Here is a 144,179-nt window from a genome sequence, read left to right as displayed (position 1 = left end):
GTGAGCCGAGCGTGAGCAACAAATCCAGGGAAGGGCGAAGCATGCTGGGAAAGGAATTTCAGCTCCACCAACGTTAAATGTGAGGAGTGCCGGAGGATGCAGCCCGCTTTTAGCACGCACCGAAACTTTATTGTTCAGCTACGAACAAGAGAAATATCCCATAGGCACTACACTGCAAGTCAAGATTCACAGTCTATAATACGGGGTGCCGGTGAACGGCTGTGCAGCGCGTTGTTTCTCAAGGGCGAAAGAGCACTTCCACAGTGTGCCGTTCACTCTCTCTCTTTCTTGCATTCAAGCCAATCGACCGTCACGACAGCTGTGGCAGCAGAAGACGGTGCGCACCGACACGCTGGGATTTTAAGGTGCTTCATCCCTAATAATTATTATTATTATACTTCAGGTTGCACGGCAGCCCGACTGGCTCGCGCAATAAAGAGGGCCGACGCTCACCAACACGGCAGGGGCAGAAGTTGACGTTGGCACCGCCTTTGACTTGCTCGAAGCTGCATCGTTCTCCGGGACCAGCGGCAGGACGGCATTGGCCGGGACTGCCAGCGCCGTCACCATGGAACACCTTGAGGCAGCACCGAGACACGCACTGGTCGTTGTTATGGCAGTTGGCGCCGTCTTGCAGACCCTGCACGCACAGCCGACAGCGACAATGTGATATGACAGAAGATGTCATCTGTTGGAACGGCCGCCTATACTGGGATAAAGTAACAACCCTATTCTAACATTGCTCCTTCCTCGCACTTCATGAGTGATCGAAGTGGCACTCCACCCAAGTACAGAATAAATCTACTGGCCATATGAATCATGACCGCGAAGAAATGAATAAAATTGGTACAAAGTTTTCTCAGTGTTGAGTCCCACGTACAGAATCGGTGTTATATTCCCTTGCATACGTCAGGTGCAACGCTACGGAAGACAGCGAGACTTTCGGCAAAAGAGATGCGTTTGCAGCAACATATTGTTGAATAATTTTACCATCTGTAATGTGATTTTTTTGCGTTTTAGACTGAGTCATAAATTAAGATAATTTCTGTTTCAGAAACAAAACGATGATGTTGCCGGGTCCTGAAACCTCCTGAAGCACTTGCTAGATGAGACAAATACCAAGTCGAATCAACCAAGCACACTGGCACACAATTTGCACGCAGCCAGACAGGAATTCATGTACGATTAAGGTATACGGAAGCTTCTTAGCAATTACATGGTGAATTAGAGCCCCACGAATGATCGTCTCCTCAATGATTATAAGAGTATTAAGAACCAAGAGTTGAACGCAGAGCTTGGAGTTGAAGAAGTCAGGCAAGCCGATCGGCACCCGGTACAGACAAGATCACTAAACGGCCCTAAGCAACCTGGATGACAAATAGCTAGAGCACCTCACTGAGTTCATTGACAAGTCATGGAGAAACGGGAATGTTCCAGCACTGTGGAAGAAGGCCCCCATCATTCTAATTCCCATGTACGGAAAGCCCCCCCCCCCCCCCCCCCAGTCTCGACAATATCGGGTCCATCTCACTCACTTCGTGTGTTGGCAAGGTAGCCGAGCACGCAATCCTGAACACGCTCTCCCGATACTTGGAACGTCTTGGAACGTCTATTACCGCAACATGATAGGCTTCAAAGCTGGGCTTTCTATTCAAGATGATATGAAGCTAATCAAGGATCAGGTTATTGATCGTAACACGAGAGACACGAGAGGCATTCTCGGGCTTGAGTTGGAAAAAGCTTTCAAACACATCCTACACTCCTATGTTTGGGAATGATCTGAGCCTTACTCTGGGCAAGAACTTTTATGACTACATGATATCCTTCTTGACGCGCAGGGAAGCCATCCTCATAGTGGGAGACCTCGTGTCAAACTCGGTTAAGCTCGATTCCCTCTTTAACCTTGCTATGATTATTGTATCTAGAAAACTCTCGGAGGTCAACGGGAGTAATCATATTATATATGCAGCCGACGTCACCATATGGTGCACCGGGGGCAGCGAAGGGTCTTTGGAAGCTGCACTTCAAATTGCTATCGAGGTCACAGAAGACTACCTCAGACTAACTGGGCTCTGATGCTCGCCGTCAAAACTTGAGCAGCTTCTGTACAACCCCAAGTGCAGGGGCCCCAAACCTAACAGTTGGAGGCCTGTAGAAGACATCGACATCACTTTAAGTAGAAGTGAGGGTGGTATCATCCCCAGGGTGTGATACCCTCCGCGTTCTAGGTATGATTATTGAACGAAACGGCTCAAATAACCAGACTGTACTTAAGCTTATCACGAAAACAGACAACGCACTCAGATTGAAAGAAGGGTTGCTAACCAGCAGCAAGAACTATGCGAGGACAACCTCATCAGGTTGGCTTTCGTGATGTGTCACGTCACCTACATCGCGGCAATGCACAACTGGTAGAGGTCGAAGTGGGACAAACTGGACACTGAAGCTTAACCGCACACACACGAGGACACATAAGATAGGGACACAGGGACCAGGGCAGTCCCTATGTCTCCATCTTATGGGTCCTCGTGTGTGTGCGCTTAAGATTCAGTATGCAGCAAAACAAACTAGCCCGTCTTTCCATAAAACTGAAAACGTTGATAAGAAAAGCGGTGAAGAGAGCCCTCGGGCTTCTCATGTACACGAGCTCAGAGAGGCTGCTCCACCTCGGCATGCACAACACGCTAGAAGAGATAGCTGAGCCACAAGAGAGGGCGCAGTTTACCAGACTTTCTAACACTATTGCCGGAAGAAACATCCTGAGAGAGTTTGAAGTTCACCCGACAAAAATTGATACCAGATACTGCAGCATTCCCCGAGAACAGAGAGGGAGAGAGAGAGAGATAGCATTACCATGGAAACAATACCTCGGAATATCCACCCTGAGTATGCAATTTAGGCAGACGACGGGATATGACTTAAGCCTCCTGTACTCTGCTCACCAACATGCCCGGAGTTGCTGTTTCGTTGACGCTGCACGGTACCCAAACAGAAAAGCCTTCGTTTCAGTCACCATTGACCAAGATGGCATTGTTACAAATTCCCAGATGGTCTGGACTACAATGTCCGAGGTTGCCGAAGAGGTCGCAATAGCATTGGCTCTGCTAGACGACGCGAAAACAATAATATAGAGTGACTCGAGATCACCAGTCCGAGCATTCACTAAAGGCCCCATCTCGGAATCAGCCTCGCGAATCCTGCTAAATAAGTACAGCAACACGGTCGTCTGGATCTCCGCTCACATAGGACAGATCAAGGGTGCTCTCTCCAACCTGAACTAGTCGGCCCAGAGTGCTGCGCGAGGAGTCGTCGACCACGTAGCTATGTACTGAACGACGCGGCGATGAAGTTCTGGACAGCAAAGATCCCCCAACGATGTACAATGAACTTACTAAGAAATTTTATTTGAGGAGGCGAAAGTATCCACCACCGCACAGTAAACCGAACATGCCTCAGGCGTTGACGCTCAAACTCTTGCAGGTCGGGGCTTATCCCAGCCCCGTACTCTTGCACGAAATTAATCCAGAGATTCAGACGTCAAACATGCGTGCTTTGCTCAGACTTTACCAGCTTAGATCGCATGCTATTGCGGTGCCCTGCATTACGAGTTGAAGACGTTACATTGTCCAAGTGGGATGCTGTGCTACGCAGTACGGACTCAAGGACGCAGCTATGGGCAGTCCAACGGACCCATGACGTAGCGTAGATGTTATGTAAATCAGTCCCGACGTGGTAGCAGCCCGCTACGTGCTAGTTCACCCCCCGATAGACCTCAATAAATGTTTTCCATACCATATACGGATGTCCAGATGTTCTACATCGCTGAGCATCTCTTTATTTCGTATTGCTACTTGCACGATTACTTCTGGTCGTGCGCAGCTAGAGCCGATTGCGGAGGCCACTTTTGCAACGACAAAATATAAGCGGAAGACGCGAGGGCTCACACAGTTTGTTGACCGAACTTCTCGCATAGCTTCCACAACATTGCTCTTGATGTATGAAACGTAGTGTGGTCAGCGAATCAATGGCGCCAGCTACCGAGCCGTATTATCGCCCATACTTCTGTTTTGTAAGTTTTTTAGAAGTAGTTAACAAAAAAGCAACACAAAAGTTGAAGCGAGCTAGTGAGACATCGACTCGGATGAATATAATTATATTGCGAGAAAACAGTTTCCACATGCCAGCCAAAATGCGTCAGCCACTGCTGCAATACCAATGCACTAAACATGGCATGTTGATTATCTAGCCGCCGCTGCACAAGGCACCAGACATTCAAAGGTGCGCTATAAAGTCAGACAGTAAAAACAAACTACTTTGACTTTTGTTTCACGATAGGGTGCTTCAGAATTTCTCATTGGTCAGAGGGCTGAGTGAAAAGGGTGGCTCATTCAAATTGACATCAACGTTTTTTCACCATGAGTCGATTGCAATTAAGATGATTGAGGGCTTATTAAAAACGCAATAAAATGATAAGTGACAGACGTGAATTTAACGAAACTAAAAAAAAAGAAACGTCGTCAGGTGATAAAACCGTCGCCGTGTCGACATTCAAAACCGTGTTTTGACAAACTCTGTGCCTTCCGATCGCATACATTTTTTTATCACTCGTCCCGCCTTGTGGCCCAGTAAGGGCAGCGTGTACGGTTTCTTGCGATACCACGCTGGAATAGTGAAAACAAAAAGAAAGTGAAAATGACAAGAATCGTTACACAATTCACCAATGGTTGCTTAACCAAAGCCAAATGTGTGTATCGGCACAGCGCAATGTCTCAAGGACCTGACAAATATGTTATCCCCGTGCTGAATGAAAGACGGTGGCACAGTGGTAGATATACGATACGAAATTTCCTGTCCTATCGCATCAGAAAATGGCAGAGTGAAAATCAAATAATACGCAAATTAAGCGGACAGACATTAACTTCAATTCTCAATAAAATAAAAAGTCACAAACATAGTTAAATTATTATGGACGGTGAAGAAGGAGTGTTCATATAAATAAAGCAGGACTACAGCGAGAATCAACAGCTTGCAAGCAGTTTGAAAAAAGTATTTCAGAATGCACATAGTCACCCCAAAGTATTCACAGCGCCAAGAACACAAGCCATTTTGTTCGAGAAACGAGAAAAAAGGAAGGCAGGGAAGTTAACCTGGCGCTAGTATCCGGTATGATACCCTGCACTGGGGTTGCTGAATAGATGGTTGAACGGGAGAGAGAGATAAAAAATAAAGAAGAACAAAAACACAAACACACACGCACATACAAAATCAAGCCAGAGTTGTTCGGGCAGACCAATAGTTTGCAAGAAGCCCAGTATCGCTTGCACGGCCTTCTTCTGTGATGATGAGTCATGACGATGGCGCAGTATACATTCTTCTGACAGTGGCTGGTCACCTAACTTGTTTAATGTATTAGAAAGGTATTGTCTTTCTAGGTTATATTCCGGGCAGTCACACTGGACGTGTCGAATTGTCTTTTGATCTTCGCTGTGTACGCATGCGGCAGTGTCAGCCATCCCTATGCATGGGTACGCACGGGTAAAGGTGACGGCCAGCCATAGTCTGCACAAAACAATAGCGTCACATCGTCGGAGTCTCGTTGGAAGCCGTAAGCTTAACGCAGGATCAAGAGAGCGCAGTCTTTCATGCGTAAAAGAGGCTCATTCCAATGTGACATCGAACATTGCCCAGCAAACATGTGGAGCTTCCTAGCTGCGTCAGTTATAGAGAGAGGTATTGACAGGTCGTGGTCTTCTGTATGAGCTGAACGGGCAGCTTGATAGGCCTGTTCATCACCGATGATTCCACAGTGACTTGACAACCACTGAATTATAATGTGGTGCCCTTTCTCTGTTATGTGGTGTAGCATTTCTGCCGTCTCAAAAACCAGTGGGCCACAGCGTAGACTTGGCGGAAGTGATTGCAGTGCCGCCTTACAGTCGCAGTCGCAGTCACCGTGGCGTGCTTTTGTGGTTCATGAAACGCAGCGAAGTGGGAAGCGCTTCAAGCTCTGCTGCCGTGAATGTGGTCGCATGAGCTGCCCTGAATTCGATGGTTGTAGCATGCGTTGTATTAATGACCGACGCTGTTTAGCTGTATGGCAGCTGTTTGGAGCCGTCAGTGTTACGTGGGTACAGTCTTGGTACTTATCATACAGTAGAAAAACGGCGAGCTGCTTGAAAGCTGGTATCGACAAAATCTTGTTTTTTCTGTATGCCTGCTATTGTCAGGTATGACTGGCTGTTTGGGGCACCATGGAGGAATTGAAGGTCTCGCCGCGGGTGTGAAGCCAGTTGAGAGTCTCCATGTGCAGTTACTGTTCTACAAAAACAAGTATGAGGGCTGTCCACCGATGAGAGGCTAGGTGGTAGCGGCGAGTCCGGGCAACGTGCATTATGCGTGCCTCCGGAGCTTCAATTTGAATATGGGTCTGCACGAGGGGGTCTTTGACGAAGGCTGTTGTCGCCACTGTTGAGGCACCCTGAGGCAGGCCTAGACAGATTCGAACGCTTTGTATTACGTGTCGATTTGTTTTGCTTGCGTTAGATAATTCGGGCAAGCTGCATCATATAAAACCAAGAAACAACACTTTGCACAGTCATAGCATAGCCTTGTGCTGCATTTCCTAAGTCTTTCTAGCGAAAAACTCTAAGAGGTGGCATATGCCCGTCAATCGCGCTTTCAGATACGACACGGGTGGCTCCATGATATGTCTTTGTCAATTATGACACCCAAAAATTTGTGAGAGTGACAGTACGGTACTTTTTGACCATTAATTTACACACTTTAATTCATCGTGGGTTTGCGTGAAAATGCCAGAAGAGCGCACTTTTCGGAGGAAATTTCCAGGCCTCTATTGTGGAGGTATAAAGCAGTTGCAGAGTGGATTAGGCAACAAACGGAAGTTAAGGATATCATAGCTGAAATCAAGAAGAAGAAATGGACATGGGCCGGGCATGTAGCGCGTAGACAGGATAACCGCTGGTCGTTAAGGGTAACTAACTGGATTCCAAGAGAAGGCCAGCGGGTTAGGGGGAGACAGAAGGTTAGGTGGGCAGATGAGATTAAGAAGTTTGCGGGTATAAATTGGCAGCAGCAAACACAGGACCAGGTTAACTAGCGGAACATGGGAGATGCCTTTGTCCTGCAGTGGACGTAGTCAGGCTGATGATGATGATGATGAAAGCAGTTGCAGTAGCAGCTCTCTGGATCCTCGCTCACAACTCCAGGTGAGTTGCCGGAGATGTCCAGATGCAAATGTTATCTGCTATGTTGATATACAAATATTGCTTGGTAGGTGTGTATGGAAAGCGATCAGTGTTAGATTGAACAGCATGGGGCTCAGTACACCACCCTGAGAGACGCCACGACAACTGAAATGTGCAGAAGTGTTCCCGGCCTCCGTACTCACAAAAAGGATCGCATTTGAAGATAGCTGCGTATCCACTTCAGATTACAGCCACCCGCTTCATATTGAAGTAGGTGGCCGTAACACTCGGTCACCCACTTCAATTTCTTCTAGTGCTTCAAGGACAGCTTCATGAGTAACTTTATCATAGGCTTCTTTGACGTCGAGGAACAGAGAGGCGCAAAGACGCTTATGGCCTTTCTCGGGCTAAACGTATGTAATTAGGTCGACGACGCTATCAGTCGATGATCAAACACGTCGAAAGCCAGCCATGGTATTTGGTTGGATCTCATTATACTCCAAGTACCACTCTAGGCGGCGCAGGGTCATTTTTTCTGTCCCTTTACCTACACAACTACACAATGCGATTGGGCGATGAGAGGAGAGTTTCAATGGTTACTTTCGATGTATCCAATACAGATACGCTTATATAGCGCTGCTACATGTATGTTTAGTCGTTAATGATGTTAGTACGCAGGGCGTTAGCCAAGCTTAACGGCTGGCAGGGGAGAGGAGATACGAACAAAATTTTTTTTAGTATACCATTGTGAAAGTGATATCTCGTCATACCATGTTCGGTCATCTGTCTATACCACCGGCGACAATACGTTTCCCAGAAAAGCAGCGTTCACCCAGAGCCACTATATGTTTTTGTTGTGGAAAATTAACGTCACTACTATGAAAACACGCCTCACACGGTTCAGTTTAAAGCATTTGCACTCTTAAATTTCAAGTAGTCACCTTACAATACTCTCTTGCTTTACGTATACTTTCCGATACCGTCATTCTCTTCTCAATTCATTCCGCACCATACTGGACGCATTTGTCAATGTCGCCGCACTTGGTAATTTTATCTTCCATACTCATAACTGTTGAAATATTTCATTTCTCTAAGTGAGCATCTCTTGGCGTTAGTAAAGTGAAGCTTTGGCTTAGTTGGTTCTGCACCGCGAAAAAGGAACAGCGGGATTTTTTTTTTTTCAGATGGACACGAAAGTAAAACACACAGACAAAAGCCGACTTTCCACTCAAAGTCGGCGCTTCTAGAAAGCGTTCTCTTCTTGCAAGCCACTTCATTGTGCGAACTTCTTTGTGAATATTCTGCAGCTTTGTAATGCGTCCTGCAAAGTGCTCTAATCTGCCGGTAAAAAAACAACAACGAATTCCTACGCTCGCATACTCCCTCAGTGTCGCAATATTGTTCCTTCTTTCTTGCGAAAATGTTTCCGCAAGTAGATTGCAAGGGACTAGATCTTTGCAGAATGGTCGTATGAATGCTGCATCACTGCTCAAAGCCCAAGTGGCGGGTCGTAAAGAACGAATGCGAAACGACCAAACAGAGCACAATGAATTCCCACTTCGCGCGATTCCGAAGTCATCAATAGTTGAGGTAAGCCGTTCAGAAGGCATACAGTTCGTATTTCTGATTCAATAAGACAAACGCTTCTATAGCGACACCAAACTCATGATCACGCAGCTTAGCATCTGTATAGCTGCGAAGCTGCGTTCTGAAATTGAAGCTCAGAAACTACACGTCTGCATATATATATATATATATATATATATATATATATATATATAACTGCCTGGAGGACAGTAGGCCAGTGGACAAACTATATGTGTGTGGGTGGGCGCCAAGTTGTAACTAGGTCGTAAACACGCGCGTGGTTTCCGCTCGAAAATGTACCGGTGATGCTCACGGTGGGTCGGTGTCCAGTGGCGACCTGCTGCACCTCGTGGTCGCCGTCGTCGTCGTCAGCTCTAGAGAAGGCGGCCAACGCTAGCAAGCACAGTGAGATGACAACGAGCGGCCTCATCGTAGAAGACGGGAGCGTGTCGGACGCTTATGAGAAAACAACACCAGAGTGCCAGTCAGCGAGGCTCCTCGGCTCCTCTTATTTGTACCTACGGCCGGGCTGGATGGTGACCACGTAATCGCGACAGCCAGAGCTGGCTTTCTGTTTCTTCGGTGCTTCCCGAACGATTAGCCCCATAGAAGTGGCCTTTATCGCTTCGGCATGAAGCATTGCCTTACCCACCATGGGAAGCACGTAATCTCATTTCTCCGGCGAGCTATGTTTACCAGTCAGTTGGCCTCCTCTGTGCCTTTCGCTTTTTCTTTTTGCCCTTCTCTATAGCGAGAGCCTCGCGACAAATCACGTCAGCAAGAAAGAGAGGGGTGCACCGAGGATGCGCGCGTGGCCTGAGTTTCCGGAACGCAAACGCTCCGCTGATATGGCAATCAGTGTCATAGCGGCAAAATGGATCTATCGCGTTCGATCGAGCAAACAGCGCACCGGAGACTGCGCCTTTCTGGGAGCCTATGCGATAGACGCGAGGGGAGCAATAAGTACCACTCGTATCGCGCCCTTTGGCGCTGGGTGTGCGCGCTTTGCAGCTGTCTAGACAACGCCGCTGATAAGAGATCAAGGTCAGAGGTTCGGCATTGGAGGCGAGTAAATATGGGTCAACTCCTCTATTTCTATTTTCCTTCGGTACGCAAGAGCAGCTTGCACAAGCTCTTTTCGCTGCAGAGAAGTGGCTCGTGAAGGCAGCAGACAGTTCGCAAATTAACTGCAATATCGAACATTTATGCGTCTCAGTGTTTTAATGATGTGGCACATAATCTGCAGTTGTCATGACAAGGCACTGTGCTATACGTAAAGTTCGCTCGTAAATCAGAGAAACGTGCCCCGGTCGCAGTTCACAAAGATACTGAACAAATCTTGTCGTAAGCCTATTGTAATGAATGCTAAGCTTTATGACCTATTATTTTTGAATAGGGGAAAAGAGAGCTTGGACCGCCGACAAGCGTACCCGTCTATGCCGTTTTTTTTTTTTTTTTGCACGTATGAAATAGAAACAGTGGATTCACGGCAGCAGAAGAACGACGTACAACAGCTGTATGCACATGCATACAATGTGTCTAAAACCACAATTCCCTAACCCATACGCCTTTTCCGACTACCACCATATATGGCAAACTGTCTGGAGCTCTACAAGCGTATCAACATACGCACGTGTCCGGAGATTTTTTATTTCTCTCTAAGCTTTAACCACCCGCGGGAATGTGACACTTGCCTATATAGCGACTCAGTGTGGTATACACGAACATATGCGTGCGTGCGTGCGTGTGTGCGTGCGTGTGTGTGCGTGTGTGTGCGTGTGTGTGCGCGTGCGTGTGTGTGCGTGCGTGTGTGGGTGTGTGCGTGTGTGCGTGCGTGTGTGTGCGTGCGTGTGTGCGTGCGTGTGTGTGCGTGTGTGGGTGTGTGGGTGTGTGTGTGCGTGCGTGTGTGTGGGCGTGTGTGTGTGTGTGTGTGTGTGTGTGTGTGTGTGTGTGTGTGTGTGTGTGTGTACGTGTGTGTGTGTGTATGTTTTAAGATGATCGTAAAATAACAGCGCCAAAAGTCACATCCCACGCGTAATTCAAAAGTTGTATATGTGCGGTTACTGCAGGCGGCAGGTCTTGTTAATATAATTTCATTTACCTTTATATCATAATTAATACAGCTCAAATAAAAACCAGAAATGGTGTCTTGTATGCTCCAAGTTCCTTCGCTATTGATTGAATTCAAGCGCAAAAAAAAAACGACGGACATACAGAAACAAACAAGTTATGTGCATTCGTCCAACGTTTTTAACACTGTTATTTTACGATCTATAATAACAAACAAGCCCGATTCTGCAGGTGTTCTCAGCTTTTTGCGCCAGCAGAACCGACGGCTGTCTGGCTTAGAATCTCTCAAAGGGTGGGCTGATTTGTTACTCTCTTTCTCATTGCTCGCCGGGACGCGATTACGCATGTTTCTGGGCAAGCGCTAAGTTACTCCAACGACGCTGTTATGTTAGGAATCCACTACTCCTGTTACCCAATAAACTCCTTCACGTGTTGTATTCTAACTGGAAAATAAGATAATTTCAACTAAATTTTCTTTTCGTTCAAAACTAAGGCTGCCAGAGGAGCTACTTTGGTACGTGGACGCACTCATAGACGTATGAATCCCGTATGAATCTGCAAGCGCAAAGTGGTCGGCCATGACGTCATGACGACACGGCAGCGCCATATGGACTATCTATCTATCTATCTATCTATCTATCTATCTATCTATCTATCTATCTATCTATCTATCTATCTATCTATCTATCTATCTATCTATCTATCTATCTATCTATATATCTATCTATCTATCTATCTATCTATCTATCTATCTATCTATCTATCTATCTATCTATCTATAATATATGTATATATGGGGGGGTGCACAAGCTTTTGCAGAAAAAATAAAAATGCGCTATGTGGTGGGGTGTAGTGTTATTGCCCAACGAATGTATAGCCACAGAGTGTCATGAGTGAGTCCTAGAGGCCGGATTTATAGGCACTAAAAAAAACAGGTTTTAGACACCGAAAATAGGCGGACAAAACACTGTTTTAGGCCCCCAAAATCATAAGTATAGGCACAATAAATTTTATCAAAGTTCAAATTTTTACAGAAATACGTGTGGGATCTGTGTATACGACAGGAAATCAAAGAGAAGTGTTTTAGTTTATGATGGTACGAAAGCCCCAACGATTCAGTGTAGTCATGCAATTTTGTTTCCCGCAGAGTTTGCGTAATACGGTGTCTCCTACTCTACTGCAGCAGGTGAGTTAAGTATCCATAGTTGAATAAACACACTCCAGGGTCTCTTTTCGCCATGGCTGAGCATGGCACCACAAGAGTAAATAGCCAGAGCGCTGAAAGACCAGACGGATCTTTTTGCCTCGTAATATTTTCGTCTAACCTCACAGGGTCAGCTTTTCTTCTGTCTGAGAACACCCTAAAGGACCCTTCACCAGGTTACAAAATTGCGAGCAGACAAGAGGAACGCGAGCGCTGGGCGCTCACGATGTGATCTGCTGAGATTCGCAATGCTACGCGCCGCGGAAAGAGGTGAGATGTCAGACTGAACGCCGCATGACCTTATATCACGGTTGCGTGCCCCATCATGGTGGAGGTGACGTATACAACAATGAATGGTCCTGCGTACGTGAAAGTTGTACGTAACAGTGCGAGAATCATTCGAGGCGACGTATGTAATTTGTGCAATCTGTTGCCTGAACAGAAGAACGAAGGTTGGCCGAAATATTAAAACATACAAACAGAATTTGTGCGCGTTAGTTTTTTTTTTTTTTTACTTGGTATCGAGCGAGACGCGAGACCAAGCTGCCTCTATTTCGTTTGCGTTGGTGTTCTCGCCGTTCTCGCATCATCTCGGTGCCGGCATTCGCAGCGCTTGGCATGTTTTCGGTGCATCGTTCCTTAGAGAAGTTGCAGCGGTGCGATGCTATATGTATATGTATCGTGGTGAGAATGCATGATCCATCTTACTCTCCAAACGTGTGGGCATAGAGGAATCTGCACCACAGAAACGGCCGTACAATACAGAGAACGTCAAAACGACACAACACCGCTAGCGTACACGACCTGGCATGGGAATGTCATGCGAATGTTACCTCACGGGCGCGTGACATGTTGATGTGTCTGAGTCGTGTGATCTTCCGGCTCCAAGTTGCTCCGATGCCGAAGGAGGGCAGAATCCACCATATAAAGTAAAAATTTTCATGTGATCTAGTCAAGCACCGTTTAGGAAGTAAATGACAAACAATACAAAACTCATGGGTACATCTCTTTTTTTAACACTCTACGTTCCCCTGATGATGCTCCACAGTTTCGCATTTGTTCTTCGTCGTCCTGTGGATGCACAGAAGCACCTCCTGTTCCCTATGCATGCGAGCAGACGCCGTGGATATGTCGTGCACACGACGCGATGTGGATGTATATAAGTGGAGAGGCTAATCAGCCTTCGTATTGGCTAAGAGGCCTTGTAGCCCTAGCAGTGCTGAAACGAACTTATGAGATGGAGCATAGGTTGGACCCCATAGAAACCTGAAAGCTTAAATTTGCCCGGCAACATGAATATCGGTCTCCAACAGTACTCAAAGGCAAAATTTGAGGTTAAATAACATTCATACGTAGGCACTGATTTTGACAATACACATTTGTAGACACTTGTAAAAAATTAGACAAAAACGCCAGAAATAGGCATTTATAGGCACTATAAAAACAATTAAAAGCTCTTCTTAACTTCCAATTCATGCTCATATATAAAAGTGGCACAAAAAGAACGCAAGAAACAAAATAGGCATTTGCCTATAATGCGGTCTCTAGGTCACTCATGACTCATGATATGGACTAATGGGTGACAAAACTATTCTGTAGTGACAGACGAATCAAACTAAAGGCGCGCATTAAAATTGATATGTGGGGTTTAACGTCCCCAAACCACCATATTATTATGAGAGACGCCGTAGTGGAGGGCTCCGAAAATTTCGACCACTTGGGGTTCTTTAACGTGCACCTAAATCTGAGCACATGGGCCTACAACATTTCCGCCTCCATCGGAAATGCAGCCGCCGCAGCCACGATTTGATCCCGCAACCTGCGGGTCAGCAGCCGAGTACCTTAGCCACTAGACCGCCGCGGTGGGACGTGCGCATTAAAATTATTCTGAAGCTTATTCGAAGACTGAAAAGATGCTGATTAATTGAGAAAATGTGGCGAGGTTAGCCGGCGAGAACACCATGTGCCTACCCTTTTCTGAAGTGAGGTAGTAGAAAAAATTGGAGCATGATAGTAAGGAACGAAAATTCATGGAAATGCAAAAAAGTTAACCAGAGGTGATTTTGTAGGCTAACATGCGTAGAAAAAAAAGAGCCAGTGGCAATAAAGAAGAAGAAAAAGACGGTGAGGTGGGAGCGATAAAACTGAGATAATAAAAGGGAGAATGAAATATTGTGCACATAAACTTAGCAAGTACAAACAACTTAGCATGTACAAACTTTTACCAACGGAAAAAATTCTGGATTTCAATCCCTCGTCGTGGTATCACACTTATCAGCCCGAAATCCGCATAAAAATAATGTAGAAGACATACATACTAACATACATACATACATACATACATACATACATACATACATACATACATACATACATACATACATACATACATACATACATACATACATACATACATACATACATACATACATACATACATACATACATACATACATACATACATACATACATACATACATACATACATACATACATACATACATACATACATACATACATACATACATCTGTAGGTATCTATGTATGTACGTATGCATCCGCAGGTCAAGATTCGACTGCACTTGTCAATTTTGCCTCGGCATTTCCATAGCTTTATTAAAATAATCCATTGTTTTACGGCTGGCACTTTCAACAAACACTTCGCTCGCCATGTCGTTCAATATGATCAGCGTCACCGAAAAGGAAAACGAATGTTATAAGCTTGAAAATCTTTTTCGCGGCATTTGTATCAATGTTGCCCTAAGGAAATAAATAGGTTAGTGATTTAGTGCGAACAAAAGCATTCGTCTTCGATCCAGCCATTACTGCTAAAGGGTGGAGCGCAGCGAAGTATTGCCGGGCATTTCCTTTTCGTCTAATGCCAGTCCGTGCGCACCCGGGTTTCCATTCTAAATTTTGGCGTTGCAGGTGTTTCTCTTATTTCTTCTGCTGCGCGCAGCATGAACAAAACGACGCGCTCTCGATACTGAAACGCATTCCATTAGTGATGAGATCCATGCAGTCTTGAATCGAGCGTACGTGAAGCGCACAAGTGGCGCATATACGGCGGTGCGCGGCAGATTAAGGGCGCAAAGGTATTCGCGTATTTACCTTTTTTTCCTACTGATGTCTCTATAACTCCTCACTCGCTGGTCCATTCAAAAGAATTCTGTTTTTTAGTACATTCATGAAAGCGCTTAGTACAGTCAAACCATCTTAAAAAAGACAAAGACAAAAAAAAATGGTTCCAAATCTGCAGGTTACACCGCAAATGTCGTCGAAAGGCGATAGTCTTCCGTCTGGAGATAGTGAACAAAACATTTATTTGATGTTCTGCGCAAGAAAATCGGTGAATAATATTCTAAAGGCACTGCGTTAGAGTGCCTCGAGCGTGTAGCGGAGGCGAACGAGTGCATCTAGGCACGTTAGACACAAGTGCCATCTGGCAGCTATCTTCGAAAACGAAGGCGTGCAGCCCGCAGAGAAAGGTGCGCGCCAGTCTCGGAGGTATAAGGTGTAGAACGCAAAGCGACGGGCAGGTGCCACCACCATGACGTCGTAGCGAAGCGTTGGAAACACCTTCTTGTGCATCGCGTTGCACTGTCAGCGAAATGCGATAAACGCTACACTCCTCAGAGTTACTTGTGTGTGCTTCTTCTGGTATAAAGGCAGACATACAAAACATCGAAGCGTTGTCGTGGCACCTTAGATATGCGCAATAATTGCTTTTTAATTGACAATCGCACAGCTATGAACGCTAAACCTTGAGCAATATTGGTGGGCGCTGCGGATGGGGTTGGCCGTTCAATTCCGTTTGAGGTATCGTTAGGGCGGACAAACAGGCAATTGTACAAACAGACAATTGTACAGACATACATACAGACAGACAGACAGACCAAAATTTTTCCGTCGAAGGTCCCCGAGAAAGACTATCGTCTTTAAAAGGGGCGCTTGCGGCCTTTAGCATTTCCGTAAGACTGCTATAATTGCAAAAAAAATGTTGTTGAAAAGGAACGAGCTATACCTCGTGTCTTATAACTGAACATTGCCGACATCTTTAGCAGGCACGCACACACAAACACACTTAAGATTACACGAGCTTCGCTACTTCTGCCACTTAATGTGTGAATGTTGTAAGCTACGCAAACCAAGGAGCAAGGCTCTCTATAGGCGTTTCGGCGGAACTACGAAAGAGTAAAGAGTAAATATTAAAAGACAACAGCGGAGTCTTTTACGGCTTGTCTTTGTTCATTCTTTCTCAGAAAGAATGAAAGAAGTAAGTAAGAAAGAAAGAGTAACTTACTCAATATGAGCTTCACTAGACATCGTGCAATACGATCTCGTCCAATCTTTCATTCTTGTGAACAGGGTCATGCATTCAATTTCCGACCATGGTTGGTACACGCTCACGAGAAGAGAATGCTAAGGGGAAAAATTAAACAATAAAATAAAGCTCACTCGACTCGAATGAACCTTTGACGATGTTAAGTGAATTGCATCGATCCGCAAGTACGAACCCCAGGATGCCGGAGGTGCTTGAAAAATACCACGTAACATTGAGCGGAACCAACCCACAGTTTACTCGAGATAAAGACTGAGAGAGCTCTATGGCGGGGCGTAAATGATTTCTCCGGAAAATGTTTGGGTACCTCAAGCTGCTTTCAGCAATAAGAAACGTATACAGCAACGTAGGCGTGCTATCTCCTGCATCATTTTATTGGCAAGGACGCAAAACACACCCGGCGCCATATTTTATAGCGGCCATTTAAGGTCTTTGCGTGTTTCCTCATTGGCTCCCACGCTGAAAGGCCAGCATGCGCCGAGTGGCGAATGGATCGTTAGAAAATACGAGACGTGCATAACGAACTTTTCGTGAGGTGACCCGCACTGACGTTGCCTTTGCTCCTGGACCACTATCGTTTTTTTTTTCTGTCTCTTTCTTTCTCCTTCTTGGTTTTCTATCTTCTTGCTAGTTGTTATGTGTTCTTTGTCTTTGCTTTTTTCTTCCTGTTTGTTGGTCTCTGCATATATTTCCATCTATTCTTTGCTGCTTCTGTCTCTTTCTTTCCTTCATTTCTCCCTATCTCTGTTTTTTCTTGCTTTCTCTGTCTATCTCGATCCGTCTATATATTTTTCTCGCTTTCTATTATTCCTTATCTTTTCGTTCTCTTTTTTCGCTTTTCTCTTTTTTTCTATGCTACTTCTCTTCACTTGCTTTTCCTCCTCACATCTCTCTCTTACTCTCACTTCCTTTGCCTCTCCCTTAGTATACTATACTCTACAAGGCTGTGATATGCTCTATAAGCGGGCCTGGATTACCGACTGGTTGAAACTGCGCAGACACTTAATATTTGCATACAATGGACATTAGTAAATATGTGCTGTCCAGCAGGACCATTATGTGTGATTATGCAAAAACATCTAAAAATTGGAGCTCCTTAGGAAATAAAGTCAGTGAAGACATGCTTATGCGTTTGTCAGTGTAAGCGACGAAGAAGGCCTCTTCTACCTTTCTTTTCATTTTGTAATTAGGCTTGAAGAATACTTAAAATCTGTCTCTAAAATTTTGTGTACACCAGCAACACCTGCAGTATTCTGAGGTGGCCACTCGTATGGGAACCAACAGCTTGTCTTCACTCGCGCATTGAAGCTGTTTCCTGTCGGTTCTGTGTAGCGAGCGCCCCAGTAGAGGAGCACTTTATCCATACTCAATGCAGGGATGAACGTGTGCCCCTTACCACAAGACATGCGCATACTTTCGTGTATCACTGCACTAACTTTGGCCAAACAACTTTGTCCAACAAACATTGCACTAACTTTGGCCAAGAAAGAAATGTTATAACACCATAACGGCTGCCAACGTTTTTCACGCTGTGTGACACGCTATGGATTCACTTGTAAAGCATTACACGCACTGGTCTTTTTTTTTTCCTTTCGGCTACGTTTCCCGTTCACTTTCATACTGAAAAGTAGTCGTTCAGAGGAGCTTGATTAAATAACACGTCAGACGGGTACATTATAGGCACATGCAAGGCTGATGCATATTAATATTGAGCTGCGTTCGCCTTCAGCATTCCCATTGAAGTCTGCGCCCATGCTATGTAACCTACCTCCCTTCTTACGTGTTTTTTTTTTCGTACAGCCCAGCTACAATATAGTTAAAGAAAAGAAAGACAGCAAGTGCCGTCTCGTGGTAGTTATTACTGTTCGCGTATTGCAATCAATGGCTGGCGTAAATAGCTGCGTTGTTAAAAAGTATACCACCAAATTCATTGGGGGTGGCTCTTGCACCTCGGCCATCTTCGTTATGCTTCGCGCGCGTTGTGCGGCATCTGGAGCACTATACATGTTTTCATTGCAGCCTCCCTCTTCGTATTAAGCGGCTTTCCTTGCATGAGGAATGGAACTTTGCAACTGAATGCACATAAATATCTTGTATTGATATTGTTGTGTTTCGACAAGCATATTTGTCGTTCACCATGTTTGAACCACTGGTCCGCACCACTCAATAAATAAATAAATAAATGAAAAAGCCTTCAACCACGTCGTTGAAGGTGATATCTAGGGTCTTTTTATTGTTTCGTGCTGTGAATAGGAGCATGCTTTTAAGCACTCGTGAGAAGCACGCACATAACTCGGCGACAGTAACCTGAAACACCGAAGATGCCCCCAAAAAGACGCAATATGAGCGCCGTGTGAGTATGTGTTTAAAAGGTGAGTGTAAACTGTAGTTAAGGCGTGCTCGATAAGTTTACAATCATCATCAACATTTCTGTCGCCTTCAGATGTAGTTTTTCTTCAGAGTAGGAAACCATGTAAGCGGATGGCAATATCGCCACGAAGGCATTAGGACCCAAAGGTGCAATGGAAAAATATTAGCATTAGTGACAGATGACAGGATCAGCATTATCTCTCCTAGCGCTCTCGATGTCGGCTTCTGGGGGCAGCTTTCTGTCATCCACCCTTGCTTTTAAGCGTTGACAGTGCCTCGTTATTTGCAAGCAGGGGTACAAGCGTGCCTCTTGACCCCATTTTCCTTCTCCGGTCATCGGTTACTTGTGCTAGTCTGCAACTATGCTTTCTCCACTCGCATGCTTCCAGAACAGATAAGACAACCAATGCTCAAGTTAAAACTGCTGTTGGAGCTATTTCTCCCAGTGTGCATACTTAAATTTCCACCTATGTCAAAGCACTTTGCGAAAATAGAACATCCAATTCTGGGTGGACTCAGCAGTAAGTAAATAACATTTAAATAAATAAATAATTGGAGATTATCTGAGCATACGACGATGTATACAAAATGTTCAGGTAGTTACAAATCATTTTTATATAGGTATACTATAATTCATGATTTTCTTCTTTCTATGTATTTTCTTTGCATGCATTTGCTTTTTATAACCCTGCTCATTGCCCTTTGCTTAGCGTATGAGAGTAATAGTGGCCATCTTATGGTGTTCCTCCCCCCCCCCACCCCCAACTCCCAGTTTTTTTTCTTGCTTCAACATAAATTGGTTCTCCACTCACAAATTTTTAAAGCGAACCGTCCTTTGAATATTTGCATATATGAACGCACATTTCTAGTCTATGAATAACGAGAAATTAAATTTAAAAAACGCGATTATTTCTGAATGTATTTACACAGTAAATGGTGGATTTTTTCAAGAAAATGAGAAGGAACAAAATTTTCAATATTGGCTCGCGAGAACTAAGCTCCTGGGGCGAATAAAGCAGGAGCTACTCGACAGGACAAAAGCTTACAGAGCCGGGGGAAACGTGAAAAAGGTAATATCTGTAGGCGAATTTTCACTCAATCAAAACAGGCACGACACTTTCGCTTGCTTGTTGGGTCGTTTGCTTGTCTCCAAAAATAACGCAATGCTCATAACAATGCGACATGTAGCAATTTTGTTTTCAGGAGGCACTAGATAGCAAAGGACGAGACCGGTTATAACTACAGGAGCTGTATCTGCCTCAGCATACAATGCGGATGAAAGAATGAACTCGTTGGTTTAAGTGTGAGGAAATAGACGAAACATATTGAAAAAGAAAACCTACTGTAATGTTATACGACATGGTAGTGGTGCTGCAAAATATTCTTCGTATGAACAACAAACAATATAATAATTTGCCCTACCTTAATAAATATGATATGACCGGAAAATGCAAGAAACATAGACACGACTTCGAAACGTGTGTACGAAACACTGTCTAACTCAATGTGGAGCAGTATAACATATATGAATACACCTTGCTGCGGTTTATTAGGTGACGACCGTAGGCTAATTCCCACATCACCAGTTTTAAAACGTGTACTTGGATGGAAACTCAAGCTCTGTTCAACTAGCATGCTTACTCATTGTATATGGGCGTACGTAATTTCAAATACGGCTCCATACCACGTAGTCTGAATGAATGATAGCAGCTTCGGAATTGACTGGCGAAATGTGCACGCACTAAACAAAAAACAAAAAAAAAAACAAATGCAACTCGCACACTGTGATACACGAGGAAGTTTGTAGCACGGTCCCGCAGCAATTTGCGTTCGTATAGAGTTTTCACCACTTCGTTTACCGCACCGACGATTATGTTAAATATAATCTTCTCAGGGACATTCTAGAGCTCGGTGCGTGATAGGCGCACTATTTTGTGGTGAGTTTGGTCGAATTTATGCTTGTTACGGCAGTTGAGATACGTGTAATCTGCAGCGAGTTCCATCCCGTTGTTTCTCCTTCAGATATAGCTACCAAGCACTGGCGAAGTGCAAGTGGGAGGAGCTATCGTGCTTCTGGCGAGGCACTAGCACCATTTTTTTTTGTGTGTGGCACGGCAGTCAGGCTCACGCTTCTGAAGTGTATTTAACACCCTAAAGTTTATTTTAAATGCGATTGATATGTGGGGTTTAACATCCCAAAAGCCCCATATGATTATTAGAGACGCCGTAGTGGAGGGCTCCGGAAATTTCGACCACCTGAGGTTCTTTAACGTACACCCAAATCTGAGCACACGGGCCTTAAACATTTCCGCCTCCACCGGAAATGCGGCCGCCGCATACGGGATTCGATCCCTCGACCTGCGTATCAGCAGCCGAATACCTTAGCCCCTATACCACCACAGCGGGGTATTTTAAATGCGAAGCATCTCTTTGCGTACTGCAAGCACTTTTGGCGTCTGTCTATCTATCTATCTATCTATCTATCTATCTATCTATCTATCTATCTATCTATCTATCTATCTATCTATCTATCTATCTATCTATCTATCTATCCAGCTGATTACGTCTCGGTGCTCTCGTGGCGTGAACCAAAATTAGTATGGAAGGGTACGATGACTTTGGACGGTTATGACGCACGGGTTAACACATGAATAATGTCACAATCCCGTAAATTTTCCGCCAGGCATTGGCACATACCCGAGGGCGAGTATGGGCTACCGGTACGCGGGTATGTGCCACAGGAGATTGACACTTAATAGCTATCCAGGAATGGCGAGAACACACATGGGTAATTTTAACGCATGAACGTTAAGAAAAAGCTGGCATCGGCAGCTTTGACCCGAAGATTGCGAATAATAAATTCCAAGGAGTCAGCAAGAATCGAATCCTAGCATTCTGCGTGGCAATCAAGTATTTTACCTTAGAGCCACGCAAGTTCTCGGAACTACTTTTCAAATCGACCCTAATGCTCGTGAAACGTCAATCGTGGTTGCAGTGCTTGCGATCCAATTTTATAAACATTGGATATGCACTCCTATGATACAGCTGTCACGTCGGCTTAACGTCAATTGAGGTTAGGTACCATGCGCTGAAGTTGATTTATGTAGCAATGTCCAGGGCTACTATACTCGCGAGCGCCAGCGCTTCATATCAGCTTATCGCTTCTGGTGTTGCTAATACTCATGTTTCTGCTGACATCATTGCGCAAGTGCTATTAACTGGTTGTATTATTATATGTGGGGTTTAACGTCCCAAAACCATCATATGATTATGAGAGACGCCGTAGTGGAGGACTCCGGAAATTTCGACCACCTGGGGTTCTTTAACGTGCACCCAAATCTGAGCACACGGGCCTATATACAACATTTCCGCCTCCACCGGAAATGCAGCCGCCACAGCCGGGATTCGAACTCGCGACCTGCGGGTCAGCAGCCGAGTACCTTAACCACTAGACCACCGTGGCGGGGCTAACTGGTTGTATAAACATTTGTGAATGTTGAATATATGTCTGTGCGTGCAACATTTGTACATGTATTCAGCGTTATTTAAAACTCGTCGTTTATTAAAAAATACAACACGGTCACTTTCCCTCTGCATGCTTCGCATAACGTCTAAAAATACGTAAAATATGCCAAATTTATTTTATTACTTCTTGATTATTTGTGCGAAATGTTTAATATTAGGCACTGTTCGTTCATTTAAACCCGGTTTTGAGGTTTGCTAGCCTTGTTATGGTCTGTACTGAGTGTCTTGCAGTGAGCATGATCATTTCACATTAGATTCGTAGATGGACGACAATCCGGGTCCCTAAAATGCTCAGCACATCACACTATGAGCTCCAGCGCCCCTCTCCCTGACTTTTTTTTCAATAAATTTGTTTGTCTATCAGTCTCTGAATTCGCCATTTGAGTGAAAGAGAACACCAGAAATACCAAACCCACGTATATTTTGTAAAGTTTGATCAGTTGCCTTCACTGATTATACATACGCTCACTATCACGATCGGCCTTGACCAATTCTTGAAAATCCCTGCGCTATGGCAGAAGAAATTGTTTCGCGACTGCAGTACACTTAGTTTCCCTAGAGCTTCACGGTTATATCAGGCACGGTGAATGGATGAGTGCCTACGCGCTGGGCACCGACCAAATAATCCGCGCATTCCCAAAACAACAAGAACTCCCGCACTGAAGAGCTTCAGCAACAAGCCGTTCTGTGTTGCGACCAGCCGTCGTTCTCGTTACACGAATCGTGGGCGAAGACGGCGCAATCAGACTCGAGCCGCCACACCGAGGTTCTTCGGCTCCCGGCGAGAACACAAGAGTAATCGCCGCCCAATCCGGGCCCTCCACCCACCCACAGGGACGGGCTCCCTCGACTGTGCCTTGTCGGATGCGCCGTCCGTCACAGCCACGCTGTAGTCGAATAGCCGCTGGAATAGCCATGGGGGTGGAAGCAGCTATAAGACGAACCAAGAAAGATCTAAGGGGGACGCGAGCGAGAAAAACCGGCGGGACAGATGCCTGCCGTCTGTCCGAGCGTCCGAAAAGGCTGCTGATGTCTGTATCTCTTTCTTTCTTTCTTTCTTTCTTTCTTTCTTTCTTCCGTTCTTCCTTTCTTTCTTTTTTTTTCTTTTGGTTTTCGCATCACATTGTAGGAACCTTCGAGCCAAACAAGGGCCGCGTACGACTAGGCTCCGCCTGCTGGTCTGTCTTGGGCAGAGGAAAGGAAAGCGCGCGGAACGGGAAGATGGAACAAATTACGCGCGGAACAACAGAAATCACCTCGCGTTCGATGAAAAAACACGTCTTCGCTCGAGTTCTCACTTTGCGTCCTAGGCTCTGGAGCAAGTTTCACTTCGAACGAAGCTCCACATTACCACACGTGTTAACTGCGCGAGCTCAGCCTGCTGCGCTCTGGGGAGGATGCACACGCGCACTACGGAATGGTGTAAAAATAATATAGTGCCACTTGCAACACGTTATGAACGCTCCCCTAAGCACTGAATCGGAGTACGTATTGACAACATGTTTTCACATTGGTAAAGTTTGTAAGAACAAGAACCAGTCAGTGCATGGGACGTGACAGCAAACATAATATTTTCGAAGATCGCTCACCATTCAGGAGAAAGTTACAGTGAATTGGGTGCCAGAATTAAGGGTCAGACTGACGAAACTTTTCTTTAGTAAGTTTTCAATGCCCATTGGCGAGCATGAGGAGCTTTTTTGTGTTTTCTCTTTTTTTTTACGATAAAAGAACGTAGGCGTGCCAACACGGACACAAGAGAAGAGATCGAGACAAAACAAACTCGTGCGAATATTTGTCGTCAAGAGGGATTACAGTCTGTATCGGCGTTCAAAAAGCGACAACGAGACATCTTGTTGCGAAACTCGTAATCAGTATTTCTCGTTTGTGTGAACTGTTGAAACTTGAAGGCATGCGTACCGAGTATTTAATGCAACAATAAGAACAGCCACAATAAAATTATTTCAATCAATCAATCAATCAATCAATCAAAAACAGCCACTGAAGATGTATAGACACTATTTGCGACAGTAGCAGCAAGTGTTGTACACCGAAAAAAGAAACCTTCCGGTCACTTTATTTATTCTCCAACACCGACGCGAAAACCACGTTTTTAAGTTGTCTCAGAGTAAGGAAAGCCTCTTCTTACGCTTACGGATAAAAGAAGGCCACATTAAATTCAAGGGTACCTTTTATAACCTTTCGTATTGCTTAGAACAATATTTATTTGAAATATCTGACTAAACCCACAGAGAAAAGAGCTGAATGTCGGTTGGCTGGTCACCCAGTTTTTTTTTCTTTCCCGCCAATGCTAGTATGATATACTTCGGTGATCAAAACCGAAAGCCGTCCAGGGCGTGCGTTTGTGAACATGGAATAGAAAAACGAAATAATAAGGCTCTTCACGATCGCAAAACGTCATTGCCGACATCTGAGATGTTCAAAATAGAAATAAGTCACTCTCTTCAAATGCTGAGGACATGCAAATTGATCTGCCTGTCGAAGAGGCCACATGCTTGAAACATAGATCCACAATAGCCACACAGCAACTTCAGCAGTTCTGTATTTACTCCTTATATTCACAATATATAGCTGCATATATGATAGGGATATGTCAAAACAATTAGTCTAAACCAGCAATTTTCATAGCGGTCCAAAAGATAGTGAAGTGGTTGCGTTAGACAGCGTTACTGTACATCGCAAAGAAATTAGTTATTTTAGTAGTTCTCGAGCCGTTATTAAGAAAACACAAGCACTAATCAAAATACTTCGAATTCACTCACAACGCAAGTAACACACTTCAAGAACACACAAAGGTCATCACAAATGAACACATCGTAATGTATCTCAGGATACCGCGGAGCACTGCAGTATTCCTTCAAGTGCGGCAGTAGACACTGCAGCCATATTGGCACCTGAAAACGATTAGACCGAAAAGCTCGTAAAGCTATGGGTCCTATAGTTTCACCCGGAGTGAGGAGTACTAACTTTTGATAAAGATATTACGTACAAAAATATCATAGAGAAAGAGATTATCACAAAGATCAGAAGGAAGGTAAGGCCGCCATTTTATAAATCATAACCTTTAACTGTTCGTTCACCAAAGTCAGGTCAAAATATAAAAGTTATCAGTATGATGCACCGTTCCCGTGGCTTTTCTGAGCGTAATTACGCCTCTTTTGACACTAACATAAATTTGTATCAAGTCCGTAATGTTCTGGGTGTTACCTTAAATGTGGGTAAGTCACCTTCTAGAGTGATAGCCACACGACACGTTGAGGCAAAAACTAAAAGGCGATTTAGAGCAGTTATACTGTAAACCTTAAGCTATTAAAAAATAAGGAGAACAATACTGCCAAAAAGGGAGTTAAGGCGCTTGAAATCCTCATTGAACGTATACTAATATTTTAGTTACACTTTAAGGATGCGAGGCGCAGATATATATTACCCTATAGTAATGTTATGATTCTGCGTTTTCTTATGTGGATATGTGGAATACCTAAAGGCGGGTTTCCAGACTGTTTTTTGCACGTTATCTTATTCACAAAACTGTGTTGGTCAATTGAGTGCTTTGTCAAATCAAGCCATTTGGCAAAACATGCCAAATGTTTTTGACTGTCTCCTCGGCTTCTCTATATCGTCAATTTTTTTGTGCTTTTATCTACGTATGACATGGGAAGAGGAATAGTCGGCGCCAGAGAAGACCTCAATGTCTCCTGTAAACCATTAATATCAAATGAAAGGAACGAATTTAGATTACATAAGAAATTCTTTCTAAAACGACGGGGTGTGCAAAGACGGGCACAAGGGAAAGGTCACGACACCGCAGACGGTGTTTGTGTTGTCGAGATTTTTTTCATGTGTCCGAGTCAGCACATACTGTCTTTTCATAATGAAACATACCTAGTAGCTCAGCTCTCTGTTATTCTAAGTAAATTCTTGTTCCGCGCAACGAAAACATTATGGAGGCAGCTACGCACTAGTCGTGCGAAGACTGAGAAAACTGTGGATCTGGTGACCCTTTTCCTTTCTGCTCTTCTCACTCTCATACCACCTCTTCCCATTCCTTAAGTTCTTATCACCCCCACTTCCTTTTCCCAACCTATTACTATACTGTACTACATACTATATTATACTACACTAATCTATATACTATACTATACGTGCGTGGCTGTATATATGTAAAGCTTCAACTCTGGTTTGCAGAGCTGGGCCAAGTTGTCTGTGGTCTTCAATGACGGGATAGAAGCGAAAACACATAAGCGCGTGCACAAAAATAAGGCGGTACAGATAAACGTATGCTGGTACTTCAACCAGTCTTTCAAGTGCCTCACCAGTCTGCAATGATCAGGCTTAAGGATGGCTCCAGGAGACCGAATAAAGCCCTCACTTTTTGCCGTGGGGAGTTAAATTTCAAGCAGAATGACAAGAACCTCACTTTGCATGTCGTGAGGGCGATGGAGCATACACATTCGTTGATTCGGTCTTGTGGAAGAAGAGCACTAAGAAAAAAAAAGAGCCAACTGGAAAAAAAAATAACGTGCATAAGCGCTAGCTGTTGGGCCAGTTGGTACATCGTGAACTTCAAAGACGGGGTACCAACGAGCACACTTACACCACAAGACACGTACACATGAAGGCACACGGTACACACAGACAAACCCGTTCTTCTAGTGTATACGTGTTTATGTGTGTTCACTGGTAAGTACACGATGCACCGACTGGCCCAACAGCGAGCGCTTATGCTGGTTGTTTCGGTCGTAGTCGGCCATAGGCAGAACGAAGCTTAGACAGCTTCACTGTTATTAGTGTCCTCTCCCCTTTGTCATATGAGCACTGTGCCCGGCGTGCGCTTAAAGACAAGATGTACTGACATTTAAGAGAAGGTCTGTGTTCAATCTTTCTTTTGTAACAAACCCGGTGCACAATATGAACTGCCAACTCGACAAACAGGCATGGAATGCATTCTGACAGACCTAGCTAACGTTAGATAGGCTAGTGTTTATTTAACGTATAAATAATTTCTTGTTTTAGAAGTAATTAATAAACACAAATAGGGTGGCTGGCAGAACAAGACAGACTGTGACATAATTGTCACATTGTATTTCTTGTCACATCACAGTGTTTCATGCCGGGATCCTCCAGGAGCGTAATCGAGTTATTCCGTCGTGGAAATGACGTCACTAAAAGAGCACGCTAGTTTGCCACCATCTGCGCGAGATGCCAGTTAGTGTACCTCCTGCTTCTGATTCCGGTCTTTCATTCCACGTTGGTTTCCACTGCACCTCACGTTATAGCCCAGCTAAGAAATAGCTAGTAGTCAAGTTTGGTTAAAAAAATAATGGGCTGGAAGAAGTATCGTTAGACAGGCCATGTTCGGCGCATCGGAACATTGAGTGGAAGGCGGGAGTGGGAAGCTGTTTCGATGTAGAAACGCCAAAAAGGTCGCGTTACACATTCGAGTGTTTCTTAGTGCCATACAAAGCTACAGCCGCTTTTAGGAAAGCACGCTTTATTTTCATGTTATGAACGATCCCCGTAAAAGCGGGATAGGCCTTTATTTTTTTAATAATAAAGGCTGATCTTCGCCATTTAATTTATCATCGAATGACCTCACTATTGAAGTTAATTGTCTCACCAATCGACTATCGCAAAAATTTTAGGATTCGTCAACTACTCTGTCAAGTATCTCATAAACCACGCTTTCTCTCTCCTTTCATCCCGGTGCGAGCACTGAAGATAACTGTGTGTGGAGGAGGAGGAGGAGGAGAAGGAGGAGGAGGAGGGGGGAGGGGTTTTGGACATCTTTTTTAACTTGTGACTCCCTTCCAATGCGACACGAGCGGGCCGAAGTAACTCTGTAGTACGATTATTACACGGCGGAGCGTGGCGTAGGCCCGTCGTGCCACACCCGGTGGTCACGGTCACTGTGCTGCTCATGTTGCTGAAATGAGCCAATGACCGTGTCCATATGCTCTCGAGTATAGGTATAACGTAGTTGGTTGTGGGTATACGGCACGATTTGTCGAGACAAGAGCAAGCGATTGATATCACACTTTGAATTTTAATTTTAAATTACATGCCACATGCTTCATTCTAATTCTTGGCTTACATTTTCAGAGAAGTCTCGACCACCAATCGACAGCATTTTTCGACTATGTTCATAAAGTGTTGCAGGGTCCGTTCTAGCTTAGCTGACGTTAGTTGAGACACCTTGTATATGCAACAGCGAATGCGGTGTGAAGTCGTCCGCCATCCAGGACATTTCACTTTCGTTTTGCTGGTTGTTGTTTTTTGTTGTTGTTGTTGTTGTTGTTGTTGACGATGATGATAATGATGGTGGTGGTGGTGGTGGTGATGATGATGATGATGATGATGATGATGATGATGATGATGATGATGATGATGATGATGATGATGGTGGTGGTGGTGATGATGATGGTGGTGGTGGTGGTGGTGGTGATGATGATGTTTAAACATTTCATTCAAGTATAGCCAAGTCTAAGCATAGCCAGCACTTTTCTCCGAAAATTTAGGGCTCGCGCCAAGCCGCCAGCACCTTTAGTCATACTCCCGTGTCGGTCATCTTTATTCTCTGCGATTTTTATCCATTCCACGCCTTCGAAATAGCATCACAGACATCGAAGTGCAGGGAGGCCCATTAACATTTCAGCAGCCACACTACCATGCCACCACATTCTCACTTTCTTTCTTTCTGGTTTCCGTTCACAGCGATAAAGAATTGGAGCTCACTGGAAGCAACTACATATGACCAACATATGTCAGATCTGTTTCATTAGATGTCCATCGATGGAGATAGAGTTATTCAATTGGCATCATCATGAACCTTTTACGTTTTGATGCTTGTCGATGAAGAAGTGAAAGGCAATACAAAAAAAAAGAAAAAAAAGAGACTGAGATATGTAAGCTCAGCGAGCGGTGAAGAACAGAGACGAATAGCGGGTGTCTCTTTTAAGTTGCGCTTCTTTGTCATACATATAGATGATTCGCAACTAACCTGCTCACCTAACCCTTTGGGGCTTCCTTTTTTTTCTTTTTTTTGTGTTTCTCATGTATGTCCATGTCTCACGCTGTCAACGTTTTTTTTTTTTCTTTTTTGTCCGACAAGGTTTTCGGCGTTGGCCATCAGCCAGCGCTTCCACTCTTTTTCACGCTCTCCCATCGTCTACGCGGACAGCGTGCTAATCGAAATGACTAAAAGATTGACGCAATGGCTTTTGTTACTCATCGTTGTGTTTCCTCGCTCGCTTCGACGCGTCAGAAAGCGCGAGGCGTCATCGGGAAAATTATGGTCGTGCCATGAAACATTTCGTATCTTCCTCTTTTTTTTCTTTTGAATTATTGCGTGCTTTCATTATTATCGCGATAAATATTCGATGCCCAGGAAAAGGTGGTGCGTCATAGCGACTAAACACTAATATATCGAGCGATAGACCTTTTTTTTTTTAATGATCAACAACGTTCGCTTTCCCTAATATTTTCTTTTTCCCCTTATTCGCTCCTGTATCGTGACGCGCAATCCGAGTTGAGGTCCTTGCATGCGATCATGCGATGGAAGGCAAACCGTCATCTTTGCCACGGTTCAAGGCCATTGTGCAACACTTCTATGTAGTTTTACAGCGTTCGGCTGATTCTCCTGCAAGTATGCGAGGTGACACAACATCAAAAATATTTTGAGCACGACAGTGCAGTCGCATCGATATTACACGCCACATGATGTGGAATGGAAATCGTAATCCTGGCGATTTTGCCTTCGAAGATAATCGCAAGTTTCCTTCTATGCACTCGATTGCGTGAGGCAGCTACACCCACTTGAGCGCTTTGAACCATGACGTTAGTGGCGGCGCATGGCGAAAGCACGAATGCCTTCAGTGCATGGTTTTACAATTGTGCGTCCCCACGTGCCGTGGTTCGATTTTATGCGATTCTGCGGTGCTTTCGTGGGTTTATGAACCAGCGCGCAGAGTTATATTTTGTGTTATGTAGGTTGTGTTTTACGCGAGTAGGCCTTATTCCCATACAGTTTTTTTTAATTAGCCAGACGGGACTCTGGCGCTGCGATCGTTCAGCGACCATGGGAATGATGGGTAGTACACACATTTGCCTAGTCTTCGTACTTGCGGGCGGCGAATCGTACTTGCGGCTTCATTTGTTGCTGGTTACGGTTTTGTTTGGAAAGAAAGAATGAGCCTTTTTGAATTTTGCGACCCGATTCGAAATGGTAAGCCTAAAAAAATAGGGTGGGGAAGCGCAACCGCTGCAATTTTCTTGATTTTTTTTTCGTGAGAAAACAGCTCTAAGCCACACGAACACACACGGATCCAGAAGCAGGCCAGGAGCACGAAGATTCGACAAATCTATGTACCACCCATCATTCCCATGCTCGCTGAAGTGCCGTGCGTTGCAGCTCCCATAGACACTAGAGCCAGAGTTCCTTCTAGTGTATATTAGGAAACTCTATGCTTGTTGTCACATGTGCAGCTCACGCTAACGTCAGCCAGTAGTCACACTATACTAACCACATCGCACAGCCTCTCCTCCTCATTTCCCCATTCGCCTCATGTCAGTGTGCTTTTAAAGGTGTTTTTTTTTTGCCTATTCGTGAACACTGCCTAACGGTGTTCGACAATCGGAATGAGCAATAAAGCCTTTTCTTTGTACATGGTACAGAAAAGTGCCATGGTGCCATTGTAGTGGCATTGAATCACGTTTCACTTAGTCAGAAGAAACTTGGCAGACAGAAACGTTTCTGTCCTCCCCTCTCCCCCAATCGATTACCGCAACCACTCACGACCGACTACTATGCCTGCCCCGGGTGTGGAGAACAAATGATACATTTGTGCACGCTACTCATGTCGGAGCACCTACACGTGGCGTCGTTATTTGCGGAGAGGAGCCACGCTCGAGGGGGAAAAAAACGATTGGTGAGCCTTGGCTCAGTGTGCCCCTTGCAATGTCTCTAGTAAAACGTCTGGCTGCAAGCGGTAGAGTAGCAATCTACAACCACTGGTCTGAATGGAAGTCTGAATGCGATACACATATAGTTAACACTGTGGTCCGATCTTAAGATGACGAGTGAAACGAGGGCGACAACAATATTAATATTTTACTCGGATGGTTTGGTGCAATATCGAGGCCTGTACTCGCAGAAAAATGGAGTTTACGCCAGACATAACTGTAAGAGAAAATTCCAACCAATGTTTACGCTGGACATGGTGAAGTTTACCAGCCAATGGCAAAGATATAATTTACAAACAGACACAGGCCGTGAATTCGCTCCTAAAGTGCCGAATTCCCAACCCTTCTCTTTTGTAAGCGTGGTTTGCCACTGGCCGGATGTCACGAATAATGTGCGCAGTGATAGTGTTGGCCGAAAATCTCCCCACCACAAACAAACGTAAGTTTTCCGAATACGTTCCGAGATTTAATTATTTTTATTATTTTTAATATAGGCGGATTCCATGAAGTGAACATTTTTCGGCTTAATGAATTTTGTGAGTTACGCTCATAAGAGGGCATTTGTTTGAAAAATATTTTTTCACACTTCTGTGTCCTGTATGGAAACAGTAAACGGGTGTTCGTTTAAATTCAATCTTGACAAGCGCCGGCCCTGCTGAAGCACACGTGGTCTCCGAAGAGCGCTCGCGGGTATTTAAAAGAATACGTAAGTGCCGTGTGTATGTGCTGAAACTGGATATGTACTTCTGAGTTCTTCTAGGGCCATACGATAAGGACGTAGATAGCGACGAGAAGTGAACAAGTTGATAAGGAAGGTCCCCACGAGAGGGTTCTCGAACCTAGATTGGAAAGCGCACCCACGTGCTCCATTAGAGCGAGAAATGAAAGTGCCGAGCAGGACACCAAATGAGCTCTTGCCCTGTATGGTTGCTCTTATAGCTCCAGTTTAACGTCAGCGGCGACTGACTTTTCTGTTTCGCTCCATTGGCACTTCTGTTCTGTAACGTCTGCAACAAAAGGGACCAGACGATCGTGGCCACACCCAGACAGATTTGCAGGCTTACTGGGACGCTGCGTTATTGCCCCGCTAAATTTTCACCCCTATTAATACAGTCGCAATATTTCCACTGTGCTCTAAATGCCACAAGCTATCTGCCTCGGAGTTCTAGAAGAAATCGTTGAGATTAACGAACGCTCCTAACAGCATACCTAACTCAGTTTGTTGTCACCGCCATACCGTGCGCCGATGACTTATCAAGCCAATCAACTTCACAGTTATTTTATTTTGCTGAGATAAGGAAATAAAGTACAGAAGAAAAAAACGTTTTTAGAATAGCTCTACTCCTGTTACAGATCCGTAAGATTGTTTGCAGCACTAACAGCACTTCATTCAAAGGAGAAGAAAAATAACACTAAACATACAGCATATTACAATGTGGTGCGCGCAATAGAAAAATGACAGTGTACACAAAATGTAGCGCTAAAAAGATTTTCGAATCAGTACATTAAAATCTGCGCCATAATAATAAAAGACAAGTAATATATATGTTTTAGTAAGAGCCTGAATACCATACGCTAACACTATTGGATACAAGAGCTTTAAATCACAACACGGCACACTGTAAAATGCTACACAGAAACAAATATACACATGCTATGTGTTAATGACCTCCTATTTGTCACTAAAACATACTGCGCAACAAGAGCGAAAACTGCAAATATATAGTAGATGCAGCGAAATGCGCATTGAAATGAGTTTTTTTTTTAACCCAATAGAGTTAATGGTGCAATAATTTAAATGACAATAATATTTTGCAACTGGCAATAATTTAAACAGTCGCTAAAGAGCAAGGAGAAGAGCAGAAGTGTGTCGGTTTCAGAAACAAGTATCAAGGCCGATTCGTTACACCGGTGACGTGTGCAAATTTAGGCATGACGTAGCTCATACTTGCTGTCGAAATTGTGGCCAGTTATTTCTAAATGTCCCGCAATTTCAATCGCACGAATAATATATCGCCTGTGTTCTGTTCAGATCAGATATTGTTGGAGAATAATGTCCTTGGAACCGGTGTTTCGAGAATAGGGATGTCTTCGTCAGGGCTGTCTTTGACGCTCTCGCAAAATTGCTGGCTCCACCGACCTGCCTCATACGAAAGTTTCTCCCCACTTTAAACCTCCATCTTCACTTGAACGTCCGTCGTAATATGTTGCACAAGAGTCGCTGGGGACACACTCAGGTAAAGAGCACGTCTGCACTTTCTCGTGTTATGTAGCAAAAAAAAATAATTGCTCTAAAATTAACAAAATGAATACAACGAAATGAACTAAATAACTAAAACAAAAGTCACCCCACACAGCTCACCGAAGAGAGCCGCCTGATCGAGGATTTAAAAAACACGCACTCGTAATAAAGTTTCGTCCACACTAAAGATAATGAGTGCGTCCCTTCATTTGTAACCGCACAGGACTACTTATTGTCAACGCTCTTCCAACTCGGAATCCACGTGGAGGTCTTTAAAATATATGTATTTCTCTTTTGCTGGAGCTTGCTGACCATGATCCGAGTAATATTCGTAGTGTAGAGGGGCGCACCTCCAAAGTGGCTAGTCTTTTCACTAACGTTCCCCTTTCCACGGCATGCTTTTAGCATTTAAGGAGAACGTAGCGAATGTTTTCTGTTTTATGACCACAGCAGCACTCAGGTGAAGTGGAGCTTCGTGTCCCGTACGAAAATCAATTTGTATATGTTTCTTCCAGTTCAAGCCTGTGAATTATTGTATCCATGCGTCTCGAGAGATTTGTTGCATTGTACAATTCTCGTTGCAGACCAATTTTGTCCAACAACGCATTTTGATGAAATGTAACTATTTGATTCTTCAGCCGAAAAAAAAACATTTAGTTTTAAATACTGGCTATTATGTGCAGCATTCGCTGTCGACTGCCTCCCTAGCGTTTTCATTATGCGTTTGAATTCTCTTAAGGTCTATAGTGAGTGGTATGTCCGGAAAAAATATACTGGTATCTTCAGCATCAACAATATATTCACCTTGGAAAGTGATGTTTACAAAGTCATTTACGTGCCATACAATAGTTGGATTGAAATGCTCATAACAGCATAAGTTTCATGTCCGGAACTTTGCTGCTTATCTTCCCACTGGATAAGTAAGGGTCAACCACTTATAAGTCCTGTCCGTAAGTAAAATAGCGAGCTATTTTTTCAGCAATATCCTATTATTGACTTAATAGAATGTCGCTTCCTATCACACACTTTCCTGAAATATCAACAAAAAGTACAAAAACAAGAGGGCTGATTAAAATTGAGTCATAAAATAATGTTTTTCTTTAAAATCTTCAATTCATGCTACTGTTTTTGTGGAAGCCAAGCTGACCCTGCAAGTAGATTATGTTTGTAAATAGAGCTTGAAACGAGGCATTTTCGATGGTCTTTGAGCAATTGGGCAAAATATGCAACACGATTCTATTACTTCCCAAATAAATTTCTTCGATATTTTAGCTCGGCCACTTTCGCTACTTTGATTTCTACAGAAAAAAAACTGCGTCACTGACTAATCAGTGCTTGTAGCTCACTATCATACCTGTCTGCCTTCCTTATTTCTTTCACCAATAAATTAAGAAGACGGTGTGCCCATATCGCAAGGCTGAACATGCTACGCTGTAAGGGTTAAAGTAAGATGTTGGTCTAGTTGGTGTTCTTTCATTTTGTGAGTCCAATAAATAAATTTCGAAGTGATGTATACCATCCGTACGAAGTTGGACACGCCAGGCAAGAACGTTGCCCATTTATCGCTTCTGCAGTGAGTGTGCCGTATTGTGTTCATTAGTATTGCTCAGCTGTATTCTAACTCAGTACTTCACAAGGTAAATTACACTGCATCATCGTAGTGTACCTCTTATGCCTTCTGTCTTCACTAAGTGGGTCAGTAATACAAACACTATAAAGTCTAAATCGGTGTATACTTCAATTAACGTATTCCTCGATGTATTCAGGTATTTTGTACGTCGCAACAGCGTATACGTATACGTATACACCAGCACATCTCCCCATCGCCCTAACGCAATGGTACACCGGGATGTGTTCTAAGCAGCAGGAATTAAACGTGAATACCCATTCGCTAGGGGCGCTATACGCAGCAAAAGCGTCGGCATTGCGTTGCGTAAAAGGGAATGCGGGCCAACAACAGGCGTTGCTGTGCAAAGAATGCATCTGGCATAGCGAGGTTGTGAAGCTTTACTCCTCCACCCGTCTTACCACCCTGTTCATGTCACCATCTCATGTCCTCCCTTGTTTTTTTAACACGAAAGTGTTTTATGCTGGGGTCCTCCACGACTCCTCTGACGTATACTTCCGTCAAAGAAGTGACGTTGAAAAATATTTCCCAAGAGACTGCAAAGAAGAAAACTAGAAGACAAGCATTCGTCACGTGGAGTCGAACCGGCATCTTCCCGATCATGAAAGCGCGGCGCAACCCACTACGCCACGCAGCCTACCTTGTCTGGGATATCAACGGCAAGCCATTTCTATACAACATACGCCGTTTGGCGCTCCTCAGAGCTTCGAAACTTTAGGATGTTTTTGTTATCACTATCGAGATGGCACGACGGCCTCGCGTTGCGCGCGCTCTAAAGGTCATCGCCTCCACGAAGCCCCGCCTCTGCGGAACGTGGTCTCTCCTGTGCGCGCGCTTATGAGACATAATTCGGGAAAGAACGAAGGTCACTTCGCACGCTACCGCGGCCGCGTTTACGAAAGGAGCACGCTGCTGATGCACGACACAGGAACAATTGTGAAGGTTGTTCGCGCTTGTGCTGTGCATACTTGTGCGCTCGTTTATTGCGTCTTTCTGCATGAACATCGCGCTTTAAGTGTCGAGCTGTGACAGTTGTTAGTCCACGTTCGTCCTGTGTAAGCCAATTTCAAGCGTGCTTTCTGCTCGAGGTGTGCGCTGCAAGTTTCGAGCTGCGTGCCGTTTTTAACCTGACTCTGCAATTTGTTGCTGTTTATGAAATAATGCGGAATAAACGCTCAACTACCTTTGGAATGACACGTTTCACTTTCGTGTTATACTGATTCCTATATAGGGGGATCGGCCACGTTTTTTGTTCCTCTGCTTTCTCGTGTGTTAGGCCTTTGTTCTTATGTAACAACGGGATTTAGATGAAGGCGAATGAGACTCCCTGGTCGATATCTCTCTATGTACTTTTTGCTGTTAAAAACTCCTTCTTCTTGACCTTAATGACATGTTTTGGCCACCTTTGGAACGTTATCATCGCAGCCGTCTGAAATGAGCATTTTCGTGCGCCTTATACTCACTGTCTAAGTGTTTTGCGAACTAGCCTTTAATTTTTTTTCGATCTTCCTTTCTTTCGTGTTACCAATTATATTATTTTTTTCTTGTTTTCTTTTCAATTCTCGAATCTACTCGAATGTACTACTTCCCCAACTGCTTACTTGAGCGTTCCGCAACCTTTTTTTATTCTTTTTACCTTTCTTCAACGGCAGTTCATCGACACAATAAACGAATAAATGATTCAATAAATCGCAAGCCTGGCATTAAACTATGGAAAAAAAATATTTGCCCCGACCAACATTGATCAGTTCTCATTGCGCCTTCAGTTGAGTCGCAACGTGCTTCAAGATTTCAGACGTCGTTTGATCTGAAGAGCGCACCCGTTGCCCTCCCGCCTCGTAAAACGGGCTTAGCGCCGAGCTGAGCTCCACCTGGATATATTTCGGCTCGTCTGTCCTTCGCATTTTTATTAAAATAGTTACACCAGCTGGTTTTCTTCCGAGGAGCAAGTACTTTCTTTTCGGTGATGTAAATACTAGGCAAACCGGAAAATGAACATTCATTTCTAACTACGATTTTATTTATGGCTGTTTACTGATATCAGGCTATCTGACAAAGTTCGTTGGGACGCTCAAGGTTTGTACTTAAAACCAGGGTGTGTGTGCTGGCGTGAACTTTTCGACAAGCGGGCTCGCCTTCTTCAAGGCTGCAAGCCTTGATAGCCCTGTTTAGAAATTCTTCGTCGCGAGCTTCCATCTTCCCCTTCCTGCATTTTCATTGTTGTTCTTGTTATTTGACAACCTAAAAACCGGCGACACTAATGTGTCCCTGTATGGCGAAATTACACTACACGCATTTCTTTACATAATGAATATAAGCGAACCTGATAGTACGCAGTAGACTATACGCAAATTTTTAGTGTGTGCGTACTTTTCTTCGCGTGGGAGGGCGATGGTTTTTGGCGGAGTTCATATTTATTCATAGGGTTGTAACGGACTGAATTGTGCCCGTGCTGAATGCTTTTCGTGAGCTTCGCTCTGCGTTCGCTTCATGGCATCCACGCTTGTGCCAGCCTTTCGCTCGATTACAACATACCACGCAAAATCCTCGAAAGAGTGCGTAATAGCTCAGCTCTAAATTAGCTGCATGGTCTCTTTTGAATCGCCACCACATTCGTTCTCATAATTAACAACTTATTCCTCTTTCAATTCCTTTCTCTATTCACAAAACTGAACTACGCAATGGTTACAAACTAATGAGAATAAGAAACCAGTTTTTACAGCAGGCCCCACTGGCCACGTTTTAAGGATTTTAAAAAAGGCATACTTTTAGATGAATCGCAAGCGAAATAAAAAAAAAGCAATGGCTCCTAATAGTCGACCATAACTGGCCACTGAAATATATCCGAGAGCCTTTCCAGTCATCAGAATGAAGCAAGCAACGTGTCTTGGAATTAAAACCGATAAAGTATGCTTATCTTTTCAAAAATATACACCAGGAAAAGTGCGCCATATTTATGCAGAATAAGTCCAGCGACTTTTTTTTTTCCAACCTATACTGTCTCTGTCGTTGCCCTAGACTCGCAATCGCACCAATGCAGCCGGCCAGCTGCGATTTCCGTTCTCAATGAAGAACAAGACGAGAACGGCACTCAAGGGGGTGGACCCTCCACGGATAAGAAGAGAATACCGCCCGTCCCGAGGAGAACGGGTCTCTGAAGACCGTATTCGGCTCTTCCCGCTCTCAGCCCCGTCCGCCTCCTTCGTCGGGATCCCTCCTGTACGCAGTCACCAGCCGGCGGTATCCTTTAGCACCCCGTTCTTTCTTTCCATCCCTTTTCCGACTCGCCCTGCAAAAGAAACAACCAGCCAGCGCCGCTAGAGGCCGGGTCGGTAGCGGAGCCGCGGGCCTGCGCGAGACGGGGCCATCGATTGGGGAGGGTTGGCGCTAATCGAAAGCGCCGCGTAGAGGTATACCAGCTGGACCGGTGGAGCGCGTGCGGCCCGCAATGCATGGCAGCGCGGCCCCCGCGCACGACGTCCCGACAACGCCCGCTGCGCCTCCCGTCCGATGCCCTGCCCCGACGCCCACGCGGTAAGTTGCTCGGCCACCGAACAGGGACAGCGCCGGCACGTGCTTGCCAAATTCCGTGTTGCTTGGCGGGACGCGAGCGAAAGAAAGGCGCACTCTGACAAAACGTCTGTGAGAACATACACTGACGAAGCAGACGCCGGGACAGCTTCTTTAACGCCGTCAACGAGTCGTTTTAAAGGCGACACGACTCCCATTCCTTGTGGGTGCTTGTTGCCACTAAGCTTTCACTCTCTTTGCCTGTAAGGTCGCTTGCGTTTTAGTAACTCAGTCAATTTCCTTTGTCAAAGTGCAGCGCCGCGTTTTGTTCTCGGATAAGGAGCGACTTCAACCGATGCATCCGCATCACTGTTAAGAAAAACGCGGGCTAGCGAAGAACACGCACGCCGTCCCAACAAGCGGCGCTGTGCATTCTTCACTTGCCGCTGTCCCTCGCGTTAATTCTCGTATTTACCTAAACAACTCTGTCTCACAGCGCGCTGTAAACATAGAAGGTGCCAGCATAGGGCTCGGAGTTGAAGTGAGATAAAAATTTGCTTTCATGGGACCTTCGGTGTATACTGGTACATCCCTTGTGGCATACCCATACCCAATTTGCTGAAAGCACTGCACGAATAGGTAGCAAAATAAAAATTGAGCGCACTGCACATTTACCTTCTCTCTCTTTCCCTCTCATGATGGTGATCAGTTCTTCTTTTCTTGCACCGTTTGTCGGCTGCTTGTGTGAGTGCGGTCGGGGCAGCCAGCCAATTCAGTCCACGTACCGTGGTTCGGATAAGTGCGCCAGCGCAGAAGGGTGCGAGTTTCATAGGACACAAGAGAACTGCGCTGACCGTTCGCAGTCAGCCGCGCTGTATGGATCTCCTTTGAGTCACGCGCACGGAGAGTAGAGGGGGCAAAGGAGAAGTAACAGCGCGCCTGTCGCTGTGGCGCGATATATGGGTTCTCTTGAAATTGAGCCGTTCTGCTGATCCCCTCCGCTGCCGCGGCAACTCGCTTCGGTCGCGCGCGTCTGTGCGTATGTGCTTGCGGCCCGAAACGGTCCTCTGGCCCAAACTAGCTCGCGCGAGAAAAACGGATGGCAGCTTCGCCACAAAACTTGGTCATTTCGTATGTTTACGGTGCTTTATAGCCTGTCTCGGGGCGTAACCTTACCGGCTTTGTTTTCGTTGTCCTCCTTTCCGTTTGAGCCCTGACATTTCTTTTTCTTTTTTTTTTTCGCTTCATCTCATCCGACACACATGACGCTCCAGAGCTCCGTTTGGGAAACATCTTGCTTATGGTTCAGCAAAGAACGGGGTGGGTAAAGAAAAAGAAGTTGAAAACTTCGAATGAGGAAAGAGATAAAGAACCACGTAAAAGGCGGCCGCAAAATGTGGCTAGACGAGCGACAAAGACAAGCCCAATGGAACAAAGCGCTCGCGCTCTCTATCTCCTCTATAAGGGCACGATTTTCTGGCTCATGATTGCAAGGGTAATATGCACAAGTTGTTTTCGTGAGCTTTAGAAAGCACAAAATGCGAAGGCTCAACTTTCGGAGCGTACAACCTTTAATGATGCAAATGATGCTCAACGTAACAAAATAAAAGGGCGCGTAACAAAGAAAGCGTGGAGTGGCACTTTCACGCTAGACTTCCAACACTTCCTCAACGTGGATATTGCCGTATTTTGGTTCCAACTTGCTTTCCCTAAACTCGTGACGTCAGCCTATTTGAGCTCCTTCACCAAACTCGAATTTATAGTTCTGAAGTAGCCAAGTGCGGGCATCCGTACAGCGTTGCTTCGCTTCTTAAGAAAGTCCCTGTAACACTTTTTTAAGTAATCATGGAATGAGTTCACTAAAAGAGCTTATTGCTTCACAAATTCAACGCCGCAAAAATTTTAAGAATACGTCCAGTACAAGCGGAATCACAAGGATTTGTCACACGCTTCAATCGCATTTTCTCTTCCCTCGTCCCGACGAAAGCGCTGGAAGCTAAGCATGGAGACATGGCAGGGGCAAAGAAAATACGTCACGCGCGCCTCGTGACCTTGAGCACTTTTGTCTTTTTCATTTATTTGAATGGGCGGCTTTTTCAGTACGAACACATGCGCGCACGTGGACAAGTCACGGCTTCACGCTGCGATCTCTGCAACGACCGATCGCGCCATGTTCAAATCAAGCAACGGCTGATAGACGGTCTTCTACGAGTTATTTTTGAGCGTCTTCTGTCATTACTTGCTGGAAGACAGAGCAATTTTTAGCTGAGTGATAATTTATTGTGAATTTCAGGCTGCGTGCTGCGCTATAACATTTGGCCCGCGTGTTGTCGGGATCCTCTACTATCGATCGGCAATGTTTTCTGACCATGCTCAAAAAGTGTTGCAGAGCCCCTTTAAGACGCGTCAACATACACGAATGCCTGAAATGCACAAGACGCTGAACGCTTTTTTGTTTGACTGTTTTTGTACGAAACATGAACTATTCTCCTCCATATCTTTCAGTCTCCTTTTGCTTCACTCAGTGCAGTGAAGCCTAACAGGGACCCTGCCGCGATGGTCTAGAGGCTAAGGTACTCGGCTGCAGACCCGCAGAACGCGGGGTCAAATCCCGGCTGCACTTTTGATGGAGGCGAAAATCCTGTAGTCCATATGCTCAGATTTGGGTGCACGTTACAGAAGCCTTAATCTTCGAAATTTCCGGAGCTCTCCACTGCGGCGTCTCTCATAACCATATGGTAGTTTTGGGACGTTGAACCCCACGTATTTATATATCGAAGCCAACAGGGCTCAGCCTTGTTAAACTTAATGACGCTCCCTTATCTCTCTATCGGTCTACGTTGCAGCTGCGCCATGAAGGCTACGCAAGATAAATTCGCAGAATAAGCTGCATAAAGTGGCGCTCCGAAAAAATGTGATTAATTGAGTACGCTGGGGAGGAAAACGTTTTTTTTTCCACTTCCGTAGTGTAACCCTTTAATCACAGCGTTTCAGAGCAGAATGCACGTCACACATTAAAACACACGGCGGCAAGACAATCAAGAAATAAGACCAATGAAGAAAAGGTTTTTTTACGAAAACGTTTTCAATTTTAACTATTACGTATAGTGTCTTTCACTTGCAGGTTCGTTTTTTTTTTGGGGGGGGAGGAGGGGGGATCCGGCTGCCTTTTTTATGAGAAGGAGGGAGAAATTGGGCTTTTAGTTGACTGTAAGAACGAAATAAAACAAGAAAGAAGGCAGGGAGAGTTACTGGCACATGTCTGGTTGGCTATCCTCCACTCGAGAAATAGGAAATGAGAGAATAAATATAATAGAGAGAGAGAGAGAGAGAGAGGGAAGAAGAAAATCATCACTAAATGTGCTGACGCGTATGGGGGGGGGGTGGCTTCATGCATTAATCAAAGGCGTTCACTTCAGCCTGTTGTCCTTAAAAAGCACAAAAGCACCTTAACTGCCGTGTAAGCCGACGAACGATGGGGGTGGTGCTCGAGCAGCATCTGCTGAGAGAGTCTGATCGTTTAATCGTCGCAAGCGCTAGAAGGTGTTCGTCTCTCGGAGGCAAAGCAAGAGCAGCGCCGCATAGCAAATGCATGATGAACGTCTTCTTCGGTGCCGCAGAGCTCGCATGCTACACTGTCGTTCCCAGTTATTAACGTTGTGGATGCCTTCGTGAAAGTCGTTCCCGACCAAAGTCCACCAAGAAGCGTAGCGTCACGTTGACAAAGAAGTCTGGATGCAGGTCAGAATTCCAGCGTAGGGCTTATTTGGTGGGTCCCCATGAGCCTTATGCTTGGCGTGTTCCACTCTGCGTGGCAGGTATTCTCAATGTTCAAAGTTCTCTTGGCGGCTTTCACGAACAATTATTTATTAACAATGTCGACTTCCTCCTATTGTTCACAAACGCTTTATTTAAATGGGTCAAATCGCCGACAGGAACAGGTCATGGCAAACAGAGCTGCCAGGAACTTATCTGACGAATGTAAACATTACCGCTGGTAGGCGTTATTTGCAATTTTATAATCTACAATGGTAACATCAACAAATACAAATGTTTCCGTCTATAATTTTTTTTCTTTGTTATCTGTGCTTTTTAACAAAGAAATAAAACACGAAGAGTGCGGAAGTATGTGCGTCTCAAAGGGTGCGTTTTTACGCATGTTTCAAGTCCTTGTTGACGTATTCCCAATAATGCGCACTTCTACACCAATATGTTCCCATGCTAGATCTCTCGAACTCCTGTTTTTAAACACGTCCTCGTATTTTCTATCCATTAATACTACGTTCTTTTTAGAAAACTACCGTAACTATGTCCTTCCTCGCACCCTTCTTTTAAATTGTAAGTACGAAAATGTCCTCTCAATAATTCGGTTGCCGTTCACGATGCGAGATGTAGTCTGAGCGTCCCATGCACTCCTTATAGAATTGCCGCGGTTTACATGTATGTGACGTGTGGGAAGATGCGATGCGCATATACTTGCCATATTCGTGTAACTTCGAAGAATCTGGTCTAGTGGCCGCACACATCCATGCAAACAACTTCCACCATTGTTGCGAACTTGCGGCGGCACGAGAGCACGGTCGCGTATTTGTTTGCAATCACCGCTGACCGCGGTAGCACATCACCACACTATACGTACGTACTAGGTATCTTATAGACTAACCACGGTTTTATGGTCACTGTCTCAAGGTCATCGATGCACTCGACTATGCGGTCGACCGCAATTGCACTTGTGCGGTGAGGTTACATACTTGAGCAACTCACAGTTCTGTTTTATCGAGATGCGTTAAGCCTTCATTTGCTCTACGAGGCCAATTTCCACCAGAATCACCCTCTTTAACCATGACACACACACCACCTGTCATCATTGCTTTAAGTTTCACGACGTGTCAATAGAAGCGAAGACACTAAGTACACGCAAGCCCCCGAAGGCGATCATGAGCTCCAAAGTACTTATCTCATGCAGTGCCGATCTTCAGCGAGTTTCGATGAAAGTGCCGAGGCACAAGGGCCGGCTGATAAAAAAGCGCCTAGCTAATGGCGATTTCGACCTTAATTTTCTGTTCACAGACAGGGTGACAAGTGGCTCGACACTGACCTTGGCTGCAGTGTCCAAGTTTAATTAAAGAAAAAGCAATTAACTGAATTCCGGCCCGATGGCACAGTGGCTATGGCTGCCCGGCCTCCGTCCCTTCTGATCGACTGACGCTGCACCCTGCCGCGTAATGAAGTGCGACAGTGTGACACGTGCCGTAAAGTACGCGCGGTAAGCTCGGTCTAGGGGCGCCTGTTTGCCTTCACCGCACACTTTATCTAACTTGCCTCTTCAGTGATCGCGCGCTGGTCTCTTTCGCTGTTGCGATACCGAATCGGCATTTGCGTGTTAACACGTCTTCGCGAGATGGGACTCGAGAAAGGGCGCCTCACATATCGGCTTAGCTGTCTAGCTTTTCCCTTGTGGATGAAACGATGCGACGCCGTTTAGTAACTAGAAAATTAAATTCACTGGTATACATTTTATAGCCCGTCTGACGAGTATACGAAAGTACTTTTCTGTCTGGTCACACCGTTTCTTGTAATCCCTTGCTTCCTTTCTTTTTTTTATTCTTATTGTTCTATTTTGCGGGAAGCCCCAGCAAGGAGCGCCGCTGTAATGGAGCTCGACTCGCGAGTTGCTAGCGGGCGCGTCCTTCGAATGTGGTGCGGTCGTCGAATCGTTTCCACTTTTGCTCCGGCAGCCTGAATAACGCTCGCTCCGTAAACAGTGGCCATTGTGCGCAGTGCCTATTATGGCGCGTGTAATGCAATGCGAGCGCGTGCCCTCGCCCAACATCCCTGTTCGTCTTTACTGTGTATACGTAGTACGCTACGAGCTTCCAGCCACAGTTAGTGCTGCTTGCTATCATTGCAAAATACAATTTACCTCTACATCCTCGCTCGGCGGTTTGATCCTAAATAAAGAGTCCGGGATGGCGCATGTGCGTCATACGAGTCTCGAAAAAAAATAATAAATAAAGAAGCTAGAAAACCAGTGCCCATCTTAATGCGCACTTCCGTGCCAGCGAGCTTGTGACGCAAGCGTACGTTAATTAGTTCGAAGAGTAACGCTTGTCTGCCGCCACCGTACTTGTACAGAACAATGTAAGAGCCAGCAGGCGTAGCTAGGATGATGAAACTTACACGAATCGCCTTTCGCCGGCTTTGCGGCGTCGTCGCCAAGATACAGCTACGTAAGCGTTTACTGAACGCACATGTCTGAAAGAAATGATCATACGCATAGGGTGAACACGAAATATCGCTGCGCTTTTATAATGCATAACTGACTGCGGAGCCTTGCGTAATCGTCCATGTATACGGAGGAAAATCCCGTTACAACAAGAAAAAGGAAGAAAGCGTAGAAACCATTTTAAAGATCGAGGTGTAGAAAAAGTAAAAGAGTGTCTACAATACTTTTTCTGCATTTGCGTGGTATTGCACTCGTTACCAGCGCTAAATGAGCGACTGAAAGGAAACTTGGGGCTCTTGCAACTTAAACAAAAGATATTAGCTTTTTTTTTTTGGAATTGGCAAAGAGGGAAATGGGACGCCGAGAAACCGCCCCTAATTTTTTGTTTCAGTAATTTGCGCACCTAATAGCATCTGCCGCCCCACCACGGTGGTCTAGTGGCTAAGGTACTCGGTTGCTGACCCGCAGGTCGCGGGATCGAATCCCGGCTGCGGCGGCTGCATTTCCGATGGAGGCTGAAATGTGTAGCCCCATGTGCTCGAATTCGGGTGCACGTTAAAGAACCCCAGGTGGTCGAAATTTCCGGAGCCTACGACATCACTAATAATCATATGGTGGTTTTGGGAGGTTTAAACGTACATATCAATTAATAACATCTGCCTGATTTCCGCTTAATATAATAGTAATGACATTATTATTATTATTATTGTTATTATTATTATTATTATTATTATTATTATTATTATTATTATTATTATTATTGTTGTTGTTGTTGTTGTTGTTGTTGTTATTAATATTATTATTATTATTATTATTATTATTATTATTATTATTATTATTATTATTATTATTATTATTATTATTATTATTATTATTATTATTATTATTATTATTATTATGAGAAATTTTATAAATTACTGTTCTAGATCTTAATGAGTCAGGTTGTGTGCAATGCCCAAAGCAACAAATTATCAACAAGTTTTTCTGCAAGCTCATTGCAGATAACTAACTATTCAAGAATAACATCCCAAAACACGCAGATAAATCCAAATTTTGGGATTTTTAGGCTACGCCTTTAAGGGCTGAACGCGGTAGCGATATATTTTGTCCCTATACTGCATACTTCAAACACTTAGTGCATGAAATGTTTTCGAACTTGGCATGCACCCACTGTACGTGGCCTTAAGGAAATAGGGCGCAGTAACGTGTGTGCCTTTTGTAGTGGGTGGTCGGCTCTAAACCATCTATTCATTATGATAATCACATGTTCTGACACTCGATCGCAATGCACGCTTGTACCACGTGTTATTACTGCAATATTTTATGTTGTATTGTGAAGCCTGTGTTGCTAAAGCATGAAAGTTACTTTCACTGCATTTCCAAGCAGACGAAGTTACTTTCACTGTATTCAAATGTAGACGCGTGGCTATGTGGTAGAACACACGGAAACGACTCGGGTTCCATTCCCAATTCAGACCCAGATTTTTTTATTATTTATTTTATTAGCATCTTTTTAGATTTTTCGGTCACGCATGAGATGATAATTTTTCTCTCACATCCAACGACACCAACGTCATAACTCCTACAACATTTAAAAGACAGCACATTTCCCAGTGCGTTTGCAGGATATGCAAGCAGCGTCACTGACAGCTGAAACAACAGTGATTGCGGAAAGAAAAGTAAACGAAAGTTCTTAAACAATGTGAACGGCTGAAATAGAAAACTAAAGTCTTTACATACATGACAAGCACTACGACAAGAGTCTCATGCCGCTCGTTTATCATTCCCGCTTTTCCTGCTGGCCAATGCATTGGCCAAGAACTCTCGGTCTTCTTTCTAGGAGCAACACAGCAACTTTTGAATCTTATGAGCTCAGTCTCATAACAACTCAAGCTCAATAGCATGATCAATCTTATGAGCCGAAAGGCTGAAAATTTCGCAACTCCAACGTTCTCCTCAGAAAGTATTTCCCGCTGACTTTCATTGTGGTCTTGTCTGTCTTCGCCTTTCCTCATACCAGTTGCATAGGGCCAGAGACAAGGGGCTGAATTCACGAAAGTTTTCTGTCCCAAGTGCGTTTCTCCTAAGTGAAACTTGTTCGTGAGCTAGTCGGCACATGCTTCTCTGAAATACACGAAAAGCGCGTACCATCGAGGAGGAATACAAGACAGAACTTTCAGTCTGTCTTGAATTTTTCTTCGATGGTACGCGTCTACAATGTATTTCAGTATGCTTTTTTCTTCTGGTTAGCCGGTTTCGCTAATGATATGTCACGCATCATGATTGGCTTAAATATTCTCTTGCGAAAATATTTACAATGCGATGTTTTTTGTCAACAACCATGCACGACAGGAACAAAGGTGTAGAGGATCATCAAGCGCCTAAAGCATCCCGTAACATTTCTACCTTACATCAGCCCCAATGGCTAGTTCGCCGATAGTTATAGCGCGAGAACAGAACGACGACAAAGAGCCAAGAAGGACAAGAAGGACACGAAGGACTTTCTTGTCTCTTTGTCGTCGTTCTGTTCTCGCGCTATAACTATCGTCATGTCATACCAACTAGCCAAAGCTGCCACTTTGCTAGTTCGGAGTGTTATGCTGTGCATACACATATAACTAATACAGCGGCGCGACATTCCGGCTCGTTCACTTTGCTCACCGTTTTGCACAGATCTTTAAATAGCGCGAGAGAGAGGAGCGTGCGTCATAGTTTACTTACAGCGATATCTGCCAAGTGTGCTATAACAGGCCTCGCGTCAAGTTTACGCCCCCACCACCCTGTTTATATTTTATTTTAGACGCTTCCAGTCGAGTTGAAACACCTTACCTTTTTCATCCCCAGTGTCCCCGTCGACATTATACTTGTAGGCTGGTACTTGGCGTGACGCTTGCAGTGTAAACAACAGGGTAATTTTTCGTGCTATCTTTGACGATCTCCGCTGTGGCGCCAGTAAACAGAGTCTTTTTAGACGAGTGCGAGAAGCCCATCTCAAGTGGTGTCGATGCCATTTGAAGATTGCTCGAGGAATGAATGGAGTGATGGCTCCCATTCTGATTGGTTTGTGGTGGGAAATTTCGGTAGGAACGATGGGAGAAGTCGGTCTGGTGCCGATTGCAGCACAGAGCGTATACTTGCGGCTCGATTGCCTGCTATATCTAGAAGACCCGTATTTATCAATGCGAACAAGCCCAAAAACAGCAGTTTTAAACAAGCGCTCTTTATGGTATGGTGGCTTGCTGTCTGCTACTTATCTTTATTCCTAAATTTTGAATCCTTCATTTTGAATCCTTGATTTTAAAACAAACTCTTTGTGGATCTTCAAGTCCAAATAAAAACTATTTTCACTTGCGTCGTAGTTCTTCGAAGGAGAGAATGTTTGCCAATTCCGATGACATATCTGGAAAGAGAGAGAGGTAATAAAATGAGAGAAAGGCAGTAAAGCCAACTAAAATTGTAACAAGAGGCATATAATTAGCGAAGGCAGAAAATATTTACAAATTACAAATGGCAGACAATGTAAGTTTGGCCCGTAATTTTTTTAATCTTTTCAAAATAAGAGAGCAACACACGAGATAGCATCAGGCAGTGAATGCAATCTTCTGGCAGTGTAATCAGCGGAACTCTAGCTTGTTAACAGCTAATGCTGACAGTTGTTAACCGTATTGCAAGTATACCGAATCCCCGCCGTGGTGGTCTATAGTGGCTAAAGTACTCGTCTGCTTACCCGCAGGTCGCGGGATCAAATCCTGGCTGCGGCGGCTGCATTTCCGATGGAGGCGGAAATGATGTGGGCCCGTGCGCTCAGATTTGGGTGCACGCTAAAAAATCCCAGGTGGTCGAAATTTCCGGCGCCCTCCACAACGGTGCCTCTGATAATCATATATCGTGGTTTTTGGACATTAAACCCCACATATCAATCAAGTGTACTGAAGCCGGCAAACTTCACTGGAAAACAGTACCGCGGTAGATCAACTGATAACGCGAAAGCATGGGTTGGAATCACAGCTGTCGTACGTTAGTGCTGTCTGTATCCACTGTCTTTTTCATTATCGTCTATATTTTCTTCAAAATAAAACGATTACCTTATCTAACATTTCATTTCATCTGCAATGTCTGTTTGTTGGCTTTGTGTGATCGTGGCGAGCAGGAACGCAGCTTCCAGTACCCTCCAGTGGCTTTCAGCGATAATGAAGACAGATCAAAGAGACAAAGTGAGTTAATTGAGACGAACCGCAGAGCAGGAAGGAAAGAGGCGAGCGTCCTTGTCAGTTCTTGTTATGCGGTCTGTCTCAAGTGGCAACCGTCTTTCTTCGTTACACACGTGAACCAGTCTGTTTCATTCTTCGTTATACGTGTCAACCAGTCAACCCGCTTTGCAACAAATCTTCGGTGATGACCGAAAAGTGAGGCAATAATTCAAGCTGGCTTAGTGGTTAAAGACGAACGTAAATCTTTGTCAAAAGATAATGTTAATAATAATATCTTGGGTTTAACGTCCCAAAATCACGATATGTATATGAGAGACGCCGTAGTGGGAGGCTCAGGAAATTCCGACCACCTGGGGTTCTTTAACTTGCACCTAAATTTAAGCACACGTTCCTTAAACATTTTCGCCCCCATCGAAAATGCAGCCGGGATTCGGTCCCGCGGCCTTCGGGTTAGCAGTCGAGTGCCTGCGGTGAGGCGTTCTTCACAAGAATAGACCGTTGTGTATGCATCTACATTGTGTGGGTGGTCTCACACCCTTGCGCACACGCGTCACGTGGGTTAGCCGCAGTCGGGTATAACAGCCGCCAAGCAAGAGGTGGCGCTGTGCTCGCGCAGGACAGCTGACGCACAAGAAACAGCAGCGAGTCTTTTTGAGGTTTGGCAGCGTAGACGTCCCGCGGTGGGTCCACGGGGATGATATCGCGGCTCGTTTGCCGTTGATTTATTGATTTGTGGGGTTTAACGTCCCAAAACCACGATTTGATTATGAAAGATGCCGTAGTGGAGGGATCCGGAAATTTCGACCACCTGGGGTTCTTTAACGTGCACACAAATCTGAGCACACGGGCCTACAACATTTTCGCCTCCATCGGAAATGCAGCCGCCGCAGCCGGGATTCGATCCCACGACCTGCGGGTCAGCAGCCGAGTACCTTAGCCACTAGACCACTGCGGCGGGGCGGCTTGTTTGCCGTGGACCTCCCATAGTGAGCCGAACGTCAGTGACGCCGCATTTGCGACATCTTTTACATACGTTATGTTCCTTTGTTTGTTGTGTTTTGTTCTGTCATTATGTTCCTAATATCATTATGTTACTTATTATTTAGCGCGTTGCTAGTGAATAATTATATTATAAGCCGGCGAGCTCGTCATTGTAAGATCAGTTAACAAAACTTACACGTGTTGGTTGCCCGATGGCGTCTGCTGTGTCCGTGTGTCCCAAGAGCGCGGGACATACCGAGAGACCCCGCAACGTAAATGTTTCGACGGATGAAATTTCGTAATTTCAGGAATCTTAAGTGCCAAAACCACGATATGATTACGAGGCACGCTGTATAACGGTGAACTCCAAATATTTCGACCACGTATATTTGGCGTTCTTTAACGAAGACTGGCATCACACAGTAAACAAGCCTCTAGCGCTGCGCCTTCACCGGAAAGCGACCGCCGCATACGGGATCGAACCCTCCAATTTTGGGTCAGCAACCGAAAACTGTAGCCAGTGTATCATCGCATAGTACGCCGAATGCAAAGCCATTCTTCTGCCACGCACACTTCTTTTTTTTTTTGTTATTTTTATGTAACCGACCCGTTACGCGTATCGCTGCTGCCTTTCGCAAACCTCGCTCGAGTCTTTGGCAACTTTCCAATTTGAGAATCTTCTGATAGGCTTGAGCCCGTAATACGAACAGCTGTTCTGGAACTATAACGCGGCCATCAACGATAAGGCTCGAATGTTCGATGCCACGCGTGTACAAATGCTGGCTCCACATTTCTCAGTCTTGCGGCAGCCTTCTTCACTGTCGCAACTACCTGACAATATCGTTTCTTCCATGACTCGGATATCCTGAGTTAAAAATAAAAAAATACGATAAATCTGGCTAAGAGCTGAACATGAATAAAGAAAGCAAAAGAAAACTACAGCAGCCAAACACGGGGCGACTATATATAACACAGTACCGGAGCGCTGACTAACAGAACAATGCTTTGTTTCCAGAAGCAGCATATAAAGACGCCATGGTGCTTCTTGAAATCTATTCTATTCAGTTGTTGGTGAGCGCTCTGTTACCTCATATCGTCCCATGCCGCGACGCTGTACCTATTAATCTTCCTACGATCTATCCCACTCACACGCCATCTTCGCAGACACATACGCGACGAGGACTTTACCCTGGTGTAACGAACACACCACGACATTTGCTCACATAACTCATTAATTCACTAACTACCCAAACGAGCTAGGCTCACTGAGAGTCGCAAAAAAAAAAAGAAACGCCGCAAGCGTAGTCCAGGGAGACACGGCTCTCCAAACTGGACTCGGGAAACCTATACTGAAAATTTTAGATTGGAGCCGTGAAAACCTGTGGGATTTTACCGAAAAGCACCAGCCAAGATTGAGCCGCGCAGGCCATCTTATATGCTTTTTGTACGAGCTACTAACCAGCCCAGTGAACATGGTGTTGAATAAAGCTAATGAATGCGGGGTTGGGCACAACATGTATGTACATGACGACATATTGAGTGCTAAGAGACATCAGAGAGAGGACGACACAATGCTCTTTCATGTCCTTGTCTCTTAGCGCTGAATATGTCATGAAGTTTTGTTTACCAACACGCCCAAAAATGACATTGCATGTACAGTTCTTTATATATATATATATATATATATATATATAAAAGGGAAAGAAGTGTATACCTAAGGGCTGGTTTTTCAGTGTTTTAACACAATATTAATGAGATCTAACAGACAGTAATGCCAAGTAATGTACAGATATATATATATATATATATATATATATATATATATATATATATATATATATATATATATATATATATATATATATATATATATATATATATATATATATGCGTCTCGATACATTTTATCTGCGAGTGTCTGCAGACATAAACATAATACGGCTTGTTGGAAAAAGCTCATCCATATATTGCTGAACACCAACGCTATTGAGTGTTTATAGCACTCGATTATGCTCGCGCATCCACTTGTACTGCTGTGCGCGCCGGTCGATATAAGAAGCCACATGTAGAGGTACGCTGCTTCGATGTGGCTGCGTTAGCGCGATATGTACCGTCGTCGCACAACATGGAACCGACGCTTTTCGAGCGGTCGAAAGCCACGTCCCGTGCAACCTTTACTGTTACTTTAGTGCGGTAATACTATGCATAATTTTTGGCTGAGTCACCGTTTTAAACTTACGCACTCCGTTTGACCGATTCCGTGGAGTGCTGCGAACGCTAAGGGCTAAGTGTCAGCCAGTCAGATGAGGACTCGCTCCTTGGGCGCTACTAAATGTTTCCGTCGTGCTCCCGATCAGTTGCAGGGGTTGGGAGGACGCTCATATATGTTCACAACAGAGGAACTTTTCATCTTGTTCTATTTACTCGCTCTTTTTGTTTTGGTGACAAAGTGAACCGCACTTTCGGCTGCACTGAGATGCAATATATTCATTCGAAAAATCTGACGTCGTTATACTTGGATAACTCTATAAGTTATTTTAATGTTTTCTAAAGCACTGCAAGGCCACTAATGCAACGTTTTTATTTTTTTTTCTTCCTTGCGTGTACGAACTGACCGTGCAGCTCGCATGCAGAAAATTAGGTATTCGTACAGTTTTGAAGCGGATAGAGGAGGTGGGAAACGAAGGTAAAAGTCGAGGGCACAGCGCAAATGTATACAGTGTTTCTCCGAACAAATGGGAACATCGAAGATACACAAGGCGGCAAAACAAGCCAGAAAAATTTAAAAAAACGAGGAAAACGCCACTTTTGAATCACTCTCGCCTTGGTTCTCCGGCTGATTTTTGTTTCGAAATGGCATATCCTTGGCAAAAAGTCCGTTCATTCTAGACGACGTCATTTCTATTTAAAAATAGAAGATGTACATGTAATTGAAAACGTCTACCTCGCTCAGGCTGCGTTCCTGGTAACGCTTAAATGGAGACAGCCGTGCTCGGCTTCTCTCAATCGATTCTCTTTTGGGCAAAATGCTCGCTCCTCGTGCGCTGTGCTTTATCAAAATTATGGAGCCATTTTCTCGACGGAATCCAGCGGCGGGCATGAAACCAGTCTTTCATTTAATACGTTTAGGCACTCGAGGGCAAACGCATTACGCCTCTTTTGGACCTGGTGGTGATGGAGGTAATAAGCTCGTCTCATCAAAAACGAGACGCGATGACTGGCCGACACAAAAGAAGAGGATATGGGCTTCTCGAATGGCAGGTACACGCGACGAACGACAAGGAGCGCTCATTCACTGTCACACGTCGCTTCTCGCGTGTGCATTTGACAATGACGATAATCAAGAGGTGCTATCTTTCTCGCAGACTTTTAGTCAGGGGAAACCTTGATTACTCCCACTCCTTCAAATTTCTGAAGTTCGAGCTGAAGCGCTTGACATTAAGAAACTAAGTTCTGGGGTTTTAAAGTTTTAACGTCGCGACCTCGCCGTGGTGTGCATCGCACAAGCGGGAACGCAGCGTTAAGTTCGACTACCTGCGATTTTTAACCCACGTTTAACATGAAGGTTACAGTTTCAAGTTCTTACATTTCGCACTCATAGAAACGTGGCCGCTACGCATGGAACCTGCAGCCTCGAAGGGCAGTGATTTAAAAAAAAAAGAACATATATAGAGGAACGACCTAGGTGAGAAAGAATCCCGCACAAGCATGCGAGGATAGGAAGATGGAATGCCCAAAACTTTTTTTTCTGGAGTTTTCGTTCCGGATTTTACGAAATGCTGGCCTTCTTCGTTAGTAATAGATCCAGCATGATGGCCGCGTAGAATTTTCTCACAGACCATTCAAACGCTGCTACCGCGCTGCTATTCCGACATGGTGAGGATGTTAGTGCAACCCATTCTTTCATTTTTATTAGCGAAATATATGTAAACATTTAAGTTCGCGACATGAAATGCTACATTTCCATCTAGGAAATCATAGTTGTTTAACACCCGAGAAACGCTTAGAAAGATTAGTCATGTTGACCTACTACTTTGCATGAGTTTTATTATTCTAGCTTTTCAGTGATGTGTGTTTTTGTAAGGCCGACTTGGTGCTAGAGCTGCATCTTGTTGGTGGCGAATAGCTTTTCGTTACGCACAGAGAGCATAAGGATCAACACGTCCGTAATAAAGGGCCTTTAGAACCCCGCAGCACAAAAACGGCCGCTTTTAATTGCGGAAAATACGAGACAAAAGTTGCAGTGACAACCCTAACGAAGCATTACCTTTCACAACCCTAAATGCCAACGGTGGACCGATTGTCAAACTTTATTAGGAATATATTAAAACAACAGCACCGCAGGGAAATCACACTGAAATATACGTATATCTAACGTTTTCCAACCGTAATATCAATAGCTAAATGTTTAATTATAATGTTTTGCTAATTATACGTCTCCAACTGTTTGTGATGTGTATGTCCTCAAAAGCGCATAAGACATCACTGCAAGTCCATCCTGCGTGGCTAGCATCGCAGTTTCAATAGAATTACTGTTAGTTTAACGTTTATATCCCGGAACTATCAAAATAAATTTCAACGTGTACTATATATACATAGTGTGTTATTGCCGTGAAACACCTGTAAAACCAAGCCAACGAAAAAAAAATGTAGCATGGGAGTCGGTGGCAATTAGTGAAACAAAACATTAGCTTAATTACTCACCAACGAGAAAATTGACGTATTTTTTTAGTGTCATTCATTCTGCGTTCCTATCTTTCTGTTTCTTTTCCTTAATCTGACAATTACAATGGCATTTCCAGCACGCAAACCACACTGGGTCCTATTTTAATATGTTTCAAAAGCTGCAGAAATGTGCCCCGCCGCGGTGGTCTAGTGGCTAAGGTACTCGGCTGCTGACCCGCAGGTCGCGGGTTCAAATCCCGGCTGCGGCGGCTGCATTTCCGATGGAGGCGGAAATGTTGTAGGCCCGTGTACTCAGATTTGGGTGCACGTTAAAGAACCCCAGGTGGTCTAAATTTCCGGAGCCCTCCACTACGGCGTCTCTCATAATCATATAGTGGTTTTGGGACGTTAAACCCCACATATCAATCAATCAAGCTGCAGAAATGTTTACACGAGCTAATATATCATTTTTTTGCCTGCCATTGTGCTTCTCTGAGCGCCTTTTTCTGCGCACGCCAAAGCAAATAAATATAGCTTAGACCTCCGGAAGGCACGAATCAACGCCTTCTTAATGATAATATTGCTTTTCTTTTTTCTAAACACACGTGTCTCGCTAAATTAACCCTTAGCCATAGAACACCATATATCATCATCTTGCCTCGCTAATGATTGGTACAACGATTGGTACAATGGAGGCCGTTCACGTTAGGAAATCAGGCTTCCACTGCCTAGGTGCTCCAAGTGTGTATACATAAGTGACAAAGAATGCAGTTTTGTTCGGCCACCTACGATTATTCGAGTGGTTGACAACATGTGCGCGTATATAAAAACTGGATTCATACTTTCCAATAAATATCAAGCGGGAGTCAGCGGAAGTTCGAGTCGTTTGCGTCCTCTATTGTCCTCGTTTATTGGCGCTGCAAACGCTTAGTAATAACAAGTTATGATAACACCATGTGTACGTGCGGATGATATCGGCCTCCGGTCTATCGCGGATTATAAGCGGTTGTTCCTTCAACAGAGAGTGGGCGCATACACCATCAGGAGTTGTACGAGCGCCAATAGGCCATCCAAGCTCAAGTTCGGGCGTGACGCTCACGCGGCCCGCTTCTCGTTGGATTTGGCAGCGGTGGCGGTGGCAAGGACTCGTGCGCTCATTTGCTCCTCATTCGACCAGGAACACTGCCAGACAGCAATAGTTACACTGTGACGCACTATATAGGAATGCAATCAGAGCATCTACGTGTGCACGGAAGCGGGGGGTCGTAGTGTTGTAGCAAAAGGGGCACCGCTTACGATAAGAGCAATAGCACCGCTCGACGTTGCTTTGGAACCCTATAACAAAGTGCGCCATCATCGCACTTATGCGCGAGCCAGTGTGCCCATGTCTCACACCTCAGCTTTCTTTCCTTTGGCGCAGAACAGTAAGCAAGTTTCTGAATGAAGTAAGCTTTCTGAAAGAATTTCGACTGTCTTTTTCGAGGCCTCGAAGGATATTCACATTATCTGTTGCAAGCGCAACGGAACGCTTTGGCCACTGCCTGTTTCAGTCAGCGCAAACCCAATGAGTTATTCAAGAAGCCTCCTACGTGAATAAACATGCTCGAAGCAGCTCGCTCCTATGAACTGGGAACTTTGACTACAAAATGAAGCGGAACAGTGCCACGTGTAGCTGCGCCTTCGTTTTTCCACGTCTTTCGCGTTGTCACCCTTTTTTTTTGACAAACATGACAAATATTGTTTTGACAAATATGACAAATATTTATTATATAATATTAAGTACAGTAGACACAAGTAAGTAGACACAAGTAAGGGGCAGGGTTGGCAAAAAGGCAAATTAATGCCTGACAAGGTGTCGTAACCCGTCCCAGACAATAAAGCGCAAAAAAGCAGTAATGTACACATAATTAAAATGTTTTAACAAAGAAGCAGCCGAATTTAAAAATTTTTATAAGAACTTATAAAAAAACGTTAAATGAGCATTTTAATAATTACATACCTGTCTGCAAGACTGAGTTTATAGCAAACAAAGCAAAGAATATGTGAATAAACCCAAATTTATCGCATAACAAACCAATTTATTAGAACTCAATACTGAAAATGTCACGAGTGTATACACTTCAATTATAAATACAATCTGTGTGATACCGCAGAAAGAGAAAAAATTATTCTCGGAGCCCTACTAGATATGTGTGTATCTTTTTTTAATGCAATTAATGAGCGGCTCTCTTGTACTATGGTGGTAATTGCGGGATGTGCATTTATTAGTTTAAGGATAATATTGCGCTAGCTTTTGCGAGCCATAGTTAGTCCTTATTCTTTCACTGCAGTATGTTATGCGTATAAAGCTGTATGTATGTTGTCTTTGCGAATATGCATCATGAAAAGCGACTGGGTCAGATTTCAATTTGTCCCATATGATCGTGGCTATTTTTTTTTATTTAGGATGTTTTCAAACTTTCATATGACGTGTTTGTTGAAAAGTGGAGTGCAATGTGTTCTAGGTCCAACACCTTCAATTATCCGAACTATTCTTTTCTGTAGTTTATAAACACATTCTTTGTTTGTGTTTGTAGTGTTACCCCATAATAATAAACAGTAATTTATACGCGAGTAAACTAAGGAATAGTACAGTTGCTTTGTTATTCAAATTGGCAAAAACATCTGATTTTCCCAATTACACCAATTGAGCGCGAAAGATCGGTGCGAGCTTTGTTTATGTGATACGTCCAGTCGAGTGTTTCATGAAAAATGATACCGAGAAATTTTTGGGATGTGACCCGCTCAATCGATTTCCCTCGAAAATTCACTTGGATGTCACGGGGTATAGTTTTATCATATCAATCATATTTGCTATCAACCATGTTGATAAGTGCTTAAGCCATTTGTTTGCTTGCTCCTCTAAGCTGTTGATGTATTTGCCAGAGAAAAAAACGTTCGTGTCATCTGCGTATAGAACCATGTCCGGGGTTAGTGGTATAGTAACAGTATCATTGATATATAAGAGGAACAGGAGCGGGCCTAATATAGATCCTTGAGGGACGCCGTACTTAATTTTATTCATTTTGGATACTGCATGATGCGTATCACAATACTGAAATCAATTTGTTAAGAAACTGTCTATGAATTTGAGTGAAACACCCCTTATGCAGTATTGGTTTAATTTCACCAGGTGTATTTCATGTTTGATCGAATCGAAAGCCTTTTTTGAAATCAAGGAATATTCCAAGCGTGTAAGATCTCTGCTCACAATTATCTATTATTTTGTCCTTGATAGACAGCAAAGCCCCCTCTGTACTTTTTTCTTCTGAAAACCGTACTGCTGTTTTGTTATTATATTTTTTTGCTTACAAAAATTTGACATTCGAAAGTATAAAACTCGTTCTATAATTTTTGAAAATATGGGCAAGAGAGATATAGGTCTATAATTATTTAAATCATTTTCATTACCACTTTTGTGAATGATCGAGACCCTGGCTATCTTTAGCTTATCAGGAAATATTCCGGTGCTTAAAATCGAATTACATATGTGTGAGAGGGGCAGACTAATATACAGTGAGGCTGCTTTTAATGGCCCTGCTTTTATACCGTCAACACCTGCCGCAAAGTTGTTAGGTAAATTCATAATGAAATAATGTACTTCAGATTCATCAGTGGAGGCCAAAAAAAGTGATTTTGTAGGAGACTTTGTAATGTACGTTCTTGGTTCACAGCCTACTTCGTTATTAGTGGAGGTTTCACAAGCACCCGATTTCAAAAAATGACTGTTGAACTTATCAGCGAGTGATGTACCGGAACAAGGTTTTCCTTCTATCATAAGCTCGGTGATGGTTTTTTTACTTGATGAAGATAAAAGACCATTTGCAATAACAGAATACTTACGTTCATAATATTGTATGCGTGCCCGCTTTATATCAGACCCTAAACTATTTCTAAACTGGTTAAACTGCCGTAAGTAGTCGATTTGCTTTGTTTTAATTAAAGTGTGAAATAGGTTATCCCTTTCTTTTATTCTCTTCAGAAGTGACGCATCTATCCATGGTTTCCTAGCTTTTTTGTTCGTTTTGAGCAGTACTATAGGAAATGCCTGATCATAGAGCTGTGTTATTTTCACCGCAAATGTTTCGTAAGCTCGTACATTTTCTGTGATTTGTAATACTTTACTGAAATCTGCCGCAGCAACTAATCTTTGAAAGGTCTGAATTTTCTCAGTGGGAATTTTTCTGTAGTAAGTAGGGTTGATTTTCTTACGCTCTGTTTTATGTGACTTTGTGAATGCAAAAATCGGAAAGTGGTCATTAACACCGGGTATAACAACTCCAGCCCATATTTCATTTTTAAAGTTGGTGAAGCACAAGTCAAGAAGGGTTTCAGATACTTCTGTCATCCGAGTAGGTACATGAATTTCGTTCTCATAGCCAAAACAGAGCATAGTGTCAAGAAGGTTTTGCTTGTTAGCAGAGGTAGCCAACCTGTCAATGTTGAAATCACCCGTTACAATCGCTCGTGCATTTTGTCGTTCACAAAATTCCAATAACTCCCGAACAAAGTATAAGAAGGCTGACACAGTTCCGGAAGGAGGCCTATATATTACTACTAGGAACAAATTAGCCGACCTCACCATCACTGATTGAAAATCACAAGTTGTAACTGAATATTCTTTGATGACAACAAATTTAAGGCTATCGTGAATATATATTGCCACACCACCACCTCGCTTGTTCTTTCTACAGACTGTGACGCAATTGTAGCCTGTAAAGGATACAGCGTCTTCACAGCTCGTAAACCAAGTCTCAGTAAAAGCTAAGAAATCAAGTTTATGTTTTAAGAGGTCGAGCAGTATATCAATGGCTTCTTTTTTATTTCGTGAGCTTTGAGAATTCAGATGAAGTAACGATAACTGGTCTTTATCGTGAAAAAAGTTTAGTTGCTGAAAAAAATATGCGTCGTAGTAAAAGTATTTCTTTCCATGCACCATAGTGATTTGCTGATCCGGTGTAGGTTGACATCATTTAGTTTAGCCAATTTTTTGAGATCTTGCTCTGATACGATTCTAATTACTCGGTCACGCGGGGTGCGGCGCACAAAAAGCTTTCCGTTTCGGTGCCATGTGAACTGATATTCTTTTTCAGTTGCCCTCGATTTCATTTTCCAGAAAAGTGCTTTGTTGTACGCTGTGAGGTTTTCATTGAAGAAAATGTTTAACTTTGCTTCTCTTAAGTCGCTCTTTATTTTAAGCCATCTTTCTTTCATAAAGCGAGACGATAACCTGACTATCACAATATCAGGTTTATCACAATTTTTGTCTTTTTCCGATGGCATACGGTGCACAGCCTCGATGTCACTTTCAGTAAGTGGTGGAAGCTCAAGATCACATGCTAATTTGTTTAGCTTTTCTAGAAGGATTTCATTAGTGTGTTGGGACAGTCCGTGCACTTCGAGGTTAAGGCGTCTGCTATACTGATCTAACTCGTTGATTTCGTGTTTGAGCTTATGTACTTCTTTTTCTTTAGCCTCAGTCTCGAGTTTCTCGACTCGTTTTTTGAGGTCCGAAAGGTCATTCGACTGGTGCTTCAGTTTCGCCATAGCTTCATCATATTTATTCGACATGACCTTTACCGACTCTTCGATGTTCCCAACAGTTGTTTTAATTTTTTTGCCAAGCATCAACCTTTGATTTGATTGTTAGCAATTCATTTAATTTGCAGTAGATTTCAGCCAACTCAGAAGCAAAGCTCGTTTCTGAACCACGAATTTGACCCTCCGAACGACTTTCAGCATGAGCCATCGATTTGCAAGGCGCGCATGTCCATGATTTTTTTGCCGCTGCCGATTTATTTTTGTAGGCATTTTCTGTTACCCCGGAGCATGATTTGATTGATATGTAGGGTTTAACGTCCCAAAACCACTATATGATTATGAGAGACGCCGTAGTGGAGGGCTCCGGAAATTTCGACCACCTGGGGTTCTTTAACGTGCACCCAAATCTGAGCACACGGGCCTACAACATTTCCGCCTCCATCGGAAATGCAGCCGCCGCAGCCTACCCCGGAGCATGTATCAACGTTGTAATAACACCTGCATTCACAGCACATTAGCCACAAATCACTGTCGCTTATCTTGTCGTTATAATCACGACACGTGTCCCCCATATTGACACTCAAGCGAAAAGCACTCTACCCTTCAATATGTTGAACCGATCAGCCGGTAAGTTCGCTCTTAGTTCTTGAGCGCAATGTTGATTGATTGATATGTGGGGTTTAACGTCCCAAAACCACCATATAATTATGAGAGACACCGTAGTGGAGGGCTCCGGAAATTTCGACCACCTGGGGTTCTATAAAGTGCACCCAAATCTGAGCCCATGGGCCCATACAACATTTCCGCCTCCATCGTAAATGTAGCCGCCCGCAGCCGGGATTCCATCCCACGACATGCGGGTCAGCAGCCGAGTACCTTAGCCACTAGAGCACCGTGGTGGGGCAACTGACTTCAATGTTGAGAGCAGAGTACAAAAGAAACAAAAATTTTTAAACAACAAAGAATGAACAAGAGGCTGTGACTTTGTCCGTCTTCTTCATCGCGTTTTTTTTTTCGCTATCACCCCTATAGGCTGACTGAGCCAATATTTGTAAAAATGGTATTACTGCTGAGCAGATATTCACACGTCGCTTACGTTTGCGTGAAAAGAGTTAATCTAGGAAAAAGCATGCCTGCGTAGTGCCATAAGCACACACAACCACGCAGAGTTCGTGGCGCTGAAAAACATTTAAACCATGACTGAACTCTCTGCGCGTGACTTATTAAAGCGACAAGTGAAAATCACCTACGAAAGCGCAATGCTTGGACCGACCTACTGGGAACTCACTGCTGCTTCGTGTTGCCATATTCCTTAATTTTCGCGCTTGGCGTGGGCGTTGCGAGTAAGAATTTTCCATCGATAAGTATGTTTATAGGGGCAAGAAAAAGTTTACTTCCGATGTTAATAACTGCGCTGATCTCAAAGGTATGTAAAGCTGCCATACGTACTAAAGAAAGAGAAAGAAAAAAACACATGATTTTATCCTCTGAGTTTTTCCTCAGATGCCACCTGCACGCGCTGCCCGCAAGAAGTGCTCGAAGCGGAATCGCATTCGGAGAGCGTAGAAGTGGTTCTTTTCTTCGTATACGCTGCACGGGACTCGCGGAATGCGAGTGCTATCTACAGTGCGGCACTGCTTCTTCTCTTCCGCTTGCTGACGCAAGAACGGCGCGCACTGAGTTGATGAACGGCCACGCGAGCCAGTCAAGCGGCGCGATATTCGTACTTGTTTCTCGCAACGGCAGCCGCAGATTCCGAGCTCGAACATCTGAGGCGTGTGCAGTATACAGTGGTGGCGCAATACGGACTGCTACCGTTGTTTGTTTGTCGAAAGACGCTCCCTTTATTTTCTTATTTTCTTTTTTCGATGCGCGAGCCTGTGCGGGGCGCAAACAATGAAAAACACCGTTTTGCTACCAAACACCAAACGCACCCCCTTTTCTGATTTTTCTTCTCTTCGTTCGGCGGTTTGCGTTTCTTCTTAAAGCGCAGAACAAACAACTCGACAAGTCTTGCGTTAAGGCAGCGGATCCGGGTCAACCCCGAACACGAGCCGTTGTAATTGGTTTAGCGCTTGAAAAGGAAGCCAAGCAAAAAAAGATGGCTTCTCTAATACTCTTCTGCCAGAGGCAGCGCGATCTTTGATCTGCCCTTCCCCCCTCCCCGATGCCACGAGTTTTTTTTTATTGTCTTTACTTGATTCAGCTATATACTGCTCATTCCTCGCGGCGTTGTGCTATAGGAATCTCGAACGCGGAAGTCCACTTAACTGAATGGGGTTCCCCCTTCTTTTTTCCTTGTTTGTTATGTGATTTTCAATAGCAAACGCACATGCGAAAAAGATTCCCAAGCAAAGTCGCGCTGTATTTTAATATCGCGTCTTCTGTTTTCGGGCTTGTTAGGCGCTCCACGTCAGAACTGCGAGTGCCATTCATTTAGTTCCAGCTATTCAAGATTCATTTGATTGATGTGTGGGGTTTAACGTCCCAAAACCACCATATGATTATGAGGGACGCTGTAGTGGAGGGCTCCGGAAATTTCGACCACCTGGGGTTCTTTAGCGTGCGCCCATATCTGAGCACATGGGCCTACAGCAGTTCCGCCTCCATCTGAAATGCAGCCGCCGCAGCCGGGATTCGATCCCGTGACCTTCGAGTCGGAAGCCGAGTACCGTAGCTACTAGACCACCATGGCGGGGCCTATTCAAGAAGCCACACACAATGGTTGTTGTTTATGCGCAACGAAAACGAAAGAAAACACGATCACTTCCACGTGTCTGTTTATTCAAAGGGATTAATAGTATAAGAGCATAAATACGAGCCTAGCTTAAACATTAACTAGTGCATTCACGCGCGCTTTCCGAGCACTCGACCTTCGGAGCTAATGGAAAAGTTATATACAGAGGCAAGGAATGCAGTGCTGTGAAAAGATAACTATTTTAGTCGGTGGGCTATTCTTTGTGTATCGATTTCATACACGTGACCTATACATACGGAGGCAGACTATACACCGTCCGCACATTATATACAGGAACGAGTAAGCACTACGCAGCGTATACATTTTATCGGCCATCAATTACACACGCTGGGGGAGGCAACCTGTATTGGGGCTGCCTATCCATTGATCCGATGGAGAACGATATATAGTTTGTTACTTTTGCGCATTCGCTCGTTAGTTGTCCAAGAGAGAAACTTTTCGTTGTACTAATCTATGGCTAAACACACCAAGCTGAATGTTGATTTGAGCTGGGATTTATTATGTAAAAACGGGTCGCCGGCAAATTATAAAATACGTGCGCTGCGTTATTACATTGTGCTACACTTTATGTGGGCAGGACAGCAGCGAGCTGCCAGCGATTTCGGTAGATAACACTCTTGAGACGCTAATAACTTCGCAAAAGTGAACTCGTCATTAAAGTCGTTACCAACAGCCGATGTGTGCGAGAAAGAAAGAAAGAAAGAAAGAAAGAAAGAAAGAAAGAAAGAAAGAAAGAAAGAAAGAAAGAAAGAAAGAAAGAAAGAAAGAAAGAAAGGGAAAAGAAAAAAGAAAAGCTTAGAACACAGAATCCAACGACATGGCTCCTCTAGAGCAAAACAAAGGCCTTGTTGGCGGCAACAACGGCCGTTTCGTTCAGGACGCAAGCACAGTTATATCTCACTTCGGCCGTATACAACCTGGGCATGTCACATCTTTTTATCCTCCCTTCTCAGTGGGACGCTGCAAGCGCCAGAATGATGTGCAGTCTACGAGGCTACTATTTCAGACCTTGTTTATGGAAGCATTTTTCACCGGTTAATAACGTGCTCCGCATAACACCGCGTTGGCCCGTGGGATGTGCATTCACGGAGAGACGGCGAAGCGTTCGCTATTATTTTTTCGCGAAAAACATCCCCGACAACATCATAACCGGCGTCTCATCTCGCGCGGAGCCCCGTGAGCGAACCAAGCGCAGGCGTCGACGGGTTAATTACCGCGCGTTTGAAAACGACAGCGCCCACTACAGCGAAGAGCCATCACAGACGGACTCGGCGTCTGAAAAGCGTTCTGCGTTAGGCCGACAGTGCATTCAGCGGGCCTAATGGCGGCCTCGTTATTTCGCTGCAGATCCCGGCCACGCCCGCTGGAGAGTCCGGTCGGGCTGCAGCGGACCGCAGCTGAGAACCCCTGCACCATGAAGCCACGGAGGGCCCTGCTTCAACCAACATGGGTAATGGCATGAACAAGGTGAGATCAGCGCACTCGCTGCCAGGGCCATGTCGAGTCGCGGTATGAAGCGCGAAAGTTAACCCCTCCCTGGTCCTGGTTATTCTTAATAGAAAGTCACGAGGTTCATTTCGGAAGAGCGCTCTAAGCCTTGCTAACGCGCTAAACGTTACGGAACTATGCCAATGAGGAAGTGGAGAAAGAAGAAAAAAACTGAATCCTTCAAAAAAAAATGTACCTTTTCTTTTTCTTTTACTCCAGGACTCAACGTATTTGCAAAGAAACTAATATTTGGGCAAACTGCGAGAAAGTAATTAGACAGTTGTTATTTTATTAAAAACAAAAAAGACAGTATAGAAGTTGTTATCCTCTGTTTTAATGGGGGCCTGTCAGAACGAGGCCACTTTTTTTTTTTCAAAATGAAAAGCGGTTGAGAAAGTTTCGAATTCTCATACTCTCTTTTTGTTATTATTATTACTGCCGCACTTTTAAACGCCAGTCGGCTGCTTACGTTCTAGATGGCACGTCGTCACTCCTCGCGTGTTTACGAGCACGTCTATCGGCTCTTTCGATGCACGTCAACACGAGACGAAATATGTGTACTTTCCATTTTCGGCAGTATTGATAGGCAGACCGGATCCGGCACGGAGTCATCCCGAAGCTACCAGAGCGAAAGAGCGCGGAAGTGCGGTTTCTGTCATTTTCTACTCATTTTTCTACCCGGACATGAATCTCTCTCTTGTTTTTTTGCTTTTTCTTAACTCCAACGTGAGAACGCGCCTTCGAACTTCGAAGCATCATGCAATAACAACAGAGCAGTAACGCCATCACTCGAGCCTACACGAGTATTGACATGCGTGCCTCGTTCGCTTTAAAGCACGTTTACGGTCGCCTCGCGCTACACGGACGACTGCGCTGTATGCAGCGGACGGCAGCGTATTCACTTCATTGGCCTTTCCATCGTTTGTCATGTGTTTTGGAGCATTTACTTTCTCATCACATAAGCTCCACCAAAAAGGATAGGCTTTCTTTTTTCTTACTCGATTGATGCATTCCCAATAAATTATCAATAAGTATCATTCACAAAAAGAGCACCACGTCCTTTGTCTCACTTGACATCGGCTTTCTTCGTAACTCCAAATTTCAAGAAAGGGGGCTCCCTTTTTTTAACTAAACTTTAAAAAGAACAGTCTGTGAAAAGAAAGTCATATGCACGAGACAAGGCAACGGACGAGTCACGGTGCACTGGATTTAACAAGATTCGTATGCGTCAATACTGCATGTTCCGCCGTTTCCAGAAGAGTAATTATTTGTATCAAAAGCACTAAAATCTTAGCTCTAACGCAGTGTTTAGATGTTAAGTCATCGGAGGTTCTTTAAAGAGCGCGTAAAATTACGCGACGCACGGATATTTTCGAATCCGGTTCCAGCCGGAACGAGGCTGACGCGGCTGCGCGGAAAATCGAAACCGCTGCCCGCGTCCTGTGTAGCAGAACGCCATAACCAATGAGCCGTTGCGGATGGTTGGCACAGCAAGGGACCAGACAACGTGGCTTTCCGTCCGGTTTCTACAAAGGTTGAAACTAGCGTCAGTATGAGCCCAACAATACTACTACCATTGATAATGATAGAAGCAAGAATTAGAATGAATTACCATCATAGAGATGATGCGCTGTGCGCGTTCTCTCGCAGGTGCTGCCGGGGGTGTACATCGGCAACTTCCGAGACTCCAAGGACCCCGAGCAACTACAGGCCAACAACATCACTCACATCATATCCATCCACGACACGGCCAGGAAGCTGCACGAGGTTAGAGCATGCGCCACGATTGAACGCATACGAGAGCATGGTGATCAGGATGATGATAAAACTTGATCAAACCGTGAGATAAAAGCAACGCCCAAGCACTGCTTGAAGAGCATTGCCATTCATGTGCACCGACAAGAAGCACAGCGTCATTGAGCAATAAAACGCGTTGCGGGGCTAGTACAGGTCACTTTTATAGAACTGCGGCGCAGCAAAAGACGACAGACGTGCAAGAAAAATCGTGCGCGTGAATTAAGGCAGAAAGTATTCGACTTGTGTATGGCAAGCACACAGCATAAAATCAAAGATACTTCAATATGGTAAAGTCTGTTTATTTACCCATACATAATACTGCCACCGCCGCGGTGGTCTAGTGGCTAAAATACTCGGCTGCTGACCCGCAGGTCGTGGGATTTAATCCAGGCTGCGGCGGCTGCATTTTCGATGGGGCGAAAATGCTGTAGGCCCGTGTGCTCAGCTTTGGCTGCTCGTTAAAGAAACCGAGGTGGTCTAAGTTTCTGGAGCCCTCCTCATAATTATATGGTGGTTTCGGAACGTTAAAATCCAATTATCAATGAATCCTTCATAATACTACAAATGCGACTAGATAGAACACAATGTACGGCAATAAGTATAAAATTAGATGTTGGGTAAGTGTTCGAACAGCGATCTATCTATCTATCTATTTTTATTTGATTCCTATGTTGAGTTTACCGTCCCAAAACCACTATATGATTATGAGAGACACCGTAGTGGAGGGCTCCGCAAATCTATCTATCTATCTATCTATCTATCTATCTATCTATCTATCTATCTATCTATCTATCTATCTATCTATCTATCTATCTATCTATCTATCTATCTATCTATCTATCTATCTTTCTCCCATCAGTAGATGTATAAGGCCTGATTATATCAAGCAGGATAAGCGGCTGTCTGTCACCACCTAGTTATAGAGAAGATTACAATACATATCATGTTCCTCATTACCGTTTCCAATGTACAGAAGCCCAGGGGCGCATCACGTTCACATGATGCGTGTCCCCTTGCATATTTTTTTTTTCTTCCTACTCTTAAATACGACTCATTTCTATATACTGTGGCATTTCCCTTCGTGGTATTGCTCGTATTGAATTTGAAAACTTTCCCCAAGCAGTGTTTCTTCGCAAGGGCATTTGCGTAGGATCCTCTGCATCTAGCTCGAAGCGTGACTAGCTTGGGTGGTAGAGACGTTTTTTTAGAAACTTATTGATGCTAATTAGAGGCACGCTTTCAGTTTGTTACTCTGCACATAGGAAAACATTATAACGAAGTATAAATGAGGAAATAATGGCACTGTAAGCGTTTGCTGATGCTATATAGTGAATAAAAACTACAAGGACGTTTGCGTGGTCTCCTGATCGTATATGAAGTCAGGAATATGATACAGGGTTGTTTCCTTCAATAGAGGGCGATCATCCGATTCGCTGAGCACAGCGGTAAGTTAGCGTCCAAATTACTAGAGACACTAGCACAGAATATGGCCCTTTCATTGAAGTGGTCACAGGTTGTGGTGTAGGCTATTCCTTTGCGGAAAGCACAGTCATTGGTGAAGGCCACGCCGAACTCGTCAATTCGCACAAAAAAGGTCATGTCTCTTCGGAGCAGTCCCGATTGCATACTCGAAGATTCAAATTACGGGATAGGTGACATGATCGGATATTTTTGACACTGCCGGCCTATTACAACAAAACAGCCCGTATTGGCATAGGCTAAATGAACTATAGTCCACAGAGAAGCCCAGTTCTTCTCTCACAAGCGGATGCTAGAAGAAAATTCAGAGCTTTTGTTATCCCTCTAGCATTGTAATTTCCATTACCATTGCTGTTAGGTGGGAAGATATAGAGAAAGAAGACTCGTGCTTCAATCAATACAACGTTTCTTGAGGCTTGTAAAGAGTTATTTATTAACAATGGTGGCAGTTTTACTTACGTATGAAAAAATTGTTACGAAAGTAGGCTTGTCAATGTTTATATTTGTACAGCAACGTTACTTAGGCAAAAAATAGTTTAGTAGGCGTTAACTTTCTTGCAAAAAATTGTTAGGACGCCTATTTTCCTGGGGATCAATTAAACAGTCCCCAAGCCACATTACTTTTGAATTTTTTTGAAAATATCAGTGACAATGTTTTCGAAAAAGTAATGACAGCAAAGATCAAAGATCAGCAAAGACCCGTGTTGATGACAGCAAAGATCTTGAAGACAGAAAGTAACATAAGCCCCATGTTGTTTTTCAGGCTGAGAAGCACTTATTCTAGTGCCGTCATAAACGTAAGGCTCTTTTTCTATTTCAGTGTTGCCAACACTAGCGTGCACCAAATTTAGCACAGCTTGAGAGACGTGATTACCTTCTTCTCGCGTTCAAACCTTCTTTTGCCCACTCCATTTAAGGGCCTGTCAAAGTTGCAGATGTATAGCCTCGTCGACTCGATTGAGGGCAACACCGCCTACGAGCGCGCCTAACGAGTCCGGAGTTTGCCGAGACTCCCGCAGGAGCCCGATTCCGGCCAGAACCCGAAGCTTAAACAAACAGTGCCATAGGACTGAAGAAAGTTGTCTCCTTTGCCCCCCCCCCCCCCCCCAGTGCCCTACTTTCGGGTTCTGGATGTGTCTGGAGTTAAGGAAGAAAGAATAGCGGTGCCCTGGAAATGGGTGAAAGCGTTTGTGTGCCCGCTCACATGCACGTGCGTTCGCAAGTTCGCGCACCCCTGAGCGCGTCACGCGAGCGATCAGCACCGTCGGCGAGGCACGGAAACGTCCGCCCTGCACAGCGCCGACGGATACGCGCCACGCGAACAATGTCTCGTCGACACGCACAGCCGGCCGCGGTGGTTGAAATCAATACCCGCTACTATTAGGGCGTGCCTTCCACCACCCTTCGGTGCCTCGACTGCTGACGCATGCGGCCCACCCGCTTCCCGTCATACCATGGACGGCGGATTGGTTAAGTCTTTCGAAAGAATAAATTGGGCCGGTATGAACCACAGGTCTGTGCACCAAGATTGTTTCCACGATCAAATTCCAGACAATCCGGCTGCTGGACATTTGCGATAGGCTGCAGTTGCTAAGAGTGCTTACGAAGTAAAACCTTCGTGAATCCGGCGCCCCCACCCCCGTCTGTTAGACCACCTTCCACGGCTAAACTATATGGATTATCGCAAAAGGTGCTCTCAGAGAAACGCTGAAAGAATGGCGTAGGTGCACGCAAACGACAAACAAATCGTGCAAGCAAAGCTTTGTCAAATTGACTTCAAGGTAATTTTTTAATCATCTAGCAGTGCTCTTTTTTTTTTCTAACAGCACGCGATACACTTGAAGCTTCAGCCCCCTCGTCCTACACGCAGTTTTCTTTTCACGAAGGCAGGAGAGAGATCACTCGATGCTAACAGTCGCTAACCCGACCGTTTCTTGCTCTGCACTTATAGACTGGATCGTCATACGGTGTACCGGACAACAAAAACACACCCGCTAAATGAAACTTGTACACATGACATGCTGCGCCGTATATCGGGTGCCCGATCGTCTGAACGGTCCATTTCATTCTGTCTGCTGCAAGGCTTTCGCCACTTGGGTTTCCAGACACTTGAAGATTAAATTTCTCTCGCTTTCTATTACATGCAAGTGTGGTTCACTGGCCCCTTGCGTCAGACGCACAAAAGAGAGCAAAAATGAGTGCCTCATAGAGGCGGATATATAGTGAGAAAAAATAAATAAAATTACAAAACCGAGTTGTAAAAATTGTAATCACTGTTTCTAGTAAGAGGAGTTGTGCTTTCGCATTGACGTCACGCGAATGAGGCCTTTCCGAGGTATGACCCCGAAACGAGCTTGCATGAGCTTTCCTTTTAAGCAGAAAGGATCTTCTCTCGCTAGCGCCGCCATACGAAACATGATTTATAGATATTTTATTCGGTTCCAAAAACGTTCTCTTCTTTTTATGCTGATTTCACACGGCACCTTTTGTGCGAAATGATATTAAATGGCATTGCAAAAGAACTAAAGTGCTTTAGCTGTAGGTCGTTGATGAAGCGTTGTCGTGTGAATGTCTTCGCATGCAAGATATACGATTGTTGGTGAGGGGGCATACTTTTAGTGAATACGGCTACTGGCTTTGCCAGTACGCTGTGCGCGTTTTCCTAACACATAAATCGGCGCTCATAAACATGGTTAGCGATTTGCTTTATCTTTCTCTCAACATTACGCAACTCTTATTGCGGTTTGCTCTTTCATTCTTTCTGCAACGAATGACAGATTCATTGCAGAAAGGCGCCACCACTCTGGTCGATCGCGACTAAAAAAATAGTGTAGTAGCAATTTCACTGGTAGATTACGGTATGTTGTTCCGCGACATTAGCTTCACTTATTTCGCCTCGGCTGATTGTGTGAAGCCGACCACACCATTATATTAAGTATAGACTATACAAACACTTCGGCACAACGGCTCATTCGCGAGGTGAACATTATAGTAATAGGTTCAGGCAGACGCACCGCCTGCCACATCGAAGCGCATCCAGAGGGCCAACGGCTCCTCAGCCGATCAGAGAAACGCAGCGGAATGAGGACCACTCTCGGATTTCGGCCTCCGGGACAGGGCGAATCGTCGAGTAGAACCCGGAGCGAATGGCTTTATAGTGGGTGCGTGCGGCAGAGCGGTGCGCAACACGTGAACGCCAGGAATTCGTGAAGCCGAGCTCGAAGCCGTGTTTCGGATTACAGACGCGATCGCCTGGTGTGAAACACCACCGCTTAACGCACGCCGGCTGGAATGTGTGCGCCCTCCATGTCGCTGCTTGAGCAACAGTACTTCCACTACCGCCTCTGTATAGTTTCATTTTTTTTCTTCTTTTTGCATCGCTCAAGTTTATACAACCTACACTGCCATCTGTACGTGTGCGTCATTCTGGGCGAATGAAGGTGCATCGAGTACCGACTTTTACACTTTCTACACAGTGTGTATACTTTTTAAAAATAAGCAAAAATAAAGCTACGTTTCCAGTCTACTAAAGCTATCCCCTAAACCAGTAAACTGACGGGGCATTACCGAGTCTTGCACAGAGCGAATCGCAAGAACGCGCGTCGGGGGTCAATGATGATGAGCAAATACAGTATATACATATCATTGGCGAAGATGATTGTACCCGGAAGCTAAACTTAACCTTGCTGTGTTTTTTGTGTGTGTGAGATTTGTTTTCTACCAGCCGGTTCTCTTGACATTACGTCCATCGATCATGTCGTTTCGGTGCTTGTCTTCGTGAACTCCGCTAGCAATGTCAAGCTTATTCAGATGTGCGCACGCATGGAATACAATCATGTGTTTCTGTCTGTATGCTGCTTCGAAATGAAATGCCCACTGGCAGCCAACAACCATAGCACACCCATGAATGCTTCTTCATTGTTCATTGTTAGTAAAAGTGACTGTTTTTATAGGGGAAATGGTTTTTATAGGTTTTCGTACTTCTATAGCGAAATTGCTTGAAATTCCATGACTTCTCTACAATGATGCTGATGAATTGTGCTGTGCTGGATGTTTTTCGCTTTTCTCACCGCTGTACTTGTTTTTGTTTTTGTTTTTTTTTTGCTCTCGAAACTGTTTACACGAGCAAGTTTCACTCCTTGTTTTTTTTGTTTTTTTTTTGTTCACAAGCCGGGATGTAGGCCTAGTCAAAAAACAGTTTCGCCTGTTTCCTTTTGCCTCATCTCGGTGGCATGTAACTGTTGTGTACACATGCCAGAATAAAGTATTATTATTATTATCATTGTTTCGTCCAACCAGTACTCACTGTTGTGTATGGTGTTTTTTTTCTTCATTTTTTATTTCAAATTACCCAAGCACCTGTTGAATAAAAAAGTGTATACTTAAGGGCTCGTTTTCTTTGTCAGACAAAATAGCAAAGAGACTCCCGCAGGTCGCGGGTTCGAATACCGGCTGCAGCGGCTGCATTTTCGATGAAGGCGGGATTGTTGTAGGCCCTTGTGCTCAGACTTGGGTGCACGATAAAGAACCCTAGGTGGTCTAAATTTTCGGAGCCTTCCATTATGGCGTCTCTCGTGACCATATGGTGGTTTTTGGACGTGAAACCCCCCATAATATTATTTATAACGAGATCTAACAAAACATCACGCCAATTGAGAAAAGTATAGGGGATGTTATCAGAAGTAATTGTAATGTAACTATTGAAGCAACCATCTTGGTAGTAAGCGCAGCAATTATTACACGGAACACACAACAAAAGCGCGTAATAGTTGCTGCGCTTTCTACCAAGAAGGATTCATACCAACTGTCCCGATACAATTGTTTATTGAAGAAAGACAAGTGGACCGAACCAGCGACCTTCAAATAATGCGTCCGATACTCTACCAACTCAGCTACCACGGCAGCTATCCCCCTATCCACTTTATGGGGTACATAAGGGAATTAAACGTGGGAGGGTAGGTCAGCGCCCCCAGTAGTCATGACGGCTAGTTTGGGTTATATCTTCATTTACTTTTCTTTCTTCATATTTACATTACAATTGCTTCTAATACCTTTCTATATACTTTCCTTGGCATCCTTGTTTGTTTGATCTCATTAATATTCCAGTCACACCTTGAAATTCCTAGCTACAGCCGGATATTTTGCAAATAAAATGTTCCCGTGTTTTAGCAATGTTGCTTGATTGATATGTCGGGTTTAACGTCTCAAAACCACCATATGATTATGAGAGACGCCATAGTGGAGGGCTCCGGAAATTTTGACCACCTGGGGTTCATTAACGTGCACCCAAATCGGAGCACACGGGCCTACATTTCCGCCTCCATCGGAAATGCAGCCGCCGCAGCCGAGATTCGATCCCACGACCTGTCAGCAATGTTGCTTACTGGGCCGATTTGTTCAATGAACATATTACTAGTGAAGCTGGATGAATAATGCGACGACGCACTTACGAAAAGGAACTAGTGTGAATTTTGTCCTTTGTTTATCTTTGTTCTCTTCATTTTTTTAAGAAAGGGGGGGGGGGGTCAATGATGTATTTCAACCTACTACAACAGTGTTTCCTATGATTATTCACAGGTTACCTTTTTCGGAACCTCTGTATCCTACGGATTATATTTGGGAAACGGGGCTCGTGTCCACAATATAGTTCGCGCGCTTAAGTGGTACATTATAACTGGTACTGACGACTCGTGGACGACCACAACATTATCCAGGCATCATGTTTTGACCCGCTGTCTTGTACGTCACGGACCGAAGAAGCCAGAAACAACACGGAATGATACGCGTACCTCTTTGTTGTTTCTCATTTCCTGGTCCATGTCTTACCTCACCGCGCATAAAAACATGAAGGCGTATCAACTAGCCCCTGTAACAGCCTTATCATGCAGGCAGCAGGCCAGTCATGGCTCACTTCGAAACTAATATATTCATAAATATATGTCATACATTCATGATTTATGCAGAATGAAGGATATTAATTGGCAGGGCTTGGTTCTTTGTTACACATAACGTTAATGAAAACCAGCAGATAATAAAGGTATAACATGTATAGGTTGTGTCCTTGTCGGGGGCGTGTTATCATTTCGTCCACTTTACGTTTTTCACACCTGTATCACAATTACTGCAGTATGCTTAAAACCCAGTAAATTAACATTTCCTATACTTTCCTCGGATTCATTATCTGTTGATTTTATTAACGTCGCTCTATGTAGAACGTCGCGTAATGCGATATAGTACCGCTATGTTTTGGTCAGTACTAGCCAATTTGCGCTGCTTACGATGCGATTATCCCGGGCGAAACAATTCGAATGTTCTTTACGTTCATAATTTGTCGTATTTCACGTGTCAAGAAGGGTACATCAAATGCAAAATTAAAATATATTACACCGTTCTTAAAATTCGCAATATGGAAAGCAGAGACAGCATCCGGTCTTCAATACGAGTGAACCTTACGTTACTCCGCGTAGAGGTACAGATGAATGCATTCGAAAACAGAAACTGTCGAGCAGGTCCACCGAAAAGACTGTCTTCTTTTTTCTCGAAGAGTTTTCAGCTCGTATCCGGCACAGACGTCCAGCTTCTTTGTGAACTCCTGCTGCCGGCTCCGGGAATAGATTTACCTGACACTCACGTCAGGTACACGAATAGTGTGCTGAGACTTCCGTCCGGCCTGCTTCCGGAGATCCAGGAAGTTCTGGTTCACTGAAGGAAACGTCGCACAGGCCCGTCTGCTCTAACGCAGATAACAATGATAAGAATCGTGAACCCTCTCCGACTGCAGTAAAGGAAGCGTCGCTAAATTCCACAGACACAGATGTCCCATTGCCTAACATAATAATTACAGCAATATTAAAAAGGCAACAACCACTAAAAAACAAAAAAACGCGAATTCACAAAACTTCTCTTCCGTAAGTGCACTTTCTCATTCGTCAGCCGGCTTCACTAATGATATGCCGCGCATAGTGATCGGTTGAAAGATTTTTTTACAAAAACATTTAGCATAAGGCGTTTTTTTGTTAATACGGGCCCGCATTGTCGCAGTTGTTTTTTGCCATTCTTCGAATGTTCAATGAAAGGAGACGGCAACGCCTTAAGAAGGAACACATATTCTGTGGACCATCGCACAAACTTAGCCATCCAATAATCATCACTTTGTCTATTATGGCGTACACATGAAGAACGTGGAAACGGAGTAGTCGAGGTAATGTAAACCTCAACCTTTTCACAGCAAGCAAGATATATACGTAACAGGACCTATTCATCTATTATTCATGTAAGGTCGTGCACCCTTTCAATTAATTGCTGTGATGTCGCTTGGACCAGTATACAAGTATATGTAGGTATATCGGGCCAGTATATGTAGGCGGGAAGTAATATCGTGCCAAGGTGCAGGAGTCCAACTGCTTCAGCGAAACGGCTGGACAGAGATGCAAAAAAAAATTCACAGCATATCCACGGAGTGAATGATGATGAGTGGGGTGAAGTTTCGCGGGCTCTCAGCTCAGCCGTCCGTCCATTATTCCGTCCGTCCGTCTGTCCGTCCGTCTGTCCATATGTCTGTCTGTCTGTCTGTCTGTCTGTCTGTCTGTCTGTCTGTCTGTCTGTCTGTCTGTCTGTCCGTCCGTCTGGCTGTCCGTCACCCCGTCCGTCCGCCCGCCCGCCCGCCCGCCATTCTATCAAACTCCTATCAAACTAAATCGCAGGCCCCGCGCGCCCACGCCATCTAGTGATCACCTCAGGTACTGCAACAGCCCAGTGCCATCTAGTGAACATTGTGAGAAGGCGTGGCTACGGTGGAGGGACTGAGCCACAGCGTAAAGAGCTTCGCCTCTAAAAAAATCATGAAATGTAAAAGTCTCTTAATGAAATTATGCGGGGAAAGTGGGCCAATTCAACGCAGGCGTTCGACTCTATGCCCGGTAAAGCTATAAGCAATGTTTACGCTTGGATTTACTTATGTTGTAGCTTACGTTGGTGCGCATGTCTATTAAAAGACTGCACGGTCTGTCTACGTGACGTTGACAAAAATTTCAGGGTAAGTTTTCGAGCTGCATAATTCGTGTCCGCATGAATATATATGAGGATTTTTTTTGAGGGGCCAAATGCGGAAACCAAAACTAGGCTAAATTTTATTGGGATGTAAAGTACGCCTAAGCATCTTCAACTTCTAGAACAGTTCTAACCAAAATAAGGCAATTTCTTATTGTAACATGAACTCAAAAAGGCAGCTACTAATAAAAAATGAGCTGAATGCTCCAACTCTTTTAATCAAACTGAGACACATTCATTAAACCAGCACTGCACCAACAATTGTGACCAAAACAACCAACAAGGTCTCACCCAAAATGTCTCGTTTGTCTCCTATAGTTGTTTCGTTATGGTGTTTACGTTCGACAAATAGGTTTTTGTAGGGCAAGGTGGCACTTACTGAAGCACAGGATGTTTAATGACAAAACTCGATCATAAAAAGTAGGAGGCCAACTTTTTTACTTTTTTTTCTTCTTAGTCATTCTTGTCGAGTTTAGCCCCACTGTATCATGTGCCCCGTTCGCTCCTCCACGGTATACTGGAAATAAAATGCACTTGAAATGAAGATATTGTGCATCGATCGATTCCCGAAAGAAGAAGAAAAAAAGATCCGGAACTGCATGTCATAAAACGAACTGGAAAGGCCTTCAATATATGCTAAAAATAAGTAAATGGTGATGACAGCCCGAAATAGTGCACCTTTTGCCAGAAAAGGCCACTCGTTTTTCAAGTCTAGAAATTGTCATTACGTCCACGCGACGAAGCACGGCATGAAGAAAGCACAGGAACGATGTTAATTCTATCGCGAAATATTGCTGTACCTTACATTCGAATCTTTTCCCACCTATTTTACGAGTTATTTCATGCCCAAATTAAATGTTTCAATCTATGTGAGCCAAATAAAAGCTTTGCTCCCCGATACTGACGATATTGGGCTATGAATATTTTAGACACAATATAGATTTGTGGTATTCAGGGAAGAAGAACATAATGGCAAAAAGTTGTTTGAGCAGGATCGACCATATTGTCAGCAGCAAAGAAAGTTCATTTTTCTCAGTTACAGTTAAACAAAATTTGGCTCTTTAAAAAAGAAAGCTTCATATTCGCATTTCGCGTTGGACTGTTTCAAGCGTCTTCAGCGAGACTCCTCTCCTGAACTTTCATTCCTTCGGCACAAGTTACAGGACGCTTCAGTTCGTTATTACGCAACCACTACACTAAACGTTCACTGACAACGTTCGCACGTAGGCACAACTGGCCCACGGAGACCACGTGACGTACGGGGCGAGCAAATAATGTTGAATGTCAAGCGTCGGGGACAAGGCAGAAAAGGCGCCGATTTAATAGGTTTCAGTTTGCACGCTCTTTGTGTTGCTGTGGTACACTCACTTTGGGTGACTGGCAAAGACTGGACGCGTATGTGTCCCGGTGGCATGTACCCGATTCCACATATCCAAGGCCAAAGTTGTCGTTCAAGGTCTAATATGAAGGAAACTTTGTGTCTATATATGGCACACTTATTCTGAGGGCCTGGGCAATCATAGACGCAATCGTAGGACCAGCCAAGTTGTATGCCGTGCAGAAAGTCCACAAGAAAGAAAGAAAGAAAGAAAGAAAGAAAGAAAGAAAGGAAGAAAGAAAGAAAGAAAGAAAGAAAGAAAGAAAGAAAGAAAGAAAGAAAGAAAGAAAGAAAGAAAGAAAGAAAGAAAGAAAGAAAGAAAGAAAGAAAGAAAGAAAGAAAGAAAGAAAGAAAGAAAGAAAGAAAGAAAGTGCACGCAGAGTTGATTGACGCTGGTAAGATTGTTTCTCACCGCTCGGTATATAGGAAGAACATACTTTCAGGCGCAGATTAAGTCCATGTAGTGTAAATGCAGAACAGTACCCTTCTGTTGACATCCCCTTGAGTCGTCGCAAATATTGGTCAACACCATTGAGCCAGGCTATTTCTTAACGCCAGCGGTCACATCTCCCGAAAACTGGCTTAGTTATCAAGAACTTTCTTCATATGTGATGAGCTTCTCAAACTCTTCTTCTTGTTCCTTACTATTAATGGACATTTCCCGAGAGGTGCTAAAGCTTGTGGAAAATTTCACTGGCCTTTCACTGGCCACTGAACGCAATGAAATATCAGTTCCGCTCTCCAGAACTGACGCTGAACGGAAACTCGTCATTCTTGCTCGAGAGCGCACCACGTCGCAATGGAACGAGCCACATGTCGCGCACGCACGATTATATACCCCGGACCCAACTCTCATTTTTCTAATTCCTCCAGAACTTCGCTGAGGAGACGCTACTATGCATGCTGTGCAAGTTGTGGTTGGGTGTCACATTTACCAATGCGTACGCATTCCGCATAGGAATGGCCGACACTGCAGCATTTGACCACTGCGCAGTGATGAAACAACTTGGCATGTTTTGTCGAATACCCACAATACTGCTCGCAATACTAGACAAACTGGACAACCAGACTTTTTTGAAAGAAATAATCCTACGCTACCGACCAGACTTTATGTCTCAGAAGAAGGTTGTCAAGGCGCTACTGTGCTTCTTGAGTTCAACCGACCTCTCCAAACGACTGTGATTAGAACGCCCTGCATGTATGTGCATGTGTATTTTTGTTTTAATTTATTTTATATCTCTCTATCTCTATCCTTTTACCGACCCTTATTTCCCCACCCCTGCATCTACAGGCTGGCAAACCAGTTCTTCTAGGTTAACCTTCCTGTATCGTACTTTTGTTTATTTCTCTATTCACCAGCCTTTGCTTCTAAATCATGCATCGTTCTTCCCTTAATCTGCTTAAAAAAACGCTTACAGTGTTGGGATGTGCGGCTGCACTGATTATAGAAATAAGAGAAACAAATAAATGAACTATACATTCGGAGCTAGAACAAAACTATACAAATAAACTACTACGTGGCATAACACGCCACTGTGCGAGTGTAAGAGACCGCGACAAAACAAAATTTCGAAACACTCTTTCTTTGCTGAATTTTTTTCCCGGAATTTTAAACTAGTTGAATAAATGCTTGGGTTTTGGTGGCGTTCCCTAGAAACAACGGTGGCGATAGTGTCTCATTTCCAAATGCCGCCGATGTATTTTATCCCAATAAAAACAATAAAAATGCAACTTCACTACTGTGCGGCCTGAGAAAGCGCGTAGCACGGTCCCGCATCGATTCCCCTTTGTATAGATCTCACAGCTCTGCTTACCAAATCTTCGATGACTTCAATGTTTGAGGTTAGCATGTAGGGTTTCTCCGGCACGGGCAAAATCTTGTGCGAGAGATTCGCAAACTCACTGGGCGATATGCGCAGTATTTTTGCTGCGTTTTATCGACTACCTGCACGTTACGGCAGTTGAGCTACGTGTCATCGGCAGCGAGTTCTATCAGGTTGTTTCTCCTTCAGATGTAGCGAATAGGCGCCGGGGAAATGCACGTGGGAGGACCTATATTTTTTTTTTGCGTAGCACTGGCACTTCATCTTCCGCTGCAATCAACTAGAATAGAAGTAGTGGTATGAAAAGCTTCGCACAGGCGACCCGTTTTCGCATGGATACCATCAGATGGCACCCCTGCAGCTTTTCATGCTACTATAAGGCGCGCCAGATACGGTTTCCGCGCATTTTTCTCACGCTATAATTAGAGATTTCGATATTATCCGTGCTGCTGGCTACACATACCAACCTTACACGTGCGATTGCTCATAGTTTGCGCATTTTCCGTAGTGAATGTGCTGGTAAACCAGTTACACACCAACTTTCTGTTGCGTAAAATGACTTTTTAGGGACCCAGATTTTGCGAAACTTGCGTCCGCGATATTTTTCGCGACGAGGACTTTAAGTAAATGAAACATTTTTAATGCGATGAGAGCGTTGATTAGTTCTCAAGGTAATCCACAGCCCCTAGTTAGGAGGCTGAAAACCGCCACCGAAGACCCTCTCAAGCCCACTTTCACGCTCCAGATAAATTCTTAATCATGCAGATCTCTTCCTAGCTGGCCTTTGTCGCGGCATCATGGTGGAAAGATTCGATGGACAACCTGGTTGGTACTGCGTCCGGAGCAACCAACGGCTTCCCTCTCGGAATCCGCATTTCGTTGCCGTTTATAACGTGCACATATTACACAGAACTAAGTGTGGTTCAAAGTGGTATTCACATAAAGCCGAAGAAATGGTGAAAGCTTTCTCCTTCCTGTGGATGTTGCGCTCCCACTTCTTGAGGAGGTTGTCATCTTTCAGTGCCGCGAACAACGATGCTTTGGGTCACCAGTGCGGCAGCCCGGATCGAAGCAGTGAGAGTGTCCACCTCAGCGCCATGTCGCGAGCTACACGCGGCGAGCACGCTCAGGGCAATGGGTCCACGTGCACGAGTAGGCACTAAAGTGCAACGGGTGCTTCCAACACTCATGATTGTCTTGCACATGCAGACCAGCAATGCAAAGAACTGGTCTGCAAGGGATGCTCATCTGCGCACCTTCCAAACGCGGTACTCGTCCTGCCAAAACGCAAGATGTGTCCTTGCGTACTGTACGGAACTTGCGTCAGCGTTGCTGCTACACGCAGTCACGTCCTGTGAAATCGTTTGGCGAGAAACGCGTGCCCGGGTCCGAGTGGCCGGGCATATGACGAGCGCGTCGTTTGTGTGCTAGGAGCTCTCTGTATAGTCTTCTCTGGCGCTTTCGTGTTTCATGTAAAGATGCGTCTCTATACACCTTGTGTGTTCAAACACCTGTCAACGTGTAAATACAACTTTTTTTAAACAAGAAGCCTCGCATGAGTTCTCCTTCTTCGGCGCCTGGGTAGCAGCAGCCTGTAGGACCTGCACCCCCTAGTCGGTCACATCGAAACACAGCCAATGTTACTTGCATGCGGGTTCCAACCGTCCACACCACCGACGGAGCATGAAAATGAGCAGCGGCGCCCCCACAAACTCTATAGCGGCTTTAAAGAGCGTAAAAGGCCGCCGGAAAACCAGGTGTGCCCCTACGGTCATGCTACTATACATCTCTTGTAGTTCACTATATAATTTGCTGCGCAGGGGTCAACCACGTGTGTTCGAAGCCTGTGATTTTAAGTTCATTATTGCATTTAGTTATTGGTTATTGCTGTTAATTATGTTATTTTAGACGCTGTTCGTACATGTTAACCTGGTTTTGAGCACTGCTAGCCATATTTAGGCCTGTATTCAGCGCTTGACTGTGAGCGTGACCACGCCACATTAGATACATAGATAGACGAGAAGACGGGCCCCTAAAGTGCAATGCACTGAAAATGCATGCGGTGGCAGCCAACTTAGCAAAACCTTACTCCCATCAAAATCATCACCATCATTACCGCCTCCGCAGTTGGTGCATTTCAATAACACTGTCCGCAGATTTGTCGTCATCTTGTAATCAGGCGTCCATTCGAAGGCCATGGAATGAGGGGGTATTCGTTATTGCAGTATCGAATAGCTTCACTCCACAGCTGTCATATGAGCTCTCACTCGACAGGTGTCGTATGACTTCTACACGGTTAGAGTAACTCTACATTTGGTACCTTCAGGGAGCAATGCTGTGCGTCTGATTTTCAGACGCCACTAGCAACCATGCATTTCGAAGAAGCTGATGTTCCCCGCCGCGGTGGTCTAGTGGCTAAGGTACTCGGCTGCTGACCCGCAGGTCGCGGGATCGAATCCCGGCTGTGGCGGCTGCATTTCCGATGGAGGCGGAAATGTTGTAGGCCCGTGTGCTCAGATTTGGGTGCACGGTGAAGAACCCAGGTGGTCAAAATTTCCGGAGCCCTCCACTACGGCGTCTCTCATAATCATATGGTGGTTTTGGGACGTTAAACTCCACATATCAATCGAAGAAGCTGATGGTCGGGCTAATATTTGTATTTCCCGACACCACCACGGCAGCTCAGAGGATTGACACTCTCGCCAGTGAAAGTTAATCATAACTCGGCGACATGCTTGGCGTGCCAATCGTCGACACACTTGGCGTATCGTCTCCGAAAACGAAGTGTGGCTTCTCCGCGCAGCTGTGGTTGCTAACAAAGGCAGTATGGCCGACCTAGGCATAATTGTACTTGCTAAAGGTTGCATCTACATAAACTCTACAACCACTCAAGTCAAGAAACGGAGTCGGCGTTATGAAGATGCGGTTAATAATCGTTATCCTTGTTCTTCGACATTTTCACACGCGCTGTTTTCCTGAACGAACCCCGCGACAAATCACTGGTCACTCTGGCACACATTTGGAGCGTCATGGGCTGGACTCGCCTCGACTACCGCGTAGCGTTTTCCAATACCGCAAAGAAAAAAAGAAGGCTGCAGCGTGGCGAGAGCAGAACAAAGGGAGGCCGTAAACATGGTCCTGGCGCTCACCGACGCTACTTTATTGCACCATACGACCTGCCCCTTTATATGCACGCAAACACTACGACATCAACAAAAGGCCGTATTGTGCTAATATAAACGTGACTCATATGGTGCAATAAAGCAGCCGTACGTCAGGGCCGGCCCTGTGTTTATTAGTGTCCTTTGTCCAAGTCTCATATCGTGCTGTAATTATTCTTGCAGCTGAAAACACGGTCACCTAAATCAAAGTGTCAACCTTAAAGAAGCCTATTTACCAGAAGTTTTGCATTAAGTTTTTCTTATATTTATGACTGAACCGGCTTCCTCTTTTCTTGCTTTGTTTTGTCCGCTTAATGGGAAGAATTCACTAGACGTCTCTTAAGTGCATTTAGCCATACTCCGGTCGGCTTTCCTAATGAGTTGTTCAGCGTCATGATTGGTTGGAAGCTCATCGAGCATTTTAGTGACACGATTTCTTGTGACAACGGGCCAAAGTTTTTGCAACCAATCCGTCATACAAGCAGCATTATACTGTGTCGTAAGAGCCACATATGTCGTCGTCGTCGTTGTTGTTGTTGTTGTTGTTGTTGTTGTTCGTCGTCGTCGTTGTCGTTGTTGTTGTTGTTGTTGTTGTTGTTGTTGTTGTTGTTGTTGTTGTTGTTGTTGTTGTTGTTGTTGTTGTTGTTGTTGTTGTTGTTGTTGTTGTTGTTGTTTATTGCCGTCAAAGTGAGACGGCGGAAAATGTAGGCTACGTGCGCCCGCTACAGTGGAGTGCAGGTTCCGATTTTGCATTTTACTGCCAGTGCGTTATTATCAGTTTTGCATACGCCATAGCTTTCCTGCTGAGATGAGGGGGTTTACGACACTATGGTTGGCTCGTGCTGTTTATTTGCTTGTTTGTTTATTATCGAGTTTGAAACTATATTAGCGTTTCTTTAAGAAAGCGCTTAAATCGCGGACTAAAGCACCTGCTAACGCTATTATGAATTCAACATCGTAAATCAACCATTTTGGTATATTTTTTTTAATGTTGCGCATTCGCTGTGCTCAGCACTTAACGTCTCTTGCTAAAACAACAAAAAACCATGACAGTAAATAAATATTAGCCCAGAATTTCATAGATATTATTACCGAATTGCGATTTTCACGAAGTTTTGCGTAGGTCGGACTTTTACGTGACTCACTTTCCTAGAACTTTTCTGTGTGTGGCTGAAAAAAAAAAGAAAAAAGGGGCGTAGCTGCCACAGACCACAAATTTGCTTAATGCAGAAGCCGACTGAATCATGTTTTATTATTCTATTACTTTTGATGACCACTGAAATAAAAAAAATATTGTGTCAGAGTGCGCCCTTCGAAAGTAATTTGGCGTGTGCATAAAATTATTACAGCTTTTACATTTAAAAAGTCTTGCAACGTTTCATCAACCAAGACGGTAACGAGGCCTTTGTACCATTTAAATATCCTTCCAGAAGAGCTGAAGTTAATTGGTTGTACATTAACTGTGCGACAGCTTTGTGCAGTTCACTTCAACCAAGGAGCATCAATTTTTAGCTTTAGCAACTTTCCATGTGCCCATTTAAACACGCAGTTACATAACATTATAAGGTGCATGTCATTCGTATCACTGCCACAGATGTACAAAAGCTCGATGTATTTCTGGAACACAAGAAAGTTGAAGGGACTGTCACGAGTCGAAATTCAAAGCTCCTAAAACAGACCTATCGTGCGACCTTGTAACGTGGGAGCAAAGGTATAAACGCAAGTAGTAGTCCTATACGTCTCTCATCCCTTTCCGCCCGTTTTTTGAGCTCAGGAAAGAGGTACGTTAAGAGCAAAGCAAAACAAAGAATGTATACAGGTATGAAAAATACCTGAATGAGGCTCCTCACAAACACACACATACAAACTGCCCAGAAGAAAGCGAGCACACATCAGTGGACGGATCAGCCAACTAGGGCGCGCCATCGATTTGAACCAGAAAAAGAACCAGGCCTTCTGGGCCGAGTCAGGTGACCACTGCCAAGTAGCAGCAGCTGAGGTCATGCTCTGTGCCGAATTTCGGATGCACGAGATTGATAAAATAGGAAAGAAAACAGCGTCACAGACGCTTCACTTGCTACACTAGGTTTGCTGCGTGACGTTGGGCTCCCTACAAGGACTTTCCTTTCTCCACGTTGCGATTTGTGTGCATGTATCCACCTTTGAGGAAACCATATATAAATTGTTTGCTTTTTGCACTTGACTAATGCGACATTGACTCTGTTTTTTTTTTTTTTTGCTTCACTTGAGAGTAAATACGCAAACTCTCATGCTGTTTGGAGACACCAGTGATCAATTGGTCTCAAAACAGATGCCCTAACGGTAGCTATGGTCTGAATCCACCTCATTTTAACATTAGTTTGCTGAGCACCAGCTAGTGAACTAATCACATTCTGCAATCGTCTGACTACGTGTTTACCGAAAATGTAATAAGTATAGCCTAAAGATACTTGGCACGGCATTCTACCTTCCGAATCATCGCTTGATGATTTCCTTATATGCGCAGTTTGCCCTTTGTGGAGTATAGGCAGGCAAGTATGGTATATCCTGTACACCTCATACAAATCTGCAGCAGAAAGGGGAGCACAGTGGTTGGTCGAATTCAGCTGTAAGAAGATCGTGTCTTGTAGTTTCCAGCTATATATAGTTGGAAGCTGTACTCGCAAATCACATATAAATTGTCAATGTCATTTTATCAAACAGCTCTCTATCTTTTGCTCATATTTTCTCTAATAAATGCCCTTCTACACGTTTCATTATTTTTTTCTGGTTGTGATCATTGAGAGCCTCGAATATTTGTTTGGATTTATTTGTTTCTTTGCTGGGTTTGTTTTTATTTCATAGCTAAGTTTTTAGGTGCCCGTTCATGAGTTTCGCATTGTCGCTGTAGCCGAGTGAATGATCTCCATAAACGTAACTAGGGTAGAGAGAAGTGTTTATTGTGGCAAATAGAGCGATTGCGGAGAATGAATTAGAGTGATATCGAATCTAGAAACAATAAGAAATCGGAAAGAACTACAGCCGAAGCATGTGAAAGACAGCGGAAGAGTAGCGATTCAGAAAACACGATGCTGCCTGAGCTGAGATCTGTCTGCAGTGGCAGAAACAGTTAGCCCCAGCGTAGGGCCGTCGTCTGTTCGCTGATGTCATCATAGATAAGGTGAGAGCATGCGCCGGCACCACTAGAAACAAAGCGGCGCATATGAAAGGAGGTTCGTCTGTGACGACACTTATGGAACGCGCCCACGCATCAAGGCAGTGTGCCGTACAATACCTTGTCACGGCCAGCTACACCTGCTACTCACAGCGTTTTCTTGATCTTGGTAGAGAATAGACCCAAATATTTATTTCTGAACAACAATCAACGCAACCAGTGGAAGTGCTTCGTCTGCTTCTACTGAATGAGTTATTCCAAGCTCAGAGACGCCAACAACAGAATCAAAAGGTGGTTCGCGCAGCCGAAGCAGTACCAATGCCTCGCGGTGAGGATCCTGCTGTCCGCGCTTCCAAAACTTGAAGTCGTTGCAGCCGCAAACACATACATGTATGTCTCAAGTTATTTGCATCATGTATCGCAAATATAAGAAATTCATACAATTTCGTTCGAATTATGCTTTCCCCAATGTCGCAATCATCTGAGATGTTAATTTTTAACAGCAAAACTGTTTGAGCTCGCCAAAGCACCATGTGGCGTTAACTGAAAATTATAATCATTTACTACCTCAACCTTATATGGTATCCCGTGTCGCCTATAGCAAGGCGTTGTAGAAAAAAAATGCGGGAGAAGAGAAGAGATGTAGAGAGTAGGAGAAGAAACAGATAAAATTGCCTGGCAAGGCGGGATTAGAACATTGCGCACTCAAACAAAACCCGAAGGTGAGCATAGTGACCACTACAGCTATCCAGGCACTCTGGCAGAACAAGCATTTATGGAAACTGCATGATGGCGTTGTTATGAGCAAGAAAAGAAGAAAAAAAAGACGGAAAGAAAACAGAGAGAAATAAAAATAGACACAAAAAAGAACGAAAGAGCGAAAATTAGATAGAGATATGAAGAAAGAGAAAGAAAGAGAGAGTAAAAATGCGTGTGTAAAAGAAAGCATGCCACAACATTGCACGAGGGGGTACCCAAAATTAACCGAACTGGTGCTGTGCTCGACAGAACTACTGCAGGGACTGCAGTAGTTCTGGACTGCAAGGACTGCAGGAACCTTTTCTCGGGGTACAATTATGATTTTTTTTTCGTGAAAGCAGTGTCGCGCATTCGTCATTTTTCGCATTGGTCGTTGCAAGAGAACTGTGAGCGGATTTCAGTTAGTTTTTTTTCTTTCGTGGTGGTAAAAATAGCACTGTGACTATAGTCATGAGCAACAACCTTGAATCGAATGCCTGGGTAGCTTCAGAGCTGTTCTTTCACAGCATAGCCTTTGTTCGCTCGACCAGCTCTTTGCTCATTTGATGAAATTTGAGGCAGAAATTTCTCAATGAACCTTCTAATTTCCAATTCTTTTGTTAAAATATGCTGAACCAACTCCAAGCTATACCAAACACTTAATGTTATCCGACTCTTTGGTTGTCCGTCATTGATTTTCAAGCACAAGAGCCAAAAATGTTTTTATAATTTTGTCCACTCGTGAAGTTGACGGGCACCGAGGACGAGGTCCAGAACAGAAAGCGACATTTTCCCTTTCATTTTTTTTTCAAGGAGAAAAAAGAATCACTCAAATTCTCATGTTTTTTTCTCATCACCTCGTCCATGTAAACTGTGTTTAATATCACAACAGCTGCTCGGTAATGTTACCAGAGCATGAAACGAAATTTTACAACAGCCCTCTGTTCCCTTTAGTAGGCCGTCCCCCAAAAAAGAACTCCGTGAATGTGAAACTGCTTTGACGAATATCTCTGTACTGCGACAAAAGCTTCCTCGTACAATCCACTGGACGCCATGAATGCGAGAGATAGAGGTTTATTATGAGAGGAAAGCCGAGAGGTCGGCTTGAATCAATTTTATGACTTGCTACTCAGCGTCAGGCAAGGGAAGGGGGTGGAAGTTGAAAGGTCTGAGAGGCCTAGCGTGAGAATTTTGTACAGTAGCTCCCCCCAACACAGCGCCACTGTGGTTACTTCCGGGTACCCCTCGTATAGTATAGCATAGTAAGAAGGTTCGGGAAGGGAGGTGAGGGTGAAGAGGAGAAAAAGTAGGAGGGTACAGAGTAAACTATAGCTAGGGCTCACTTTTTAAAAACGGTAGTCTTTCTTGGGGACCTTCGACGCAAAAATTTTGGTCTGACTCTCTCTTTGTCGGTAGACTTGCCTGTTTGTCCGCTGAAATGGCATCCGAAAAGGCAAAAATCCAACCCCATCCGCAGCGCCCACCAATATTTCTCAAGTTTTAGGGCTCATGCTTGTGCGATTCTCAATTAAAAAGCAATTATTGCGCATATCTGAGGCACAATAACAACACATCAATATTCTATATGTGTTATATGTGTCTCTTTATACTAGAAAAGACATACACAAGTCATTCCAAGGACCGTATATAGCGTTTATCATGCTACGCTGACAATACGACGCTTTGCACGAAAAGGGAATTGTTTCGAACACTTCTTTATTCTTTATTATTTATTCAAAAAAACCTTACAGGCCCCAGAACAGGGCATTGGGTAAGGGGGGGAGGAATCGGAATGGTACAGACAGGTAACGAACAGTTTACAGGCAGGATCAGTGCAAGAACAACGAAAAACTATATATATATATATATATATATATATATATATATATATATATATATATATATATATATATATATATATATATATATATATATATATATATATATATATATATATATATATATATATATTAATGAGATCACATTTTAGGCAATACAGGGCGAGGTAAATTTGAGGGAATACAGCACTTGTTGATATGAACATGGCGACAGAGGGATACATTTTAAAATAAAATACAAGGGGAATATAAATCGCCGTTACGCAATGCACTCAGAATACAAAAACAGGGTCACATGGTGAACAGAGTGAGTAGCTGACGGCTATATAAGACAACACGGTGATGGCACCTGCCCTTCGCCTTGCGTTCTACACCTTATCGCCTCCGAGACGGGCGCGCACGACGCGCTTCGTTTTCTAAGATAACCGCCAGATAGCGCTCATGTCTCACGTGTGACGTGCCTCGATGCGCTCGTTCGCCTACGCTGCACACATTGAGGCACTCTAACTAACGCAGTGCCTCCTGAATACCATTTACCGATTTTCTCGCGCAGAACATCAAATAAACGTTTTGTTCACTCTCTCCAGACGCAGTACTATCGTCTTTCGACGTTTTCAGTGAAACATGCAGATACGGGGCCAATGTTTTTTTTTTCGAGTTTATTTTTTTTAATTCGGAGGATGTTTTCTGGAGTTTATTTAATGGAAGAAATTCGGTGTTTATTGTAGTTTATTTTTCATAAATTCCCGATTTTCCAAAATTATGTTTCATTTTGCATTGTTTGTAATACTCCGATATGTTAGTTGAAGTGATATCTGAACACGAAAACATCAGAACACATGATGCGTATTTTAGTTGTCTAGACAGTTTGAACGCACAAACACAAATACACAAAGGCACACATACCTGAACACAAAACACCTCTGAGAGTAATATAACCTTAAAACTTGTAATACACGCAAGTACATTTTACGAGGTCCGTATATTCGATGTCGTCTGGCGCGCCACAGTAATAGCGTGTATTAAGATGTCTAGAGCGGCGGGGGCCCTACATACCGACGCCCCACAAAGGAGGAGAGGGAAATGCACAGCATAGTCTTGCGTGTGTAGCATAGAAAGCGCTGGTAAGGCCAAGTCCGGCTAAGCAGGGAAAAACAAAGTAGGGAAACGCCACCCACTCGGTTGCTTCCTCAGTATTCGCATGACTAGTGTGTGGCCTACCCGATTTCTAGAGATAGCCAACACTTACGATTAAGGATAGATGCTTAGTAATACCGCGGGCACATCTTGCATTACCTGAAGCAGTTGTCTAAGTAGAGCCAGCCGTTGCTTGCACATGTCTTGTCTGCAAATGGATTCCACGGACCTAGGAAAGCAAGGATTTGCTACTGCAGTTTAAGCTGCACGCTTTTGCGGGTTCCCGGGAAGTCTTCTAGCATTGCGCAGTTCTTGTGGGGTCACTCGAGCTGTGTAAATATTTTGCTGAAGTACCAGGGAGATATTTAAATGACAACACAGTATTCTGCAGATGTACACACAGTATTATTGTTTGCCGTAACTGAGTGAGTAGCATTGAGAAATGTCTGTAGTTTACGCAAAGTAACAAGTCACACAGTACTGCAGCAAGACCTTGTAACTATAGTATTCAACTCAGTGGCCCGTACAGATATTTAGATAAGAAGCGTGTTGGCGCGCAAGCTTTCTGACGCCATGCATAATAGCAAGACATTGTTTCTGTTTGAACAATCTCTTGACATTGCAGGCCTCTAATAAACGTTTTTGTCAACATATGTGCCGCTAGCAGCTACGACGTCGCTCTGTGCTTATGTTGACAGTGGGCAAAAATGCGGCTTTTTTTTTAATGAAAACATAACCCCCCCCCCACCCACCTCGCACTTCTTGTTTCTTTTGTTTTACTTCACTCGCGAGGTCCTCAACGCAGCACGTGCTACAAAATTAGATTTTTTTCTTTTGTTTTTCTTTCAATTTTTGTTTAGCCGTGAGACTGACGGCGCGCTTCTGCAAGGAACGCCCATTAGGCAATGTCTCTTTCCTCCCAAAGCGTCCTGCCATGAGGAAGGGCAATGGCATCATGCCTCTATAAGTCGTGCCGTGTGCATTCCCTGCTGTCCACGTATACAGTGTGTTGGCATCAACACTGAATTCCCTCGTATCTCCCGGCCTAAGCGGCCGTTGCCGTGCCTGTTTTGCACTTTACACTTTACCGCTTTTCTGCTGCGTATCCATGGCGACGAGTCCCCGGGGGTGCATACGACCAGGCCTATAAGCAAGTGCATGAGCCGCGATGCATAATGAGATGTTCCCGTGAAAAAAAAATGTGCTTCATAAAAACAACACAGAAAAGTGAATGCTTCGTGCAGCAATCGTTCATCGAGAGTATATAAAGGGACCTTTTGGAGTACAATAACGAAGCATGGGAAGCGCCTACTGTAGTCATTTTGGAGAGCAGCATATTATCACCTTCATTTCCTCAAGTTTCGTTATCACCCCGTTAAACTCCGTTCAGCGCAAACCACGCCTAAGATGTTCAAGAGGCTTCGAGGCTGTGGTGGATCGTTTTGTTAAGATTACGCCCACTTCGAGAACGTTGCAGATTATTCGGGAACCTACGTCGCCGCTAGCGATAACGCTAGAATATTCGATGGCAAGGGTATAAATGCCGACACGCTTCGCCGCTTGTCAGTGTATCGATGTCCGACGCTCCTTTCGCCGCTATCAGTGCAAGACCGCTACTGTAACCCGACTTTCCGTATACAGGGCACAGGTCTGCCCAAAAAAAACAGTTCGATTTCAACATACAGTCTCCTGTCTTCGGCCACGTCACGACGCCGTGACAATATCGTTTACCCAATGTTGGCCAAACAACTCAAAGATAGAAGATGTTTCTCAAGATTTTCACTGGTTCACTGTTAGATAGCTTCCAATGAGACAGTTGTTATGCAATTGGATTCAGACTATGCTAGTTGATCTATTGCATGCAGAGTATGCATAGGCCAGGCCCCAACAACTTCAAAGCGGCAGCGCAGCACTCGTCGTGTGCTGTAGTGGAGGCGCTTAGGAAACTGTGGGCAAGTTGAACGCAAACTGGATAATTTTAGGGTAAAAGTAACCTTTTTTACCAGTAAAGCTGTCCTTAGTCGAAGTTTTCATGTCTGGAGTAGTAGTAGCGCTGATCACGTGGCCTCATATTGTGGAGAAATTGAGCCTCGGTAAAAAGAAGAGGACGCGTGTGTTCCGAGAGACGGGATCTTGCCACGAGAGGCGAGAGCGGAGGATGTTGAGGACGTGCCGCGGGAGGTGAGGGAGGTATGTGTTGAGGGTTGAACATTTGACTAGTACACTGTACCTTCGAGAAACGCGCTGAGGTAGGGTGATGGTGAGGCGTAGTGCTGTATAAACTAGCGTGTCAGGGCCAGGCTTCTGGAGTTCGCGCTTCCAGGATGATGAACATTCCTCACTCTGAAAAAGCCGCCCAATGTGTGCGTCAGCGAGAGTTGACGCGAAAGCGGGTGTGTAGTTGCCGAGCCAACAGCGACGTTCTCGAAGGAGAGGCCGAAGTTGAGCGCCCAAGGACAAAATAATATACGTCAAAATTTAACGTCCCAAAATCACCATATGATTGTGAGAGACGCCATAGTGGAGGACTCCGGGAATTTCGACCGGCTGTGGTTCTTTAACTTGCACCTAAATCTAAGTACACGGACCTGAAGTATAACAAACGGAAGACTTGGAAAGTATTGGAGTACGATATAGCCTGATCAAGAATGGGCAGAAGCTTCGCTGTTTCGACAAAGTTCGCTAAGTGTTCGACAGGGTTTGCTCAATTTTTTTTATTTCACCATAGTTATGTTTACGCTGTCATCACCATGCTAACACGATGCTAGATACTTCTAGCGCAATGTTAAATAAATTCAAGTACTTCACTGCAAAAAAATAAAAAACCACTGGCTCCAATGATTCAGAATTGACAGCGACAACACGTGGCAGGCTGTCACAAACGCATTATTATCTCTTTTTTTTTTACTGTGGAGCACCATCGCTGACAAGGACGCGTTACGACAGATTGTATGTGCAACTATAATACGTTTACGTGCCGTCAGAGGGTCCGCAAAAGTGGCCCATTTCGGGCGATGTCCTACACACGCGCACATCAACATTTCATCTAGCACGGTGCGTTCATCTAAGCTCCGTCCCCAGACGAGCGCGTTGGGATGAGCGCACGAGCTCCTAAGGTTATAGCTTACCGCTGTTTAGTCGTCATATGCACTGATGGAAAACTGCATCCTCCATTCGACATAGGCTGTATGTCAAAAGTTACGGTGCTCATACTGGCACGCTTACCAGTTTCAGCCCTGGTTGTCCATAGCGCTGCCTTCTACATGTACAGACATTGCAACTCTCGAAGTCTATGTGGGGTACAAAGCAGCTACCAAATTAGAAACGCGGAAGTGAGTTTTCAGTTCTTAACACCAATTCTCAGAGGTAGCCATTAATGAATGAGCAATCCGTGGATTTTCATACGTGACAGTGACTTTGCGATCGAGCAACGTGCCTCACGAATTATCACGAAAGCGGGAACACATAAATGGACCATTTTGGTTTTCTTCACCCAGAAAGAGAGCACAAAAACCTTTATTTTTAGCTTCGCAGGGGCATTCTTAACCCAGGATGTCTAGAGCTTGGGCCGCGTCCTGAGCCATCGTGACCAGCCTTAGCTCATCATTCAAGTCGGAGTTGGAACAAAACAAATTGCTGAAACACTGAACCGTATGGAACGGCGTAGCACGTAACTATATAGAAACTAGGCGTTGCGAAGGGTGGCAAATTGTCACATAACTGATCGAAACGGGGCGTTATATTTTCACGTTGGATTCGAAGAGCTTCCTTCCTCGTGAACCAACGATTCCGTGCCCAATTTTGATCCCTGACCTCGCGCATTGAGTGTAGCAAAGCCAAGCACGAAAAAAAAATTCAGAAGCCACTACACTCTGAAAGGCAGATGATCAGCGACGCTGTTAAGTGCACGACATGGATTTGACACACAATTTCGAACCGAAGCCAATCACAAAAACCTGCAGCTAAATCCATAATGGCTGTCCAGAAAATTCCTTTTGAATTTAGCGTACGCTCGTTTAGAACTTTCCAGTTGTACTTGATGCCTCTTATAAATGCGACGTGCGTCATCTTGTCGTCTGAGTGGCACATACTTTTGCTTGACGCCTGTACGTGCCATTCTTCATTTTTAGTGGACGACTATAGCTAGTAGTGGGGTTTTCACAAGTCCTGTGTCACATACGTTTTTGGTCGCTAACAAACGGAAATAATGCTCTAGCTATAAATACGGCTTCGTTGTAAGAGTCAGTCAAAAACGCCGAGCCGTGCAAATTAAGTGCCATAGTTGCAAACTCATTCCGGACGCGTTCGTAGACACCTGCATTCATAAGATTCGAAGAAGTTGACTAGTGCAAAAGAAGAGAGAAAGAGATATATCTTTAATTAAAAGCAGATAATTTATCCGGCATATACAAATAGCTAACTTGCTACTCTGCGTTGGGAAGAGGATTGGGGATTGAAAGTAGGGATATGGAGAGAGAAGAAAAAGAAAACATCTTAAGAAAGAAAATAGAATAAGAAAATAAAGAAAAACAAAGGTCACATCTTTGACCATTAACAGCTTTTCCGTGGTGTCAAAGTAGAGATAAGAGTTTGTCTAGCTGACGATAATGTCCAAGTACGCGAACAAATAGCACGCCTCTGTAGCGTGAAGCAGGCTACAGCTCCCAATACACTGTCAAGGGAGAAAGTTCTCTCGGTTACCGAGTTCATGCAATGTTCATGGAGCACACGCTCATCAGCACACGCTCTACACTCAAACAGGATGTGTTCCACAGTTTCGATGGAGCCACAGTTGTTGCAGTACGGACTCGCTGATTGACCGAAGCGATACTGTAAGCTGTGTACATAGGCAGTGTTTAGGCGAAGACGATGGTATAGCGTTCTCAGATGTCGAGGAATTTGAATGACAGTTTTTTTCTGAGATAGGGGTCGATTGAGTGAAAGAAGGAATAATTATGTGCCGGAAGGTTCTAGAGCAAATTTTCTTCAAACGCAAGTCTTTTAGCTATTTGAGAAGCATCGGATTTGGTGAAATAAGTTCGTCTGTAGTTATAGTGTCGAAGACCTTTGCGTGCTGCTTCATCTGCTTTCTTATTGAGAAGAATGCCACAATGAGCCGGTATTCACTGAAATGTAATATATTTCTCTGGGGTAATAGCCAGGCGTTGTAGGTATGCTATGTCGAATGAAACAAGGTGATAAATCGTTTTATTTGGGATATTCAGCTATATCTGTACTGCTCCCTCGGAGTTAGTGAACATTGCCCATATGCCCGGTGTTTGGCGCAAGATGTAAAGGACAGCTTCTTTGATGCCATCAAGTTCTGCTGCCGTCGAGTATATCATACACGGCAGCCGATATGATAGCGTTTGTCTTGTAGAGGGGATATAAAGTCCGTAAGCGGAAGTCTCCCGAGTGATTGAGGCGTCGGTGTCAATATGTGAGTGCTCAGCATATTGCTCGGCAAACTGGGAGAGATTAGTCTGCAGCAGCGTAGACTGTTAAATTTGTTTCTTTGCCCCATTGGTACTAGGTACAACTTGTTTTATAGTGCGAAAGCGTCCAGGGAGAAAATGTTGCAGGCATTAATTTCTGTGGCCGATCAATAGGAGCAAGTTGAAGCATTTGCGCAGATTGGCCAAATGCTGAATTGCTGTGGGGTAGATGAACTTCGTACAGAGAATGTTTTTACTTTGTAATATATATGTCGAAGATGAGTACGCCTGGTTTCTTGGGTAGAGACGACACCCAGCGGGAGACATCTTGCTTACGCTACAGCTCTTCGGGAGCCGTAGACATAATCGTAGGCAACTGTTGCGTGCGTCTTCCAGGGTTCTCTTATTTACTGGGGATAATCGGTGCAGCACCGGTACGCAAGAGCGTAATGTTCCTTCAATTTATGCTTTCTGAAGCAGTACCATTGAGTGGCAACTACATCCTCATCGTGTTCCAGTCATGAATTTGAAGAGTTGAGTTGCTGCTACTGTTCTAGCTCGAAGTTTCTTCACTTGTGGAAACCAGGAAAGATTTGTGTTAATGGCGATTCCCGGAAATACATCGGTCAGCGGCCATCCACTGACCAAAAAAATGCCATCACTCGTTCCTTCGTGTTGATTGCATCTGATGACGCACCTATGCCAAAACCACATGACCGAACGGGTTTACTTATCCCTTCCGTTCTATGATTCAGGCACCATCATTTCGACATGATAGCGTTAAGGAGTTTGTTTCGCACCATTTCTTAAGCATCAGTCAGCGTTGGTTGTAAGCAAAAAAAGTTATTTTCTGTGTGACCGAGAAATTGAAGAGTATTTTTTATTTGGGTCCAAGTGAGGATCAAACTCAAGCCGTCATCATGGCAAGCAGGTGTTCTACCAGTAACAGAGCCAGGATATTTGTTGAAATCGGCGTAAAAACATGTAAATTGAGCAACGAGAGGGTGTTTTAAAGGCCCACCCATCACAAAGCGCTCCGGCACATTTAATTAGCAGCAGAGCCATCAACAATGTGAACATCTGCGTATAGGTTTATGCGTTGCCCCACGGATGTGTAGTCAGCATTTTGGTGATTCGCAAGAGGAATAATTGTAGCATAGGGGGAGCTTAGAAACTGTTCTTGCCGTAGGCATTCAATGATGCTTTGAAATAGCCAATGTTACCCGCACAATATCCCATTTCCTTACGGCATGGTTGAGGCATGCACCGACAACGAGGAGGCTTGCGATTCAGAAGGCGATGCACACAAGGCCCGATTACACTTTCGCGATCTTCTCTTGATGGCGAAGCTCAAGCGTCCTCCAATTTTTAAGATCACCGACCGAAGTTGCTGCAATGGATGGGACATCTAAGAAGTTCTCTAAAAGTGACTGCTGTTAGGCTGGTGGTACACGATCATATAAAGACGACAACAGTGCGTGCTAAAGAAACAAGAAAGACAGACACAAAATAATTTCGCGGCTGAAGATTACACCGTGACGGCAATTGGCGATGAAGGCGAATATCGCAATAAAATCATGAGGTATGGAGGGAGAGGACAGGGAAAAAAAAAGGGTAGAGCCCAACGTCCGTGTGGCAGCTTGGGCTAGTTGGTATGGCATGACGATAGTTATAGCGCGACAACAAAACGACGACACAGAGACAAGAAGGACACGAAAGACACGAGCTCTCGTGTCTTTCGTGTCCTTCTTGTCTCTGTGTCGTCGTTTTGTCCTTGCGCTATAACTATCGTCAGTCCGTGTGACGCCGAGCTGACCTCTAAAAGCGAAAAAAAAACATTGATTGATGTGTGGTGTTTAACGTCCCAAAACCACCATATGATTATGAGAGACACTGTAGTGGACAGCTTCGGTAATTTCGAACACCTGGGGCTCTTTAACGTGCACCCAAATCTGAGCACATTGGCCTACAGCATTCTCGCCTCCATCGAAAACGCAGGCGCCGCCGCCAAATTTCGATCCCGCAGCCTGCGGGTCAGCAGCCGAGTACCTTAGAACACCACGGCGGGGCACGCGGAAAAAAAAATCAAACCGCTACCTCACGTCATGCATAACTGCTGAAACCAGACGTCTGTTCGATCACAAAGATCGTCGTACGCACGAGATATTTGAGCCTTTCATGATGCAGTGCGAATGAAACACGGCTGAGGGTAGGCCGGAGGCATTTGTTCGTTATTGTTTGGTTTCGCTTTTCCTCGCATTCCCATTGCTCTTCCGCTGCTCTTTTTTTTTCCTCTCTATCATTCTATATTTATCTATCCTCAGCTCCTCTCACATTCACGCGTATTTCTCTTCACCTCGCTCTCACTATGCCCTATGACGTTAAACTTGCGGGCTCGTTTCCTCGTGGTTATAGAAAAGCAGCGTTCGAAGACGACACCTTAAAGAGTCCGTTCATGCCTTGCATCATGTTCCAAACAACACTTGAGAAAAAAGTCGTCATCATTCCGCATACAATTTATTTTTCCCCTTTCCGAAGCTTCTGTGGCCCGTCAAATGGTATGTTAGCGTTACTTGACCTGCCTAGCTTTTGGCGTAGTATAATGTTCGATATACAAACGTTTGGCACACCATGAAACAGCTTATCCTTCTGTCAGTAATACGGTTAGAGTTCACAGTGTGTTTTCAGCTCGAAAAAAAAAACACTAGTCCGTATGTTCTAAATAACACTAGCATTTATTTGTCCCAGTTTTGCACGTATATACAGTTGCACGCAATTAGATTTACCTGAATACAATGAAATTGCATGACCATAATTCTGCTCTTCAAGGAACGGCGTATTGCCTCTGGAGCCAAAGAGCAAGTATGTCGGCGGCAAGGAAACTTTTTTTTCGCATATGATAAAACGTAGGATGGTGACGCGGCCTGATCATCGCAGTAACGCAACGGATTGGACACGGACTGATGCAGCGTCGCGTATACAGCCATCAAGTGTTTTCACAGTGAAGAGAATATAGGCAGACAAAACAATTACGCTCGACGTAGATAGAGGGGCCTCCATTTTCACCTATCGTTGCTTACACGTCGTAAACGTTCGTTTCTCTCACGCCGTAATCGTCTAACACGGCTATGATGCGAAAGTAAACCGGTCTGATTGCGAGCGTTACTAGTTAAGAAAGACTGCGAAGTGCATTGTGCAGGAATATTGACAGACGGTACAAATATCAACGGCGTCGCGGAGAACTCCTCGAACCGTTGTGGCGGCGATTGCTGGCGGCTTTCGCGCACTGGCGATGCTAAAAAAAAAGTGGCACGAGTGTGGGTACTCGGACAATGCGTGCTATCCATGAAAAGCTCCTCTCTTTCGACGGTCGAGGCGGCAGGAAAGAGTGGGGGAATGCAGGCCCGCGCCAGTCCTTGCGCCTTGGCTTCTAACGCGGTGTCCAAACAAGGCTGACGAAACCTCCTGTGCCCACACACACACGCGCCAAGTTTATGCGCCGCGCGCGCATCCCCGGCGTGGACCGTGAATGATGGATTGGCTCCGTGCCGGGATGGCCCGTCCGTGCGCCGCGTATCGATTAACGACGTTTACGTTGGCCCGCGCTCTCTCTGGATATGGCAGGGCCCCTTTTCCTCCGCTATTTTTTTGCCGCTGCTTGTTGTGCTGCCTCTCAGCCACCACTCGTGACAGCAACGCCCCGACACCGGGAGCTGCTTCAAGGTGATCGCGTCAAACTTAACCGCCAAACTAGATTAGTGTATTTTCGCGGAGCTTACGTCTGCGGGAACTGGAGTGGAAAAATGTACCATTCGTTCTTACTTCCCTTTCTCATTACGTGCAGCGCCATTTGGCTCACGTGAAGAGCACGACCGATGTATGAGCCAAGAAAAAGAAAGAAAACAGGAAGATGGTGAGGGGCTACTTAGTCATGTTCGATGTTGGATAAACGGGCTGCAATCACTTATCACTTTCATCGAGCTTAAGAGCAATTTTTCAATATATATATATATATATATATATATATATATATATATATATATATATATATATATATAAGTCAAGTAGATCCTCCAAGAGAACGGTAACAACGGAAGTGTTTAATTCGACAGTTTCGGCCAGAGTCTGGCCTTCATCAGGAGGCCAGACTCTGGCCGAAACTGTCGAATTAAACACTTCCGTTGTTACCGTTCTCTTGGAGGATCTACTTGACTTATTGCAACGCTACGGCCATTTTCGCCACCATGCCTGCCTATATATATATATATATATATATATATATATATATATATATATATATATATATATATATATATATATATATATATATATATATATATATAAGGGAAATAACTGTATTCTTCTTAAGGACTCGTTTTTTCGTGTTTTGAGATAATAATAATGAAATCTAACAGACAATAATGCCAAGGAAAGTATAGGGGAGGTTATTACACCGAATTGTAAGGTATATGTGAGGAAATAAAAGTGGGTGAAAAGATAACTTGCCTGCCCATGGCAAGTTATCTTTTCACCCACTATATATATATATATATATATATATATATATATATATATATATATATATATATATATATATATATATATACATATATATAATATATATACATATATATAATATATATACATATATATATATATATATATATATATATATATATATATATATATATATATATATATATATATATATATATATATATATATATATATATATATATAACAACCTCACAAAAAGGATGTCCTTGTCAAGCCAAAGGAATGACACAGCAGCTGGGAAAAGGAACCGAACGTCCGTAGTCTTCGAGCACAGTCATTTTCGTCTTCACGCCGCGCTAGCCGCTCGGTCGAAGCTCGTGCGCATGCAGGACCCGCTCGCCCATTGCGGCTGGCTTCGTTTCTTGTAGCGGTGCCATCAGCGCTTCTCTTGTTAGCGATGTCTGCCTTACACTGAACGTTGGCAGTTTCCCGTAGCATTATCCCCCCTCTCAAGCGGCATCGCCCCGATGCGTGCAATGTGGTTGTAGCATAGCAAGCGATTCATTGGCTAGTCTTCGTATCGGTCGTAGTAGGCCTTCATGCGTACTGTGTGCACGCGCTCCATGGGATTGCGTCGTCTCGAATGCACGTAACCTGCAGGCTTGACTTCATAAACGAGGTAACTGAGTCGGTGTACTGTCTCATATGGGCCGAAATATCGGGAAGTGAGTTTTCAGGCAGGCCTTGTCAGCGTACTGGGGTCCTTATTTACACTTTGTTGGCCCCGCCGCGGTGGTCTAGTGGCTAAGATACTCGGCTACAGAACCGCAGGTCGCGGGTTCGGATCCTGGCTGCGGCGGCTGCATTTCCGATGGAGGCGGAAATGTTGTAGGCCCGTGTGTTCAGATTTGGGTGCACGTTAAAGAACCCCAGGTGGTCGAAATTTTCGTAGCCCTCAACTACGGCGTCTCTCATAATCATATGGTGGTTTTGGGACGTTAAACCCCACATATCAATTATCACACTTTGTTGCCAACATCATACCGCGTTTCACGTCTTCCCCGGTTGTAGCAGTCTGCGTCGAGCCGTTGTTGGTGACATATTCGGTACCTTGCTAACTGGCGGGCCTCTTCCGCTCCTTGTATAAAGTCGTCCAGATCAGGGGGATAGTCGTCTTGGTCTATCGGTAACATAGCGTCAAGTGTTGTGGCAACTGCACGACCGTAAACAAGTTGAAACGGGGTAAACTTGTACGGTGGTGTTGTAAGCAAAGGTGGCATATGGTAAAAATTCGTCCCAATTTTTGTGCTCGACATCCACATACATAGATACCATGTCAGTAAGCGTTCTGTTAGGACGCTCCGTCAGGCCATTACTTTGAGGATGATATGCGGTTGTTATTCTGTGAATAGAGTGAGTCGTGTTGAGGAGACAGTTCATAAGTTCCGCTGTTAAAGCCGTTCCGCGATCGGTGATTACAACTGTTGGAGCGCCATGGCGGAGAACTATGTTGTGTACAAAACATTTGGCCACTTCAGCCATCGTTCCCCGTTCCAAGTAGTCTGTTTCAGCGTATCTTATTAAGTAATCGGTCGTGACCTCGATACATTTCCTGCCGAATGAAGACGTCGGGAAGGGTACAAGGAGGTCCATTCCAACTTGTTAGAAAGGTGCTTTCGGTGGGTCTATAGGTTGTGGAAGACCCGCCGGTTTAGCACTAGGTGTTTTCCGTCTTTGGAATTCGCAGCATGTCTTGACATAGCGCTGTACTGAAGTTAAGAGCTTGGGCCAATAGTAGTGCAGACTGATTCTTGCAAGCGTTTCAGTCACGCCCAAATGTCCAGATGTAGGATCATCGTGGCGCGCTCGTATTATTTCTTGTCGCATAGTTGTAGGAGCGACAAGCAGCAACTTTTCGCGGTTGGGCCTAAAGTTTCTCTTGTAGAGAACATTTTTCCAGAGGCAGATTGATGCGATGCTTCGGAAAGTAGACGCGGCACATGTACGTCTACTTTTTCTAGGTGTTTGATGAGTGGGAACAATTCTTCGTCAGCGCGTTGAAATTCACCTATTTGAGTAGTTTTGACAATACCTAAGAACGAAAAGTCCTCGTCTTTTGATAGTGCTGCGTCTACGGGCGCCCGCGACAAATAGTCAGCATCGGTATGCTTCCTCCCAGATCGATATACCACGGTTATATCATATTCTTGCAGTCTGAGGCTCCACCTCGCTAGCCGCCCGGATGAATCCTTGATGTTCGCCAGCCAGCAAAGGACATGATGATCGCTGACTGCCTTGAATGGCCTACCATATAGGCAAGGTCGAAATTTACTGATGGCACAGATAACGGGAAGACATTCTTTTTCTGCGGCTGAATAGTTGATCTCTGCTTTTGTTAGAGTCCGGCTGGCGTAAGCTATGACCTTTCCTTCGCAATTCTGCCACTGTATTAGAAGGCATCCAAAGCCGATGTCTCTCGCATCTGTGTGTATTTCCGTGTCAGCCGTCTCGTCAAAATGATGAAGAATTTGGGGTCTTTCCAACCGTTTTCATAATTCGTTGAAGGAACATTGTTGCTCATTTTGCCACTAAAAAGGCTGACCTTCCCTCATGAGTTTCGTTAAGGGTTCTGCGATTTTCGAGAAATTTCGGATAAACCGTCAGTAGTACGCACACAAACCTAAGAATCTCCGTACTGACTTATTGTCTGTTGGGACTGGAAACCTTGCGACGGCGGCTGTCTTTTTGGGATAAGGTCGAACACCTTGGACGCTGACGACGTGCTCAAGAAATCGAAGTTCTTCGAAGCTGAACTGGCACTTCTCTGGCTTGATAGTCAAGTCTGCTGAACGAATTGCTTCTAACACAGACCAAAGGCGCTTCATGCGCTCCTCTAATGTTGCGACGAAGATAATCACGTCGTCCAGGTACACTAAGCAACACTGCCACTTGAATCCGAAAGTACACTGTCCATCATACGTTGGAACGTTGCCGGCGCGCACCAGAGTCCAAAAGGGAGAGCCTTAAATTCAAAGAATCCGTCCGGGGTAATAAACGCAGTATTCTCGCGATCACGTTCATCAACTTCGGTTTGCCAGTATCTACTCTTGAGATCTGATTATATTGATTGATATGTGGTTTTAACATCCCAAAACCACCATATGATTATGAGAGACGCCGTAGTGGAGGGCTCCGCAAATTTTGACCACCTGGGGTTCTTTAACGTGCACCCAAATTTGAGCACACGGGCCTACAGCATTTCTGCCTCCATCGGAAATGCAGCCGCCACAGCCGGGATTTGATCCCGTGACCTGCGGGTCAGCAGCCGAGTACCTTAGCCACTAGACCATCACGGCAGGGCCACTCTTGAGATCTAGTGATGAGAAGAACTTTGCGCACCGAAGTCGATCTAACCTGTCGTCGATGCGCAGAAGGGGATATACATCCCGTTTAGTCAGAGCGTTCAATTTTCGGTAGTCAACACAAAACCGTAGCGTGTTATCCTTCTTTTTGACAAGCACCACGAGAGATGTCCACGGACTGTTAGAAGGCTGGATAACATCATCTTGAAGCATCTACTGTACCTGATTCTCTATAACTTCCCTTTCCTTAGGTGAAACACGATACGGGTGCTAGCCTACTGACCTGGTCATCGCGTCCGCTATAATCCTGTGTTTCGTAATCCTCGTGCGCCGTACCTTTGAACTATTGGAGAAACAGCTGCGGAATTGCCGTACTAGGTCATATAGCTGTCGATGTTGAATCGCTGAAAGATTACGATTGACAGATATGACGTCGCAGATGTCAGATGTTAGTTTCATATTGGTTGGTGTAGTTTCGAGACTGCTTATTTCTGTCACTTCACAGAACTCGTCAAGAAGGGCTATGGCTGTTCCTTTTGCAATGTGTTGGAACTCGTTCCCAAAGTTTGCGAGGAGGATGTCTTCACACCAGTTCCACAGCTTGATAAACCCTCGTGCTGCACAAACAACTCTCTTCTGGAAAACATTCATGTTGCAGTCTGCCACACCTTCATAGTCGCTAAATGTATCATTTCTGACAAGAACCATTACACTGCTTTGTTGTGGTACCGTTACATCGTCATCGATGACCCGTAGTGGAATGTTGTGTCGCTCCTCTGCTCGTCCTGTTCTTATAGCGTGTTCCATCGAAAATGACACGCTTGATCTCTGCAAATTAATAATGGCACCATTAGCTTTTAGTAAATCAGTTGCGAGTATGACTTCCCTCGAACACACGGACAGGACGACAAAGTCACCGACGTAAGTGAAGCCCCGCATCACGACCCTTGTGGTACATCGGCCGAAAGGGGTTCTGAGGTGACCACCTGCAATACGTACTTGAGGTCCATTCCATTCGGTCATAACTTTCCCGAGTCGCTTCGCTAGTTTGTAACTTATCACAGAATAATTTGCACCAGTATCGATCAAAGCATTGAGCTCTTGTCCGCCAATCACCAACGGCAAGTCTAAAGTAATATTCTTTCTACTGCACTCCTTTACCTGGAAACAGTCATCGTCATCCCGCTCGTATCGCAGTGGAAGCTCTTCATATCCCAGGTTGTCAGTGGCCTCGCCTCCATATGTCGCCCTCTTCAGTTTTCCGGATTTGGGCTAGGCGAACGATGCCTAGACGTGCTTAGGACGTGGGCTGGCTAGAAGGGACGTGGGCTCCATGAGCGGTAGCGCATAGGGGATTGTGAGCGTGGTTGATGACGACGAGGCAGGTCGAAGCTCCGACGTGAGCATAGGTATTCTTCAATCTCGGAAGGTCTTTCGCCGTTTCGCGGACACGTTGTGTTGATGACGAATCCCCTAAGACCAACTTGACGATATCGGCAGAATTGGTACAGGTGGCCAGCTTCGCCGCAGTGGAAGCACAAGGGCCTACGTGCGGCATCTCGCCATACATCGCTCTTCCATGGTATTGTCTCTGTCGCACGAGGTGGAGCGCGTGCTGCTTCTGCGATTTCAGGCGGGTTGCGCATTTTCTGCACATAGGTACTTGGTGTCTCGATCGCCGTACAGTGCAGAGCAGGTCGCCTGAGCACCTCAGAGTACGTTGCCGTCTGTCGTGTCACTGGCACATCACTCCGCGGCTCCCGCATGGCCTGCCGAATTTCTTCTCGAACAACTTCAGCAAGAGACAGCTCGGGGGTGACATCAGGTGACTGCAATTTTCTTAATTCCTCCCTGACAACAGACCGGACGAGCTCCCGCAATGTGTCAAGATTATCCACGACGCCTGCTGAGTAGACTCCTGCTGATGCACCGGCTACGTCACGGTTGTACTGTCGGGCTCTCTGCTGCAGCGTCGTTTCGATAGTTGTTGCTTCCAACCGAAACACAGCAACAGTACGGGGCGGATTGCGGAGTAGTCCCACGAACAACTCTTGCTTTACTCCGTGCATGAGGTGGCGCACCTTCTTGTCTTTCGTCATGCCGGGATCAGATCACTCGGAAGGGCGGGACATATATTCGATGTACATCACGACCATTTCGTTCGTTCGTTGATTCCGTGTACGAAGAGCTACTTCCGCCTTTTCCCGGCGATCACCGCTGTCGAACGTACTCAGTAGCTGCCGCCGAAACTCTTGTCACGACGTCAGAGATTCCTCGTGGTTTTCGTACCATACTCGCACAGAGTCCTCCAACGCAATGTAGACGTTGCGCAGCTTTCCCTCCTCGTTTCACTGATTCAGAATTCTCACTCTCTCGAAATGCTCTAACCAGTCTTCGGCATCCTCGTATGGGTCACCGTGAAACACCTTTGGAATGACACGTTGGCTTACGAAGAGTTGTCTCGGCGTAACTTGGCTCGTCATAGTGGCAGTGCCCCTTGTCTCCGTCATTGATGTCCTTGAGACAGAAGGAAGTGGTCCGAATTCTGGCGATTCTCCTCGGATACGGCGGCTGACTCGTTGGTGTACCGGTGTAAGCTCCACATGATGCGGCTGGTCAGTGCTTGGACTTCGCTCTCGTGTGGGGCTCGGAATCATTTACCCAGCACCGCCACCAGAAAATGTAGTGGATATAACAACCTCATAATAAGGATGTCCTATTTGAAAGTTTTAATAAGGGCGAATTTGTGCCCAAGCCAAAGGAATGACACAGCAGCTGGGAAAAGGAAGCGAATATCCGCAGTCCTCGCGAACCTCTGCCTTGAGCACAGTCATTTTCGTCTTCACGCGCACTGGCAGCTCGGTCGAAGCTCTTGCGCATGCGGGACCCGCTCGCCCATTGCGGTTGGCTTCGTCTCTTGTAGCGCTGCCGTCAGCGCTTCTCTTGTTCGCGATGTCTGCCTTACACTGAGCGCTGGTAGTTTTCCCGTGGCAATATATTAAAGTTGTAGATCGGTTTGCAAAACATGCGATTAGACAGTCTTGAACTTTATAACTGTTAGGTATTAGTGTTTTCCTGGTAATTACAAATTCCCGCGAAATACAAAAAAATACCACGTGACAAACCCGCTCGTGCGCCAGTGCGCGCGATGATTCTAGTGCTCCCTCACGTTCCGCGTACGAACGACCATAGCATTTACCCCATTGTGTTGTCTCGGCAGGGCCGAAACAATGGTGGTGGCTTTACGATGAGCACGTTTTGCTATCGGTGACAAAAACGATAACCGCTGTGACTGCTTATCACTGTCATGAACCAGTGCGAAGTAAGCGTGTCGTTCGTACGCGGAACGTTAGGGAGCACTAGAATCATCGTGCACACTGACGCGTGAGCGGGTTTGTCACGTGGTATTTTTTTGTATTTCGTTTGAAGTTGATTGATTGATATGTGGGGTTTAACGTCCCAAAACCACTATATGATTATGAGAGACGCCGTAGTGGAGGGCTCCGGAAATTTCGACCACCTGGGGTTCTTTAACGTGCACCCAAATCTGAGCACACGGGCCTACAACATTTCCGCCTCCATCGGAAATGCAGCCGCCGCAGCCGGGATTCGAGCCCGCGCCCTGCGGGTCAGCAGCCGAGTGCCTTAGCCACTAGACCACCGCGGCGGGGCTATTTCATTTGAAGTTGCAATCAGCAGAAAAATACTAATACTTAACAAAGTTCAAAACTGTTTAATTGGACGTTTTGCAAAGCGATTTACAACTTTTTCATGGAAATTTTTTATCTATCTTCGTTTCTTGAAAAGTTAATTATTTAAACGTGTAATAACGTGTAGTTAAGCGTGTAAATAAACAATATTTGAGAACAGAAAAAATAGTCTAGCTAACTCCAGGCAACGGTGAGTAACATGCATTTGGTTAAGTCGCAATTACGTGTTCTGGCATATTTTTAAACTCTGGCTAAAGTTACGTGGGATGCCCTGTATATATATATATATATATATATATATATATATATATATATATATATATATATATATATATATATATATATATATATATATTGTAACGACGAGAAATAAGAGACAACGCCTTTGCTGCAGGCCGGCTGTTCTTATTCTGCTTCGTCTTCCTCGGCTTCCGTCACCCTGCCTGCGCCCTTGCCTGAGCCCCACTATTTATTATCATTACACTCGGCCCCGACTGCGAGCCTCGTGGGTTACCGACAATGTCTCCGGTGGGCGGCATTGACTATTCCGGGGTGGCCGGGCTCGGCCAAGCTGATATTTCACATGGAAGTTTGTTGAAGGAGATTCCGGAGGACGACACTGGCTGTGACGTGATGGTCGGTGCAGGCGTCGTCCACGATGGGGCCAACGCTGTTGACTTGGACAAGATGCCGCTAGCAGGAGATACAGACTCCTGCAAAGTGGCCGCGTTGGTTTAATCTCGTCGGTTTGAGCATCCTGTCGCAGTCGTGTTACAAATGCTGGAAATAGTCCACGCTGCACCGTCACCTGCTGCACTGAGCGTCGACGCCTGCGTTGCTTGCGGTGTGGCAAGGGGCGTCGGGGTGTCTTTGTAGTCATCTGAGAGCCGAGTTCAGGTTGCAGCTTGAGAGGCAACGCGTGCTCTTGCAGCACTGCCTTTGTCGGACTCATGCTCAAGCTGCTTATTCCTATAGTTTCACGTGCAGTAGAGCCTTCATTGTCAGATGACCTGTCACTAACCGGAAGTATTACCTTCTCTGGTAGGTCTTTGCTGACAGTGACTTTGAAGGAGGCGGCGCTTAGCGTGTGGCAGACGTCCGCACACTCGGCCACAGACTGACGTGATATCAGGAGATGTCGCTTCGAAGTGAGGGTCAACACTGTAGGGTTGTTCGTCCCAGGGTAGGTGGTTAAATTGGCTGTCGGGAAGCTGCAAAATACAGCTGAAGCCGCGAGGGTGGTCTCCTTCTGGGATCTATTCTCGGTAGCGGTCGCGTAAGACTGGGTGGTCGTGGAGAGGTGATGGTGACTCCGTCCAAAAGCAGCTATGAGCTTGTCACTCCAGTCCACCCAGGATGTCTGCCGCACGCCTTCGTATCGATGCCAAGCCGCGGCAGCATTCCGAAGGCGGTCTATGGCCATGCCCCACTTCTTTTGGTCCGTCCACGCTGCGTGATCTCCGACAGCGTTGACGGTTGCCACCCATTCCTTGGCATCGTCCTGGAAGCCGCGAAACTCCGGTAGCTCGAAGGAAATCGGCGATGGCGGGACTGCGGGCAAAACTCCGAAATGTGCCCACGCCAAGCAGTTCACTTGCTCTGATACCTCCGTGAGAGAACGCCCGAGATTGCGACGGTTCTCGGGCGAGCTTACCTCGAAGTTTTGTGAGGCGGCCGCAGCCAACATGGCATTGAGTGCGCACAATGTTGGCAAGATGGCAGGACATAGCTGGGAGCTCGACGCTATGAGGGCGTTGGTCGTGACGCGGAGTTGCGCGATGGTATGCTGCAGCTCCGCTGCGCTGTCGTGTGATCCGCACGAAGAGCCAAGGCCCGCCTCTGCGGAGGATACAGTGACTGCGGTACTCGAGGTGGTACAATTGCTGACCAAGGACGCGTGGACGGCGTCCCTTGGAAATCCAGCTGTGGTAGGAATCGTGGACATGGGTTCCAGGGCGCTGGAAGCGTCAACGACGTTCCCAGGCAAGCGGAACCCGTGTGATGAGTTGTGACCTGGTACTGTGGCGTAGATGAAGCGGTCTTGCGCCGCCGGGTAGGCCTCGACGCCGTACACGGTGGGTGCTTGAAGCGCCGACAGGTTGCCAGGTATGGAGGAGGCATGTACGCCATCCCTAGGTGAGAGAGGCCCGTGCGCATGGTTGCCGCGACGTGTCGCGTCCCAGGACAAGTTTCCCGGAACCACAACGGAGGCCTGGACGCCATCCGTCGGTGCTGGGATCGATGCTGGCCGCGACGGACGCCTTGCGGGTTCCATCAGCGAAGAAGCGTGACGGCGTTCCTTATCGTGAACTGGTACCGGTAACGGGTGCTGGAGCCGCCGAGGAGGCCTTGACGCCGTCCCCGAACGGTGGTGTCAGTAAACAGCTGCCGAGGAGGGCTTGACGCCGTCCTCAAGCGACGCTTACCGCGGCTGCACGTCGGCGGGCGTTCTGGATGACGAAACCGAGACGTAAGCCGTTTTCTTCGTCGACTGCGCCATTGTAACGACGAGAAATAAGAGACAACGCCTTTGCTGCAGGCCGGCTGTTCTTATTCTGCTTCGTCTTCCTCGGCTTCCGTCACCCTGCCTGCGCCCTTGCCTGAGCCCCACTATTTATTATCATTACAATATATATATATATATATATATATATATATATATATATATATATATATATATATATATATATATATATATTATTCTACACTGTAAAGTGCATGACAAGTGCATCCCTAGATCACCGGCCACGGCTGTCATGTTAACAGACCCAAGGCGACAACATTCGACATCGAGTACATCGCCAGTGGAGAATCGGGCAGTACCAGCTGATCAGCGTGCAAGTTAGCTTGAATATGTTGACATATATTATGTTTGAAACACACCACTGTGGTCTAGTGGCTAGGGCACTTGGCTACTGATCCACAGATCGCAGGATCGAATCCCGGCCGCAGCAGCCGCATTTTCGATGGAAGCGAATTTCTCTCTCTCTCCCTCTCTCTCTCTCTCTCTCTCTGTGTGTGTGTGTGTGTGTGTGTGTGTGTGTGTGTGTGTGTGTGTGTCCGCGCGCGTTCATCATGCTCCCATTTTTTTTGATAATGCAGAAGAGTGAATGAGAATTTGCTGCTAATAACAACATTACTGCAACTGTACGAACAGCGCCGTGCATGACGCAAGAGCAGGACGGGTACGATCGCTGAACATCCCTAGCGAACGTCTTCTGCCCGCCGCTGGCTGCGAGCCAAGCGATGTGACGACAAGCGATAATCGCTCCTGTCCACAACAGCTGCACATGAATGATGTTCCGGTACCGAAGCGCCACAACAGGCGCCTCGGCACGGGACGGGGCTATTGAAAATGGCCACTGATTTGGCGCTAAAACCACGACTACAAAAAAAACATCGATAGATTGTGGAGCCCCCGCCTCCTTCTCTGGTGGTGCACAACTATCCACAATTACCGGAAGAAAAATGTGCTAACCGGTCATTTTCTCTTGTATGTACATTCACAGAGTAGGCTGTTTAATTGCGGAAAACCTCAGAAACAAGTTTCAGTAGCACAGAGATATGGGCACATCCTCATGCGTGAAGTCACACCCTCTGTTCCTACCGCGGGTAATCTAGCTAGTTCCTTCAGCTACGATTTGGAGTGAACATTTTTAGAGTAAAATATTTGTTATTCTCAATTTATATTGATTCAGCGCATTATTAAACCGATCAGGAAAAACTAAAAAAAGGAGAAGAAAGCTCGTTACTGAAGAAGATGCTTCATTGCGGTACTGCCACATCTTACATGGTTTTCGTGAGAGTGGCTGTATGAAAGTGGGGTAGTCTAGTCTTCATCTGATGACGACGAGACTTTAGTCTAGACGTCGCCTATAAAAACTGAGAGAGAGAGAGAGAGAGAGAAAGAGAGAGAGAGAGTCGAGCGTCACTGTGCTGCTGTTCGTAAACGGGAACACCTGCGATTGCATTCTACACAGCACCGAGACGAAATAAATGCTGCGGAAGGTCGCTGCTGGCAGCCCAGGCTGACCAGACAGATTGGAGAGGAAAACGAGGCGCTACTGGAATGCCATATGAGGACTGGCCGTCCACGGAACCGACAAAGTGGACGCATCTCTATATTACAGGCTTCGGTGACGTGACAGCGCACGGTGAAACGCGGCAGCAAAGCATTACGAGATTGCAGCCATGCGGTTCTCACCAGTGCTGCGCAACGTACGTGGACTCGGTGGTGCCGCAATGCCAACATCGAACCTGCACTCGTACAAAGAAATCTGGATGGTGTGAGAGCCAAAGAACAGCTAATGAACCTGCATCTAATTTGGCATTTCAGCAAGTGCGGCGGCTGCATTTCCTATGGAGACGGAAATGTTGTAGGCCGGTGTGCTCAGATTTCGGTGCACGTTAAAGAACCCCAGGTGGTCGAAATTTCCGGAGCCCTCCACTACGGCGTCTCTCATAAACACAAGGTGGTGTTGGGACGTTAAACCCCACAAATCAGTCAATCAAACTGTCGCTAGTATACGGCACAAGTGGAACAGCACTAAAACTCATTTGAGTTTTTCTCGGAACACAAATAACTACTTACTGTGTATGTGCGCTCTAATAGCTAGAGATAAACACAAAATGAAGAAACATTGCTGAATGATTGCTTAGAGTGTAAACTCGAACAAATTATCTCTAGTCACGACAAGCAGTCATGAGCCCTGATGAAACAGAGAAACGCACATGCAACGATAAGCTAATGATGCAAAGACATGTTATTATTCAGAAAGAAGAGCTCATTTTTCATTCAACATGAAACAGGAAAAAACTTGGCACTGTAGCGTTGACGAAATATCCAGGCTCACCACCAAGTCAACATAAATAACATGCTGATGCTTCAACACTCGCGTTCGCACGTATAGGTCTCGCTTATTACAGCTTCCTTAGTGAAGTTAATAGTTCCTGCCCGTCGCTACCGATTCCCGGAGGTGAGAAAAGTACTAGCATTAGTGTGGAATGCTGGTGCCTGTGACTGATGACCGCAGGTTTCTCTCACAATCCAGAAACCACAGGTCTTGCATACAATCTAGAAGACAAAATCTACTGAACAGACGGACACTAATGAGAAATATTCTGCGTTTGTGTCTGTTGTGTTCTTAGTCACTTGGTTTGTAGGTGAAATCTGTCATCATGAACCCTAAAAGTGTTATTAGAACTTCTTGAGAAGCTCTAATAAGGTATTTTCAAAAATAGAAACTGTCATTATACACCTTCGAATTGCTCAGAAAGATTTATTGCGAGATGTAAAGGCAATCTTCAGCTTTGTTCCTTCTTCTGTAGGCTTAAACTCTGAAGACGTACATTGAAACGGCCAGTACTATAGATAATTCATGAGAGATTTATGTTTGTCCAATTTTATCGAAGCCGCACTGTATAACGGCTTCGCTATAAAACGTACAAGTGAAAGGCGCAACGCAAGTGCGGCTTCGCTGTTAGCTTGCTTCACTTACAGCGGTGCACGCTTTACAGGAATAGTTATGCAAACGTGTGTTCGACCGTTTTCTTTTTGTTTTTTTATGGACACTCGACAGAGTTTTGCCACCGGCGTCGCCGTCACTCACCATATATATATATATATATATATATATATATATATATATATATATATATATATATATATATATATATATATATATATATATACATATATATATATATATATATATATATATATATATATATATATATATATATATATATATATATATATATATATATATATGTATATATGTATATATATATATATATATATATATATATATATATATATATATATATATATATATATATATATATATATATATATATATATATGGTGAGTGACGGCGACGCCGGTGGCAAAACTCTGTCGAGTGTCCATAAAAAAACAAAAAGAAAATGGACACTCGACAGAGTTTTGCCACCGGCGTCGCCGTCACTCACCATATATATATATATATATATATATATATATATATATATATATATATATATATATATATATATATATATATATATATATATATATATATATATATATATATATATATATATATATATATATATATGGTGAGTGACGGCGACGCCGGTGGCAAAACTCTGTCGAGTGTCCATAAAAAAACAAAAAGAAAACGGTCGAACACACGTTTGCATAACTATTCCTGTAAAGCGTGCACCGCTGTAAGTAAAGCAAGCTAACGGCGAAGCCGCACTTGCGTTGCGCCTTTCACTTGTACAAAGTGAAAGGCGCAACGCAAGTGAACTTGCGTTGTGCCTTTCACTTGTTGCGCCTTTCACTTGTATATATATATATATATATATATATATATATATATATATATATATATATATATATATATATATATATATATATATATATATATATATATATATATATATATATATATATATATATATATATATATATATATATAAAAGAAAAAAAGCAGCAAAAGACTCCGGCATGTGGAATCGAATGTGTGTCCTCTGAATCGTGAGTGGGAGGCATTAGCCACTGGGCCACCGAGGAGCACGGCCTTCCCCGTTCAAACTGCAAGCTATTTATATCTACCACTTACCGCTGCTGACGGGCATCTCGGGGGAATTATTATGTTTTCAGCATTACCAGCAAGATGGCACAATGAGCGCGCGTCGCCACATCGTGTGGCGGCGCACACTCTAATCTCCCACGCGTACTTTGCCCCGCTTAGAGAAGGGCGCGACGCTGCCTCATGCGACCTTATCTCGCGGTGGGGAGGATCGTACGTCTTGGCTGGCGTTAGACTTTCACTGGAACGATTCTGTTGTAGTTACCAGGCGCGCAAAGGTCATTTAGATTATTGCAGTCTCCGTTTGGGAAAAGCGCGCGCTTTTCAGACACAGCGAGGTAACAACTGAGACGCTTATTCGCGTGCATCTGTACCTGTGAGTACATTTAGAGTGTCATTTGTGCGTAAGAAACTCAGGGCACGCTTCGATGTACTTTCCATTCTGCGTGTGACCTTCCAATTTGTTGCTATCGCGCTTATTGCTTCACCTATGCGGCAGAGCTTTGACTTTTTCTCTTTCTCTATGGCCAATAAATTAAGGGGGGCGGAAGTTCTGCCACTTTTCGATCACAGAAAACGAGCGCATAGTGCTTCCCGTGACGCGCCTATCCACTACAGATAATGACAGTTTTACTTTGAATATTGGTAGATTGGGACAGGGAGATACTGCCTCGAGCAATTCTTCACTCAGTGTGATGATCCCCACAGCGTATATCCTCTCCAGCATTTCTCTCGTTTTGCTTTAAAAACTCCTCAATTGCACTCGAAGCCATTCATTTGCTTGGTGACACCCAATGGCGCACAGTTACGACTTGGCAGACCAACGTTTTAGTCCGAAATCGGGGTCTGCAACCTCTTGTCATCAATCTAGCTTACATTCCGACGTCGTCGTCTGCTAGAGGTAGAACGGGCGTTGCTGGACGGCGCCAAAGGGCGCCAATGTTTTGTGAGCGCCCTCGCGGCTCAGCTATCGACCGTCTGCGGCCACACCTCACATTCACGCTCGTCCGGCCAGTACTGATTGCGAAGCTACGTGTAGCCGCTTCAAACCAGTTCTTTTAGGACCAACTTCTGTCGGGGAGCTCATTTTATTTATGCTAGCCTTCACCAAGAATCGTTACTTTTTATCTACTTCTTAACTCTGGCCCTCCTGCATCATCCAGAAAAACTTTTGACACCGGCTTTTACTTTTGATTTGCACACACACACACACATTTGTATCAACTGCTGAATTAACATATTAGATTGCTGACGGCTAAACTTATAATTAACAAATTTTTTTTCTGGGATTTCACGAAGATTCGGTGTCTCACGTTTTATTCTTCTTTTTTATCGGGGTGCACTAAAGAGTTTTTTCTGCACGTGGAAGGCGTTGTTGCAAGGGTAAGTTAATTTGCCTTCAACTTATACGCCCACGGTGAATGCCAATATGTGCTCGTAATTTAGCCTTAGTGCAGTTAACATGTGCATTTTGCTAGGAAGAAAGAAATTTTAATTAGCTTCTGGGGTTTAACGCACCGAAATTACACTATGATTATGAGGCACGCCGAAGTGGGGCCGTATGGACTAACTTTGACCACGCAAGGTTCTTTGTGTTGCATTTAAATCTAAGTATATTTCCCCATTGAAACGGGGCCACAGTGGCCGGTAACCAAACCTATATCGCATCAAGGAAGGAGATCCAGACACTCGCAGAGACGAGCCACCAAAAAAAAAAAAAAGGCGCAAATCACTGGCAACCATGTCTCAATTATCAGTCTACATACTGCTTCAATCTACCAGTCCTTTTGTCGTAGTGTTTGTGCTTTAGTTGCATGTTTTCAATAAATCTGTTGTGCACTCCGATTTCTGCCAAGATGTCATGGTTTGCTATGCGTTAGGTTTCTATGCATGTTTCTTTCATAGCGAGAGTCTTGTTCTATCTGACTTGATGTCTTAATGTCGCAAAGGGGTTTTATTGATCAGCTTCCACTTCGTAAAAACATAACGTGCCATGCGACGCCAACTGACAAAAATAAGTGTTCCACACTCGTCGCAATGGCTACGAGTGGTACTGGCTAACACTCTCAGGAATAGATGCGAAGAAATACACAGTAAAATTAAAAGAATAACGACCACCACGTCCCTGTTGACGGCAAGTTGTTACCTTCTTTTCACCCACGTCGTGTCATAATTACCACACTTCAGATAAAAAAATACAAAATGATGTTCCCTGTGAATTCCTTGGTTCTGTTGTCTGTTGGTGTCATTAGGGTCAATACTGTAATACTGTATATACTGTGTTTCTACTTTACGGCACGTGACGCAACAGTCCTTTTTCAACTTTTCTTTGGGGGGGGGGGAGGGGGGACTAGAGGGCCCACGCCTTTCTGAAATGGCGTCCCAAGTTTTGATACTACTGATTTCTATGATGATGTCGAAAATTAGGATGTTTGAACTGCTCATGACGCACAGACAAGTAACTTTGCTTTCTTAGGAATAAAAAGGTGTCCGTGTCCATCCTAATTAACTAGCTTTGAAAACTCGGCTTAACTAACTATTGTTAGTTGCCACGTAATTAGATCAGTGAATCATGGGTGGACGGAGTCATTGTAGGGTTTACGGCACGATCCACGTGCCGCGAAAATGTAGCGCTATTCTTTGCTTTACGACTAATTGCACAGGTCACGTTTGGCTTACTCATCTAGGTGCCACAAGATCAGTGTTAAGGTAAGCACATGGGGTTTCTCTAGTATACCAGAACATCTGGAAGAAAAGCGCTTTGCGCTCTTTCTTTACAGCGTTTTACCACATAATGTTAAATCAAAATACCAACCACTATACCAAAAAAACTAATGGCATTGCCCAAACCTGCTGCTGCCCATGTACCCTCACTAGTACGGGAGTCGTGAAAATTTTATTGTCAGTAAATTATTATTTATTTGGACTGCTTTGTCCTCAACATAGAAAGAACATTTTTAATTAACACCGAGAACAATCTTTCAGTGATGCAAATGAAAGTGCAAAAAAGAAGCAGAAGAAGAACTATCACAGTTACAGTCTACAGGATACTATGTTTTCTTGGTCGATCTCTCAGAGTGGGTATGTACCATGGATCCCAGGCTACAAACAAACAAAAAACTAACGCAGACAAAAATGCTCTGAAATATTTTTAAGCTCACTTAAAGGGCCTCTTACTAACCCGCATTCAATCACAAGGGAATGTTTTCTTTTTCGCTTTCGCTGCCCTTCCTACATGCTATATCTTCTCCTCGCCGCTAATTTCTTAAAAAAAACACTGTAGAATGCCACCACGAAGCGTTCATCCAATCAGAATTTCATGCTTGTCGGCTACACGTAGTTATCACCGTTTTAGCAGTTCGAAACACACAAAATGAAGTGCGGTCTATTGATTGGTCACTCCCAATAAGCACGCGAGGCGAGGAAGAATGTGTGGGCGGCTGTATGTCAAAATAGCGCAGCAGACAATTCGCAACTGATGCTTCGCGTATACGGACCTATGGTATACGGACCTCGTATACGGACCATTCTCGTACCGTAGTGACGTCACGTGGATCACTGTTCTTGCATCACGAAGTGCACCACGGAAAGACCAGAAACGCCGGGAGAGAATAACACACTTGTTTTTGGTACTTCCAGAGCCTGATTAGGGGCCCTTTAGGAAGGGTGAGATGCCCAGGGACACAGGAACGCTCGTCAACGTACAAAACTGAGTTTTAGCAGAACGGTTGAGCTAGTGTTGGTTATTCGTCCTTCAAACACCGCCACAAAGTAATGCATGTGCATTGTCTACCTCACTTAGTAATGCAATTATTCTTATGTTCCTGGAAATACCATGTCAAAAAAAGGGGACTTGTATAGGGTCTATTTTCTAGCCTCTGCTGATCGTACACTTAGTGCTTCTATTTCTTAGCTAGGAGTGGTGCGAGTTAAGAGATATGTATACGAATATGTAGACGAGCTTGACTCCTGTAAATACTTTTTGTGAGTTCAATTATCGCTACAACTACAGGACACGCCCTCATGGAGTGAAACCTAAGTGCTCTTAGGTCGGTAATAGCCCCACCTCCCTCATTTACATTCTGAGAGCTCCCAATCGATGACTAAAAGACAACAAAAAAGGAAGGGGGGTTAATGCAGCAACGTAGCCTTTACTAGTCTTTGTGCTCAGCGTGCGCATCACACCCCTCAGTCCCATCACCGAAGTCAGACAACCTAATCATAAGAGAAAACAAGATTCCTGAATGAGCGGGTCTAAGAAGTGGCTCAATCGACTCGTGGAGATATATATATAAGTGGTTATATCAGAAGAAAAGAAAAGAAAGGTGCCGACCCGTAACTGTCTCTCCTTACGAGGACACCTCAACAGGTCAGCAGAGGAATGGGATATGGGGAATAAAAGATATAGGGAAAAAGAAGGAGGGATAAAAAGAATAGAAGGAAAATAGACGGAGAAGAAGCCAGCCAACGAGAGAGAAAAAGAAGGAGATAGGAAAGTGGGGATCCGGTTGAAGCAGTCCAAGGGCGGGGTGCCACAATGCGAGAGCTGCACGGCTTCAGGAGACCGCGGAGGGCGAACCAGTCGGCGGGAGCTACGCTGAAGTCGGAGATCGCGAGGGCACAACCGTCCAGCTTGAAATCCTGCGAGCGAATCGACTCGTGGAGAACGACAGAAGCCTTTCGTCATTCCTGTGGTTTCGGCATGTCCTGGATAAAGCACGGCGGGACTGCTGCGTCAACACTATCCCTACTTTAAGCTTCTCGTGTGTATACCAAAGTGCGCGTGTTTCGAAATGGTGCATTTCTTTCTCTACCTTGCACACGTATTACTTACATACAAGTCACTGACCACGTACGCATGAAGATATTCACGTATTTACTGCTACTGTTTTACCTTGTACAGTGGACGATATTGTGTTTTCCTGTCATTTAAAAAAAAAAACTAAACAGCGTTAACCAACCTCTTCGTTAAAGTTCCTACATTTTATGGCCCGCGAACATACTACATTCGTATTATTTGCACCTCAATGTTCTATTTTTTAAAGGCGATAGCCTTTTTTGGAGACCTTTGACGGAAAAATTCTGGTCTGTCTGTCTGTCTGTCTGTCTGTCTGTCTGTCTGTCTGTCTGTCTGTCTGTCTGTCTGTCTGTCTGTCTGTCTGTCTGTCTGTCTGTCTGTACATTTGTCTGTCACCTTTAACAATACCCTAAGCGGCACCAAACGATACCCCAAACCACCGACCCCATCCGCAGCGTCCATCAATATTGCTTAAGATTCAGCGGTCATACATGTGCGATTGTCAATTAAAAAGCAACTATTTTGCATATCTGAGGCATCATAACAACGTGTAAATAGACTGTATGCGTGTCTTTTTTTACTAGAAAAGGCATACATAAGTAATTCTAAGGACCGCATCGTTTATCACTCTGCGCTGACAGTGCAACGCTTGCACGAAAAGGCAAGTGTTTCCAACGCTTTGCTATGATGGCCGGTGGTGGCACCTACCTGTCGCCTTGCGTTCTCCACCTTATCACCTCTGAGGCGGGCGCGCAGGCCGCGCGCTTCGTTTTCGAAGATAACTGCCATATAGCGCTCACGTTTCACGTGTGACGTGACTTGATGCGCTTGTTCGCCTCATCAGCACGCTCGAGACACTCTAACGCAGCGCCTCTAGAATACCATTCACCAAATTTTTTGCGCAGAACATCAAATAAACATTTTGTTCACTCTCTCCAGACGCAAGACTATCGTCTTTTGACGACATTTGCAGTGTAACATGCATATACGGGGCCTTTTTTTTATGAGGACTTCCATCGCCTGAAAATCTGGCTGCGGAATTATTTTAGGCACCTAAGATTCTTGAACCTAAACGACGTTCTCTCACTCTGCACCCGTCTAAATTCGGAGCCGCTGCAAAATCGAAGGTTTCACAAGAGTAACCAGATAGGTAGTCTTGCGACGTTTCAAAATTAGCGTGTTTTAGGCGCTCTTTTCAATCCGCAAGGCCGCACGCTTCGACTATACCCGGCGACGCAATAATCACGGTGCAAATGAGATGCCACATCATCAAACGCCTGAAGTAATCGCCATTCGCTCGACCGCCTTGCTGAACAAAAAACACAGGCGATATTCGCGGCGAAAATCCCGCGAACATTTCCAACGAAACCGAAATAAAAGAGTCTTGCCAGAGCGTGTTTCACGCTCCTGATGGCGTAATTGGCCCTCTGGTTTACTAGAGCGTTAGGCGACATTATGAAATATTATGCATGTCATTACTATAAAGAGGCCAGTCTTCGGCAACGATAGTAATCAACTAAGCGGCATAAAATTGCGGCACTCTAAAAAGAGAGATGTTTCGTTCATCAACCAATGTGTGATACCTTGTCAGCGATAACTCTATTCCGAATGTCCACTGAACTAAGTACTTCAACTTTTGAAACAGAATTGGCATCCCCGTCCTAGATTAGCCCAATGAATATCAACTAGATTGTACACATCATGCTATATATAAAAAAACGGCGTTTTCTAGCGGACCTACTGGAGTCGTATAGAAATTAAGCTATATTACTAGAAATAGGTACTTCTTAGTATGAGCCTGCAAAGAGTTCCTAATCGGAGAGAAGTTGACTTCATGAAATTAATGAAAAATGGCCCCAGTAATGTGGTTGTGTATTTTCGACAAAAGGTGTTATAGTGCCGACGAAAACAATAACGTGTTTTTTTTTCGTTCATTCATTTGAATGAATGCCCAAATCTCTGGTATAGTAATTGACAAAATGCTTAAGCGCGTGCTTGCGACTCACGAAACACAGAAGTTGATTGAAGTGGGAATCGCGCATCTCACTCTTAAGTGATAAGAAAACACGACGACTGCACACACAAACACATCACGATGACACCGACCCACATCGCAAAACGGTCGCTGGGCTGAGGTTTGATTAAACCAGTTTCCAACTTTCGCAAGCGATCTTTGCCGCAAGGCGGAGTAAGCGTTGCAGACTAACGAAAAGCGAACGAACGCCGTTGTCGTGCAGGACAAGGAATATCTCTGCATCCAGGCTTCAGACACCCCCGGCCAGAACCTGTCGCAGTTCTTCTCTCAGTCCAATGACTTTATTCACCACGCTCGAATGGAAGGCGGCAACGTCCTTATCCATTGGTAAGCTGTTTTCGCATGTAGAAAATATATTATAGTGTGATCATCAAGATTCGACTCCATGCGAGCACAATTACTATTGTTTTCAGGAACGCTAATCTAACTACTGTAACTTCCTTCCAACTGTGTAGTTATGTCCCGAGTCATTGCGCCGAGTTTGAAATGTGTGTATTTCACTGACTTGAATTTTTTTTGGGCGAATACTATTTTGAGTTTACAATAGGTTTATTGAGAGCTATCGCAGATAATACCTCAGACTTAAAGGCTTACAAAATTCCAACAATTAACTTAACTTGTTTAATATGTAAGCGTCCAGTCACATATGCACACGCGAACGCACACCCAATTTACGAGCGGTGAACGGCAAACTGGGCAACTTTTACTTACTCGTAGCTATGGTTGGAATTGGTTATTGCTGGCTAAGTATGGATAGATGATTGATCGTGTTAGTTAGTGCTGGCTAATTTCGCCTAAAGTGGGCTCTGCTCTCTTGTAACGGCAACATAGCCTTCATTTAGTCATGTAGTCTAAATTTATTAAAGCTCTATCATATGCATGGACAACATCCTAAGTTGCATCTGTTTGTAACTTTGCTTTATACAGAAGTCAGCAAAAATACATTTATGTTCAACACAACGTCGAACCTTTGAAATTCTCAAGGTCAGCGAATCGCTTCTCAAGTTGTGCTACTCGCGCCCTATAATATGCGTCGCACGCCCCTTGAATAAAAAATTCACCCCCGGCACTCGGGAATTACCCAACTTTTGGTCTAATTACGCGACTCTCTGCCCAAAATGCACTTATATCATTTCTTCGTCTCTGATCGCCACCACACGCACGTACCGCATAAATTTTGCTTCATTACATTTTAAAGCGGCTACTTGCTTGTACTCGTCTCCCTACTTGCTTATCTGACCTTGAGACCTTGACGAATTTTTCTGTGCATAATAAAGAAATGTCATTCCAATGGTAGGACTTAAATCTGATTACCCTTGTACCTATGCCTTAAGCATGCCTTAAGGCATAGGTCTGCCTTAAGCACTAGGCCATGCCCCATGCCTTAAGCACTAGGCCATGAACGCAAACTTAAATATTAAGTGAAACGTTTATTCCAACTCTATTAGGCGTTTGGCACACTGGGCGTGTCACGCAGCACTATTTTATTTTTACAAAGTGTTTGCTAACGATAAACATTGAAACTGCGGGATGAGTTCATAACCGAAATTCGCTCTCATTCCGTATACTTAATTCGCTGCTGTGTCAGATTTCTAGAAAGCCAAGCACGACAGCATGTTCAATTGTGAATACGAAACCAACTTTCTCTGCAAGATCTGCTGCGCATCTCTTATCGTAATGCACAAGTTTGGCGGTTTCATATCAATATTACTCATATGGACACGCTTGGTGCATTTTCCCCACAGGCAGTCTCACAGAGGGTGAGGCTATCATATATTTTTTGTACACTGACGTCACTATGTTGGAAAGTGGAAACTCCAGCTTGCAAAGCTGTGTCACACGCGGTGCTGCATTGTTTGCTCTCGCAAACACACGTGACCGACCGTCCGGGCGCCTTCGAAATTCGCTAAAGTTATATAAATTATGTAATATAGAATATTAGCGTGTATGAATTTCTGGCATACACAAATATCTTTGCGGAGAGCCGGGTCAAAGGACAATAGCACGTCACTCTAATGTAGTCTGACGTTACTAACACTTTAGTTATTATCCCAACACAGTGATGTCAGTGTCAGTCACTCTAGCGATACGTCTCGATTGCAAGAATGGGCATTTAGACCCACTTTAGAAGCGAATAAAAATATCTATTATATTTTCTTTGCAATGTCCAACACTTCGTGCTTAGTGTCGCAGCATACAGAGGCAGCCTACCGCAGGCATTGTATGATCTCAAAATTTGATGGCGCCACCCCATTAACGAAGAAGTGGGGCAGTTTGGGCTAGTTGGTATGACATGACGATAGTTATAGCGCGAGAACAGAACGAGCTTGTCTCCTTCTTGTCTCCTTGTCGTCGTTCTGTTCTCGCACTATCACAATGCCCATTAACAAGTGACTCACATTAGCAACAAAAAGTTGTCTTCACCTTGTTAATATTCATAATGCTGATATTCACTGTGCACAGAGACAAAAAGTTTAAACAGAAACAAAAAGTTGTTTTTGCCCTTTTGTTGCTTTTTATGCAGGTCTGCACCTTTTACAGAGAAAAAATTTAAAGGGTTATTTTATATCAAGCGTACCCAAAAAAAATGGTACAGATATATGTGAATGTGAGAAATTGTTATTGAGACGTTTTAATTTTTAATTCCATATATATATATATATATATATATATATATATATATATATATATATATATATATATATATATATATATATATATATATATATATATATATATATATATATATATATATATATACTGTTGCCTTGCGGGAGCCTCAAACTCTTATAATCATATGGTGGTTTTGGAACGTTAAACCCACATATCAATCAATTAATGGTCCTGTGGTCCTGTGTTTGTCAACATCTTCGGACCATTAAGAAAGAGGGAAATGGCAATGTTAATATCCCCCCGGAAATGGTAACTGAAGTGTCATTTATTGGCATGGTATCAAATCATCTCCAACGTGTACACCTAGGATACATCATTTCATCATGCACACCAGTGGTGAACAATCACGAATTGGTTTGCATCTGAAACATCATAAATGGACCTTAAGTAAACTACACCCAAACTACGTCATCAAATATTATTAGGACCCTGTGTATTAATTATCAGAACCCAAACACAACGCCGTAATACTGTCTTGCCGGCCATCTACTGCATTATAATTCTACTCCTTCGGACTTCGAAGCGGTTCAATTAAATCTGCCCTTTGATGGCCGAAGGGGTAAGATACCATTCCATAAAATAAGCACTATCGTCCGTATTTGACGTTTTATGCAGCAGTATTACTGAAACAAGTGACAACCTGCTGTATGACATGCATTATGCGCTGCCGAAAAACCCCCCTGGAAGCTTTCTCTGACGTGCTATGCAGTGAAAGAGAGGCAAAGGCATGTTTCGTCCTACCTTGTGATTGTTTAATTGAAAACATTTTTCTCCCTTGAAACAAAAACTACTCCTTTGAAACTTTCGTCACGTCTTACTGACAAACAATGCTATGCAACAATGTGCAATTAATATTTTTTGAGGTCACTACATTGCAAAAATTGAGCCAAAATACGAGTGAAAATGCTATTTTTTCCAACTTGGTCACAATATTCTCGCTATGTTATTGCTTCATTTGCTCTATCAGTATTTTGTTCGACGAAATAACTTGGCATATTCTGTGTGAATTCCCACAATACTGCTCGCAGAGACAGTCACTCTGCAATGCACTACACGAACTGGACAACCAGACTCTTTTGGAAAAAAGAATCCTGCGCTACCGACAGGTCTTTATGTCGCAGAAAAAAGCTGTCAAGGTGCTCCTGCTCTTTTTGCGCTCAACCGGCCTCTTCAAACGACTGTGATCAGAACGCCTTGCATGTGTGTGCATGTGTATTTTTTTCCTAATTTATTTTATATCTCTCTATCTCCATCCTCGTACCGGCTCTTATTTCCCCACCCCTGTACAGGGTAGCAAGCTAGTTCTTCTAGGTTCACCTTCCTGTCTCTTTCTTTTATTTATTTCTCTTCAATATAGGTACACAGGCAGGCAGACGGGCGGGCAGGCAGACGGGCGGGCAGGCAGGCAGGCACGCAGGCAGGCAGGCAGAGAACTTTATTGGGTCCTGAGAAACGCTACTCTTTTAGAGCAACGTCGCGGGCCGCTCCCACGTAGAAATGGTGAGGCCTAGCCTCACCGCCGCATCGTGGGCTCTCTTGACAGCCCATAGTTGTTGTAGTATTTCTGACCTTCGTAAGGCAGAGTCCCAATCCTCTTTTGTAAGCCGACTTGGGCCCCGTAACGAGAAGCACAGCCACGGCATATGTGCTGAGTCACTAACCTCACCACAATCAGGCCAAGTAGAGTCGAAAGCCTCTGAGGAGACCATGCTGAGGAAAAATAGAGTTGGATAGTACCTTGTCTGGAGCATTCTAAACGTGATGGCCTGAGGTCTAGACAACTTGTTGTGCGGAGGAGCAAAGGACCGCTTATTCAACTGGTAGTGTTTAGCCACTTCACTGAATGTAAGTAAAGCGTCCCTGGAAAACTCACTGCCAACCTGCGGACCTACATCCTCCCCGGCGCAGATGGTTAGTGCGCGCGCCCGGGAGTGAGCAGGGTCATTCAGGTTTACTAGAGAGTACAGTAGAGGTTCGAGATGTGCAGAAAACCAGATAATGGTATGTGGAGAAAGTGTCCTATTTTCAAGTAGTTTAAATACTTCAGTACAGACGGAACCAGAGGTGAAAGCCCTGACCGCTGGCCTTGAGTCGGTGGAGATTTGTTATCTACTTCCATCCAAAAGTGCAAGAGCTACAGCCAAATGTTCGACTCTTGAAGCAGTACAGTTCCTAACTGACGCATCATTGATAATATTACCCACGTGATTGACGGAAATAACTGAAAACCTATAGCTGAGTGACCATACTGAGCGGCGTCGACAAAATACACTGATAGAGGATTGTTCCTGATGTTCTTCAGAAGTGTGATGGCCCTAGCCCGGCACCTGCCTACGTTGTGCTGAGGATGGACATCTCGCGGAAACGGAGAGGCCTGGATGGCAGTAGGCTGTTCATCCGGCAGTTGAAGACGGTGATCCTCCACGAGTGCAGGGCTGAGACCTAGGGCGGAAAGAGTCTTCCTACCAGCCGGCATAGACGACAGGCGCACTATCTGTGCAGTCTCTTGGGCTTCAGTGATCTCCTCTAGGGTGTTATAAACCCCTAGCTGCATAAGTCATTCAGCGCTTGTTCGCACGAGGATGCCCAACACCCTCTTTGTGCTTTTTCTGATCAGAGTTTTTAGCTCCTTCCAAGAGTGCATTGCAGCAACGTACCAAGACTGCATGGCAGCAATGTACGTTATATGACTCATGAGGAATGCATGAAAGAGCCGCAGTAGATTGTCCTCCCTGGGTCCCCCCCCCCCCTACTGTTCGAAACCCTATTAATCAACCTGATCATATTCTAGGTCTTGGTTGAAATTTTAGTGATGATTTGACCGTTGTACCCGTGCGACTCAATAATCATACCCATCACTCTAATAGCTTCCACTATCGGAATGGGGGCGCCATTTCCGGTGTGAAGCACAATGTCCACCTCTGATAAAGGCTTCCAGTTCTCTGGCTTTGCTTCTTTTCTACTAGGCCTGTATAAAAGCAGCTCCAATTCACTCTAGGAGCACCTCAGCCCTATGCCAGCAAGAAAAAGCTCCGTCTGATCGACGGTTTCCTGGAGTGCAGTCTCGACTTCCCCTTGGCTACCTCAGGGACACCAGGTGGTAATATCATCAGCGTAAAGCGTGTGGTTGATGCCATTCACGTTAGATAGCAGTTAAATATATGAACATATAAAAGAAAATGTAAATATATTGCTGGGGAAAAATTGTGCTTTATAAAAAACGCTTAACATGCAGCATATTGCATTTTTTCGCCAAAGCAAAATAAGTTTAAAAATAAATAAATATTCATAGTTATGAAAGAGTAGCGCCTTGAGATTAAGAAAAAAATGGTTTTGTAGTAATTGCTCCAACCAGTATTGATATTATGTAAATTATTTAGCGTGACACAATTTCCTTGGGTGCCCAAAGTTTGAAGCAACCTCTAAGCAACATATTTTTTGGCGAATCATAATGCCTCAATAACTACTTCTCATGTGTACAACGTTTTTTCAGCATGATTGGAGATGGTGAAAAATTTACCGGGTACACTTGCTATGGAATGACCCAAACAAATAAAAAGCTGTGTTGGCCTTCCTGATACTAATCATGCAGATATCGAGGAAAAAAGTTGAGAAGAACAAAAAGTTTTTTTTTCCTTGTTGATAGCCCTAATGTAGATCTGCACCCCTTACAAAAAACAAGTTGTAACAGAAACAAAAAGTTGCTTTCACCTTGCCAATACCCTTAACGCAGTAAAGCACTCTTTACGGGAGCAAAAAGATGAAACGGAAACAATGTTGTCGTCGCCTTGTTGATGCCCTAAACTGCAGATATGCATTCCTTACAAGAACAAAAAGTTATAACTGGAACAAAAACTTGCCTTTTCCTTGCTACTACCAGAGTCCTTCAATGCTTTTCTGGTCACGAAACTCCGGCCGAAGTTTCATTCAGGGACAAAAGCTGCCGCTAGGATCGCCCCTGTTAGCGTGAAGGCTTCGCCGGCGGCCGGCGACGCTTGCGGGCCTGCTGTTTCTCCATCGGCAATGCGCCTAATTTCATCTGCTCTTCATTTCCACCTGTAAAAACGCGACCTGTAAAAACGCGAGCGAAGTGTGCGTGTTTTTGATTCAGTTGACGCTTAGCTTAGCTGTGAAATAGAGGCAAGGCCACGCGTGTTACTGAGTCGTATATGTTGCAGCGTTCGTTCGTTGCGGTTGTCACGGCCGCTACGTTCTCGCTTTGAGAAGGAGGACATCTGGCGTTTTCGATTTTTGAGTAGTCTTTGCAGTTTCCTGCATTTGAGTTAACTAGCACCAGATTTAAATCGGTATATACAGCCCTGGGCGACATGCTGCGCTTAGCAAATAGGTGTGCAAACGTACAGCACGTTGGGTTAGCGCTGTGTCTGCGCGATTTTATAGCGCGCTAATAATGTACAAAAATAACCTAGGTTTGGAAAGTGAGCATCAACATGATGAAGAAAAACGCTCACGAAATGGAAGCAGCATAATGAGCGCGCGTAGGAGTAAATGCTACACACTTGAGCGACTTTCCCGGCTGTCAACATAGGTATAGGGTGTCAACAGAAAAACTCGTATGGTCAGTGTCTGACACACTCGTCCCACCAAAACGACAAGTTAATTGATTACTTGGTTATGAGGTTTAACGCGCTGACGCTATGCAGGCAATCGGGCGCGCGCCGTAGTGTAGCCAGAGTCCTTCAAGCATTGAAGGACTCTGGTGTAGCTCTCCGGAATAATTTTAACCACCCAGGTATCTTTAACATGCGCGGGAATCTCTAAAACACGGGCATTTTCTCTTTTCGCCTCCATCAGAAAAGCGGCTGGGAACCCGCGTCCTTGGGCTCATCATCATCAGCACAGCGCCCTAGCCCCTGAGCCACCGCGGCGGGGACACTAAAAAAATTAAAAAAGAAATACAGGCAAAGCTAGCCATGCTCCGCTTTGCAAATTCAAAATACCTGATTGGATAATCAAAATGTCGCCGCCGTGGATTTTGGTTCCGCCACACAGATGACAGTAATCTGACTGGCCACTTGCTGATCGTCGCAGGCAGCTGCCAAGCGCATGCAAATGACTAGAAAACGCGCCGCGGCTGTGGTGCAAGTGTTTATTCATACAAGTTTACGGCAATAGCATGGCGGATAAAGGAAATAAACAACGTCACACAAGCAACTAGGAACACAAATGTGCAAGTGTTTTTTGTCACTAGCAAACACAAAACACAACAGTTGGGCTTTACATAGCATGACAAACAGAACATCTGCTACCCATGGGGCTTGTTGCCACCATTTGCTGGGCAGTTTGCTCGCCGCGTTGCTCGTGTCAGCTTGTTTTTTTCCCTGGTGTAAAAGTGCAGGCGGCACCTCAAGAAAAAATGAACAACCTCTGCTGTGGTACCCACATAGTGCAACCTACAGCCCACACCAGCAGAAGCAATGCGGCTGTCGAGCAAAACTTGGTCAACAATGTTCGCATACACATCGGCACATGCAACTGTGTCCACAATCAGTTCTTCAACATGTCCTTCCACAATGCGCAACAGGCTGAGAAGCTGGGATGAGGGCACTTGCAGGAATCTTCTTGACTTCTTCTGGATTAGGTCAGTTGGCTCTCGTGTCTGGCTCTTGAGTGTTCCCACGCAGTCAGTGCAGCTTATCGTTGAAAACTTCTTTACCACGTAACCGGCAAGATAATTAAGAATGCACTCTTTGGTGGAGAGCGTAACGTCAGGCACGGATGCATTGTTCACTGCCTCTCCCGGCTCCTCAAGAACGTCATCAAAGAGGACCGCCAACATGTCAATCTGCAAAATACATTCCAAGTTTCAAATCTTTCAATGTATAAGTTGAGATTCGTAAATGCAAGAACACATTATGTTTCATTTGGTTATTTGGTCATTTGTGTAGTGAAACTGCTCCTGAAAAAAAGAAACTAGAGCTAATAAATAAAAGCAAGGGGCACGTTACCTGACTGGAGGCAGGTTTTCCCTTGTCAAAGAGGCCCTGGAGCTTGAGCAACAGCTGGGGTCCATCTCCCTCGACCGAAGCCCGTTTTGGCGGCCGAACTAGGTTGTTTACAGAGAGCATCCGATAGATGAACAAAAAATGTTGCACAGTCGGCTGCTCTCCGTCACCAGCAACATGCCTGACGATGCCGAAAAACCTCTAGAAAGAAAAAATCAATTTATCGCAACAATGAGAAAGTCATAGCACATTTATACACATAAAAGTCATCATGTTTACCTCTAGAGGATCTTGTCCGAAGTTCCCAACGAGAACGTAACGAAACCCAGACAACAGCAAGCTCTCGATGAATGCAACTGAGCTATGCAGTGTCAGTCTGAGGGCTCCACATGTCTGCTTACTCAGAAAGCAGACTTGCCTCTGGGTCGGTAATGTCTTGATGTATTTCTCCCAGTTGTCCAGCCATGCAATGCTGTCCTTCAACACCTGGAATAAAATTATGCTTCATCTATAGTACACGAAAAACACTTCATAACACATGTAATAATCTCACAGCAATGTGTTGTGCTTCGTTGAATCGAACATGGTCTGGCCTCCGAGAGTTCAGGCAGTCGAACAGCTTGTTCAATGTTCTTGTGAATTGCGATGTTGCAGCCGACCCATGGAGCTTCTTGCAGTCTTCCTGCTCGCTATAAAACTCCATGGCCGAAGCAGTACTCTCACTGAACAGCTGTAAAATGTGTGGAAAAAAAGGATTTTAAGCTTACTTCCCAAAACGTGTGAGCAGATGTTTTTGAAATACACTTTGCACTGAACATAGCTGCGTGCATGACTTGCCTGGACAGCCAACTTCACGCTCATCTTTTGGAACGCATTGGGGAAAATATGGGCTTTCGTTAACTTAGGTACAGCCCGGAGTCCAGCCTGTTCTTCTTCATAGTCCAGTAAGTCCTTGTAGTGACAGTGGAACACCTCCTGTCCTTGAGGGAGCTGCAACATAAGGACAAGTGACAAATTTTTTTTAAACTGAATAGTTTATGCACAGGTCAAGGCATTCACATGCAACTTTTTTTTACTTACCAAAAACTTGCCCACTTTGACCAAGTTGTTTCTGATGCACTTAAATATGTGCGGTGGATCAATTACAACGTGGACTTGCTTTGAGGGCTCACACGGGTGTTCAAAACACGTTTGAAGCTTGTGCATGTCCCCGTTGACACCTTGAGAGAAAAACAGTTTAATAGTACACTTGTTTTTCTACTATATCACTAACCACAGCTAAATAAAATTTGAAAAGACGTACCCAGAGATCTCAAGGCTGATTGGTTTGATGTGGAGTTGTCGCAGGTCACTGCGTCAACAACAACACCAGCGTTTGTAAGGTGAACAATGCACTGCAAAAGGAACTTCGCCACGATTGATCCTGGGGCAGCACCAGAAGCACAAAATGTGCCCACAGTTTGTGACCACCCTCCCAGAAAAGGCCGAAACAGAAAGACCAGCACGTGGTCGCCGTCTTTGCCATGGTCACCTGGTCGTGTGTGTTCGGCGAAATCCACCTTGCCCAGCAGTGCCATGTCCGACTCGCGAATGTGGACGCTTTTTCTGACGCTCATTTCGTCGAACATGAGCACTCCTGGAAAGTTTTGGGTAGGTTAACATCTTGTCTCATTTGCGCTGCTGAATATAATACAATTATAAAAATGAGTACTGCTTCTTACCTCGACGCTCTCTTTCTGGAACTGCTTCTAGCTTTTCACACAGAACCGTGAACAAAGTGCTGTCGAAGCCAAAATCAGCTTTCAGATTTCTGAGGTAGCCATAGAGGGTGCGGGGATTTGGAAGGGGCAAAAATTCATTTTCATGAAGAAAAGTGTAGACTGCTGTGGACTTTATCTTTAGCAGCAAGCAGTCATAAATCCACTCTTTTTTGTACCTGGAGAGAATGAATTGCAAATTTGTTTTCCACAATGAGCGTGTTGGAAACTATTCATGCAAAGCAAAAAATAATGAGAATGGTGTTATAAAAACTGAAGAAAGTATATTTGCCCAAACAAACCTGCAATTTTTCCCGAAATTAGAAATAACACTACACAAAACGGCCAAACCAATGTCTGCCTCAATAGCATATTGTTTTGCGGTACAACAGATACAAATACATGATGAATCAATGAAGGCTACACCTTGAGATAACATTTTCAAACGCAAAAGGGGCAATCCAATAGCAATGTTACGTGTGTGATGGGGTATTTGGAACTTACCGCGCAGCTGTTGCAGACTTCGCGTTGGCTTTCATGAGCCAGTGGTCAAAAATGAGCTTCTCGCGAGCCGAAAGCTTCTGTATTGAAGGACTCTGCTACTATTGAAGGACTCTGCTTGAAGTATTGAAGGACTCTGCTACTACCCTTAAAATATACATCCATTACAGCGGCAAAACAAATAGTAAGAAGTCGAGGAAGAATATTTAGTTGCAGGTCCGGAGGCTCCTGGCTGACGCCTAGGCGTGGGACCCGCACCGCCTAGCATTCTTATATTACAATTGCATTCTCATCCTCCTCCTTACAACGAGCTAGCCGTGACCAGTGCGCTCTTTGGACTTAGATCTGATGGCACAAACTTAGCGACGCGCTGAAAAAAAAAAACACAAGAGGGACGCGTATTGCCACAAACTCCAGCTCCAGTGCTCTTGGTCTGTCACTGTCGCTTTCTTTGGTTGACCCAACAAAATAGCTTTACGGTGACGGTGTGGCGCTGCTGAGGTCGAAGACGAGGGTTTCGTTTCCAGCTACGACGGCCGCATATCAATAGGAATGAAATACAAAAAAAATCACAGCATATCCACGGATTGAATGATGATGAGTTGGGCGAAGCATCCGTCCGTCCAACTGTGGGTCGATCTGTCCGTCCGCGCGTCTGTCCGTCAGTCTGTCTATATCTCCGTCTGTCCAGTGAACACTCCAAGTAACATCATCTCGCATCTTTTCATCATATACTGATTATATTCAAGTACCGCCATCTAGCGGAAATTCTAAGAACTAAACTCCCCCATGGCACATACCCGAGAGAGGTGGTTACTACAGAGGACGATTGAGTGACGCCTTAAGGAGCTTCGCCCCTAAAAACACCAGCGTCGTCAGGTTTAAGTCCACGTTACGGAACCCGAAGTGGTCAAACTTATTTTGGCGTTCCCCATCACCGTGTTCTTTATAATCACAGTGGTGGTGGCGCATAAATTTTGGGACGTGTTTTTAAGTGGCATGCCCATATTGTGAAGCAGTATTACGCTCATCCAATCAAAAGCACGACTGTGCTTCAGCATTTTGTAGTGCTGTTTCTCGGTGGACTAGTGTATAACCACGCCCCGCCGCGGTGGTCTAGTGGCTAAGGTACTCGGCTGCTGACCCGCAGGTCGCGGGTTCGAATCCCGGCTGCGGCGGCTGCATTTCCGATGGAGGCGGAAATGCTGTAGGCCCGTGTGCTCAGATTTGGGTGCACGTTAAAGAACCCCAGGTGGTCGAAATTTCCGGAGCCCTCCACTACGGCGTCTCTCATAATCATATGGTGGTTTTGGGACGTTAAACCCCACATATCAATCAGTGTATAACCACTTCACGGCATGGAGACATCACAAATCAAGATATTGGGCAACCATTGGATAGCACAGCGTTCGATTTACAATACTAGAACGCGAAACACTCTCGATATTTATTTTCCTTCGGTTTACTGCTGAGAGCCATGAGTTCAATGTGCAGAGTATTTCGGTCACAACTCGCTCTGGAAAGTCGTACGGACCGTAATGGGGCACCTTCTACAGTGACTGGAAAGCCAAAAATATAGAGGCTACTCCCAACAGACCTGCTCTCTTTTCCTTCCACATAAACACAAGAAAGTTTCTCATTATTGCGCAAACGTATAAGGGCGCCGTCTTTACTGGGCAGCAGAAAAACCCGCCACGATCATGTGCACACGACCCGTACAATGTGTAACAAGCTGCGCGGGCCCTTAAAAAACTCGCCACAAAAACAAACACTCGCGCCGGAAGCTCGGCAGTGACGAGTCCAGCCGATAAAGAAATGGGCCAAGAAATTTTATTAGAACTATGCAGGAGCGCTACAAATATAATACGTGCACACATCCACGACGCGCCATGACTAGCAGTGTTCCTCGAAAGTAACACGCCCTTCGACAGGTATAGCATGCTGCATCACACTTCCGGAGAGTGGAGGGCGAATGGACGACCTAGTGAGCAACACGGCGAATGAAATATATGGTATGAAACGACGTTCGTGCGATAATGAATGTTCTCGCCAATCACCACTGTGTAATTTATTGCACGATTGCCTTTTTTTTTCTAACGAGTCAGTGACTACGAGATACGAGGCAGCATTCAAATGCTACAAAATTGGCATAATTACATGACTTGACGAGTGCTATCTAGAGGATCATTCGGTAATTTATTTAAAGTGTACTGGCTAACCTCCCTGTCCTTCCTCATTTATTCCTCCATATTTACAGTGCGGAAGACGGTGCTGGATGACGGGGCCTGAGCAAGGCACACAGGCGGTCTCATCTATGTTTTTGCATGCCTTATGTTGTCTTCTGTCGCATTTTCGCACTCCGTTATTTTAAGTTTCGGTTTCCTGTACGAACTAGTAGTACTCTTATGCTATATCCAAACGAAACGAGAGAAAGTTCACATGCGTATACACCAAGCGCAAGTTCACAGTCGAGGCTACTTGGTCGGTCTATTGCAATAATAATTCTAGTCGCCGGAAAGACAGCCGCTAAACATTTTACGCAACCGACAGCCAACTCAATGATTGATGCCAGCGGCTTGCGCAACCCTTTATCTTAGAGAATGGCTTGCCATAATGCGTAGCTAATCGATATAGGTGGCATTTTTGCAGCCTCGCAGGAGTTTCCCGCAGCGTGACGATCGCCGTAGCCTACGTGATGTCCGTGACCAGCCTCAACTGGCGTGAAGCACTCAAAGCCGTGCGTGGAGCCCGGAGTATCGCCAATCCGAACTTCGGGTTCCAGAAACAACTGCACGAGTACGAGTGCAAGAAACTGCACGAGGCGAGTGCTGCCCCCCTATTCTCTTTGCGCGACATTGGGAAGGAATTGTGTGCCTGTACCTGCGACGACAAAGCGTCTTTCGTCTAGTTCAAGTGCGCCGACGGCAAAACGCCCGTGCTTTGCTTACCACTGTGACATACATATGCGCGCGTGTTAATTCCGGCCGTAACAAGAAAATTAAAGTGACGTCCTTTTCATATTCAGGGTGACGCTTGGAAGGCGATTAGCATAAATGTCACGCATTCTGTCATCAAATACCACGAGAGACCACTGCACCTGCGAAGACAAAGACACAGCCCGAACAATATTTTTAGGTGAGGGGAGCGATGGGAGTGGGCTGTGAACCAAACTTCACGTTCGTGCGTGTGTTTGTAAATGTCCGGTTACATATACACACTCAAAATGGGAGAAAAATTCGGGGCTTTGGCCACCTCCATCACCCCTGGCTACCCCGGTATTCGGAAACATCCGAAGAAACGAAGTAAAGAAGCATGTACGTCGCGTCGGGACAGCTTGGGGCTAAGTAGCGACTCATTCCTCATATCACTCAGAACGACCTGCTCTTCAGTGAAAAGTCAACAAATAAAATGCACCAATAGCATGTCGCTGTGTGCGTAAACAGTGTGATAATTTTTCAGACAATTTTTACTAACATTCTGTGGCAGGCTGTATGTCACCGCATCACGTACACCACATTATACACAAAGCCATCTCGAAGCTGTCGGTCACAGCCATTCCTGCGCACTGGGTGACTGTACCAAGAGCTGCACGCACCTCTCTCTCTCACTGAGTCCGTTTCCCCTGCAAAACGCAGGAGCGCAAGAGGCTACGGCAGAAGTTCCCGCGCGAGAGCTTCTGTGAGGACGAGCAGGAGTGCCGCAAGCTGCTGGCGGCCTACCACAACTCGGTGCGGCCCTTGGAGCCCAGCCCAAGCATATGCCGGCGCACGCAGGGCTTGACGCCGCCTTCGTCTCCCCGAAGGCGCCGCCACCGCAGCCCGTCTCCGTCGGCAGGCCCCTCAACGAGCTACGCCAGGCCGCCCTGAGTGCGGTCCGGACACCCGAAGGGTGGTTGCAGCTCGCAGGGCCAGCTTGGCTCGCACGGGTGGCCTCTCGCTGTACCTTTGGCCCAAGGCATACGTTGCCACTACTCGCTAGGCATACGGTCTCGCCCCAAAATGGCAGCGCAGCGGGCTCAGTGTGTGTGCCAGAGGAACCATTGAGCAGCGAAACTGATGCCTTTTCTGTTCATGCCCACACTGAATCGGCGAGAGATCAAGCTGCTCGCTCTATCAAAAAAAAAAATGGAGGTACTCCAGCCTCGTTTACGCTTTTCACTAGCAAAGGTGCGAACGGAGACGTTTTGAGAGAAGTGAAGCGTTAGAAGAAAGTGAACAAACGAGTGCATTCGGACAAAAAGCGAAGGTCTCTTCGCTTTGATTGTGGCACCATTTCAAGTTTATAGAACTGCCGGCGAAATCGAAAACCTCTAGAAACGCGGCTTTGCACGCCCTTTCCTTTTCTTCCTTGATATGAAAAAAGAATTCACGTATGCTTTGGCTAAAACAAACAGATAACTGCGTTATTTGGAACATGATATTTTTGTAGCACGTAACGTGAGAATCGATAGCAGTGACGAGAGAAGCGGCTGTCTGACTGTCATGATAACTTTGTTGCTAAACGTCCTTCAAGCATGTCCCTTTCTTTACTTTATCGTGTGGGCATAGTGTGATTGTCTCCCTATTTATTGTATTCTATTTTTTAAGCGCCGTGGTTAGTCCACAAATGTCAACACACCCGTCATAGGTCTTTGAGTGTCGATCAAAATATCGTGTTTGACACGGTGTTGACTAATGATAATTGAAATTGTGGAAACTGTGAAAAGAGTGCTCAAGACAGCAGCGAGAAAAGTGGACAAGTCAGCGTCTCAAAAAGGCACAGGAATATTATAGACAGCTGTTCAAAGTTTTATTTAGTATTGTTTAAAGCTCCCCGTAGTTTTTCACGGTCATTATCAAATGTCGTAGGCGTAGTAGCAATGTAGCTTGATTCAACGACGATCGTCGTCTTGAAATAGCTAGCAAAAAGTTCGTCGCAGACCTAAGGACATCAAAAAGGTGCTTAGCATACCTCACCTGTTTGAAAGAGGCGCTTGTTGTTGCTAGAAGAGCAAAAATATGTGTTGTGACATTTTCCACTGACGTAGCTCACGCCGCCGCTCATGAGAGTTCGGTTGATGTCAAATCTTGTGGTGCCTTTCTTGTTGGAGACTGCCTCAGTGTTGTTGATTCGTTTATTGGCAGTTACCGCTGAGTTGTACAATGTTAAGACATGTTCAAGCGTCGTGCGTGAAGGGTGTCGCAGCGTAGATTGACACTAACGTCGGTGCACGCTCAAAGACACTTTGGGCTACGCACGTGCAACAACCGTCCATACCTTATCGCGCGCATCCCTCCTTGAAAGTAGAAGAGAAAAGTGATAGGGATAGGCTTTGTGCTCAGCCATGAGAAGGTTCAAGAGGTTGACGAAAGAGCAGTCATATCAAATACAAATGCACAGTCTCAATATTGGGAGCGCCGGAAATTAGACTTGCTGAGATTAGACGCCGCAGTTAACAGAAAGAACCGAAAACAAATCTGCGCATATATGTATATAATAAACGGCGATGTCCCCATAAATTGTGGTGGAAACACTCATTCAAAACACCTCTAAGCGTACGACTGTTGATAAACACCTGCGCTAACTTTAGTTGCTGTAATTTTTTTTCAATAATTATGATGACAGCATAAAAGATATAGGCCCACGAAGGTAACGCACTTGCTGTAATATAATCTAGAGAATGTAGTAATCTGTCTGAAGGTTTTCCTTCACTATAGAATAGAATAATTGAGACACGCAGTGGTCTGAGCAACCGAACGAGCTGTAGATCCCAAGCTGGTTCTTCTCGTTGGGACTGCGGTACCTGAAAACCTCTTGCGCCTACTCTAGCGTCTGAGATTTGTGTGTGCAAGGTCCAACGAGTTTATTTGTTTGCATGTGTTTTGTTCTTTTAAAAAACGAGCGTAGAGGGCACAAATGTTCGAGATAAATGCGAAGAGTGGGGGCCAATCTTCACCTGTAAACAAAGGAAAATGTTCGCTTCAGCAAAACGCTGTCCTGACTTCACTGCGACGATGTGCCTGAAAGGAAACCTTTATTTATTTGCTCGGTTGCGTTCTCTCCGAAGTGATATCGCCAAATACGCTCGGACAGAACTCAAAGCATCAAGTAACGTGAAATGTTGTTAAATACAACAATAACTGTCTTTTTTTTTCTTTTTTTTCTTTACAAAACCGTTACAAGCCGGCTGAGTCAAGAACGATAAAGAAAATCACATCCATCAAACACTTTTATATGGGTTAGTACGGTTCATTAACACACTAAACACAGATGAGTTCATTCCAAACGGTCCTTTGCCTCACTTATGATTAACTTTCTTCTTTATGCACCTGTTGTAATATCCAGATGACACGCACAACTTAGAGCCTAAAGGTTTCAATCGCTATTGCTTTAGAAATGGATATATGACACGCGTTGAGTCCTTGTGCCAATTATCCACCGTTAAAAAAGGGGGGCCCTTCGACAAGCTCTCGCTGAGACAAGTCGTTTGCGTGGTGTTGTAAGCCAGGCGAAATGTGTAGTCACACTATTATTTCATGAGGCCGAAACTTCCGCAGTGCTTGTTCCCCGTTTTTGTATGACGTGCCGCTTCAGTAAACTCATGACTCGATGAATGCTGTAAAGCAGAGGCCTAACAACGTGTTCAGAAACAAGTTTACTCGGGAGCCTCGCAAAGTACAGTCATAAAGATTTTGTTATAGTCGCGAAAGTTTATTACTAAAGGGCCTACTTCTTAAATAAACCATAACGCCGAGTCCAGGGCCCCTAACACGCGAGTGGGTTACAAACATAGATGAACGAAACTGTCGTCAAAAGATATACTTCAGTTAAAAGAAAAACGACTCAGTGTTGCAGTACTTGAAGTGCCAGAGGTTACTAATAATATCGCTTTCTCACTGCTGGCTCTAAGCCTGTTTAACAACCCCAATGATAACGCGACGTCTTTCGTTTAAAAGTCCATCGGCAGCGTCGCAATCCTTTGAGCCAACGCGTGAGACACTCGCAGCTTATCGAATGGACAGGCTTTAGCTGAATGAGACGCATGGACCTTGAACAGGTGAAAGGAGGCCGAATGCTCCAAACGCACCGCTCGAACTGTTTTCCTTTTTTGTCGTTGTTGTCGGTGTTTTATCAGATTTTATATTTATTTATTTACTTAGACTAGCCCTCAGCATCTCGCTACGTGCTCATCGCCTCGGTGCAGGCGTCAAATTCAGGCTCGAGTTTTTTTCCTATAGGAAATGCTGTGCGGCATCGAAGTATAGCATTTCACGTTTGTCGCTGTGAAGAGAATAGAAGAAAAAAAAAAGGTCATACACACATAGAGGTTAATTCTGGTCAAGGAAGCACTCTAACGCAAGCAAGTTAACTTGTTCAGAGATGTAGGATTTGCTGTGCCTTTTTTGAACATAACAAAGTCATTCCTGCACTGTAAATAACACGTTTTTATAGCAGCAGATGTTTCCCTAGACTTTTTTGACTACAGCACCACCAGTCCATATATAAATATATAAAGATATATATTATATATAGATCAACTTCTATATATAGAGAGAAAGAGACCATTTGCTCATTTTAACACTTCTGCTTCAGCAGACCTATACTCTCTAGCAATATTATCCTAGGGGTTAGTGACCAGTCCTGCGTGCCATTCTCTCGGCACGTACGTCCTGTAGCTTTCTCTTTGCGGCGCCTTTGCGTCGCTTTTCGCAGTTTGCTCCCGATGACCGTTTCATTCCCTCCGCGCAGCCCGCTAATGCCTACATGGCCAACCCTTCGCACCGCGACCTCGGGAATACAGAGTGCGCGCGTGGGAGTAGTTCGTAGCCGCTTGTCTGTATCTATATACTCGCTAGCTACCGAGAAAGGACTCGCAGGTGCCTCGGCAGTTTGTCCTTCGGAGGCCCGGCGGCGGTGCCTCACGCAGTGCGCAAAGCCCGATGAGCGAAGCATGCGCGAGCGAACGTGTATTTTGGCTCACAACACGCAGGTCGTATCAATAGAGAGACCGTAAGACCTTCTGCGACGCATAGAAAGTAAAGTGAGTGGCTGACGCGTTCCCGGCTGTTTCCAGCAGCCGCCAGAAGGAGTGCATGGCGTCGCCTCACCGAAGTTCCATACGTGTACGAATTTAGTCCCATGTACACAGTGGGTCTACTCAGGTCCTGTCTCTGAAGAATTTGGCGGGAAATTTACCCATGGAGTGTTTGTTCGTGAATTCATTCTCTTCTCGTAGAACTTACACTGCGAGTAGTTCGTGGTATGACCAAGCCGCAAATCAGCCCGTACGCCACGCGCGAGTGCTGCTTTCACTACCTTATGAATAATAATAATAATAATAATAATAATAATAATAATAATAATAATAATAATAATAATAATAATAATAATAATAATAATAATAATGAAAGCTCACCACTCCTGGTGCCAAGTTCATGAAGCTTTTCATTCATAACGTAAGAATGGCGCTTTGGACGAGTAGGTATGCCAAAAAGTTCAGAGAGTGTAGCGCATCTCAAACAGTGTCAAAGGAAACAAGAGTAGGGATTAGAAGAGAGGACGAGACGGCGACTCGAGCGCCATCGTCCTGTCCTCGCTCCAGCCCCTCCGGGTCCTGTTACTCTGGGTTGCGCTGAACAGTCTCAAACTTCACGTTCATGAAGGTGGCAGTAGCGACCGCGCGAGTGTGAAGGTCGTAAAACAGAAGAGGCCACCGACGGGCTATTCGCAGATCGAGGAACTCGCGACGTCCTCCTTTAGACACCGTCTTCTCGCCGCTGTCACTTTTAATTAAGCTCGGGTACTAAATGTGATACACATTTCGAGTGCGCTAGCCCACCCGAAGGCGCCAATTGTGATTTTAAAAAAAAAGAACCACCACGTTCGTCTTTGTTCAGGTTGTGCAGAGCACTAACGTTATATACGATTACGCTCGCCGGGGTTGTCAACTGTACATACCTTTTTTGACCCCGTGGGCTGAATTTTTGACTAGTGCGGCGTCATCGTGAGCAGGCACGCGGTAAGGTGCGTCACTTTTTTACTTTCTAACACTCTCGACAGTGAAAGTGTCCGGCACTTTTTTTTTTCTTTTAGGCTGTTTTGGCTGCATGCTAATCGATTTCGAAGCGACTCGATCGGGCCGGAATCGACTAAGCTTGCTAGTCGCTGCTCCTCTCTTAATTGACAGTGTGCGCCTATAATCGCTGTAGCGTCTAGCCAGACGGTATTTCGAGCAAAAAGTTTTCCTCGCCATTCTGCCATAGGTAATCTGCAGCAAATCCGAATTTTCGCCTCACATGCTCCATTTGCTTAAAATTGCAGCAGCGGTATGAAAAAAAAAAGTAGTCACGTATTGTCACTTAATAAGTGCGGTACCTTATGTGTCTGCAACCTGATGTTAGTAAGTTTAGCAAGCAGACGGCTAATCATTATTTCTTCCTACCTCTTATTCTATGTTTTGAGTAAATGAAATGTCAGACGACTGCATGTGTTGTTCAATACAAGAGCCTGAGCTAGAAGGAAAAAAGAAACAGTTTAAAGAAGTGGAGCATTCTGATAGACCTCGAAAACTGACGAAGAAAATTAAGCCCGTGTCGGGATATGGCTCCAATGCCAATCTTCATTTTTATTTTCACTTAATTGATATAGTTGTCGTATTCGTCTATAAAAGCAATTGCTATAAGATTATAATAAAACTCCGGAACTGGTGTAGTGCTTGCTACGACCACAGCAAAATGTGAGCGCACGTCGTTACGTTTTCTATAGTCAGTATTAATTAACATGTCTCGCACCACAACGCGGTCTGTCTCTCGATGTTCGCGTTTTCTTGTTGTGAAGAAATATTACCCGGGCGTCTGCTCCCAGAAACTGTTTGTAGTACCAAATATAACAATAACGCCACTTTAGACTACAGCTGTACGCCCCGCTTCTTTCACATACAGAAAAACCTTCAAACGCCATCACTCACTTTGTCTGTGCAAACACTGTCCGCTGCTTTGGCGTGAATGCAGTTTCTCTCGTCTTTTTTTTTATTGTGCGTGGCGTCTTTTTCATTCCCAATTACATCAGCTGAACCGAACTGAGTGCTTGAAGAGATCTTGTACAGGCCGCGAACGTTCTTCTGCGCTTCAAGAACAGGTCTTGGCAGCCCTGCAGTAATTATAGGTGTAATTCCGAAGAAATCCCAGTGCGCGGAAAAAATTCCTCCTTTTCCTTTCTTTTTTTTCACGCGCTTACTGTACTGAAAATAATAGCAATGATAAACACTCTTATTTCTATAAACTATTGTATATCATCAGCGGCATATATATTTACTGTTATCCAGCAACGACTCGACGGAAAGTCCAAGTGAGAGTAGACAGACTTGCAAAAAAAAGCCAGACGGTAGTCAGTTTTCAAAAACGGGCCCCACAAGCGTGGGACCCCACGCCCCTTTACGTGTGCTCGCTATGGGTCACGCGGGAGCGAAGAGTTTTCGAATATAGGGTCTGTGGCGCTTTGGACACTCCCCCTATTGTAAGTCACTGTAGTCTTGGCCAAGGGCCCGATTGTGCGACGTAAAGCTTTTGGGGCAGGCTTTGGGGCTCCCACTTCCTTCGAGAAATAGCGTCCCTAAAGCGAAACCCAGACGTTGTCCGGGTCTCGCGCATGCGCAGTGGCTTCGACGCTATTTCTTGGGGGCCCCAAAACAACTGGGTACCCCTTCTCGAGAACTTCCTGATAATTCGTGTTGCTGAAGCTGCTGCAGAGAGTCAAAGCGATTGTCCTGCATGCTATGCGCAAAGCGCAATAGAAAATCTGTCTAGTGAGAACCAAACGCCACAGATAAATTAATTAATCAGTTGCTGCTAGAGAAAATTCATTTGCTTTACTGGGAACTTCCGCCGAGTCAAGCGCTTTATGCTCTGTCCAGGAGCCGACCGCCGGAAGACTGTCCGGTCGACCCAAAGTGTTTGTGTTGTAGCTGCGAGGAAAATCAGACCGGACACTCAATAAAAAAATAAACGAAGTCAGATGTGGGGGCTGTCGCCGCTGTAAGGATTTACATAGGGCAACGTTAGATAAAATATCTCCAGTGTTATTTATTTCCATGCCGTATTTTCTTGCCAAGAGCAACACCCTCACTCGAACGTGAGACGAAAAGATTCACAAATCTGCAAAAGCATACAAATGAAGGAAAGAGTGGAACCGAAAATTTCTGCGAAATATTAAATGTGTTTTTTGTTAGTGTGACTCCATGTGGTCAAAACGCATCGTTCGCCAAGACGCTGTGGAAGCACCGAGAAATCGCTATCTGATTATATAGCGTGCACTGAATGCACGTATATGTGTACTTACTAGTTTGTTACCGAGTGTGTCTTGAAAAAAGAGTGACTGCGTTGATGTAGCTTGCGTCGCTTGACCAAATAAAGAGCTCGCAATATCATTGCGCGTTCATTACCATACACTATATGATACGTGCAACATAATTTTTCTATGGTGCTCGGTATCTCACGGCCGCCCGCACATGCAGCGACCTCAACATTATTATTTTTTTGTTTCGTCTCATTCCTGCTGCCTCACTGCTGCCACTGTCCCGGGAGCAAAGCCAGTCGCAGCAGGGACAAATGTTATACTATCAACAGCCCGTACCTACAGATTACACCGAAGTCGCTTCTCCCGATGCCTGCGTATAGGCTGTTTCAGCAGTGACGCGCGGCGCGTCAGCTTCGCTTCATCGCTTTGTTTGCGCAAAGCACGCACAATCACTGTAGCGCGTCCATATTCCCCATGCATGCAACCAAGCCCCATCGCACATATAGAGACTTCCTCCCAACCACGGCAGCGCATGCGTAGGCATGGTGAGGCAATGATCGAAGCTTTCGCACCAGCGAGGCGACAGAATTGGGGGCCTGCCCGTCACACACCCAGTTCGCAACGATCTGCCATGCCTCGGTTGCGCGGGCAAGAACGAATAGGAGGAACGCAATTTTCGACACAGCTATTCGGCACGAGAACCAGCGTCTCACATAAATACAGAGAGAGAGAGAGAGAGAGTCTTCAGTGTAGGCTTGACTCGCGTTGTGCGTATAGCTGACTTGCCACGACAATATGATGAGAGCTAAAGGCAGCGTTGAGGAAAGATTTGGCAGTTTTTGACAGCTTTTTTTTTTAAGTGTGAATACACTTTATAAGCGACCCCAAACCATCCACCGCCGTCGGCGGCGTCCGCAGTCTTCTCTCTATCTTTAAAAGAAAGAGGACTTGGCGGGCCGCAGCGCGACGCTGATATCGGTGTCGCTCCTCCGCTCTCCTCGCTTGCTGCAGCTGCGCGCGCACCCCTCTCTCTCGTGCGCCCGCCTTCTCTCTCAGTCTCCCGTCGAGAGCGGGTCGTGAGGGGGAGTAAAGTTAAAATCCGTTGGCATTCGCCAGTGAGTTAACGTAAACTCCCCCGTGTGATCAAATTGCGATTCCCAGGAATCATTACACCATAAAGGCACCATAGTGTGATTAATAAATATAATAGTGCGAATTATTAAATACCCCTCCTAGCATCACCCCGTGTATTCGCACTTAACCATGTTCACCCTCGGGGAAATGCTTGGGATATTTAGTTGATCAGCAAGTAAGCTCGTGATAGCACGTGTCACGCGAGTTCCACGCGTCGCTGTTGGAAACGAACGCGAGATTTTTCCAAATATTCAGAACGAAGTTTCCTTCTCGATGCTCTCGAAGGATATTACGAGGTTCCATTTTATGGCTGACTACAAATAGGCGGAAAGCAAGGAGGTTGGCCGGAGATGGATCCGGTTCGCTACTCGACACCGCGAAAGAGAAAATGTTACAAGAAAAAAAAACAAATAACTAGAAGCTAGAAATAGGGGGACGTCCGCGTAGTTTCGCAGTACCGTAGAGCCGAGCCATACGGCAACCAAAATAATACAATTCCGCCGCCACGGTAGCTACAGGCAAGAGAGGTAAGTAAACATTGGCGCTGAACCATGCTCGAGCCAGGCTTGCATAGAAAAAAAAGCACATTTTTTCTCTTCTTCGCATGAGATACCACCGTAAACATTGGCACCTGTCTGTATATGCTAGGCATTTTTCGAGTCGGTCGCATTCCTGTACTGTTCCCATCAACGTTTTTTTTTATAAACGTTAGTTTTCACGTTATATATTGTGAAAAATGGCGAGCGAGAGCTTCCATATACTTCCTGTCCTCGTCCTAGGTGTACGGGGTGGTCCAAATGAGCACGATCAAACATCGTTTTGCGACTGAGTGCGTGCACGCTTAAAGCGGTGCTTAGAGTCTACGTGGACGACATTGCATAAGCAGCGTGTATCGTGCTCGTGGTTTTCCTTAGTGAATGCGACGATTCACCTTACTTGAAGTCCACACAGTGTCACGTCGGTGCTTGCAACGTTACATGAGCCGCGTGCAGTATGGTTTTGTATAGAGAGTGCGACGCGGACAGGCAGTTACTTTTTTCTGCCAACGCTATATTTACTAGTGCAACGCAACGGCCCCTTGGAAGCGTCCCCCTATAGTATAGCGTGCGCAACTGGTTGAGCAGTTGTGGTCGATGACTACTTAGGATTGTGCAGACACCGTTGCGAACGTTGTTAATGTGCGTTTTCAATGCTGTCAGAGTTGTGTTTCCCGAGCAACGATATCGCACCCTTCGCGAGGTTCTAACCCGAATTTCTCGAACCAGTGCGTCTCGTGGGGGTCCAAAGATCTGATGAACGGTTATGCATACCTCGCTCAAGGATTAACTAAAGCGAGCGCAC

General features: G+C 44.8%; 4 protein-coding genes across 4 annotated transcripts in view; 1 reads left to right on the top strand and 3 right to left on the bottom strand.

The window, feature by feature from the left end:
- LOC119175518 (uncharacterized) overlaps positions 1-9,320 on the bottom strand; it is a 12,166-nt gene extending 2,846 nt beyond the window's left edge. Inside the window, exons 1-2 of the mRNA XM_037426441.2 lie at positions 9,106-9,320; positions 454-640 (exon numbers count right to left, since the gene is read on the bottom strand). Of these exons, the coding sequence (XP_037282338.2) occupies positions 454-640; positions 9,106-9,222 (304 nt within the window). The 5' untranslated portion in view covers positions 9,223-9,320. The remainder of the gene's footprint in view (positions 1-453; positions 641-9,105) is intronic.
- Positions 9,321-38,547: 29,227 nt separating this feature from the next.
- Positions 38,548-134,537, top strand: LOC119175517 (dual specificity protein phosphatase 22). The gene is made up of 6 exons (XM_037426440.2): positions 38,548-38,682; positions 64,427-64,546; positions 66,218-66,334; positions 119,736-119,860; positions 133,080-133,251; positions 134,066-134,537. Exons 2-6 carry the CDS (start codon positions 64,526-64,528, stop codon positions 134,294-134,296), a joined length of 666 nt encoding a protein of 221 aa, XP_037282337.1. The 5' UTR covers positions 38,548-38,682; positions 64,427-64,525; the 3' UTR covers positions 134,297-134,537.
- On the bottom strand, positions 127,301-128,316 carry LOC142775848 (uncharacterized). Its single transcript, XM_075878092.1, has 2 exons — positions 128,176-128,316; positions 127,301-128,012 (listed from the first exon to the last, which is right to left on the bottom strand). Exons 1-2 carry the CDS (start codon positions 128,293-128,295, stop codon positions 127,473-127,475), a joined length of 660 nt encoding a protein of 219 aa, XP_075734207.1. The 5' UTR covers positions 128,296-128,316; the 3' UTR covers positions 127,301-127,472.
- LOC142776906 (uncharacterized) lies at positions 128,413-129,171 on the bottom strand. The gene is made up of 3 exons (XM_075881234.1): positions 129,010-129,171; positions 128,726-128,902; positions 128,413-128,658 (listed from the first exon to the last, which is right to left on the bottom strand). The coding sequence occupies exons 1-3, from the start codon at positions 129,169-129,171 to the stop codon at positions 128,413-128,415; spliced, it is 585 nt and encodes a 194-aa protein (XP_075737349.1).
- Positions 134,538-144,179: the final 9,642 nt, after the last annotated feature.

This window comes from Rhipicephalus microplus, chromosome X (assembly GCF_043290135.1).
Source record: "Rhipicephalus microplus isolate Deutch F79 chromosome X, USDA_Rmic, whole genome shotgun sequence".
Classification (NCBI taxonomy): Eukaryota; Metazoa; Arthropoda; class Arachnida; order Ixodida; family Ixodidae; genus Rhipicephalus; species Rhipicephalus microplus.
Note: the sequence above shows the minus strand (reverse complement) of the source record. Positions and strands in the feature narration are given on the sequence as shown.

Bases quoted from the DNA above. Each gene is read 5' to 3' on its own strand.
- LOC142776906 (XM_075881234.1), bottom strand. From the start codon at position 129,171: ATGTTGCAGCTCCCTCAAGGACAGGAGGTGTTCCACTGTCACTACAAG. The intron at 128,903-129,009 runs GCAAGTCATGCA...CACATTTTACAG, and splicing joins GCGTGAAGTTGGCTGTCCAG to CTGTTCAGTGAGAGTACTGC. The intron at 128,659-128,725 runs GTGAGATTATTA...ATTTTATTCCAG, and splicing joins ACGAAGCACAACACATTGCT to GTGTTGAAGGACAGCATTGC.
- LOC119175517 (XM_037426440.2), top strand. From the start codon at position 64,526: ATGGGTAATGGCATGAACAAG. The intron at 64,547-66,217 runs GTGAGATCAGCG...GTTCTCTCGCAG, and splicing joins TGGGTAATGGCATGAACAAG to GTGCTGCCGGGGGTGTACAT. The intron at 119,861-133,079 runs GTAAGCTGTTTT...GCATTTTTGCAG, and splicing joins GGCAACGTCCTTATCCATTG to CCTCGCAGGAGTTTCCCGCA.
- LOC142775848 (XM_075878092.1), bottom strand. From the start codon at position 128,295: ATGCTCTCTGTAAACAACCTAGTTCGGCCGCCAAAACGGGCTTCGGTC. The intron at 128,013-128,175 runs GTAACGTGCCCC...TGTATTTTGCAG, and splicing joins GAAAACCTGCCTCCAGTCAG to ATTGACATGTTGGCGGTCCT.